At 48.5% G+C, this 139244-nt stretch overlaps 7 protein-coding genes across 11 annotated transcripts; 5 read left to right on the top strand and 2 right to left on the bottom strand.

Annotated features, from left to right (window-relative positions):
* Window positions 1-1466: 1466 nt before the first annotated feature.
* RSPO1 (R-spondin 1) lies at window positions 1467-28045 on the top strand. Of its 2 annotated transcripts, XM_083511685.1 has the most exons (6): window positions 1467-2197; window positions 17361-17781; window positions 21827-22018; window positions 23526-23675; window positions 23971-24162; window positions 27350-28045. In XM_083511685.1, the coding sequence occupies exons 2-6, from the start codon at window positions 17676-17678 to the stop codon at window positions 27490-27492; spliced, it is 783 nt and encodes a 260-aa protein (XP_083367811.1). In that variant the 5' UTR covers window positions 1467-2197; window positions 17361-17675; the 3' UTR covers window positions 27493-28045. The 2 variants fall into 2 exon arrangements, with proteins under 2 accessions (XP_083367811.1, XP_083367812.1); XM_083511686.1 differs by lacking the exon at window positions 1467-2197 and having other exon boundaries at window positions 17668-17810; window positions 21831-22018.
* A 7525-nt stretch (window positions 28046-35570) lies between these two features.
* On the top strand, window positions 35571-54908 carry GNL2 (G protein nucleolar 2). Its single transcript, XM_083511600.1, has 16 exons — window positions 35571-36003; window positions 37456-37540; window positions 40947-41041; window positions 41260-41399; window positions 43574-43758; window positions 44136-44202; window positions 47356-47514; window positions 47926-48039; window positions 49678-49806; window positions 50142-50246; window positions 50720-50878; window positions 51535-51642; window positions 52558-52994; window positions 53535-53614; window positions 54287-54387; window positions 54747-54908. The coding sequence occupies exons 1-16, from the start codon at window positions 35940-35942 to the stop codon at window positions 54891-54893; spliced, it is 2175 nt and encodes a 724-aa protein (XP_083367726.1). The 5' UTR covers window positions 35571-35939; the 3' UTR covers window positions 54894-54908.
* Window positions 54909-55971: 1063 nt separating this feature from the next.
* On the bottom strand, window positions 55972-61668 carry DNALI1 (dynein axonemal light intermediate chain 1). The gene is made up of 6 exons (XM_083511688.1): window positions 61474-61668; window positions 61218-61354; window positions 59427-59596; window positions 58566-58744; window positions 57664-57828; window positions 55972-56324 (listed from the first exon to the last, which is right to left on the bottom strand). The coding sequence occupies exons 1-6, from the start codon at window positions 61552-61554 to the stop codon at window positions 56289-56291; spliced, it is 768 nt and encodes a 255-aa protein (XP_083367814.1). The 5' UTR covers window positions 61555-61668; the 3' UTR covers window positions 55972-56288.
* Window positions 61669-61808: 140 nt separating this feature from the next.
* Window positions 61809-68272, top strand: SNIP1 (Smad nuclear interacting protein 1). Its single transcript, XM_083511673.1, has 4 exons — window positions 61809-62803; window positions 64223-64325; window positions 64647-65224; window positions 66771-68272. Exons 1-4 carry the CDS (start codon window positions 62724-62726, stop codon window positions 67033-67035), a joined length of 1026 nt encoding a protein of 341 aa, XP_083367799.1. The 5' UTR covers window positions 61809-62723; the 3' UTR covers window positions 67036-68272.
* Window positions 68273-69472: 1200 nt separating this feature from the next.
* Window positions 69473-80292, top strand: MEAF6 (MYST/Esa1 associated factor 6). 4 transcript variants are annotated; one of them, XR_014528180.1, is made up of 9 exons: window positions 69902-70162; window positions 70394-70509; window positions 71443-71530; window positions 72211-72256; window positions 73496-73685; window positions 78435-78464; window positions 78640-78698; window positions 79230-79263; window positions 79623-80292. XR_014528180.1 is itself a non-coding variant. In XM_083511696.1 (8 exons), the coding sequence occupies exons 1-8, from the start codon at window positions 70058-70060 to the stop codon at window positions 79629-79631; spliced, it is 618 nt and encodes a 205-aa protein (XP_083367822.1). In that variant the 5' UTR covers window positions 69903-70057; the 3' UTR covers window positions 79632-80292. The 4 variants fall into 4 exon arrangements, 2 of the variants coding, with proteins under 2 accessions (XP_083367822.1, XP_083367823.1); XR_014528179.1 differs by lacking the exon at window positions 78435-78464 and having other exon boundaries at window positions 69473-70162; XM_083511696.1 differs by lacking the exon at window positions 78640-78698 and having other exon boundaries at window positions 69903-70162.
* A 292-nt stretch (window positions 80293-80584) lies between these two features.
* Window positions 80585-87449, top strand: LOC310710680 (uncharacterized protein). Its single transcript, XM_083511702.1, has 6 exons — window positions 80585-80698; window positions 82707-82821; window positions 83791-83847; window positions 84541-84640; window positions 85634-85815; window positions 86905-87449. The coding sequence occupies exons 1-6, from the start codon at window positions 80676-80678 to the stop codon at window positions 87025-87027; spliced, it is 600 nt and encodes a 199-aa protein (XP_083367828.1). The 5' UTR covers window positions 80585-80675; the 3' UTR covers window positions 87028-87449.
* A 9356-nt stretch (window positions 87450-96805) lies between these two features.
* Window positions 96806-111560, bottom strand: ZC3H12A (zinc finger CCCH-type containing 12A). The gene is made up of 6 exons (XM_083511610.1): window positions 111355-111560; window positions 110140-110700; window positions 101012-101151; window positions 99840-100074; window positions 99215-99321; window positions 96806-99064 (listed from the first exon to the last, which is right to left on the bottom strand). The coding sequence occupies exons 2-6, from the start codon at window positions 110685-110687 to the stop codon at window positions 98097-98099; spliced, it is 1998 nt and encodes a 665-aa protein (XP_083367736.1). The 5' UTR covers window positions 110688-110700; window positions 111355-111560; the 3' UTR covers window positions 96806-98096.
* Between the last annotated feature and the right edge of the window lie 27684 nt (window positions 111561-139244).

The following is a 139244-nucleotide window of genomic DNA, read 5'->3' on the forward strand; positions in this document are numbered from 1 at the left end:
TCTCTCACACACCCCCAACCACAAAATGTAAAATGTGAGACCTTTGCAACGAGGCTTAGGACAATGCCTGGAGCATTTTTGTATATCAGGGTTGGCAAACACCATTTGTTTGCTGAAAAATTTCAGTGCTAACATTCACTTTGCTGATGCACTACAAAGGGGGTGGAGATCCTTTGGCCCGTGGGGCTGATTCCACCCAGCACAGGTCGTACTTGGGCCTGGGAGGCCATTTCCCCCAAACCACTTCCATCTGCATGACATCACATGTGACAGCAGGTCTGCAGCAGCAGGTAGAAACACAACCGCAAGGGAGGCTTCAGCTAACTGGGGGTGAGGGCAGGGCTATGGATCATCTGCGCTACTGAGTAGCACCGATGACCCCCCCTCCCCAGTGTGGTGTAGTGGTTAAGAGTGGTAGTCACGTAATCTGGGTAACCGGGTTCGCGTCCTTGCTCCTCCACATGCAGCTGCTGGGTGACCTTGGGCCAGTCACACTTCTGTGAAGTCTCTCAGCCCCACTCACCTCACAGAGTGTTTGTTGTGGGGGAGGAAGGGAAAGGAGAATGTTAGCCGCTTTGAGACTCCTGAAGGGGAGTGAAAGGCGGGATATCAAATCCAAACTCTTCTTCTTCTTCTTCTCCCCCAAGTGGAGCATGTTGTGAAGACACAGAGGTGTCCTGGCTCCTCCTGCAGCATTCAGACTCTCAGCCCAATGGTTGCCAAAGGCTTTATTCCAGAATTCACTGCAATGCCCCCAAATCAGACTCCAGGTGCCTCCAAGAAACCCCCCAAGCAGCTGCACCTAGCAACCACAATGGCACCTGAGCTGTCCCAAACAATTGAAGAGCCTTGTGGCACCTCAAAGGCCATAGTGGTGGCATAAGTTTCCATGGGCTCAAGCCCATTTTGCCAGAAGCATCCAATGCCCACATTCAAACACAGTTTTTCTTCCCTACTGGCCCTAAATATGACCTGAAAGGTTGTGATTGGTGGAGGTTTTCTTAACATTTCATTTCGGTTTCTTCACCATTCATCCATCGGGCTGAAGTTTTAGTGCAATGTACTTAGTGCAATGTAGTGAATCAATATCATTTGTGTACTCAGGGAAAAGGAGTCACAGAGGTGGTTTTTCCCAATATGGGGTTCTCTGGTGTGAGGAGTGAAACTGGTCTGATAGCTTTTTATTCCATGAAGATGAACCTCAGAGCAGTGAATGCACACTAATGCATTATACAGGCACAAATGGACACAAGAGAGATTTAGCTGAATCAGACTTTGGACTGAGCCTCAGTTGGCTACACTAGGCTACACTCCCAGGCTTTGCATCCAGCTCCCAGGCCAGCCTCCTGTTAGAAAAAAGTTGTGTTCCTTCCAAGTGGCTAACAAGCTGCTTCGAATATGTGACATGTTTATTAACAGATGCAGAAGTGACCATAGATGACTCCTTAGGCTGGTTACTACTGGAATGTCATCCTCACCCTCATCCTCCATGACTTTTAAATGAAGCCAGACACAGAAGGGCCTCTTTGTCCCATCTTCCACCCACCGTGGCAATTTGCTGAGCTCCTGCTGGCTCTAGACAGAACTTTGCATGCTCCAGTCCAGGTTTTGCAACAGTCGCAATATTTTGGCAGGATATTGTCTTAGGAGGTGGTACGAGTGGGGTGGGATTCCCTCCTGCCGCAGTTTGCACACTCCATGCCTTTGCAAAGCTGGATGCGTTACGTTTGTAGGCAGGAGGAGAAGAGCAGTGATACAGGGGAAGCCGTCCGGGCGAAGAGGGGCTGGAGTCTGCCGCATCAAAAACAGGAACTTATTAATGTGCAAATTGCTTAGATATGATCACATTCTTCTTTTGCTCAGCATATCCAGAGAGCCGTGTGGGATACAAACGAGCCCAGGCAATCTTCGCAAGCAGGAATTCGGCTCAGTGGAGGAGACGGAATCGCTTCCCTCTGTGAAATTTGGAAAACTATTTGGTGCCTGGCTTTGGAAGAAGAAAGGATTTGGGGTTGTTGTTGTTGTTGTTTTTAAAAATCCAAACTGAAGGTACAAAAACTGGCAGAGGGAAAAACTTGTGCGGGGGAACTTTTTTCCCTGGTGGAATGGATGATTGCGATGAGTGCTGAAATTGGAGTCTAACCAGAGTAGCGGAGAGAGTTTCTTCAGGCAGCAGCAAGCAACTGACAGCTCAGAGGTAAGGATTTCGCAACCCACGCTTGTTTGGAAGGGGCTGTTGCAAGGGCTGATTTGCTGGGCATGTCAGGTTGCTTGAGAACAGCACACCTAATGTAATGTGGTGATCACACTTTTTGGCATTGCTGGGGAACTGCCAGAGAACAGAACCTGGAGGGTTTCACTCTCAAACCAGGGACAGGGTTTTCCTGGCCTGACTCTGGTTCAGTGTTAGGAAATGGTTTGGGAATATGGATCATGTTCCTAGGTGATGGATCAAGGGAAGCATCTCAGGACAACTGTGTATACATCCCCACTCACCATGCCCCCCTCCACCTCTTTCCCCCTTTTCTTCCTAATGTAACACTAATGCCTCAACAAATGAAACTGATCTGTAGAAAATTTAACTTGAAAAAAGAGACATTGCACATAGTTTTGTAAACCAAGAAATCTTTAATAAAAATATGTTTTCATCATCATCATCATCATCATCAAAAATAGGGGCTAGGGCTCCCTGCTGCTGCTACTTCCTGATCAGTCCTTTCCTAAGAAGGCATTCAGCCTGGCAATCTTCTACATAATGCCCTATGATGCCTCGTTCCAGGAGGACAACCAGACGGGCAACTGTGGTGGCTATTACACATGGCATTGCATCTGATTAAATCCTCTTTGTTGGTCCCCAAAGCCTGGGCTGACACTCTAGAAATGTGTTTTAAATTTATCCAAATTGAAGAGCAAAAACTGGAATCCTAAACATGCTTACATGGGAGTGAACCTTATTGAGTGGGAATTAACTCTGAGCTAACATGCTATATGGTTGTGCTGAAAGGGTTGTCATCAAAGTATGGAGATCAACAGTAGTTTTTTTTAGAGTTTAAGATGGTCTGTTAGAGTCATTGTTTCCGGTGGTGTACACCCACACCCACACACCATTCGATCCGCTGCAGTGTCTGATTAAGCTGGCCACACTGCATGATCAGCAATTCTAGCAAGGTAGGCATGTCATCTACCACCTTCAACTATCTTAGTTTGGAGGACCATCGTTTTTGAGAGATTTGCATGGCCTTCTAAGATCAGCGACATGCAAGTGTTTCTTTTGTCCTTGGGATATACTGTACACCCATATTTTTTTAACTGCATTTATATCAGGCATAGGCAAATTCTAGCCATCCAGATGTTTGTGGCTACAATTCCCATCATCCCTGATCACTGGTCCTTTTAGCTAGGGATGATGGGAATTGTAGTCTCAAACATCTGGAGGGCCGGAGTTTGCCAATGCCTGATTTATATCCTACCTTTTCCTCCAAGGAGCTCAAGGTGGCCTGTATAATTCTACCCCTCCTCATTTAATCCCCACAACAACCCTGTGAGGTAGGCTAGGCTGAGAGAGGCAGTGACTGGCCCAAAGTCACCCTGTGAGCTTCATGGCCAAGAGGTGATTTCAACCCTGCTCTCACCCAGGTCCTGGTCAGACACACCATTACGCCACACTGGCTCTCTGGTTGAAAAGATTTTAAGATAAGCACATCACTGGCCACAAAGCCTCTCAGATTCTCAAAATAACAATCCTCTGACATGGATCCTTTGGGCAGCAGTTTCCTGTGTGGCTCAATGATTTGCTGCTCTTCTGCATGATTTCCTGGGCTGTGCAGAAAGCACTCCTTTGGAACCAAAGCTGGAGGAAGAAGGCACCTGGCTTCAAGGACCAGCACAGCCTATCCCCTGAGGGAGATCCAGCAGATCCCTCCTGTTGGGTGAGGATGATGAGTGAGGACAGAATCCAACCCTGCAGCAAGTTCCTCCATGCCTGAAAGAACCGCACCTTGGAATCTGGGGGCGTCTGGCAAAGTCCCAGCAGGAAGCATGATCCCCCAGGGATTCTCCATCTGCCTGGAATGAGGCAGGGCTGGTACTGCACTTGGGGTTCAGGGCGGGGTCCATAAGAAACAGGGAATGCTGAATGCCAAAAAAGAAGAAAAACAAACAGAGAAAAAGGACTGGAGGCTGGTGATGACCGTCTTCTTGCAGGGGAGAAATGTACCCAGGAGTTTTTGTTTTGTTCTGAAAGCAATGCCTCCCTGAGAAATAACGGGAAGCTGTAAAATCTGGGCACAATTACGTTATGTTAAAGGAGGCGAGTTTGTCAACAGCCTGTTTCCTTCCTTTGCTGACCCTTTGGCAGCACCCTTCCTCAGGACTCTTCGCCCAAACGGGATCAAGCACAAGTGAGCCTCAGAAGTGGGATGAACTGAAAACCCTCAGCCAGTGAGAACATCCACACCTCCTCACGCCAACCCCAAAAGAGCTAACCTTCTGAAGTCCACACCAGCTGATCTCACCATGATGGTTCTGCCTCGACAGTCAAGGCAGCAATGCTTCTGAATACCAATTTTTGGAAACTGCAGGAGAGGAAAGGGCTCTTGCGCTCGGGTTCTGCTTCCAGGCTTCTCCTAGGCGTCTTGTTGGCCACTGTGAGAACCAAATGTTTCACTAGACAGGCCATTGGCCTCATCCAGCAGGCTCTTCTTATGTTCTTAATGCCAAGAGGCATTGTGTGAGTCGTTGGCGATGAGCTTTAGAAAAGCTTCAAGGTGTCATTGTTTACTGCCATTGGCATGAATATCATGGCTCCATTTCCTTTGGCTACTGTATAAAGCCTGATGGTTTTGCTAGTGTACTTGTTCCCATGCTTCCATGCAATGCATACTGTAGGCCAATGGACTGGTGAGGAAGCAGGGAAAGCAAGAATAAGAACATCAGAAGGGCTTGCTGGATCCAGTTTTCACAGTGGCCATCCAGGGAACAAGACCACTCTCCCCTCCTGTGGTTTCCAGCAACTAGTATTCAGAAGCACTCTGAATTCAGAAGTATTTAGGCTAGTAGTCATTGTTAGCTTTAGCCTCCTCCACCAGTTTTTTCCGAAATCTCTTTTAAAGCCATTTAGGTTGGTGGCTCCCACTGCCTGCGGTGGGAGCGAGTTACGTAGTTTAAGTATGCCCTGAGTGAAGGAGGACTTCCTCCTGACTCTTCCAACATTGCTTCGTTGGATGTTCATGAGTTCTAGTGTTATGAGAGAGTGAGAAAGGCTTTCTCCATGCCATGCATAATTTTACAAACTAAAACACAACCTCTAGTTTGATGGGACCTTTTGCAAGGGATGCACAGGCAAGAGAAGGCAATTGAGGCTTCTGAGGTTGCCAAAATGAGGCTTTATGAAGGCAGCAGGGGGAGGGAGAGGAGGAGGTTGCAGATTAGCAGAGCCCACCTGAGTGCTGAGCAGGAGCCAGGGTTGGGCAGGAGGACACAGATCTTGAGAAGGCTCCTGCAGACTTCAGTGGTCTTCTTCCATGGCTTCCTTGCCCTTCAGTTTATATTTCAGGATTAGAGAAACTCCTATCAAAACCAAATGTTGACCTTCTGGTTAGGAAACACAACAGAGCCCAGCCTGTTTTTATGGCTTGGAGGATTTAGCAAAACAAAGTGCATTTTCAGCATCATGTGGGGATAAGGCAGTGATGGCCCCCCTCTCCCCCCCTGCCAGCCACACGGTTTTTTCCTCTGCTTTCAGTGACCTTGTGCACTACGGGAGGCGAGAGATGGCAGTTCTGTCCTGTGCGGCTCTCTCCCTGCTCAGCGTGCCAAGCAGGATGTTGACCCCCAGAGCAGGCAGGAAATGATGATGGGCCAGAGGGGTGGGAAGGGGTCAGTCAGAGGGTCACTGCCAGGGAATGCCTCCATGAAGGTGGGAGAGGGCAAACAGATCTGTGTTTCCTTCTTAGATCTTAGAATAGTAGAGTTGGAAGGGAGTACGAGAGACATCTAGTCCAACTCCCTGTAATGTAGGATTTTTTTGCCCAACGTGGGGCTCAACCCCCTAACTCTAAGATTAAGAGTGTTGTACTCTACTGAATGAGCTAACCATCCATATCTTGCAAACTTCTGGGGTGGCAGCAGGGGTGGGCGGGCCAGAGAACCAGCCATTGCTTGAGTCAGCCTTCCAGCCACACCTTTTGCCTTGGATTTTTTTCTTCCCCCAACCCTGGTATAGTGGTAATGGTAAAGCACTCTGCACATGCTCAGGTGAATCTTCTGCTTTGTTATTGCTTCACATGTAGCAGGATGGAAAGGGGCTCCAGGGCCACAGTTGAGCGTCCTGGGTAGTAGTTATCACAAGCTATGTGAGGTTGCTACAGGGCTTACAAGGGCCAGCTATATTGGCATGCCCTGCCCCCCTCCCACCACTATTGTTGTAGATTGAGAGATGCCTAAGTGTCAGGATTGCCACCAGCCACCCAACCTGCTTCCGTCTCCCCTCCACTCCTATGCATGCTGGCACCAGGAGTGGGAACTGCACTTCAGTAGATACTGGTAGTGCTGGCAAAGGAGTCCTGCTGGTATCAAGACCCCTTGCAAGCCAGCCAGCCAGCCAGCCAGCCAGCCAGCCAGCCTTTGACTGGTCTGTGTGAACCATACCAATGAAGAGACTCTCTGAGCCGTCCCTCTTAGGGGGAAGAGCACAGCAAAGTGGAGATCACAGGATGTAAACAGGGGATGAATCACCCTGCGAAGCTGGCGTAATCCTTGTTTGGCTTGCAGGAATTTATTAAAATCTCTATTTATGAAGGAGATTTATTTATTGATGCTGAGGACACGGTTGTTTTGGCTGGAGGAGGTTCACGCGTCTGCACCAAATCAACTTTCTAGGCAATGAGGCCTGCAGGAGTTAAGCACCTCAGTTGTGGAGCCAAATGGAAACTTAACGGGTTGGGAGGACTCATCGGCCCACAATTGTAACTGCTAAGGAATCTGACAGGACAGGCCCCCATCACTTTTGATGTACAATGTGACATTATGCATTGCAGCAGCCCCCGGGTTGCTTTGGAATGGGCTTTTGGGCCAGGGCTCCTAAAACCACTTGTCACTTAAGTAATCTATGAGGTGTCAACCCATCGCAAGAGTGACCCCAGGGAGCATCTTTTATGGATGGGAACAGCGGAAACTCAAGCCCAGCCTGACAGATAGAAGTCAGTATCTGGGCTTGCATGGAGGCAATGGAGCCTCCCTCCCCAACTCTCTCTTAAGCTATGGAACTCATTCCCACAGGAGGCAGTGATGGCCACTGACTTGGATGGCTTTGAAAGAGGATTAAACAAATTCATTGAAGTGAGGACTATTGATGGCTACTACCCATGATGACTGTGCTCTGTCTCCAAAGTTGGAGAAAGTAATGCTTCTGAATACCAGTTGTTAGAAAACACAGGAGGGAGAGAGTACTCTTGTGCTCAGATCCTGCTTGCTGGTTTCTGACAGGCATCTGGTTGGCCACTGTAGGAACAGGATGCTGGACTAGATGTCCACCCCCACCTTTGTCTGATCCAGCAGGCTCTTATGTTCTTATGCGTTCTCTGGCCCTCCCTTGCACTCTTAGTTACAGGCAATGGGAGCCTCTCCTTCCTTGTTCCTCTACTGCTGTTTTCTCTCATCTGCAGGCCCATTGAGTCAGGCCAGATGTTATTTGGGGGAACTTGTTGCTAGTTCCCAGGACTATAGTAGGTTAAGCTCTGTGTGCTGCTGTTGTGCCATGTGTGTCCATCTGGGCTGTCAGGTGGGCTTTGGATTCTCTATCACAAAGTGGAAAGTGGTGCAACTTTCTCCAGGTTCAAAGGCAGTATGAACATAAGAAGAGTACTGATTAATCAGAACAAAGGTGCATCTAGACCATCTATTTTCTTATACCAGAACAGATCATTAAAGTCAGTCTGTGAGCACTTAGAAAAAGATGCTGTGATTACTAAAATTCAGCATAGGTTTATCAAAAACAAGTCATGCCAGATGAACCTCATTTCTTTTTTTGATAGAGTTACAAGTTTTGTGGATTAGGGGAATGCTGTAGACATAGTGTATCTTGATTTCAGTAAGACTTTTGACAAAATCCACCATGATATTCTTGCGGAGAAGCTGGTAAAATATGGGCTGGACAAGGTAACCTTTAGGTGGATTTGTATCTGGTTGACTGACTGAACCCCAAAAGGGCTCATTAATGGTTCTTCATCATCTTGTGAAAAAGTGACAAATGGGGTGCTGCAGCATTGTGTCCTGGGCCGGTTGTTGTTCAATGCCTTCATAAGCAACTTGGATGAAGGAATTGAGGGGATGCTCATCAAACTGGCAGACGACACCAAACTGGGAGGGGTAGCTGCTAATGATGCAGGAGACAGAATTGAGGTTCAAGATGACCTTAACAGATTGGAGAACTGGGCCAAAGCTTACAAAATGAATTTCAATAGAGTTAAATGTAAGGTTCTGCACTTAGACAGGAATAAAAAGCTTCACAAACATAAGATGTGGCTTGTTAGTAGAACATATGAAAAGGATCTAGCGGTCTTAGTAGACCACAAGTTTAACATGAATCAACTGTGTGATACAGCAGTGAAAGAGGCTAATGCTATTCTAGGCTGTATCAACAGAAGTATAGTATTGAGATCAAGGCAGGAGTACCTGGAGGCTTTTCTCCTGCTGGGTGAGCTCTGGGTGAGCTCTGCTCCTACCTCCAGTCCCCATTTGGACAGGCAGTTTTTGCACCCAACATCTCATTGCAAAGCCCACTTTGGAGTTTTGCTTTTTTTCAAGCACCTTAAACATTTTTCTGTTCAAAGATCTGATCTGCATTCCCCCCCCCCATACCAAAACAGTTTTGTACTTTTGGCTTCATGGAGATGGGGGAGTTGGCTGTGTGATGTGACACAAGAGCACAATCTGCTGGAAAAACAACAACAGAACAGTAGCCTCTACCTTGAACTCGAACAAAGCTGAAGATTCAGGACTGGAAGGACTTCTTCATGCAGCACAGTGTTAAAATATGGGGTTTGGGGAAAGACCAAGAATTAAATTTAAAATATTGACAGATAAGAAGGAAAGAGGAGGGTTTGCAGTACCTGATCTAAAACTTTATTATGAAGTGGCATGTTTATGTTGGACAAAGGATTGGATAATTCAGGAGAACCTAGACTTGTTAGATTTGGAGGGGTTCAACAATAGATTTGGATGGCACTCTTATCTTTGGTGTGGTAAGGCAAAAGTGCATAAGGGATTTACAAATAATGTGATAAGAGGTGCCTTATTTGAAGTCTGGGAAAGAAACAAGAATTTGTTGGAAAGGAAAACACCGTGGTGGCTGTCATCAATTGATATATTAACAGTTAAAAAACTGAACATACTAGGGAGAGGGGCCACATATGAGGAAATTTTGATGAAGGATGAAAAAGGTTGGAAATTAAAGCCCTATGAGTGTATTGCTGGAAAACTGACAGGATGGTTGCAATACCATCAAGTCAATGATGTCTTTAAAGAGGATAAAAAAAATAGGTTCCAGTAGTAGATAGGTAGCCGTGTTGGTCTGCCATAGTCAAAATAAAAAAATTCCTTCCAGTAGCACCTTAAAGACCAACTAAGTTAGTTCTTGGTATGAGCTTTCGTGTGCATGCACACTTCTTCAGATCTGAAGAAGTGTGCATGCACACGAAAGCTCATACCAAGAACTAACTTAGTTGGTCTTTAAGGTGCTAGTGAAAAAAAATAGGATTTGAGGACAAAAAAAATCAAAATTCCAAATAGATATTTTAGAGAGTAAATCCAAGCTATTATCAAAAATGTACAATCTCTTACTAGAATGGAATACTAAAGATGAATTTATAAAAGAGGCTATGATAAAATGGGCTATTGATTTAGGACATAACATAGAATATGATGTATGGGCCAAACTCTGGAATGAGAGCATAAAATTACTGCTTGTTCGGCCTTAAAAGAAAATGTTATGAAGATGGTTTATCGTTGGTATCTCACTCCCACCAAATTGGCAAAAATGTATAGAACAAGTAGTAAAACCTGCTGGAAGTGCAAGGAAAAAGACGGTGATTTCTATCACATGTGGTGGTCTTGCAATAAAATAAAAGAGTTTTGGGATGCGGTTTACAACGAGTTAAAAAAGATGTTTAAGTACAGTTTTCCCCAAAAGCCGGAAGAATTTTTGCTAGGTTTGGTGGGAGAAGGGATTAAAAAGATAGAGCAAAGATTATATTTATATGCAACAACTGCAGCCAGAGTTCTAATAGTTCTAAAGTGGAAGCAACAGGAGATGCCGATGATAAGAGAATGGCAGATAAAGTTGGTTGAGTATGCTGAGATGGCTAAATTGACACACAGAATCCACAATCAGGAGGAGACAAAGTACCAAAAAGAATGGAGTAAATTTATGGTTTATATAAGTGAGAATTGTACAAATATGAAAACATTGGCAGGATTGAAATAATTCTCATGTCATGGCATAATTTATAATTAAAGAATCTGTAAACTATAGAATGGAATAGGAAAACTGGTGGAAGGGAAGATCGGAAGCTAATGGATCTATGAAACACAAAGTAGGATACATGTAACAAGATGTGATGTTTTGGTGGTGGGGATTGGTTGGTGATTGTAAATTTCAATAAAAATCATATTTTTTTAAAAAAATATATGGGGTTTGCTCCTACATGATGCAGTGATGGTGACCACCACCATCTAACAGGGAATTAGACAAATTCACAGAGGGTAAGGCTATCAGTAGCTACTAGTCATTGCAACAGGTGTATGGTTTGAAATATAGAACTAAAAATGACAATTGCTGCTGTGGGGCGGTGATGGAATGGCCACCTACCCTGCTTGGTGGTTTCTCAGAGGCACCCTCTTCCCTGTTGACAGGATTGTGAAGCAGGAAGGCCTTGCCATTGCACCCTGATCTCGTTCTTCAGCTGCAGCCAAAGGAAACACCCACCTGCTGGCAGAGATAAGCCCATTTCGTCTGCTCTTGGTTTTTGGCTGCTGCATTGCATCCTGATGGATGACAGCACAACTCCCCCGAGGCAGTGGTAGGCGGTCCTGAACGTGTGCCAGGGAAGCCCTCCAAACTTGCAGAATTAATGGGAAGCAAGATCTCTGGCAGGTGAAGGAAAACCAGGGTGCTCAAGGCGCAAGATGGAAAAGAAAGGTGGCAGCCTGCTGGCATACACTGCCATGTTACTCACCAGCAAAACCTGGCAGAGAATGGGGGGAGCAGGGGGGGTAGTTTTATAGACCATGAAACAAATAAAGACCTGTGTGATGGTGTGATATATCCTCTGCAAAGGGTGCTAAATTGAGGTCGGGGCTGACTCTAGTAGGGTGGCAACGCTGGTGCCCCAAGCCCAGGAAATGTCCCACAACTCACCTCAACAGCTGCACCATCCTCACTCTGCAAGTGGCAGCCAAGAAGGTTGGCGGCAGCATGAGCACATTCTCACTTTGCAGACCACACCCCTCTTCCTGGTGAAGGCAGGGGGAGATCCCTGGGACACACACAGAACACTGAAGAGACATTGGTTTACTAGATAGATAGATAGATAGATAGATAGATAGATAGATCATCTACCTATCTTCCTATACACATAAAAAGGTATAATGTCATCATGCTGGTGTGGCCAGTTAGTATGTTGGACTAGGACCTGGGAGGCCAGGGTTCAAATCACCATTGAGCCATGGAGCTCACTGGGTCACTGTCTCTTAGCCTAACCTACCTCACAGGTTTGTTGTGAGGATAAAATAGGGAGAACTAGGTTTACCACCTTGGGCTCCTTTGTGGAAAGGTGGGATATAAACACAAGAAATAAATGCAATAAATAATAAACTGCAGCATGAGAATGGTGAGCCCATTTAATGTGCCTGCAGTGAGGTTCGGTGGAGAGTGAAGAGACCATTCACTCAATGATATAGTGAGCTTCTGGCTGATGCACCTGCCCTTGCTATGCTCAAGGAACCTGCAGTGAAGTTTAATGGAGGGGGGGGGCTTCACCCACATAGCTAGCTGCTCTGTGAAATGCCCCTCCCCTGGCTCACTTAAAAAGGAGTGACTGGGGTGAGCTGGGAGGGATAGGGTCTAAGGAGTGGGGAGGTGTAAAGGGAGAGGTGTTTGGTGGGGGAAAGGGGGTTGCCAAAGGAGTAGGTGAGGTTGGTGAATGGAGCAAGTAGGGTCAGAGCCCCTAGTATTTGCTATACAGAATCATAGAAATGTAGAGTTGGACGGGTTCCCCAAGGGTCATCAAGTCCATCCCCCTTCAACCCAAGAATCGCAGACAGATGGCTACCAACCTGATTTAAAACTTCAAAGGAAGAAGAGTCTACCACCTTCCAATGTGGTCTGTACCACGATTGCATAGCTTACTATCAAAAAGTTCTTCTGATTATATATTACACACACACACACAAATCTAAGACCGCTTTCATAAAAGTTTATTGTTTTAACTCTAAAAAGCTCAACTACCCCCCCCCCCAATAATCCACTATGCAAATCCCAAAATTGCACTTTGCAGAAGACCTAAAAAAGACTGGCCATAATTTGAGGCCTTAGTAATTGAAATAGTTTTCCCCTGATGCCGAAAGGATATTATTAAAGTTGCTTGGAAACATCCCTGTGGAGCCTAGCCCAGGAAGAGAAAAAGTCACATCCCTTATATTGCGCACAGAAACAAACTGGAAGCCAGAAAAGATGTTTCAGCACTGGCAGAATCTGGCCAGCTGGCCAGCATCTGTTAATAACCTAGACCAGTTGCAGTTTCCAAAACTTTTATTCATAGGCTTCCCTACAAATACTGCATAATCTAATCTGGGTTTAGTAAAGTGTGGATAACTGTAGTGATCCTGCTTTTTTCCATGGGTCAAATGAAATCAGTAAGAAGCACTTTAAGCCACAATTGTCACTTGAGCCTCCACAGATGGAGGCAGCAATGCTTCCGAAGACCAGCTGCTGGAAACCACAGGAGGGGACAGGGCTCTTGGCCTCGAATCCTGTTTGCAGGTTTCCCACAAGCGTATGGTTGGCCACTGTAAGAAGAGAAGGCAGCACTAGATGGGCCATTAGCCTCATCCAGCAGCCTCTTCTCATGTTCTTATGGACAAAGACTGACTAGGTTTTGATAGGTGAGCCAGCAAGGTCAACAGGAAATTCTCCAAGGGCTTTCAGAACACCGTCAACCTCTGAAGGTTACTCTGTGAGTCCAAACCCCTTGAGGTAGTGATGAAGGCCCTGTTGACACCTCCACCCAACATGGACCACCAGCTCCCCACCCAAACCACACTGTCAGACTGTATGGGTCACCTGTTGCCACATGTGTCATTCTGTGAGAGCCCCCAGTTTGCCAAGGCGGTCATGAGATCCTGAATTGCCCCAACAAGAGGACCTCAGGAAGTGCTGAAGAATGAAAGAAATGGAGACCCATGACACCAGGTCTAAAATCATCTCTAGGAAGGCGGGTGGGACATGGACAAAACTCCTAATTTGTGCTGTGATGTCAAATGCCTGGTGCAAACCTGAAGGAGCGTCTCCACCCCCATCGTTCTGAGGTACAGTGCCGAGGGCCTTCTGGCGGTTCCCTCGCTGTGAGAAGCCAAGTTACAGGGAACCAGGCAGAGGGCCTTCCCGGTAGTGGCACACGCTCTGTGGAATGCCCTCCCACCCGATGTCAAAGAGAAAAACAACTACCAGACTTTTAGAAGGCATCTGAAGGCAGCCCTGTTTAGGGAAGTTTTTAATGTTTAATAGACTATTGTATTTTAATATTGTGTTGGAAGCTGCCCAGAGTGGCTGGGGAAACCCAGCCAGATGGGTGGGTTATAAGTAAATTATTATTATTATTATTATTATTATTATTATTATTATTATTATTATTATTATTATTATTTTGTACTCACTTTCAGTTTTGTATTCTGTATGCTTTTATAATAGTCACTTTGATATATTTTATCTAGTAAGTGGTGGAATACTATTCCTGCTACTACCAAATGAGTTTTACCTAGAATCATAGAACTGTAGAGTTGAAAGGGATCCCAAGGGTCATCTAGTCCAACCCCTTGCGATGCAGGAATCACAGCTTTCCCTTTCGCTTCCGTGGCCTAAATTTCTGTTCTTGATCACATGGTCTATACATTCTGAATGCTCTGCTCACACATTAGACAACACCCACACCATACACACAGAGCACACTTATGCCACACTTTGGCATTCCAAGTGTAGACAAAGCAGCATTTTCTATATACACACTTAACAAAATTGCCTTGTAGGGTGAGGGACGGGCAAATTTTTCGATTTCTGTTTCTCTCAGTTTCTATCCTCCCCCCCCCCATCTTAAGTTCTCAAAATTTCGACATCATTTTGTAATTTCTTAAACAAAGACATCTTTGTGAAAATCCACGTGAAAATTTCTCCTAATACGACACAGTTTGGTTTGCAACTTTGCAAGTCATTTGCATAAGTATATGCATTTGTATGCACACTTTACACCAGCATATACGTTTTTGAACACCTTAGTGGGCTGGAGGATGGCATTGCAAAATTTGGAGAAGGGCAAATTTGGCTGTGTTTCAGTCTGGGAATTGTTTTGAAAAATGCAAATCAGGAAGGTTAAATGCATGCTGAATCAGATTTCTCCTCCATAGCTAGCTGGGGTGTCCAGATTCAAGACAGCCAATGAAGGTGAATGCCAGAAGATTTCAGAACAGACAAAAAAAGTACTTCTTCACATGGTGCACAGTTAAAATATGGAATTTGATCCCGCTGGATACAGTGATGGCCACACAGATTCCTGGAGGATAAGGCTGTTGATGCCTATATTCTGTCTCCGCTGTTAGAGGAAGTATGTCTTTGACTTCCAGTTGCTGAGCAGCAGAAATAGGGATTCCCATAGACTTCTGGTTGGCCACTAGCTGGGCCCCCTTTGGCTGAATCCAGGAGGCCTCTTAGGACCTCGTGCTGTGCTCTTGCGACAGAGACTCCCTGCACATTCAACAGTGGTTTGGGATTTAACAGAGGATCCTTTCAGCAGAATGGATTTCTCAAAGGCTGTTTCTCATTCTCAACTACTTGGGAAACAGTTTTGGGTGCTCCTAGTCCCCCTCTCCCCCACCCTCACTAAAGGTGAAACCATGCTTGGTCAGAGAAGCTTAAAAGGTGATGCCAAGTGCATCAAACAGACTTCCAAGCCAAGAGGCAGGCAGGATTTACACAAGCAGCTAATTGTTTATTTGAAATCTACGTGCACGTGTGCAGGCATACACACACGATCGACGCAGACAAGTTTAATGATACAGTGTCCCTCGTAAGTGCAAACAGATGCTTGACACCAAGATAATCTGGCAGCCTTGGCAACGACCTGAAGAGTGACGGCAGAAGCGTGGAGAGAAGGTTCGGCTCCATCTGTTTGGCTCAAGGGCTTGAACTGCAGTTGCTCCATCTCTCAGCCAAGGCCAACAATGACCTGGCTCCTTAGGCCCGCAATTAGCTATGCCACTACCAAACTCGACTTGGAGCATAAGGACATCAGAAGAGCCTGCTGGGTCAGGGCAACAGCTCATCTAGTCCAGCATCCTTTTCTCACAGGGGCCGACCAGATGCCTGGGGGAAACCCCAAAGCAAGAGTCAAGCACAAGAGCCCTTTCCCCTCCTGTGAAATACTTGCAGCTGGTATTCAGAAGCATTCCTGCCTCTGACCAGGGAGGCAGAGCACAGCCATATTGACTAGTAGCCACTGATAGTCCTGTTCTCCAGGAATTTGTCCAATTCTCTTTTAAAGCCATTCAGGTTGGAGGCCATCATCACCTCCTGTGGAAGCGAGTTCCACGGTTTAATTCTGTGCTGCGTGAAGAAGTATTTCCTTGGATGTGTCCTGAATCTTCCAACATTCAGCTTCATTGGATGTCCAGGAGTTCTAGACAGGGAGAAAACCTTTTCTCTATTCACGCTTGTCAGGGAACTGACATCGGAGCTAGAGGCGGAGGGAAGACTCTCAAATGATGCTGGAGAAGGGCCCAGCAGGGAGAGAGGCAGCTCCGCAGATGGGGAAGCAAATCAGCGCAACACCAGGGATATAGAGGGGCTGATGGGGGAATCGGCGAGAGGGCTCCAGGACTCTTCACCGGACACCAGCGGGGAGAGCATGGGTCCTCCGCTACCCACGGCCACCCTGCGCAGAAGACTTCCGCGCAGAGAGAGTAGGAGGAGACTGGGTGTCAAACAACTTTTATGTTGGAAAAGATTTAAGAAACGCCCACTGACGGATTCTGCTAGCGACTGAGGCAGCCACGAAGTGAAGGGCTGCCCAGACTGAAAGGTTTAGCAAGGCAACAAAGCCTGGAGAGGCGGCAACTTATGCACGAGCAACCCATACACATTACAACGCTCTCCATTTATTAACTTCTATCACGTCACTTCTTCCTTGCCTTTTCTCTAAACTGAAAAGTCCTAAATGCTGCAACCATTCCTCACAGGGGAGTCGCTCCATCCCATCGGTTCCCCTTTCCTGGACCTTTCCCAGCTGTGCAATATCCTTTTTGAGACGAGGCATCCATAACTGTACACAGTATTCCAACTACGGCCACACCCTAGAATTGTGTAACGGCATTATGATACTGGCAGTTTTATTTTCAATTCCATTCCTAGTGATCCCTAGCGTGGAATTTGCCCTTTCCGTGGCATGTGTGGTGCTGCTCAAGCCTGTGGTCTGTGTAATGCTGAGAAGAGTCTTTCAGCTCCTTTCTCCTCCTCTTCGCTGGAGTCCTGCCACAGTGGTCTTACAAGCAGGAGAGGCGCCCACAGATGTGTTCTGAATTATGGGCCTTTCCAGCTTTAGCAGAGTGGGAGGTTCCACAGAATGATAAAGGAAGTGGTCCAACCTGTATATAAATACTACATCCCCTTTGTTACTTGACCTCTGCTCCTTGTTTTGTCTGCTGCATGCAGCACCTGACTGTCACAACCTTAAGTGGTAGCAGATTTGGAAACTGACACAGTCTTGACTGTTTTCAGAAAGGCAAAATGTCAGAAGATGCCTGCCGGGAGCCTTCTAGGGATCTAGAGCAGTTGAGAAGGAAGGCTGTGAAATGAAGGCTTGGAGAGCCAGTGGGGAGTAGTGGTTAGAGTGCCAGAGTGGGATACCAGGGTTCCAGTTCCCATTCAGCCATGAAGCTCACTGGGTGTGACCTAGCCTACTTCACAGGGTTGTTGTGGGCATTAAATGAGGAGGGGGAGGACCATGTTTGCCACCTTGAGCTCCTTGGATGAAAGGGAGGGATGTAAGTGCAATAAACTAGCTAACTAACCATCTTCCTTTCTCCCTTCCTTCCAGTGTCTTGGTGCAAGCAGACGACTCACGTCGCTCCAAGCTCATCCTCGCTGTCTGTGCCCAATGGGACTGCCGCCTCTCGCCTCTAAGGCTCCTTATGGGGTTGGAAACAGAATCATGTTATCTGCAACCTAATGCTTTCGGGGTCAAGACCTTGGTTCGTGAAGATGGTCTTTTACTGGGCGTTGTGTACAGACTCGTGGTTCTGATCAAGTCCCGAACACATTAGGAAAAAGCTTCACACACCGCGACCCAATTGTGGGCCGGAGTCCTTCCAGTCACTCTGCCTTCGAGGGTCTGAGCTGCTGGGAAGTTACTATGCAGCTTGGACTGTGCACAGTGGTGGTTTTTCTGAGCTTGGCGGATCTTGCAGACAGCAGCAGCAGCAGCAGCAAAGCACTGAAGGGCAAGAGGCAAAGACGAAGTATGTATGAAAGCCCTTTGAAATGGCAAGTTGCAGACCTGCATCATTGACCTCTTCTTCTTGCATTGCGTTTTCAGGCAACGCAGGGCTTGGGGCTGACAGGAGTCCTCTAGGAGGGTGATCCGGCCTTGATTTGATGAAGATGGCTCGGCTCTGCCTCCACAGTTGGAGGCAGCAATGCTTTTAAATGCCAGTTGCTGGGAAACACAGGAGAGGAGAGGGCTCTTGTGCTTAAATCCTGCTTGCAGTTTTCCCATTGGTTGGCCACTGTGAGAAGAGGATGCTAAACTAAACTAAACTAAACTAAACTAAACTAAACTAAACTAAACTAAACTAAACTAAACTAAACTAAACTAAACTAAACTAAACTAAACTAAAAACTAAACTAAACTAAACTAAACTAAACTAATGGGCCATTGGCCTGATCTAGCAGGCTCTTCTTAGTTTCTTTATAAAAAAATAGCAGCCCCTCCTCCACCTGCCAGACTCAAGCCAAGCTCCCCTCTCCTAGATCCTTTTTGGGTGGGAGGGTGGCCTTAATATTGATGTGAGAAATGCCATGTTTCCTAGATTCAGGAAACTGCATGCTGTGTGGTTGAAAGGTGTCTTAGTTGGAGAGTGTTTCTTATGGAACAAAGGAAACTGAGCTTCTAGACACCTTCCTGTCCATTTGCGTAGAGTGTGGGGTGTCATAGAATCCTAGGATTGTAAAGTTGGAAGGGACCCCAAGGCTCATCTAGTCTAGCATCTGTAGCATCCCCATAAGCTTTCATGGCCTTTCATTCTGGACTCCATATTTCCACATTCTGGCTATCTGACATAATCTGCTACCAAGAGTTGTTGGAAAACCCTTACTCTCCTCCCTGAGTGACAGCTCTCAGAGTTCCCAAGGAAGAGGGATTGACTGTTAAATCATTCTGTGAGAGGGACGGGGGTATCTCAACAACTCTCAGCACCCTTAACTACAGTTCCCAGGAGTCCTTAGGGAAGCTGTGACTGTTTAAAGTAGAACCATAGTGTTTTAAATGTATGGTGTGAATGTGGTTTTAAAGAATGTCTCACTTTTATGCTGCCAGAAGTGTCATTTCAATAACCATATTGTAATATACCTTCTGCCAGAATAGATATGGGAGATGTGTGTGTATATTTATTTGCAGATCCAACTACATGTGACATTAACTGCATGATTTGCCCTGAAGGAGGTGGGGGGTTTTTTGTGTCAAGGGGCTAGCATGGAGAAGGGATGTACACCAGTCAGGACTGGCAGACAGCAGCGGGTGGGGGTGGAGTGGGGGGGGGGCTTAACTTCTTGGGGTCTGCTGCATTCCAGATCCACACGGGTCCCTATGTGTGCCATTTACAAAGAGCAGGGGAGCAAATGGGAGCCCACCTGCCCTGCCCCTGTAAACAGTAGAGAGGTCACTGTGCCAAAACAACAGCAGTCATCTCTGTGGACCCTGGAGGATGTGAGAGGGAAACAGAGGTGCAATTCCTGCATTGCAGGAGCTTGGACTAGATGACCCCCAGGGTCTTTTCCAACTCTACACTTGGAAGAGGACTTTAAGGTCCATGAATAACCATAGTCTAGAGGTCCCAGACCCTAAGGAAGTCAGACTATCCTCCACTAGGGCCAGGGCCTTTTCAGTGACGGCTCCGACCTGGTGGAATGCTCTGTCCCATGAGACTAGGGCACTTCAGAATTTAACCTCCTTCCGTCAGGCCTGTAAGACAGAGCTATTCCACCTGGCCTTTAATTTGAATTCAACCTGATCTTTTATTTCCCTTCTCTTCCCTCCCCCTTCCCTTTTATAAAGATTACCCGCTCTGAGACCCCACAGCTAATTCTCCCCTGGCCTCCTCGCTGGCCCAAGTAGGACTAATTCAGTCAGCTAGCCCTCGTTACTATCTAATGCTTATTAGATGGATTTCCCCCAAATTGATTTCTGAACTTTGAATTTTAGTTATTCATGTTTTTATACTGTATTTTATGCTGCTTCTACAGTTAAGTGTTTTAAATTTGTTGTTAGCCGCCATGAGCCTGGTTTTCTGAACCAGGAAGGGTGGGGTATAAATTAAAAATTATTATTATTACTATTACAATTTGAAGCTGGAGGTCATGAAACTGTGCCTGAGACACAAGTGTAATAAGTGGGACTTAAATTCAATCTTCTAATATATTAAGATAGGAAAAAACCTGATGTCCCAGTGGTCCATGGTGGTTGAAGTGGACTCACTTCGGAGAAGGAATTGGCTCCCAATTTCTCAAGACAGGCTCCGCTTCTAATAGCTTCCCCCTGCAAATCCAGTCGTGGCTGAGTTGACAAATTGGTCCTGCTGCTTCTCTCCCAATCTCCCAGCCTCACGGGAGGCCTTTGCAGCCTCTGCCTATCTCCCCACCACTGTGAAGCCAGGCCTTTGACTCTCAGGAATGTCAGAGCACTTGCTTTGGAGGAAGAATAAATAATGTGTTTAAAATAAAGTCAAAAAAGATGTAGACTTGCTATAAACAAAAGCCAATGCTTGCATAATTAACCAGTATAAATATAAATAACCTGTGACGATTTGTTTAAAAACCTGGCTGAGTTGTCCATGATAATTGATACCAGAATGCAGCACAGACATAAAAGGGGATGTTTTTGTTGGCCTGAGCCAAGGAGGGCCCAGGAGGAGTGGGTCTCTGTCCTCTCTGGATCTGGACTTCTGCTTCCATCCAAGTGAGTTCAGAGAGGGAAGCCTCCCTGCAGGAGAGCAGAGCAGAGACAAGGCTGCGGGAGCCTCGACTTTTCCTTGTAGGTTCTGCTGGGGCAAACCTTTACTCTTTTCAAAACCTTGTGTGAATTTAAGTGAGGGAAGGAAGCAATTCCAAAGCATTCTTGGGAGCTGAGTCTGTTTAGCCTGGAGAAGGGAAGGCTGAGAGCTAATAGGATAGCCATCTTCAAAGGTCTGGTGGGCTGTCACATGGAAGATGGAGCAAGCTTGCTTTCTGCTGCTCCAGAGGGAAAGACCTGAACCAATGGATTCAAATGACAAGGAGATTCTGCCTAAACATTAGGAAGAACTTTCTTATGGTAAGAGCGGTGGAACGGACCACCTCAGAGGTGGTGGACTCTCCTTCCTTGGAGGTTTTTAAGCAGAGGTTGGATGGTCATCTATCAGGGATTTATTTGTTTATTTTGTGATTCCTGCATTGCAGAGGGTTGGGCTAGCTGACACTTGGGGTACCTTCCAGCTCTTCAATTCTATTATTCTATGATTCGGCAAAGCTTCTTCTGGCTCAGGCCATAGTCTGCCTGGCATGTGCAGTTTAAATCTTGAATGGTCCAGACCCACAGCCATACACGTGTCATTTCCCTTGCCCCTCTAAGGCTGGCTTCTGTTCTGCCTGGGAGATTGGCTTCTGTGCCCAACCACAAACTACTTTAATGGGAAGGTACAAGAAGCTGGTCTTCCATCTCTAGCTGTTGTTGACAATGGTGGAAATAGCGACTTCAGAAGCCATTCCCAAGAAACTTAAGCAAACCAGTCCCAGGGTCCTGTGGTGATGGCCCATATCCCTGAGATGCCAGGGGATTCTGACAGCAAGAAATCATAGAACTGTAGACTTGGAAGAGATCCCAAGGGTCATCTAGTGCAACCCCATGAAATGCAGAAATCACAGCTCAAGAATCCCTGACAGATGGCCACCCAATCTCTGTTTAAAGACCTCCAAGGAAGGAGCGCTCACCACCTTCTGAGGATGTCCGTTTCACTGTCAAACAGCTCTTACCCTCAGAAAGTTCTTCCTAAGGTTTAGGCAGAATCTATTATTGTTGTTTTAGTTGCTTTATTGCTTCAGCTGCCCAATGTGCATTCTGTGAACATCTCCAGCTTCTCAAGGGCCTAGCTAGCAGTGATGGGCAACCAGATGCCAAAGGGTGTTTGGGAGATGCTTTGGGTCTCTGCTCCCAACTCCTGGGACCTCCTGCTTACACTGAGCTATGACCCTTCATAGAAGCAGGCAGGTGATCTTGCTCTATGGTGCTCACTTCTCTCTCCCTCCTTCCAGTCAGTACTGAGATGACTCAAGGCTGTGCGAAGGGATGTGACCTGTGCTCTGAGTTCAACGGGTGCCTCAAATGCTCCCCCAAACTCTTCATCCTTCTGGAGAGGAACGACATTCGCCAAATTGGCATCTGCCTGCCCTCTTGCCCACCGGGCTACTTTGATGTGCGGAACCCAGACATGAACAAGTGCATGAGTGAGTCTTTGGGATGGGGGAAATAGGGTGGGGGGAGGGAGCAGCCCAGCATTATTTTCTTGTGAAATTCAGCCATGTTTGAATGTCATTTCTCACCATATAATGGTGTCTTGGTAATATTCTGTGTGATTTCTGATTTTTGTACAACTGATACGTAATCTGAGGTGTGAGCCAGCCATGTAAACTCCTATAAGGAAGGTTCTTAACTTAGGAAATGCAGTTTCACCTAAGGCAAATGTTTTTGGCACTCCATTGGAATGAAAAATATCATGGGTTTCCAAGAGCTCATTTCAGTGCATACATCAGCAGAATGGATGAAGAAAGACTCCTGCCCCCATAGCCAGTCGTTGGCATGTTGGACTAGGACCTGGGAGACCAGGGATTGAATCCCCATTCAGCCACGAAGCCCACTTAAACCAGTCATTGCCTCTCAGCCTAACCTACCTCACCAGGTTGAGAGGGAGAACTATGTAGGCCACCTTGAGCTCCATGGAGCAAAGGATGGGCTATAAATGCAATCAATCAATAAAGTGTAGATGGGATCCCAGAGCACTCCTTGGCTCCTCAAGAACAGCTCTGTAAGCTACAAGCTAGGTTGCATTCCTGTGGAACAGGACAGTGCGGCAGAAGGAAGCATGCCTCCTTTGGTGCCAGGGCTGGATGAGTGTGCACAGAAAGATCCCTTAGAAAGTATGGACAAAGAGGAGGAAGCATGCAGAACATCACGCCTGCAGGGAGGTGAAGTCAGGGCTGACCCAATACCTTTGGCTGCCTGATGTGGGCGAGCAAATGGGACCCCACTCACCAAGTCAAAAGGCACAGCGCCTAAGGCTGGTCTGGTTACCTTGGCACCTGAGGCAGGTAACCCCACAAGCAGGACCACTCCCTGGGAGCAAAAATATAGCAGCACCACTACTTTGCTGCCCTTTCATGCCACTGTATGCCTGTAGGAAACCTGCAACCAGGATTCGAGCAGAGCAACTCTCCCCTCCTGTGGTTTCAAAAGCATTGCTGCCTCCGACAGTGCCATGATAACCCTTTCCTCGATCATTTGCCTAATCCTCTTTTAAGCCATCTAGCTGGAAGGTCCTCACAGTGTCTTGTAGGAGCAAGGTATGTAGTTGAACTATGTGCTCTGTGGAGGACTTCCTTTTAGCCATCCCAAATTTTAGACAGATAGATGGGGACTGACCAGGGCCATGTTCAGTTCTCAAGGCAGAGAATGAACACTTCTTTTTCCCCTTAGCAAGCCCCTGATCGATGAGGGCCCAGCACATTAGCAGAGCACAAACTGTTTCCTGTGTGTTGTTTTCTTTTAGTGGCAGGTGCCAATTCCATCTTACTTCAGTGCCAGCTCTGTTTCACATCCCCCCCACCAACCACGTGGGACCCTCTTGGCCACCTAATTTGGGATCCACTCGCAGGAGGACTGTTGGGTAGGAGGGAGATTTCCATTTGAGGCAGTAATTCTAACTGGTCATTTTTATTTCTCTCCCACGGGACACAGAATGCAAAATCGACAACTGTGAGGACTGTTTCAGCCGAAACTTTTGCACAAAGTGCAAGGAAGGCCTGTACTTGCACAAAGGAAGATGTTACACCACCTGCCCTGAGGGTTATTCTGCTGCCAACGGCACCATGGAATGCAGCAGTCCTGGTGAGCATGATAATCAAGAGGGGTGGTGGTGTTGGAGGAGGTCTCCTTGCCTGCCCTGCCCAGGGCAGCCAGTAGCTCAGGCCCAGGGGGCCCTGGAGGTTCCAGAGCAAGAGGGGACTTTGGTTAGAGGCCACCATGTTCCCCAGGATTATTCAGCCTTTGCTGTATTCACTGAAGCACCTTGATGTATATTTTGGTTTCCACGGAAACAGGGGCAAAAAAAAATCACCCAAGGTCTATGACTCTGTGACAAACAGACCTCTCTCTCTCTCCCCACCCCCTGCTTTTTTTATAGCACAATGTGAAATGAGCGAGTGGGGTCCATGGGGCCCTTGCTCCAAGAAAAAGAAGCTCTGCGGCTTCCGGAGAGGCAATGAGGAGCGCTCTCGGAAGGTTCTTCAGGCGCCCTCCTTGGGGGACGTGTCTGTGTGCCCAGCCACCACCGAGCTCCGGAGATGCACAGTGGTGAAGAACCCGTGCCCAGAAGGTGAATGGATTATGAGTTCCACTTACCCCCTTTGCTTGGTTGGCATAAGCACAGGGCAAAGAATGAGAAAGACGGTTGCTTTATGTAGAATCATAGAATAGAATCATAGAATCATAGAGTTGGAAGAGACCACGAGGGCCATCAAGTCCAACCCCCTGCCAAGCAGGAAACACCATCAGAGCACTCCTGACATATGGTTGTCAAGCCTCTGCTTAAAGACCTCCAAAGAAGGAGACTCCACCACACTCCTTGGCAGCAAATTCCACTGTCAAACAGCTCTTACTGTCAGGAAGTTCTTCCTAATGTTTAGGTGGAATCTTCTTTCTTGTAGTTTGGATCCATTGCTCCATGTCCGCTTCTCTGGAGCAGCAGAAAACAACCTTTCTCCCTCCTCTATGTGACATCCTTTTATATATTTGAACATGGCTATCATATCACCCCTTAACCTCCTCTTCTCCAGGCTAAACATGCCCAGCTCCCTTAGCCGTTCCTCATAAGGCATCATTTCCAGGCCTTTGACCATTTTGGTTGCCCTCCTCTGGACACGTTCCAGTTTGTCAGTGTCCTTCTTGAATTGTGGTGCCCAGAACTGGACACAGTACTCTAGGTGAGGTCTGACCAGAGCAGAATACAGTGGCACTATTACTTCCCTTGATCTAGATGCTATACTCCTATTGATGCAGCCCAGAATTGCATTGGCTTTTTTAGCTGCCGGGTCACACTGTTGGCTCATGTCAAGTTTATGGTCAACCAAGACTCCTAGATCCTTTTCACATGTACTGCTCTCAAGCCAGGTGTCAGAGAAATGTCCCGAAATGTAAGCGTTCTCTTCATCGGGCTAGCTGGTAAATCCAATGGAGGCTTTGCTGGACTTTCATTGCTGCATTTTGGACCGGCTGAATTTTCCAGGCCCTTTTCAGAGTCAGCAGTTCTCCAATTCCGATGCAGTTCAGGTTTGCATAAGCAACACACAGCTAGGGATGTATCTCGCAGGGGCAGGTGGTGCTCAAGCTGAAAACCGGCCAGCTAAGTCAAAGGGAGCAACTGCGCTCTTGTTGCCTCATTTTTCAACATTGTTGTCTTGGGTGTGCAGGGAGGAAGAATGTGGGCTGTGACCCTTTAGCCCCGTTTTTAAAATGTATCAGGCTATCTTTTGATTTGTGGTGCTGTTTGCCTTGGATAAGATTACATTTCCTGTGAAAAGACAGGTTTGCATTGTGTGCAACTCCATCCCATGAGGCACTCTTGCTTCACACCTAAAATAAAAATACCTTGACGTGCACCAAGGCATATTATTATTATTATTGTTATTATTATTAAAATTTATATTATTATTGTTATTATTATTAAAATTTATATACTGCCCTATACCTGCAGCCCTCAGGGTGGTCCACAAGATAAAATTACAATATAGAAACACAAAATGCATAATCGAAACAGAAACAGCCAATCAGGCAGAAGCAGGACCCTCAGACTCTCAGCATGTTCAGCAGAACCTTCTCAGTGCCATAATAATAATAATAATAATAATAATAATAATAATAATAATAATAATAATAATTTATTATTTATACCCCGCCCATCTGGCTGAGTTTCCCCAGGCACTCTGGGCGGCTTCCAATCAAGTGTTAAAAACAATACAGCATTAAATATTAAAAACTTCCCTAAACAGGGCTGCCTTCAGATGTCTTTTAAAGAGAAGATAGCTGCTTATTTCCTTCACATCTGAAGGGAGGGCTTTCCACAGGGCGGGCGCCACTACCGAGAAGGCCCTCTGTCTGGTTCCCTGTAACCTAACTTCTCGCAATGAGGGAACCACCAGAAGGCCCTCAACGCTGGATCTCAGTGTCTGGGCTGAACGATGGGGGTGGAGACGCTCCTTCAGGTATACAGGACTGAGGCCATTTAGGGCTTTAAAGGTCAGCACCAACACTTTGAATTGTGCTCAGAAACGTACTGGGATCCAATGCAGATCTCTCAGGACTGGTGTTATGTGGTCTCGGCAGCCACTCCCAGTCACCAGTCTAGCTGCCACATTCTGGATTAATTGCAGTTTCCGGGTCACCTTCAAAGGTAGCCCACGTAGAGTGCATTGCAGTAGTCCAAGCGGGAGATAACTAGAGCATGCACCACTCTGGCAAGACAGTCTGCAGGCAGGGAGGGTCTCAGCCTGTGTACCAGGTGGAGCTGATAGACAGCCGCCCTGGACACAGAATTGACCTGCGCCTCCATGGACAGCTGTGAGTCCAAAATGACTCCCAGGCTGCACACCTGGTCCTTCAGGGGCACAGTTACCCCATTCAGGACCAGGGAGTCCCCCACACCCACCCGCCCCCCGTCCCCCAAAAACAGTACTTCTGTCTTGTCAGGATTCAACCTCAATCTGTTAGTCGCCATCCATCCTCCATCCGCCTCCTTCCTGCCTGTCCTCCAGGCTGACTTTCCCTCACCGACAACTTCTGAGTGTCAGCAACATCACTTCAACTCAGCCAAGGCCATTGCAGGAGCCTGTACTCCCTATGTCTATCTCAAAGGCTAGGTGAAAAGCCATCCCCTGCCTTTGCATCCAGGGGAAGGGCCAGAGCTCAGTAGCAGAGCATCTGGTTTGGATGCAGAAGGTCCCAGGTTCATTCCCCGACAGCATCTCCAGGTGCAGAGGGCAGAGAACGCAGCCTGAAATTCTGGAGAAGCCAATGCCAGTCAGTGTAGACAATAGTGAGATGGACAAGTGGTCTGACTTGGTATAAGGCAGCTTCCTGCGTTAATTGATCTGAGGGGAATGAGCTTTTTTTGCCCCTTAGAGACAACATTATAGCCTGGAGAAGGAGGGCAATCTCTCTTTGTTGAGAAGACCCAGGGGTAGGAAACCTGCTCTGTGCGCAGATGGCCCCAGGTCTAACCTGCAGCATTTCTACATAGGGCTGTGAAAAGCTTCTGGCTTAGATCCTGGAGAGCCGTTGCTGTGACTCAAGAGTAGATAAGATTGAGCTAGGTGGACCCATGGCCAGTCTCCATAGAAGACAGCTTCCTATGCACAGGTAGCACGTGGTGTTGACTGTTCATGTGCCATTTCAGAGTGTCTAATGTCCTCTTGCTGAACAGCAGATGCAGGTTAGGGGACAACCTCCTCACAACTAGCAGGCAATCTGTTCCTCCGTCTCACTCTTGGCCTTTTGCTTGTTTGCAGGATGGAAAAAGAAAAAGGAAGAGCAAGGAAAGAGAGACAACGCGAATGAGGACAGAAGCCGGAAGGATGCCAAGGACGGCCGTGTCAGGAGAAGGAAAGGCCAGCCCAGGGGAACAGTTGTGCCTGTGACCTCTGCTCCGTAGCTGTCCCTCCACAGCTGTGCGATGACAAACCTCCATTGCTGCTATGTATATGAAAGCTTTATTGAACCAAAACACTGCACCACAATGATGTAAGACATGGCTGGACAGACGGAAGGATCCTTCTATGGGCAGAACGTACAAAAATGCAGACCCACCTATATCCGGCGTAGTGTATCAGAAACATGGAAATTCCTCGTGGTTCCTTAGCGAGGGGACTGTCTCAACAAGGTGCTCTTGACCAGAGTGCCCAGGACTTGGTGTTGGGAAGATGAGAGGGAAGAAGGCACATGCTTTAAGGAGGGCCACTGAGCAAACATCTCCAGCTGGAGTCACTATGGACAGACGGCATGCGAGGAGACAGTTCCCAATGCCAAGGACAAGACTGGAATGAGTTTGCTGAAAATCTGGAAATGCACAAAGGCTGCTTTCAAGTCCTCTCCATTGTGTTTCAACCTGTATCACTGAGAATATGTGTTGCATATCTGTGATGAACGTCCAGGGGTGTTTGCCCTGATACTGCTTCAAAATTTCAGATTAAAAAACCCCCAAAATAGTCCCATTCTTATGTCTGCAGATCATCTTCAAAGTAGTAACTCCGAAAAGAGTATTCTCATCCTTCAGGGTACATAAAAGGTTTGCTTCAACATTCTTTCTATTGTGCCTTCATGATGTTTGGTGCTTGTGATGCTACCATGGCATTTTTATGTGATTGTGCCCTCAATGATGTTTGCACCTGCAAAACATCACTCAGACTGGAGGCCCCCAATCCTGAGGTCTCCTCTGTCACACTACTGTCAGAAAGTTCTTCCTAGGTGGAACCTCCTTTCCTGTAATTTGAGGTTATCCAGGCTTACCTTTTGCCCTGCTCTTTTCAGGCAGAAGTCCAAGCTTAAAAGCTCTGTGTTGTTTTGTTTTGTTTGTTTTGCCCCACAGCTACCCCCATGAAACTCACTCTTTAGCACTCAATCAGAGAAAACTTTAATTTGGGTTTTTAGCGGATTGCTGCTTGTGCCAATTTAGTTGTAAAGAGCAGGTTTTCGCAGAAAAAGCTCTGGAAATGAAGTTTTAATGCGCAGACTGTGCCTGGAAATAGTGGAGAAGAGTTAAGTGTGGCTAAGCCCTGAATCCAATGGTTTGGGTCCTACCCTCTGGAGCAGCAGAAAACAATGAAGAGCTTCCTGAGAGTAAGAGCTATTTGACAAGGGAACAGACTTCCTTGGAAGGTGGCTGAAAAATCAGAGATTTTTCAACAGAGGTTGGATGGCCATCTGTCAGGGAATCTTTGGCTGTGATTCCTGCATTCCAGGGGGTTGGTTGAGATGACCCTTGGGGTCCCTTCAAACTCTACAATTCCATGATTTTATGATTTATGCACTGGACACGGCTGTTGAGCAATGAGCCCTGGAGGGACGAGCGTCAGGCCGGCAGCATGGGAACACAAGGCTTCTCCTGTGGGTGTACACCAGCCAAGTCCGGTTCCCTCTTGCAGTTCCATTGTCCTGCTAGGAATTTCCACCCCGGTTTCTGTTTGCAGCCAAGGGGATTGGGCAGTTACGTTTCTAGGGAAGGCTCACCGGATTGCCTTCCTGGCTCCAGCAGGGGTGTGGGAGCGGAATAGTTGTGTCAATTCCAGAGCTGTACCGAGCTCTCCCGGACTGCTTGTTCACAGCAGGGCTGCCAGGCCCATCATCCACTTTGCACTTAAGTAAACACTGCGCCGTTATATCTTTCAGAGGGGATTCCATTTCAGCACGATGATAAACGAGCAGCATACCAGGCCACAAGTGGGCAAGAGCTCCTCCAGGCTCAGCCTTTGAACCGCACAGAGATTATGTTGAGGCAAAAGCCGAAGGAGGTCTTCTCGGCTCCTTCTAAAATTTCTCCCCCTGGCCAGTGAGAGATAAGCAGCTTGTTTCTGCTGCGGCATCTCAGCAGTGGGCCGCGTGACCCTCCAGAACTCCAAAAGCTTCCTGGCAAAAGAAGGGCCTTTGTCTGAGTGGGGCCTCAAGTTGCTAAGATGCTCTGTTATGAGACTGACTCTGTCGGAACAATTACCTTAGGAGAGCACTCCCTTGCCCTGTGCCTTTGCAGCAGATAAGAGTGGACAGAGAAAAGCTTTTCTCCCTCTTCCATGGACTAGAATTCATGGGTATCCAATGAAGCTAAATGTTGGATGATTCAGGACAGATAAAAGCATGTCCTCCTCCTCCTCCTCCTTCTTTTAAAAAACAACAACCCTCAAAGCTGCTTACAAAAAAAGACAAAATAAAATTATCACTAAGAAAAAATTAACAATAATTTGAGACTTTCAAGAAGTTAAATAATGACGGCCAAAAAACAGATGACAACTCATACTGCCTTTCTAAACATCTGGGTGGGTTTGTTTAAATAAATGTTTTTAGCAGGTGCTGAAAAGAGTACAGTGAAAGCTCCTGCCCGGTATCAACAGGCAGGGAGTTCCAAAGTGTAGCAGTCGCCACGCTAAATGTGGAAGAGATTTTATGTGGCACCTCTAACACTGCCAGTTCCATTGACTGAAGTGGTCAAGTGGGCACATATGGGGTAAGGTGATCTCATAGGTGAAATATTGTTCTATATGCTGTGACGGGGAGTTGTTAGTGGTACTGCTGCTTGCAGCCCTTCCTCGCTGGTACCTTGGCATCATCATCATCATCAAATGGAAAGCCCCCGTAACCTGCAGCTGAGATGAGCCCCAGCAGAACCAGAGAGTTTTGCTTCAACCAAGATCAGGAATCAACCTCACCCCATGTTCTCTCTTTTTGGGGACCCAGAGGCCAGCCCCTTGTTGTGGGAAGTTTGTGCCACCCAGAGCCATGATCTCAAGGCACAAAGGGCCCTGCAGAGTAGTTAAGTAGTAAGAACATGGCAAATAAGGAGGAAAGGACGAGGAGCAGTCATACCCAGGTATATTTAGCAAGGCTAGTGATAAAAAATTGAGTGGTGGAGAATCAGCAGTTGCCAGAAAAATATTGTATCACATACAACGCCAGGCTCTCTGTCTCTCTGCCCACTCTTATCTTCCCAAAGAAACCCACCCAGAGTTCAGCTGAAAGTCCAGCATACCCCCCACCACAGTGACAAATTGTACGGATTATCTTCTCCCTCCCATGTTTAATATAAATCCCAACTTTTGCCAGCTTCCCTGGCAAGCCAAGTTTAACATGCTCATGTGCAGCCCCCCAATAATAATTTACTAGCCTTCTGCCTCCATAGCAACCTAGAGAATGTATATACCTTGGTTGTTAATGTTTACATTAAAATGACTCTTTGCTCTGAAGAAATCCCAGTTTATACATTCAGAAGTGTGAGGCATCCTTCGCCCTTCATTCTTTCGTGGTCTTTCTCTAGAACGCTGCAGAAGTGGCTGTTTTTGTGAAATTTGTGGGTTTGGGTTTTTTTTTTATTAAGGGTCTCCTTTGAGGTATCAGAAACTCCAGATTTATATAAGCAGCTACTCCAGATTAATCACTCTGATGGTATTTATACACAGTATAATATATTGCGGCTTGGGATCTCTACACTCAGTTGGAGAAGCAGGGTAGGTGGGTGGGAAGGTGAGGGGAAAGAGAACAGGGTTCAAAAGAACCCAAAGGGTTGTTGTGATATAGGTTTTACTTCCCATGGTGTGCGTAGGTGCATATTCCCTCTTGTGTTGCATGGAAATGATGCAAATGCATGTCCATCTGGTTGCCAGAGGCGATTCTGGGAGGAGTGCACATACATGACATCAAGAGCAACAGAGAACCCAAATGCAAAAACGTGGTGGCTGCCAGAGAACACTGGAAATCATAAAAACATAAGAAGACGCTACTGGATTAAGCCAATGGCCCATCCAGTCCTAGTCCTGGATCCTGTTCTCACAGTGGCCAACCAAATGCCTGTGGGAAACCTGCATCAGGACCCAAGCACAATAGCAATACTCTCACCTCCTGTGGTTTCTGGCAACTGGTATTCAGAAGCTCCCTGCTTCCAGAGCATAGCCATTGTGGTTGGTGGCCACCAATAGCCCTCTCCTCCATGAATTTGTCTAGTCCTCTTTTAAAGTCGTCCAAGTTAGCGGCTGTCATGGCAGGTATGCCTTCCCAGTATCTGCCAGGCAGGCACAGCCAAGGTGAGTGGGGAGAGGAAGAGGAGGGGAGAAGGGGAAAAGGTCAAAGCTTTCCATTTCACCTTGGCAGCCTCTGCTTTGTCAAAAAGCAGCAGGGGCAAAACTCCGAACGGAAATCCATTCAAGAGCTTCCATTTGGCTGAGAAATGCTCATGTCTTCTATGGAAATGATTTCACAACTCTTGTGGGGGCTGTAAAAGGAAAGCACAGATTAAGACATGTGGCATGATGAGGCCATGGCACTCTGCCCCGGTGGTGTGCAACACACAGGAGAGAAAGAGGAGGACTCTGCCCAGAGAGACTGGGAGAGTGCAGCACCCACATGACAGGGTAAGAAGGAAATTAGTAGAAGCAGATAGAGAGCACAGATGGAAAAGGACACAAAGCATCAAAGGAGAACACCGCTCAGAAAGCAAGAAGGACTTCTTGGTTCTTCGGATCTCTTTCAATACCTGCTCCTCATCATTAGTTTTGCTTCCATCCCACTGTGTGTGCTTCTGCCCTGGAACAAGTTATCCTGTTATTTCTTATGCGTTAAAGAGCACAGGAGCAGACTGCTGCAGTCATCTTACATGTCCTGCTCTGTGTAGTCTCTTTGCCAGTTTGGCCACAGCTTGAGCTGCATTCCTGAAGCTAACTTTTTCTGCTCTTGCAGAGCCTGGACATCAGATTCCTGGGAAGATCCCAAGTTTCTCCCCCCCCCCCCTTCCCTTAAACAACACACAAAGTGTGTTTTTCTACGGAAAAGGAGAGAGAGCGCAGGGTGAAGAGAGCAAGTATTACTCAACTATTTAGTCTGAGAGTTCAGAAATCAAAAGAGCCCTTTGACAGATGGATATCGCCTTTAATAGAAACCACACCGAGGCTGGGAGAGGCCTTCTGTCTAAGCCTCTAGTCTAAGAGCTTAAATAATTAGCTGCAATTTGAATCTTTAAAAAATCCCACTGGGGGAGTGAGCGCTTTGCGCACAGATAAATCTATCACGATAAAAGGAAGGGGTGGGGAGACAGACTCCAAAAAAAGAATGAAAATTGCAGCTCTTACATTTTGCTACTGAGCTCCCACTAATTGAAACCAACTTCAGACCAGAGAGGGTGTTCACTGGTGAGATTCCGCGGAGGCTGTTGCTTGTAGTGGTAGAACACAGAATAGGCATGCAGAAGATCCTGGGTTCAATTCCTAGCATTGCCACGAAGGGTTTGGAGAGGCAACAGTCCTGAGACCCTGGAGAGTGGCTGCTAGTCACTGTGTGGACTGAGAGGCAAAGGGTGGTCACACCAGACCCCCAGGACTCTCCCCACGCCACACCCATTTTTGCTTGGCTGAAATGTGTCCCTGAACCAGCAAGTTTGTTTATTTACTGTATTTGTTAAATTTTATTTCTTTCTTTTAAAAATTACTTTATTGAAACAATACTTTACAAACAAACAAACCATAAGCAAACAAACAAACAACAAAACAAAACAATGCAGTAACCGCATCAAAGAACAAACAAACAAGAAAAAATACCACATATTCTTTTGACTTCCATTCATCCCACTATGTTTTCTAGGCTTCATTTTTAATTTCACACTTTGTATTATCACTTCTTAATTTTAATTATCACTTATTTTATTCGTGTTCCCTATTGTCCTGCAAGGTTCAGTCTAGACTTGTCAAAGCGTTTAAGTTTTTACAATGTGTCTGTAAATATTCTTTAAAGACATTCCATTCTTTATTTAATCTCTGTTTTGAATCATCTCTTAAACTTCCAGTCACTTTGGCTAGTTCTATATATTCTATCATCTCCACCTGCCAGTCTAGTTTGATGGATATCACTTCTCCTTTCCAATTATTTGCTATCAAAATTCTAGCTGCCGTTGTTGCATACATGAAAATTCTTCTAGAGTTTTTCAGGATTTCATTGTACATGATTCCCAACAGGAAGGTTTCTGGTTTTTTGGAATGAAAATTTAAAGATTTTTAAAAGTTCATTATATATAATGTCCCAGAATTCTCTAACTTTCACACAGTTCCACCACATATGTAGCATCGTACCTTCTGACTTCTTACACCACCAGCAAACGCTCGATTATTTTTTTTTTAATAATACATTTTGGCTAATTTGGATAGGGTCAGCTACCATCTGTAAAACATTTTCATCAGATTTTTGTTCAGATTATAACATGCAGTGAATTTTATGTCTACCTTCCAGAGTCTTTCCTACACATCCATTTGGATATTATAGCCGAAGTCCTGGGCCCATCGAACCATAACTGATTTGTTAAATTTTCATCCCACATGTTTCTCTAAGGAGCTCATGGTGGCGTACATGGTCCCTCCCCCTTCTCATTTAATCCCAACAACCCTGTGAGGTAGGTTAGGCTGGGAGGAAATGACTGATCCAAAGTCACCCAGTGAGCTTCATGGCCGTGTAGGGATTTGAACCCTAGTTGACCAGGTCCTAGTCTGATACTCTAACCACTACATCACACTGATCTATTAGCGCAAACCAGACCCCACACCTGCTTGTCTTCTTTCTTGCATCCAGTCCAGCGTATGCCACTGCCCTTTGTCTCAGTGTTGCTATTGTAGAACTGAGTAAGGAACAGGAGGAGGAGGAAGGGGATAAAAGTAGAATTAAAAAGTCTCTGCCTCCCACAGCTTTGGCTTCACCTCCTGTTGGTCTCTCTGCCTTCCACTCTACCAGCCATTCAACGGAGTCCTGAACTGGGATAATGCTTGCTTGGATGGAAAAGTGTGTGTGTGTAGAAACTTGCATGGCTGGAATCTAACCTACTGCACTTGGCCACTGGTCAAGGATGGTGGGAGTTGCAGTTCCATCACCACCTGGAGATCAAAGTCTGAGGAGTGTTATGTTTTTAGCAAATACCATGAGCACCACTTCTCTCCTCTAATGTGAAAATGTTTGGCATTAGCCGTGACCCTGTACCTGGCATCAAAGAGGGTGGGGAAAGTGCAATTCCAGGAAGCAGGCAATTATGAGCAGATTAGATGCTTTCAGCAGTGGCTCAAAGGGACGCTGTGATGCTCATAAGGCCACTGTGGACCTACAGAAACAAATTATAACCCTCCTCCTTCTAAAGGCTCCGCAGTTAGTGAGATCTACCTCCACGGACGCCGGTGGCGCTGTGGGTTAAACCACAGAGCCTAGGACTTGCCGATCAGAAGGTCGGCGGTTTGAATCCCTGCGATGGGCTGAGCTCCGTTGCTTGGTCCTGCCAACCTAGTCGTTCAAAAGCACATCAAAGTGCAAGTAGATAAATAGGTACCACTCCGGCAGGAAGGTAAACAGTGTTTCCGTGCGCTGCTCTGGTTCACCAGAAGCGGCTTAGTCATGCTAGCCACATGACCCGGAAGCTGTCTGCGGACAAATGCCAGCTCCCTTGGCCAATAAAGCGAGATGAGCGCCACAACCCCGGAATCGGTCACGACTGGACCTAATGGTCAGGGGTCCCTTTACCTTTTACCTCCACATTCTAAATTCGCCTTTAATATCAAAAACGGAAGGGGAGAGGTGGTGGTGGTGGTGGGGGAGATGTAGCCTCTTATTTTATCTGGTCTGTGCTGGTGAGCATGGCTATTCCAAAATACGTTGAGCTGACTCTGCACAGAAGTCCACGGGGGTCTTAAGAGGGCACAGAGGAACTATGGCTTGCATCACGTTTGTTTCCCTGCCTTCGGCTTAGAATGATGGAAAGCGGAGCGGAGCTGCCTTGGGAGCTTCAGGGCAGAGACAGGATTTGAACCCAGATCTCCTCCTTCTCCTTCTAGTCCTGTATCCCCTGGCTCTTCTCCCCATAAAAGTTCCCATCACCCCTACCCATCCCGCCGCGACAATTCCCCACGGTGCTTGCAGGGGCTTATGGGAATTGGAGTCCAATCGAATTTTTACCTCCCGCCCCTTCCTCAAGCACTACCCACGTGCTAGGCAAGGAGGAAGTCCATTGGACGGACGGACCGGAGGGACTTACTCCTGAGTGGACAGAGGACAGAGGCGTGGCCGGAGCTGGCCCGCCCTGGAGAGTCACGCCGCCTTCATGCTTTACGGACGTCATCCAACAAGAGCTCCCCGCCGGTCACTTCCAGGAGCGGGAGTTTGTATGTGGTAAGAGGAATCGTACCAAACCTTTCGCCGTGACGTCACGGCCAGCTTCGGAGCGGTGCTGGCGAAGGGCAGCGAACTGACAAGCTGCGCTTGTGCCCGAGTCACCGGCGGCGGAAGTGCGTCACCGCCTTTCCCGGAAGTTGCTGCTGAGTATCTTCCGGCCGTCTGAACGTGGCCTGAGCTGCAGCAGGAACTGTCGCCGCCGCCGCGATGGTGAAGCCGGGATTCAAAGGCCGCGCCAGCATCAACCCCTCGCGGGCCAGCACCAACCCCGGTGAGTGAGTGGGGTGGGCGGGCAAGGGAAAGGAGGGAAGGTCGCCAGGTGGGGGTAGCCCCTCCGGGCTGGATCCTGCGCTCTCCCCACGGGGTGCTGGGCCTCGGCGCTGGTCCGCAGCAGAGCTGCAGGTGAGGCCGCACTTGGAAGAATGCGTCATGATGCATATGGGGGCAAAAAAAGGAAAGAAGAAAAAAAGGTATTAATTTCTCCTGAACTGGTGGAAAGTGACCAGGAACCTCAGGGTCGTAGTGGCCCAGCACGATGGGGATGTCGAAAAAGGTAAATTCCATGCTAGGGATCGTTAGAAAAGGAATTGGAAATGAAGCCGCCAATCTCATAATGCCATTATGCAAAACTATGGTGCTACTTCACATTGAATACTGTGAGCAGTTCTGGTTGCTTCACCTCTGAAAAGATATTGTAGAACTGGAAAAGGTTCAAAGAAAGGGCAGCTAAAATGATCAAGAGGATTAAGCATTTCCCCAAGAGGAAAGGTTGCAGTGCTTGGGACTTTAGGAAAGCTGAGTAAGAGGTGACATGATAGAAGTTAATAAAAGTATACATGGCCTGGAAAAGCGGATAGAGAAACGGTTTTCTTCCTGTCTGATAACACTAGTGCTCATGGGCACCCAAAGAAGCTGAATGTTGGATAACTCGGGTCACATAGAATGAAGTATTTATTAAAGCACGGAGTTAAACTCTGGAACTCGCACTCACAGGAGGCAATGATGGCCACCAACTTGGATGGCTTTCAAAAAGGATTAGACAAATTAACGAAGAAGAGGGCTACCAATGACTACTAGCCAATATGTCTATGCTGTGCCTCCACAGTTGGGAGGCAGCAATGCTTCTGAATGCCAGTTGCTAGTATTCCACAGTAAGGAAGGCGCTCTTGTGCTTGAGTCTTGCTTTTGGGTTTTGCATAGGCACCTGTATGGTTGGCTGCTGTGAGAAGAACAGGATTTTGGTCTAGCTGGAACCCTTTTGGCCTGATCCAGCAAGCTATTCTTATGGATCTTGACATAGCTGTTCAGGCCGTGTCTGAGCATTGCACTACCAGGTTTTATAGTATGGCCTTAACCAACCTGGTACCCTCAAGAGGCTGGGGCTACAACTCCCATCTGCCTCAGCTAGCTGAGGTGGGTGGGAGTTATAGCCTCAAACTTCTGGAAGGCACCAGGTGGGTGAAGTAGTACATTGAAAAGCTCTGTGGAGCCACTTAGGTCCATGGTGACAGAAGATGGTAGCATAGATGTCACAGGGGGAAAATGTTTTTCTTTTAACAGTTCCTTTTCTTCATCTTTGGTTACTTGTGTCCACACAAGCTGACACAGGTTCCTTCATTTGTACAATTCCTCACTTACACTGGAACTGACTGATGGTTCTTTTAATTTTTGGTCACCATTTAGTCACCATGTCTTTCATTTTCTCTCTCCCTCATCACGTTAGATCGGCCAAATGGCGCTGGAGGCCACAACATGCGGGACCGGGCAACCATCCGGCGCCTCAACATGTACAGGCAGAAGGAACGCAGGTGAGGCTGGGTGTGTGTATGCCATGAACTGCAATAAACACAGTACTGGCTGGAGGGTTTCCTAGTCAGGGCACTGAGGTTCCTAAAATGACAAATTCATGGAGAGGACCATAATGGCTATGCTCTGCTTCCACAGCTGGAGGCAGCAATACTTTTGAATACTACTTGCTGGAGACCACAGGAGGAGAGAGTGGTCTTGTGCTCTGGTCCTGCTCATGGGTTTCCCATTTGTGGCATCTGTTTGGCCACTATGAAACTAGTGTGCTGGACAGGAGGCCATTGGCCTGATCCACCAGGCTCTACATATGTTCTTGTGTAAAATGACATTTAAAGAGGACTTTTCCTGAGACCAGCAAACCACAATCATGTTTCATGAGGAAGCTTGATGCAGAAATTCATTTTAGTCACTAAAAGGAAAGGGAGTCATTTATTAGTTGGTTCAGTTTACATCCTACACTTCATCAGTTCCATTGATCTCAGAGCAGGGTTTTTTAATGATAATTTATTTATTTATACCTCAGCCACATATCAACACGCTATAAAGCAGTGCTATTTTAACAAGATAAAGTAGAACAAATATCAATGCAGTGATAAGAATGCAGCAGAGCAGCACTAGTAGCTAGTGAAGTATTTGCTCAGCTCTCCCCTCTTACCAAAAGCCTGATTGAAAAAATGAGTTTTTAGAGTTTTGCGTCACATCTTCAAAGCAAATTCCATGGAGGTTTCTGGGAAAGAAAGGAAAAAAACTTGTTAGCAGCCACAGGAGGGAACAGTTTGGATTGGGTCTATGCAGGACGAAGGAAGTTCTAACCCTTTGCCCCTGTACAGTGGCCTAGATCCAAATCATCTTCTCTTGCCAGCTGCTATAACATGTGTAAGGGAAAAAGTACAATCTTAAGCGCTTAAGGCCTTAAGTCTTTTTCTCCATTGTTAATAGAAGTTCTGGGTTGGGATAGAATTTTGATCAGGGCTGTGACATAGGGCAGAATTAGGTTGCTTCCTGCCTTCGGCAGCATGGCCTGGTTCCAAATTGTCTCTTCCATGGGGTTGCTTTTTGTAATATAAGAATATTGCAATATTCTGTCATACCATGTATGGTTTGCTCATACCATGTGAGGATGTTCATTAGGTCTTGTGGGTTACAAAGTATAAAAGCACAAAGCAAACGATGAAACAAAAAAAGTTAAATATTTACAACCAAGTCCTTCCCTAATTTTGAGAGAGCGATAGTGGTCACTCCAGAACAGTCTTCCCTTACTGCCATCTGTGGAAGCAAAAAGCCTGCCATTCCTCCAGTTCTCTTCTGGGTTGCAGCCCTGTGATTTTTCAGTTTTGCCTCCTATGAAAACCATGCTCTCCTGCAAGAAGCAGTGCTGCTTATGCAAATAAATAAAAGCAAGCAACTGCATGTGCACATCAAATTGTGGTTCTTGCAGTCTGAATTCCTGCAGACTCCTGGCAGCTGACTTTTTGATCAGAAATCCAATAAACTAAAGCACAATTTGTTGGTGGACTGCCTCATTCCTGCTGGGATGACTGTTTTGTGTGTGTGTGTGTGTTTTAAAAGGCTGCTCTAGGTAGATCCTTGTGTCCTCTTAAGCAAGAGCACATCCATACTCAGGATAAAAGATTATAGATTTCTTTAAAACTTCTATCAAGGAAAACATTCAGCATATGGACTCTCCCTGTAAGTTTACAACACCCATCAGTGCATCACAGGGAGCTGTTGTTGCAGGAGGTTGGACTAGATCACTTTTTTTTACTTTCCAACTCTATGGTTATATGATTCCATGAAAAGAAGTTGTCTGCCCAATTGTTGGTCTGTTAGTTTTTCTTATTTAAATCCTGTAAGTAATAAATCTACTTCCTCTGTAAGTTGCTGAATAGCTGGAGACCCCCCAATCTGTTTCTTCTTTTCTTAAAGTAAAAATGAAAAGTGGTCCATTAGCATTAATAGTTATTCCCAGAATTTGCTTTTATTAGCATCCTTTCCATGTCGCAGCAAGAGATTAGTAAGCAGAAGTGGTTGTGGGGCTCTGCTTCAAGCTAGTTACTGTGGTGTGTTTGTTTTTTGGGTCAGCTATTCACTGCTAAAAGGGCACTTCCCCCACCCCACTTAGTTGAGACACAACTTTTGCTACCCCACCTTTCCTCAATGCCATTCTTGCCTGCTCTTCCCTCAAGATCACGTTCCCATGCTTTTCTGCTTCTGAGCTGACCTTGAGAGCAACTAACCTATTATTGCCCATTCAAACACCTCAGCGCTTGGCAGGAAAGGGTTTCGTGCTGACTCCGCACTTCAGAAGAGGCCACATGACATGCAGGTCTTTCCCCCATCACTGAGCCCGGGGAGCCACTGTTTTCGAAAGTCCTTCTATCTCTGTAAGCTGATTCAGATACAGGTTCTTAATAAACAGGGCTCAAGACCCTCTTGCCATCCCCTCTGCTCCCTCACCTGTTGCCCTGACACATGGAATTGGCAGACATGCATCACACCAGTGTTGCCGAGGAGAGTCACAGCCGCTTTGCTGGAAACCTAGATCTGGGTGAAGCTGCCCTTCTTCAGCTGCGAGGCTGAAGTCACTGCTGCCTCCTGTTTTCCTCAGACTTGGCGCCTGCTTCTGTACTGTCTGTAAACAAGTCGATTTCATGCCCCGTTGTGCAGCCGGCATGTGCTCTGTACCCCTGAGCAGGTGCTAAATGGAAGCAGCCTTGCTGTGTCTCCCCAAACATCTCTGCCTGTGAAAGGGGGCCAAGGGCAAAATGTGGAACCTCTTAGTGATGTGTTTTTCAGAGGCTCTGCTCCATTGCTTGGCGCGGCCTGTGGAAAAGTGTCAGCCTTGGGTAACAGGCATTCTTGCCCCCGCCTCAGTAACCCTCCTGCCCTCCCGCCTGACATGCAGCCAAGGAGCCCTTATTGCTTCCAGTTGTTCACCTGGAGCCGTACAATCAGCTCCCTTCTGCTCCGTCTTGTGTTTCGCTTGAGCGTTTGCCCTTTCCTTCAAGCCAAGGAGCAGGAGCAGGATGGAGGGACCAGCTTATTACTCCCCTGGGAGCCCTTATAGGTACGGTTTTGTTTCTGTCAAGTACATTTTCTGCAGTCCTCCAATTCCAAACACGTTTTACAATCTTAGCTGTGTTCGCCCTCTTAATACATCGGAATCTGCGAGTCGGCTGAGTGGTCCATCTAGCTCCTTATTGTCCACACTAATTGGCACCAGCTGATCGGAGTTCTTCCAGGGAAGGAATCTGGGACCTTTTGCATGCAAAGTGTGTCCTCCGCTCCTGAGCCTTTGGCTCCCTGTTTCCAATTCAGGGTTGGGGAAACGGAAGCTGAAAGGGACTAGTTTCCCTCAGACAGGATCAAGCACAAGCCAGCTCTCCAGTGGCTGTTCTTTGTCTGCAGGAACAATCGTGGGAAAGTCATCCGGCCACTGCAGTTCCAGTCCACGGTGGCACCCGGCACGGTGGCAAGAGTGGAGCCCAACATCAAATGGTTTGGTGAGAAAGTTTTTGGCTATGCTGTGGCACAGGTTTTTTTTAAAGGATTTCTTCCTTGGGTGAAAGGCAGACGTGCAGGGACCCTAGTCAAAGAGCTGGGTTTGGATAAAGGCCACCTTGCACCTGCTCCTAAATAACTGCTTATTTCATCAAGCCCAAGGTGTGGGAGGCACCATATTGGGCCTGGGGTGCCCCCATTTATGGTTCTCTCAATGCAGGTAACACGAGGGTGATCAAGCAGTCGTCCCTCCAGAAGTTCCAGGAGGAGATGGAGACAGTGATGAAGGACCCCTACAGAGTTGTCATGAAGCAAACCAAGCTGCCACTCTCTCTCCTCCATGACCGAATTAAGCCTCATGTAAGTCCTCCTCTTACCACCTTGTGGTGGGGACTCTTCTCTCCCCACAGCATCCAGGGCCCCTATTTTGTTCTTTTCTTGGGTGTAGTTGTATGCATGCTGGACTCTGGGGAAGACTTCTGGGTTACATTTCCCACGCATTCACAGAGAAAAGCATATTCCAGTAGGCGTAATTGCAGTAGGTGCAATTAAAGGCCTAGTGAAGGTGTGAACATTGACTTTGCAAAATAACTCCACATAAAGGTTATTCTCTAGTCCACCAGTGCACAGATGCCGACATGCCCAGAGAGGAGGGGGGCAGCCTTTGTTAGGCTTTGTTGCCTGAGTGTCCGTGTCCCTCCTCATCTTAGTCCATTCATGTAAACCATGTGCCATTTTGTGATTTGCACCTGCTGAATTGCTTGTCTCTGTAAACCCCCCTCTAGACTTTTCTCCCTTCCCGCAAAACTCCCCAGTGCCTGTGGGCTGCTTCCGAGTGAGTAGGAGCCTTCCTTTGGTTCCAAGCCTGATTGGCTGGAGGAGGGCCCTGTAGAATATGATTACGTTTGCAACTTATAGATGTAAACTGAGTTGCAGCGTGGCTGCTCGCCCTTTGCCAGGAGGTGCCCAACATGCAAGGGCTCAGTAAACTTGGGGGGGGGGGGTTCTTGACCCATCTATTCCAGCACTGTGTTCTTATACTGGCCTCCCAGTTGCCCATAGAGGAAAGCTACAGGAACCCTCTCCCCTCCTGTGCCCTAATAATAATAATAATAATAATAATAATAATAATAATAAATTTTATTTATACCCTGCTCTTTCCGGCCAGAGCCGGGCTCAGGGCTGCTAACACCAATAAAATTACAGTAAAATCATAATAGGGGAAAAAAATACCAATTTAAAACACAGGTTAAAATGAAATTTAAAATGCAGTCTCATTTTAAAAGTAGCCCATAGATCAAAACCATAAGGGGAGGGAAAACATAAGGGTCAGACTGAGTCCAAACCAAAGGCCAGGCAGAACAGCTCTGTCTTGCAGGCCCTGAGGAAAGATGTCAGGTCCCGCAGGGCCCTAGTCTCTTGTGACAGAGCATTCCACCAAGTCGGGGCCAGTTCTGAAAAGGCCCTGGCCCTAGTTGTGACCAATTTAACCACCTTGCAACCTGGGACCTCCAAAATGTTGTCATTTGTGGACCTTAAGGTCCTCTGCGGGGCATACCGGGAGAGTCGGTTCCGTAGGTATGTGGATCCTAGGCCGCATAGGGCTTTAAATGCAACTGGCATTTGGAAGCATTGCTGCCTTGAACTGTGGAGGCAGAGCAAAGCCATCATGGCTAGTAGCCACCAATTGCCCTCCTCCTCCATGCATTTGTCTAATCTTCTTTTAAAGCCCTCCAAGTTGGAGGCCATTGCTGCCCTCTGTTGCATGCCAGGTGTGTTCATGTGGAACATGTATGCGGTCTGTGGTGTTTCTCTGGTAGCCAGATGTGCCAATTCCCAACTCCGGGCCATTGCCCAGGCCTGGCACTGAAGAGGAGGCCGCTTGGCTCTGTCCTCTGGCTTCTTAGGTCCGCCCCACAGCCGGTGCCTTTCATCTCAAGCCCAACATTCCCTCTGCTCTGGCCCACGAGCCGGGCTCTTTCTTCTACGCATACTGAGCTCTCGCAGGACAATTTTGTTTTCTCACGAGTTTCCATGTGTCTCCAATAAAAGGAAAACATCCTAAATTAAGAAAAGAGTTCTGTGTAACTTGAGTGCACATCACTTAAATGAGCAAGCCTTGCTCTCTGTAGGAGACTCGCTTCCAAGAAAAGGGCTGGCCCTTGCAGCTGGACTTTGAAAGAACAAAGCAAAATGGGAGGCAGATTCTCCCTGACAAATCTGGGCCATGGCTGGATCTGGAGCCCTCTTCGATGGAACTGAGCAGAGAGAGCAGAGGGATTTGCACCCTTGTAGCTTTAATTGCGTTGGACTGAGCGAATGGCAATCTTAATAATAAGAGAAATGGAGCAGGTCTTTCTGGCAAGCCCCAGGGCTGTGGCTCAGGTCTGCTGGGCTGCTGCTCTCAGAAAAAACCCCAAACAACAACAGAACAGGGGCAGTATGTTGTCCAAATCAGTTTAACTTGGGTGTCTTGTTCTGAGCCAGGGCAAATGAGGTGTGACTTCTCCCTCCCCCCCCCCCTTGCCTTTCAGAATTCCAAAGTCCACATTCTCGACACAGAAACGTTTGAAACTACATTTGGCCCCAAAGCACAAAGGAAGCGGCCCAACCTCTCGGCAAGTGATGTGCAGTCCCTGGTGGAAAACGCCACTGCTGGAGCCAGCAGCTATGACCAAGAAAAGGACAGGGATCGGGTGACAGAAGATACTGGAGTGAGGTGAGCCCCTGGAGCATCCTCCTAGGGAAGGGGATCCCTCTCCCGTCTCTTTTTCTTTCTCTCCTCCCCTCCCCTCAAGGGCCCCGTTGGCTGAGTTAGCAAGACAGGAATTGGAGCTTTTTACCCTGAGTCAAAGGCAGGACTAACTGGTTTTTTTCCTGTCTCATGGACTGGGCTGGATCACTCCCTCAGAACAGGCTAGCTAATTCACTAGCTGAGAGCCTGTGTGGTTTAGTGCTTACAGCATCAGACTAAGACCTGAGAGACCAGGGTTCAGATCCCCATTCATCTCACTGGGTGTCCTTGGGCCAGTCACAGCCTCTCAGCCTAACCTACCTCACAGGCTTGTTATGACACCTTCAACTGCTTCTTTGCAGGGAGGAGGCGCGAGAGGAGATCTACAAGAAGGGGCAGTCCAAGCGCATCTGGGGAGAACTGTACAAGGTAGGCTCTGTGGAACTGTGGGAAGGAGGGCAGTTCCCATCTCTCAGCCGGAACGTGACCCAATAGGTCCCTTCAGTTGCTCTCCATCCATTTGCTTCTGGGAAGGGCCTTGCAGAGGTAATCCCTGCTGTGATGTTCTGTGTGCTGCTTCCTTCCTTATGACTTCAGGCTTATACAGGGGAGGCGTGATGACAGTGCGGCATAGCGGTTTCAGTCTAGGGCCTGGGAGACCAGAGCTCAAATCCCTACTTGGCCATGAAGCTTGGCCTGCCTCACAGGGCTGCTGTGGGGATAAAATGAGAAGGAGAACTATGTTTGTCACCTTGAGCTCCTTGGAGGAAGGGGGATATAAAAGCAGTTAATCAATCAATAGCAACAGCAGCTCTGGGTCCCAGCTCAGCTCACTGAGGCCCTCTGACCTCTCCTTTAAACTGTTGCTGCTGCATTTTCCTTATCTCTGCTGTGTCCAGAGTTCTGTGTTCATAGCAGCACTCAGCCACTTCCCTTAGCTTACACATGCACTTGTTTTTGTGTGTATGAGAGAGAATGTGCACCTTATGTTTTCAGACAACCTCTTTGTTCAGAAGTCTTTGGTAATGTAAAACAGCCAGAGCAGAACTGCTGTTCCCCATTCCACTAACCCAGGGGTCTGCAACCTTTAAGACAAAAAGAGCCACTTGGACCCGTTTCCGAAGAAAAACAACAACTGGGAGCCGCAAAACCATTGTGACATTTAAAGCATGCACGCCGCTGCCCTCCGATCTGACAGCAGGCGGGAAGGTGACGTTGGGATGGTGCGTGACTAACGCACGCACCGCCCCCATGCGACGTCACAGCCAGTACAGCGCCCGTCACAGTGGGGAGTGTCGGGGCGCACAATGCGCCTCCTCCCCTCACTAGTATCCGCCCCGGAGCCGCAGCAAAGGTGTAAAAGAGCCACATGCGGCTCCGGAGCCGCAGGTTGCAGACCCCTGCACTAACCTCTGAACGCAGTGTGGTGAATTTCAGCAGTTTGAGTGTGGGAGCTGGACCTCTTTGCAATAGATGCTCTTGTGTTTTCTGCAAGCTAAGCTGGTCCTGATCCTGGAGCCTGGTCTTTCCCTCTTTCCATGCTGGACTTGCAAAAGTAGGCAGTCTGAATTAGTTTCCCTTCCGTGTTCTTTCCTGTTTGGAAGAGTACGAGGGCTGCTGAAGGTAGCTAGACTGTGGGGCCTGATGGTGGCCTGAGCCAGTCTGTGGCAGTGGGTCTGGGTTGCTGATAGGACTGTGCAATAAATAAGTGTTTAAACAAGGCAGGCAATAGGCTTCCCAGGGGGCACCTCAGCTGAACCTGTACAGATAATTTGCAGGCAGTGTCTCACTCTTTCAGATCCGCTGGTATCTTTCCACTTAAAAAAAGGTAAAAGTACCTCTGACCATTAGGTCCAGTCGCGGACGACTCTAGGGTTGTGGTGCTCATCTCGCTTTACTGGCTGAGGGAGCCGGTGTTTGTCCAGAGACAGCTTCCAGGTCATGTGGTCAGCATGACTAAGCTGCTTCTGGCGAACCAGAGCAGCTCATGGAAACACTGTTTACCTTCCCACCGGAGCAGTACCTAATTATCTACTTGCACTTGACGTGCTTTCGAACTGCTAGGTTGGCAGGAGCAGGGACTGAGCAACGGGAGCTCACCCTGTTGCGGGGATTCGAACTGCCAACCTTCTGATCAGCAAGCTCTAGGCTCTGTGGTTTAGACCACAGTGCCACCCATGTCCCTATATTTCCATTTAGAGCTCAGCTAGTTATGCAGAGCCTGCTAACAATCCAGGAGCAACACCCCTCCCTCCCACCACAATCAAAGATCCAGCATAAACAAAGAACTAGGAAGACTTCTTTCTTCACTCACACTCACCCCCACCATGAAAAAAAGAGGACAGAGTTTTTAATTTTTATTTTCTGGTGGTGTTTATGTTGTTGGTTCCCCCTAAATAGCTTTCCTCCATATTAAAAAGGATGGTTTTTTAAAAAAATATTTAAAGGAGACTATCTTTTTGCTTGCTTGCTCTCCCTCCCTCCCTCTGATAACAAAACAGGAGAGATTGGTGGGGTGGGGGCTTTTGGGGGAGCCCTGTGGGAGGGAGAATGGAAGGGAGAATACTTAGCTGGCTGCCTTATGCTGAAATGGGAGGTTGGGTACTATGAGAATGATGGAGGAGGGTGTTTTTCAGTAAGCAGTGCAAGCAAATACAGTGGTACCTCGGGTTCAGGGTACAGACACTTCAGGGTACAGACTCCACTAACCTAGAAATAGTACCTCGGGTTAAGAACTTTGCTTCAGGATGAGAACAGAAATTGCACAGCAGCAGCGAAGCGGCAGTGGGAGGCCCCATTAGCTAAAGTGGTGCTTCAGGTTAAGAACAGTTTCAGGTTAAGAACGGACCTCCGGAACAAATTAAGTTCTTAACCCGAGGTACCACTGTATGTTTCTAATCACAAGCAAGTCCTACTGAATTCCACAGGGCTTACTCCCAGGTAAGTGGAAATAAGCTTAGTTGAACTCTGGGGTTTATGCATGCATAGATTCCACTTAGTCCTTTGAGTGGGGAAGCAGATGTAACTTGACTAGTAAATCACTTAGGCTACTCTTAAATTGGCGTTCCGTGTGCTGCGCTGGCTTGCCAGATGCAGCTTGTCACGCTGGCCACGTGACCCGGAAGTGTCTGCAGACAGCGCTGGCTCCCGGCCTCTAGAGTGAGATGAGCGTACAACCCTAGAGTCTGTCAAGACTGGCCCATACAGGCAGGGGTACCTTTACCTTTTTACTCTTAAATTAGTTGAAAATAGATTGAATATATTATATGGGAGTTCATTTAATATTTTTATTAAATCTACTACTTCCTTACACTTTAAGGCCCTCTGCTGTCACAGGGAACCACAGCCCACCCTCCGCCACTGCATGGAGGTATGGGGGACCCTCTGCTGCTGAAGGGAGGCCCAGCAAGGGCCTCCACCGCTGCAGGTGTATATTGTGATATGTCGAGATATCGTGATGTTTAGCTGGTGATATATCATGATGTGGAAAACCAGATATTGCCTAGCCCTAGTCGCTGAGATTCTGTGGAAAGTTTCCTTCTAGTCTAATGTGTGTCCCTTGCCCTCTCTGTGCCCTTCCAGGTCATTGATTCATCAGATGTCGTTGTGCAAGTGCTGGATGCCAGAGACCCCTTGGGAACCCGCTCCCCCCACGTGGAGACTTACCTGAAGAAGGAGAAGCCCTGGAAGCACCTAATTTTTGTCTTGAACAAGTGTGACCTTGTGCCCACATGGGCCACGGTGAGTCTCGTGAAGGAGGGGTGCTTGCTGGCAGAGCCAGGAAAGAAGGCTGCCCTTTGATGGCTTCCTGCCAAATTCCCCTGGAAATGGCCTTGTCAACCCCAGAAGCTGCTAGGTCTGAAACAGTTCCTTGGAGTGGAGCGAAGGGTTAGGCCACAGCTCCCCTGGGTGGGGGCTCATTGGCAGGGAAACCAATTTTGGAAGTGGGATTTTGGAAGTGGGATTTGAACATTTCCAAAGTGCTAGACCTGCAGAGCAGGCTTTTCGTTATGATCCCTGCGTAGCAGGGCTGTTGGACTAGTTGACCCTTTGGGTCCCTTCCTACTCTGCACTTCCATGGTTCTGTGATTCTATGAGTAGGTGTGCCTTGTGAAGTGGGATGCTGAATGGCACACTCTTCCCTTCTCCTAGAAACGCTGGGTGGCTATTCTCTCCCAGGAGTACCCAACTTTGGCCTTTCACGCCAGCCTCACAAACCCCTTCGGAAAAGGGGCCTTCATTCAACTCTTGAGACAGTTTGGAAAGGTAAGGCACATCTTTGTTTCAAAGGTGCATTGCAGTGGCGTGCAGTTACTAAGACTAGGCTTGTCCCCTAAATGTTCCCCTGGTGCCTCTTTCCCAAAGCCCGGAAAGCTTCTGCCTGGCTTAGGGAGGGAGGTGCGAGGCTCCAATGGGTCCAAGATCCATCCTGCCATCTTCCCAAAGCCCATCTGGTTTTTGAAAGGAGGCTGGAGGGCTCCATCATCCTGTCAGAGCCCTGGTACCTCTTTTGCAAAGCCCGGGAATTTTCTGACTGGCCCTAACTGTTCCCCATGAAAAATTTCACTGCACGCCACTGGTGCATTGTCGGTAAAGAACCTTGGATTTTTGGGGGGGTGGGGGTGGGGTTGCTGAGATGCAGTCCTCGGCAGGAGATACAGTTTCAGAAATCCCCATGGGGTTGGGGGGAGGACTTGGATTCTGCTGTGCTAGGAAGTCTGATTTCCTGGGAGCGTCCTCCCTCCCCCCAAGAGGAAGCCATCAAGTTTCACATGAGAGATGCCAGCAGGTACCATCTTCTATTGTTGGGGACTGCACTGCATAGGTATGGCGGTGGCAGCTGGTGGTGGGACAAGTAGATTACTTGAACTGCTAGGCTAGCAGATGACTGTAGGTGTTTGTGTGTGCCCATTGTCATTGAGAACCTCTTTCCCTCGGCCCGAAAGCCCAGAAGCCTCTGTTCTTGCACACTTGCACTGGAGCAAGCTTATTTTCTGCTGCTCCAGAGGGTAGACCTGAATTAGTGAATTCAAACGAACAAGGAAGGAGGTTCCAGTGAAACATGAGGAAGAACTTTCTGGTGGTAAGAGCTGCTTGACAGTGGAACAGGAAGTCGTGGACTCCTTTTCCTTGGAGGTTTTTGAACAGAGGTTGGATTCATTAGCTGTGTTTCCTGCATTGCAGGGATTGAACTAGATTACCCTTGGGGTCCCTTCCAACTCTATAGTTCTGTGATTCTGTGCTAGTTCCATACTGACAGCCGCCCCTTCTCTCAGTGACTAGACAAGCAGTGATGCCCCAAAGAACCTGATGTGCTGCTTTTCTGCTGGAAGAGAGCGGCGGCGGCAGCAAAGGAGGTGGCAGCTGTTTGGCCTCCCTCCTTGCTCTTCTCCAGAGTAAACTGGGGAAGGGGCATAGCTCAGTGTGCAGAAGGTCACTGGCATCTCCAGGAAAGGCTGGGGGAGGCTTCTTCTCTGAAACCCCGGAGAACCATTGCGGCCGCTTAGTGTAGAGGATTCTGATTCTGTTCAGGGCAGTTTCCGTTCTTCTTTGGTGAAGTTAAGGATTGCTGTGTCCTCTAAGAGAAAGAGGTCTATTGGTGGCTACTAGCCACAATGGATAAGCTCTGCCCCTACATTTAGAGGCAGCAATGCTTCTGAATATTGGTTGCTAGAAACCACAGGAAGGAAGAGCACTCTTGTGCTCGAATCCTGCTTGCAGGTTTCCCTTGGGGGCACCTGGTTTAGAACAGGATGCTGGATTAGATGGGCCACTGGCTTGATCATACAGCAGCTGTTCCCAATAGCTGATTCAGAAAACCAGCACCCCTCTCCAGGTTGGACGTCTCCTGTTTGAGGAGGCCCAGTGGATGCTATGCCCACACACGTCCTTCTCTCCCAACAGCTGCATGTGGACAAGAAGCAGATCAGTGTGGGCTTCATTGGCTACCCCAATGTGGGAAAGAGCTCTGTGATCAACACACTCCGTTCCAAGAAGGTCTGCAATGTGGCTCCCATTGCTGGCGAGACAAAGGCAAGTGGCCTTCTTCATCATCCCCAAAAAGTGGGGGGTGGGGGCTCATGTTTAATCTCCAGTAGGCAAAGGCGAGGATGAGTTGCTAAAGGTGGCTCTCCCCCTCCTCCTTCAATCAATCCCTACTGTCATCAAGGAGGAAATGCTGCTTCTTAATCTCCAGGGAGCAACCCCTGAAGGTGTTTGACTCTCCTTGCCCCGGCAGTGTTGAGGAGGGAGAGGGAGAGCACATTAATTAATCTCCGCTGAGCAGCCCCAGTTTAAAGTAGCTGCTATCACATTCATTTTCAGGTGAGTAAGGAGGGCCAAGTTGATGCCATTCTTTCCTCACACAGGTGTGGCAGTACATCACCTTGATGCGCCGCATCTTCCTCATTGACTGCCCAGGTGTGGTGTACCCCTCCGGTGACACAGAGACGGACATTGTGCTGAAGGGAGTGGTGAGTAGTGGAAGGGACAAGCGTTGAAAGGAGCAGGTGCTTCTCTCCTAGCCCAGCCCTGGTTTATTATTTATTGCTCTGAATTTATATCCCACCTTTTTCTCTAAAGAGCTAAAGGTGGCATATATATGGCTTTCACCTGCCTCATTTTATTCCTACAACAACCCTGTGAGAGGCAGTGACTGGCCATCAAGGTCACCCAAGGTCCTAGTGCAACACTAACCACTACAGTACTCTGACTCCCCATATTTGTTGTCTACCATATTTCACTATCAAAAAGGTGCTGAGGATTAGGATACTTGAATTGTCTTTGCAGAGGCTTCCTGGCTCCTCAACATCTGGCAGAGGGGACACACAGGCCCATCAGAACCCCTGCCTTTGCTCCTTGGAGCCACCCTGCATCGTTCTCACTGCTGCAGCTGTGCCCCAAATGCCCCAATGCCGTGGTAATGAGCTGCTTTTCTTATCTCCAGGTTCAAGTGGAAAAAATCAAGTGCCCGGAAGACCACATCGCTGCCGTGCTAGAAAGGGCCAAGCCAGAATACATCAGCAAGACGTACAAAGTGGACTTCTGGGAGAATGCAGAGGACTTCCTTGAGAAGCTGGCCTTTCAGATGGGGAAGCTGCTCAAGGTGAAGGAGGAGAGCCTGCCTTTCCTTCCTGGGGATTGTGGGTGGAGGGTTATATGGCCAGGCTGTCATGGAAGAAGTCACTTGCTTGGGCTAGCTAGCTGCTGAACTGCAATTTGATTGGGGAAACCCTGTAGCTCAGTGGCAAAGCATCTGTCTTGCAAGAAGGTCCCAGGTTCAATCCCCAATGGAATCTCCCAAGTAGGCCTCTCTCAAACTCCGGAGAGCTGTTGCTAGTCAGTGTAGACAGTACCGAGCGAGATAGAATGAATATAAGGCTAGGTTCCTGTGATTAATATGCCAGGAATGTATGTACTCTGGAAGCAATGTCAATAATAGGAAAGTGTTTCATCAGAGGAAGAATGAGAAGAGCAAGCAGGCACTCTTTGGTGACTTGTCTCGTTCCAGGAATCCATCCATCCAAGTGACAGGTGTTGGCTACATGGGGAAAGGTATGCTTGTGGGGTTCTAGAGAAAATGGGGTTGCAATCTATCCCTCATAAGTATCCCCACCTTCTTGCTGTAGCCAGAACCTGCCTCTTGTGAGCTCAATAATGAGACTCCACCTTTCCTTTTAGAGAGTTTCAGCAGAGAGGCCCCTTTTTTCACAAATGTCTATGCTTTGTGGGTCTGAAAGCACTGTCCCACTGCCATTTCAGGGAGGAGAGCCTGATGTGAGCACAGTGAGCAAAATGGTGCTGAATGACTGGCAGAGAGGCCGCATTCCTTTCTTCGTGAAGCCCCCAAATATGGAGCAGGGCTCCCAGGTAAGAGCTGCATGTTTAAGGTGGGTGAGCAAAGGTGCCATCTGATTTTTCAGTCCCAGTGCGGTCGTGGCTGGAATTCTTTGGAAAACAGAAAAGATGGGATATAAATCCTCCAAAAAAATAATTGATTTTGAACAACATGTAATGTAAACTGGTGAGCAATATCTAAGCAAGTGGAGCAGAATTGATTTTGCCTGGTCCTCATTTGGATGGCAAGCAACTCTTGGACTAATAAATCACCCTTGTCCATCAGCCATGGCAGAAAACAGGATGATCTTACTGGCCAAGTGATTTTACTCAAAAGGGGGGCAGGGGCAAAACATTCCATCTACCCTCATGGTAAAAAGGACAGGACAAATGAAAATGAGACAGCACTTAAGACCAGGCTAGTCCCACTGTTTCAGTGTTTTTTTTTGGGGGGGGGGGTCCTACATCAAATACCTTACACTTCTAAAATCACAGTAGAAGGTGATTCTTTCTTTAATTCTAACAGAAGTCACTGCTGTTTTGTTTACTAGTAGTTCTTTGCTGCAAACCAAAACCATGGAGAAAATCAGGAGTCCTCCCCCGCCACCCCAAAATAAAATAAATTCAGGTGATTTTTGCAAATATAAAGGGATGGTTTCTAAAAGGAGCTTTGGGTCAAGCCAAAAACTCTAATCTGGAATCCCTGGCCCTTAATCATAGAGATGTAGGGGAAGGAGCACTTGGTACGTGTTTAATGTGGAAGGAAAATCAAAGAGCATATCTAATCTGCATTTTGATCAGTTTTTGAAGCTGGACCCTGCTGAGGTGCAATTACAGACCCAGCAGTGGGAAGTAAGATGTTCTGGAGTGGAACTGACACATTGGCATGTGGGTGTGGGTGTTGGTAATTGTGGCTCCCAGAGATGCTTCCTTCCCTTCATCTTCCAGCCCACAGGTGCTGCTTTGGAAGTGCCTGCAGCTGCCAGTCTGAGCGAGAGCCCTGAGGAGAGCCTTGTTGTGACGGAGACAGCCGCAGCAGAGCCCAGGGGCGAGGAGGGCCCCCCACAGGAAACGAAATGGCCCTTGTCCCATGTGCGGCAGAACTTTGGGAAGCTCCACGTGGCCCCTCAGTTCTTGAAGGAGGACCTGATCCCTGTGGATGTGCTTGATGTTGATGGGACGGACAGTGATCTGGAAGAGGAGGAGGAGGAAGAAGATGGGGAGGAGGAAGGGCACTCCCAGCTTGGCAAGACAGATAACAGGCCCTCCGGCAAGGAAAGCACCAGGCAGGACCCAAAGGCAGTGCTGAAATCCCTGGATGAGAAGATTGCCAAGTACAAGAAATTCTTGGACAAGGCCAAGGCCAAGAGGTTCTCGGCAATAAGGTAGTGGCTTTTGCGCTGTCCCTGGGAGTGGGATGGAGCTTGGTTGAGCTTGATAGTTACATGGGTGTAAAAGTCCAAAAAGTGGAGGCTAAGCTTCTGTCCAGCCATTATGTTGCCTTTCCGACCCAGCGGCAGCTGAGGCAATCCAGCTGGCCACAACATGCCATGAGCAGAGATTAGATGACTTGGCCCAGCCACATACTGCAGAGGAAGGCTTTTGCTGTCCCAGGCATTGCTTGCCCCCCCCCCCCCCGGCCTTGATTTTGGGAGGTGGTCTTGCTCCATCAGCGAGTACTCTTCTGGGGACAAAATTGAATTTGCGACAAGGCTAGTGTGCTCTTGTGCCACAACCTTCAGTGTCTCTCTCTCCCAGAGTATGTGATGTGTGCGACTCCTGCAGAGGTGGATGGTATTGCTAAATTGTGACTGTCGCAGATGGTATGCCTGCTTAGATGGCAAGGTCTGTGTGTGTCTGTGTCAGAATGCCAGCTGTGTGCAGGTTTTTGCAAGGGCCTAAATGCCCACCTCCTTGCCTTGCAGAATTCCCAAAGGACTGAGTGAAAAAGTCTTTGCAAAATCACAGTTGGACTCTGGTGCAGTTGCAAGTGATGAAGCTGCAGGTAGGTTGGCATTATGACAGCACTGGGAGGTCTCCATCTGAGAGCTCACCCACAAGAGGCCCGTCCTGCCTGTAATCCCATGGTGAGAGGGGATGGCCTGCTCCCGGCTGTCCTTGGCTGTGCTCCTTCCACTACGCAGTCCTGAGTGACTGGGAAACACAATTGAAAGCTCTACATCAAGGGAGGGGTCAATTATTAACAAGAATATTATTTATTAAATTTATATACTGCCCTTCTTCCAAGGATCACAGAGCGCTTCACAGTATAAAGGCAAACAACAAACAAAACATTACCCACCAACTTCCATTTAATAAGGCCATAAATTGTTTCTTTAGTCAAAGGCTTGGGAAAAGAGGAATGTTTTAACCAGGCGACCAAAGATCTATAATGAAGGCGCTAGGCGAGTCTCCCCAGGAAGAGCATTCCTCAGATAGGAAGCCACAGCAGAAAAGTTCCATTCTTGTGTTGCCACCCTCTGGACCTCTTATATTCTATGGATTGGGCTGTCATCGGCCTAAGTAGTTGCAGGAAGACCTTACGTCTTTGGGAACCCCTAGCCACTCATCACCCTGCAGTGCTGGGCAGTTTGGAAAAGCTCCAGCCATCGGCCTGAGCAGAACCACAAGTTTCTGGAGCATTTTGCCTCACACATTCTTGAAATGCTGCTTTTAGGGAGCCCGAGGAAAGCTGAGAAAAGAGGACGGCAAGAGGATGGTGAACAGGACCAGGGTGCCTGTCCGGTGAAGGTTTGCAAGAAACAGAGTTCCAAAGAGGTAGGTGCCAACAGTATCTTTCTGCAGCTCCCACAGTTTCTGGGCAAGGGGGGCTTTTGCAGCTTATGCACAAAAATTTGTACAGCATGTTACGTGGCTGGGAAAATATTCACTGTGTAAACCCACCTTTTGTTCCTTTTAAATAACAATGAATTTGCCCATTCATTTGCACATGGCAAAATGACATGGGCTGTGGCAGCAGTGATGCTTTCCTTTGACTGACTAAAATGGGGAGGGGCCAGGGCATGTTCCCTCTTCCACAGTCTCCTGTGTCCCCACTGCATCTGATGGGTGAGATTGTCCAATTAAAAACAAATTGCCAAAGAGGGTAGCACAAACTTTCTTTGCTTCTTTCACAGAGGAGAAGAGCAGAGCGGCAGCAGCATTCAAAGAAAGTCGGTGTCCGATACTATGACACACATAATGTCAAAAACAAAAACAGGAACAAGAAGAAACCCAACTCAGCAGGACAGAAATCAAAAACTAAGAGAAATAAACACAAGTAATAGTTTTCTGATCTAGACGCCTTTCTGTCCAGTTTTCTGACTGAAAATAAGGATTCAGCTTTAGCCCGCATGTTGCGTCTATGCGGTATTCCTGTGCTCTCAAATTATAGGTTCTCTAATGTTAAGGGATATGTTTCCTGTGTGTTTTTGGCAGATGGAGAAATTTTTATATAGAACCTTGAACTTGCAGATGCTTCTGTAATTGGAGCTACAAATCATTGATAGAGCACATACCTGCATGTAAATAAATAAACCTGCCATAAAAGGAGATGGGATCAGTTAGCTCTGCTTCATGCCAATTAAGCAAACAGACCTTGTTAAACCTCTGGCTAGGAAATTAAGAAATGAAGCAGCAGCAAGTAAAACTGCTCATTTCCCGAGTTAAACTATGGAACTTGCCCAAACACAAAGCTGTGATAGCCACCAATTTGGATGGGTTTAAAAGAGGATTAGACAAGTGCATGGAGGAGGAGAGGGCTATTGGTGGCTACTAGCCATGGGGGCTATGCTCTGCCTCCACAGTTCAAGGCAGCAATGCTTCTGAATGCCAGTTGCAGGAAGCCACAGGAGGGGAGAGGGCTCTTGTGCTGGAATCTTGCTTGCTGGGTTTTCACTGGGGCATCTGGGTGGCTACTATGAGAACAGGATGCTGGCCTGATTTAGCAGGCTGGTGGCGCTGTGGTTTAAACCACTGTGTCGCTCGGAAGGTCGGCGGTTCGAATCCCCGCAACAGCGTGAGCTCCCGTTGCTCGGTCCCTGCTCCTGCCAACCTAGCAGTTCGAAAGCACGCAGTGCAAGTAGATAAATAGGTACCACTCCGGTGGGAAGGTAAACAGCGTTTCAATGCACTTTGCCAGAAGCGGATTAGTCATGCTGGCCACATGACCTGGAAAAACTCTGTGGAAGTGGACAAACGCCAGCTCCCTTGGCCTGTAGAGCGAGACAAGCACTGCAACCCCCGAGTCGTTTGTGAATGGGACTTAACTGTCAGGGGTACCTTTATCTTTATGTTTTTAAAGAGGTTGACTGGATATTTAAATATCAAGGAAACTCATGCCAATTAAGCAAACAGACCAAGTTTCAGAATTGTTTAGTTTAATGTGACTTTGTAGAGCCTTTGTCCTGCTGCGGGGCAGAGGCTTGCCTGGTAATAACAAACTGAAGTACTACTACATAAAAAAATACTTAAAAAAATTCTAGTTAGGGTAAACTGGTGAGGCAAATCCCAAGCAAGCTGAGAAATCACTAGAAGCAGAGAAGGGGAGCTGATCCAGATGAGAGAGGGGGGTGCAAATTAATTCTGGAACCTTTTTTAAAGAACTCTTGGAAGATATTCTTTTGTTTGCCACTCAGGAGGCACTCCCCTCTCCAGCCCTGGGCTGTTGGAAAGGTCCGCTACTTCTTTGGTGCAATGATGCCTTCAAGCTGCGCCTGAAAAGCAGAAAAATACAGACTAATTAATTAGTCTCTCACTTTTGCCAGAAGGTGCACATCTAACAATCCACTGCTTCACTTGGAGGCTGCTGCAGTGCTGGGGGCTAAAACAAGTTGGAGTGGAGAGGGGGGTGTTGTTTGTTCTTGCATTCCTCATCCCATGTTTTATAAATTAAGTTTCTTTCATTCTTGGCATGGAAGTCTGTTGCTTTATGAGAAGAAAGTGGAGAGTTGGCACTGTTTCCTGGCTACAAAAGTCTCATTTCATAATGTAAAAGTACTAAAGAGGAAATTGAATCAAAGTTGCTGTAACAGTGGTTTGCATTCTCTGCTTTCATGACTGGCCGTGAAGCCCTTGGCTGTCTGAGGGCTGTGCTATGAACATCATTTCTGGGACTCAGGCTCACAACAGTGACTAGAGGCAACTGGATGCCCAATTAGAAAAAAAACACCACTGGCTGCCACTGAACAAGGAAGGGTTACTGGGGGCCACATCCAATTTTCTTGCTGGTTTTTCTTCCCTGCATGCCAGAAGCAGGCTCCACCAAGGAGGCAAATCTTTAGTAAGAGGAAAGTGTTTTCTGTCCCTCCACCCCAATCATAACACCCCTAAATTACCTAAGGGACAGGTGGAAGGAAACAAGACTTCTAAGCACACAATACCCATTGTGAAGCATTCAAACAGGCCTCGATTTCCCATAAGTAGCCCTTTGAAACTTGGTGAAATATCCCACCCTGTCAACTGACGTGCTCAGCTCTGTATGATCTGGTTTTGATCAGACGGACTAAGGTTAAAGAGTACAGTTGCACTTCTGGGACCCTTAATAATGCCCCTCACTACTAGTGAAACATGTTGAACTTTCTACATAGCTGATCCTCTCAGCAAGTCTTAAGTCCTCTGATTAAGAATACCACTGCTGATTAGCATATGGCTAACAGATTAGAATTAAGGACTCTGGCCTTCCAGACCAGGTTAAGGACTAGGGACATGCCTACATAAAACCAGGCTCTGGTATTTTCTAACAAAACATACATTACTGGGAGGCCATGTAAATTGGGAGCTAGAAACTGGCCTGACCAAATCAACCTGGGTGTGTGCCCTGTGTATAACAGATGAGCAGGAAAGATGTAGCAACCCTCCCAAAGTCAGAAACCAATAGATGATGGGGCGGGAAGGCTCCTAAAGTCTAATCGCAGAATCCTGTTAGGAGCATAGAATTTGCTGGACTGTAACTTCCATCATCGCTGACTGGAGCTGGGAGTCCAACAGAACTTGGATGTCTAAGAAAGAGTGGTTTCTTTATGCACCAATCCAGCCCCTGTCCCTATAACCAACCTTGAGCTGCTGATTTGTTCGTTTCAGGAACTGCACTTCTTCTGTGTGCTTCTTCTCTTCCACCTGCCGCCTTTCAAGTTCCCGTTTCTCAATGGCATCACACTTGGCCTTCTGCTCATTCACTTGCCTCTCCAAGTCCCGCTTCTCATCCTCTAAGTCTGCAATCTTGGAGCAAAAAACAGACCCACCAGGTTAATGAGTGGCCACAAGAAGTGCAGTGTTACTTCTCCAGGCCTCATGGAAGTGTCTTTACTGTCACCTAATAGAAGCAGGCAGGGACGCGGGGGTGGCGCTGTGGGTAAAACCTCAGTGCCTAGGACTTGCCAATCGTATGGTCGGCGGTTTGAATCCCCACGGCGGGGTGAGCGCCCGTCTTTTGGTCCCATCTCCTGCCCACCTAGCAGTTTGAAAGCACCCCTAAGTGCAAGTAGATAAATAGGTACCGCTTTATAGCGGGAAGGTAAACGGCGTTTCCGTGTGCTGCGCTGGTGCTGGCTTGCCAGAGCAGCTTCGTCACGCTGGCCACGTGACCTGGAAGTGTCTTCGGACAGCGCTGGCCCCCGGCCTCTTAAGTGAGATGGGCACACCACCCTAGAGTCGGACACGACTGGCCCGTACGGGCAGGGGTACCTTTACCTTTAATAGAAGCAGGCAGGATGTGCGACAGTAATTACTATTCAGGTGGTTCCCATGGCTTGCTCACCCTAGGCAGCTCAGCCTTGGAGCTGATGTTTCTCCTTTGCAAAGTTGCAATAAGATGCATTGCACACCGACATCTGCACAACTATAAGCAAGTGGTAGACTTCATGCTTGCCAAGAAGCTTTGAGGCCCAAACCAACTCTGCCTTTCTCTCCCCAACTAAGATCGTGCAGCGGTGGGAGATGTTGGCCTCCACACTTACTCTCCTTTCCATATCAGACTTGCCCTGCTCAGCCTGCAGTGCCTTCCTCATGCCAAAGGCAACACTGCTCTCATACAGGGTCTGGTAAGCAGCAATTGTCATCCGGATCTCGTCTCGCACTCGCAACAGCAGCAGCCCCCGCTCTGCACAGTTGATGGTCACCTCTCGGATCAGCTCATCTGCAAGGGAAGAGTTGCAAATGAGGCTTTGCATGGGAAAAGTCTGGACGGATGCTCTTTCTCCCACCCACCTCCAGAGGTTGGAAGCTAGGGACTCATGACTGCCTTAAAGGACAAGAATTCTTCAGTGTTTGATGTTCCAGCTTGCGAGCAAGTTAATGGCTCTAACTTAGGTTTCAAAGCTGTACTTGTAGCAGCAACAAAGTTGATCAGGGAGGCTTTTCCTAGGAAGATGAACTACAGTTATTTAGGAGGCAGGTTAAAAAGAAATGGATAAGCAGAAAGGGGTGTATTTTGGGGGTGAGGGTGGGATGGGAAATAACACTATAGTGTGTGACAGTGGTACCTCTGGTTGCGAACGGGATCTGTTCCAGAGGTCCGGCCAGATCCCGAGGTTTTCGCAACTCAAGGATCACTGTTATATGCATGTGCGTGGCAGTAGACTGCTTCTGCGCATGAGTGTGCGGCAAAACACTTCAAGGTTTGCCACTTTTGCAACCTGAAGTTTACGTTACCCGAGGGTAATGTAACCCGAGGTGCTACTGTATTTTAATTGGAAGAGGTGTAGGACTAGAACTGGGCGTGAGGATGTGACAAATCATTGAAACGAGGACCTGGGACTCATGCCCTCATTTTCTGGATGAGATTGTGCATGCGGAGAGGGCTGGCTCTGTTCACTCACCAAAGCACTGGGAGTACAGCTCTCGCCTCACAGGGCAGATGCCTGTCTCACGGGCCTGGCGCTGCTGGAGTTTGAGGTCCAGCTGTTCCTGCAGATGCACCACATCCATGCGTGTGCTGGGGGTGCTCGACACCTGCTGGATCCATAGCTGGTTCTCTTCCACCCATTCTCTACACCAAAGCAAGCAGAGAGAGGCTAGGATTCAAGGAGACCAAGCAGGCTCACTTTATGTTTTGGGAATGAAAGAGACATTTCCAGTGGCTTCTAAATCTTAGAAAGGAGACAGCAACCCAAAGCCTGTTCAGACCTCAGTTTATCATGGATTGTGAATTCCTCGTGCCTCCATCATTCCCAACCTAAAGTGTCCTCTTCAAACTACTGCTGTCCCATACCTAAAGGTAAAGGTACCCCTCCCCGTACGGGCCAGTCGTGTCCGACTCTGGGGTTGCGCGCCCATCTCGCTTAAGTGGCCGGGGGCCAGCGCTGTCCGAAGACGCTTCCAGGTCACGTGGCCAGCGTGACAAGCTGCATCTGGCGAGCCAGCGCAGCACACGGAAATGCCGTTTACCTTCCCGCTAGTAAGCGGTCCCTATTTATCTACTTGCACCCGGGGGTGCTTTCGAACTGCTAGGTTGGCAGGTGCTGGGACCGAGCAACAGGAGCGCACCCCGCCGCGGGGATTCGAACCGCCGACCTGACGATCGGCAAGTCCTAGGCGCTGAGGTTTTACCCACAGCGCCACCCGCGTCCCGGGGGTCCCATACCTAGTCCTCCCTAAATAGAGATTCGCATGCTTTGAAAATTTGAATACAAGAGCTACATCAGTTGTATAGGGAAACTCCAGATTTAGGGAAGAGAAAGTGAGTGACAGCAGTAGTTGGAAGAAAACATGTAGAGGAGGACATGGGCATAGACAAGTGGGGGGCAGCTGACCCCATAAATCAATAAAAATACTTAACTGAGGTCCCCCCAACACAAAGCCTTCCCCCTAATAGAAATCCTGGCTATGCCCGTGGAGGAGGGGGAATTAAAGGGGGCACGGGGGAGGGGTTCATAATCCACATTAAGCTGAGGAATGGATGGCTCCATGTCCAAGGGCGTTAAGAACACTGTAGCCTCCACTCCTTGAGCTGCTTGGATCTGAGTGCACTGTGAGTAGACCTGTAACTGCAGGATGGAGCCGCAGCTCAGTACAGTGGTACCTCTGGTTGCGAACGGGATCCGTTCTGGAGGCCCGTTAGCAACATGAAAAGATTGCAACCCGCAGCGGCGCATTTGCGCATGGGTGGGTTGTGACCTGCTGCTTCTGAGCATGACGTTATTTTGTGCTTCTGTGCATGCGGCGAAACCTGGAAGTAACCCTTTCTGGTACTTCCGGGTCGCTGCGGGACGTAACCTGAAAGAACATAACATAAAGTGGATGTAACATGAGGTATAGCTGTATTTGGGTGGGTGTGGATGTTTATAACCCTCTAAAGCTGTCAGTTCAGCATGCATCTGCAGAGGAAGGTTTTTTTTTGCTGTTGCCACTATAGAGAAGATGTGGACTTCTTCTCATGCAGAGCGAGGTAGCTGGGCAGTGGGTGCTTGCCATGCCTGGAATGAACGGGGACCCGCCCCCCCCAATAAAGAATAGAGCTTCCTTGCTGGCCTCTACTGTGGTGGGGAGCCCTCCAGGACTGGTAGCTCAGCTGCCCCTCCGGCCCCAGCAGGAGGAGGGGGAGTCGAGAGGCCCCTGCCCAGGAGCCACTTGGTTTCGGACCCAACCCACTCACAGAGCCTGCATCTCACCTGGGGGGCAGGATGGCGTTGAGGATCTCCTCGGGCTGCTTGGTGGCGTCTACAGTGGGCGGCGGGGTCTTGCCCTTCGGCGTCGGGACGGGCCCCGGCGGAGGCCCCACCTGCGGGCTCGCCTTCAGCGGACGAGCCTGCGGAGGAGGAGGAGACGAAGACGGAGACAAAGGCAAGTGGAGCGGGGCTGGCTGGGGTGAGCGGAGGGGCTCCGTGCACGGAGCTCAGACCCAGCCGCCATCCCCCCGGGACGTACCTTGGGCGAACGCTTATCAGTGTTGCGGCTGACCAGCACCGGCGTCTCATAGCGGAGCAGGGAGTCCGCGGGCGGAATCATGATGGCGGCGGTGGCTCCTCTCCTCCTCCGGGCGGGCCCGGCTTTCGCCCCGGGACCTGTTGTGCTAAGGTTGGCATAGCGACGGCGACCGGGCTCGGACAAGAAGCCCAGTCACATGACACGCTCCAGCCCGCGCCTGCGCAGAAAAGCACCGTTCCATCTACAACACGGCAGCCTAGAGACACGCAGGAGCCGAAAGGGTCCGTGAGAGTAGCGCCACCTGCGCCGACTTCCGGGTACCGTGGACCGCTGCCCCGTTCCTCCCGAGAGGCAAGCAGAGAAGAGCCGCTCCCGGCTAAGCACGGGGTTGTTCTTGCTTGAATCCTTCTTAACATAGTCCAGTGCGGGTATTCTTGCTATTTTGCTTTGCACACGAAAACTATCCTGCAAAGCAGCTTAGCAATCCCTGAGGCTGGGACTGGAAGAGAGGAGAAGGGGAGAGAGAGGAGCGGAGCGGTCACCTGCTCAGGATGAGCCTGTCCTTGTTTTCAACCCCCGCCCCCGACTGTCCCTGCCCGTCATGGAAATCGCATGGAAGTCTGTGAGCTTAGTTAGGCGCGGCTGGCGAGCACAAGCGACGGGGCATTCTACGTGGCGGCCCCGCAGTCGCGAGCCTCACTTCTGAGTCACGTCTAGAGCTGTTTCGGAAATGATTGAGAAGCATCTCCTTTCCCCCAGTGATAGATTCCGTATTTATCGCGCCTCCCTCCGTCTGCAGCGCTTCAGCGCTTCACACACGGCTTGGGGGGGGGGGAGCTTCCTGCTCGCTCTCGCTCTCTCTCTCGTTTGTTATGAAAAAGCAATAAATGAACCCATTAAGTGAAGACGAAACTTGGCCCTCCAGCTGTTTTGGGACTACAATTCCCATCATCTCTGACCACTGGTCCTGTTAGCTAAGGATGATGTGGGAGCTGTAGTCCCAAAACAGCTGGGGGGGCCAAGTTTAGGCATCACTGCATGATTAAGTAAATGTCTTATCAGTGGCCGTCAGGGGGCGTCTGACCACGACTAGTCCTCCAGACAACTCCGCTCACAGGGCAAACCATAGAGCGCACAGTAGGTAGAGCGGCATCGAGCCTGGCTGGGAAGTATTTCTCGATAGTGACACCGGCAACGACCTGGAAGCGGAAGCGGGAGGAAAAGAAGAAGGAGAAGAGGCCGGCGGTGTTATGGAGGAGCCGCAGCGTCGGCGGAAGCGGAGCCCGCGCGGAAGCCACTCGCCGCCGCCGGGGATCTCGGGGGCCGGCAGGTGATGATGCCCGGGGGTGGCGGGGATGGGCTCAGAAGCTCCTGTGTCTTGTGAGGGGAAGGGGCCCGGCCCAGCGCCGCCTCCTCCACTGGCGCTCCGTGGGGAAGGGGGGGCGCGAGGCCGTGGGCCGACTCGCTTTATTTGCCCTTTGCCTTATAAAAAGGAGCCTTGAAGGACCGAGAGTCGGTGTGCTGTACTGATTAAGAGTGTCGGACATGGGAGAGACCGGGGTTCAAACCCCACGCTCGGCCATGAAGCTCCCTGGGTGACCTTTGGGACCAGCCACTGGCTTCTCTCAACCTAAGTTGCCTCACAGGGTAGCTGGCACCATGTTTGTCACCTTGAGCTCCATGCCTAAAAAAGGTGGGATATGAAGACAACAAACAATACAATGGTCTCCGGGCAACTTTTTCCTGTTCAAGTCTGGCTTGACTGGCTTTGCAAGAAGGTGAGATAGGGCAGAATGACAATTATGGGAAATGTGGGTTAAGTGCTTCTGTAGTGGCATTGGGCTTTGATTAGATAACACACATTAGGGAAACTGAGTTTCACCTGTTGACTGTGAGAGTGGTGCTACACATACTAGCCTTCACCGGCGTGGTGCCCTCCAGATGTTTTGCACTGCAACTCCCAGCAGGTACAGTATGCCCCCTCAACTGTGAAGGTCTCCTTATCCCACTGGCCTTCACCTCAGGTCTTGCTTAAGCATAGGAGGAATTGCAGACAGTGGAAAGATACAGGAAGCCCTCACAGCCCCCTGTCTTTGTGTCACCTGCTGTCTCTTTAAATAGTTGTTGGCTTTATTTCCTGTTTTGTTATGCTTCCTGGTTGCATTTTTATCTTCTGTACTTTGTTGATTTAACTTTATTTAAGCTGCCTTGTGGGACGCGGGTGGCGCTGTGGGTAAAACCTCAGTGCCTAGGACTTGCCAATCGTATGGTCGGCGGTTCGAATCCCCGCGGCGGGGTGAACTCCCGTCTTTCGGTCCCAGCTCCTGCCCACCTAGCAGTTCGAAAGCACCCCTAAGTGCAAGTAGATAAATAGGTACCGCTTTATAGCGGGAAGGAAAACGGCGTTTTCGTGTGCTGTGCTGCGCTGGCTCGCCAGAGCAGCTTTGTCACGCTGGCCACGTGACCCGGAAGTGTCTCCGGACTGCGCTGGCCCCCGGCCTCTTAAGTGACATGGGCGTACAACCCTAGAGTCGGACACGACTGGCCCGTAAGGGCAGGGGTACCTTTACCTTTTAAGCTGCCTTGTATGATTCTGCAAATGTTGGGTATATATTCCTTATTGATGCCCCACTCTCACCTCTGAATTGCTGTATACCAGACCACAGTGGATCAAGTGTGTTGACTTGCATGTGCCTTTTTTTGCTGATGGGAATTCATGTGCTTAACCTTGGTTTCATATCTTTAAAAGGTCACAGTCAAAAAGAAAAAACAAGTCCTCAAACAAAAAAAGCAAATCCCCCCGAGAGAAAAGAAGCCGAAGTCCGCATCATGTGATACCTAAAGTAAAGCAGGTAACTGGGCATATCAGATAAAATTGACAGAAGCTTTGTATTGTATTGCACACTTGGGATTAAAGCAAGTATGGACAACTTGAGGAAACAAAAGTTACTGGTGTAAAAAAAAAAAAGCTAAACAAACACTAGCACTGCCATTAGATTGTGCAATAGCTTAATTTTTCCAAACAGACCTTGTAGTGTGGCTATTAAATTCAGCATGCTGTGATAACAGTTTTACAGTTTTAGAAAATATATGAAAAGCCGAAACCATTTTACTTATTTATACTCATGAACAGAACTTTTAAAAACTTGCCTTTTGCTATTGCCCTAATGTAGGAGCGAGAAGAACGCTCCCAGAGGGGGCATGAGGAGCGTCCACATCGAGACCACTCTGAGCCGGGCCACAGGCGGGAAAGAAGCAATGACCGAGACAGACATCGGGACCATTCTGGCCGAAGGAAGCCCCACCGGGATCAGCCTGGGGGCCACGAAAGGGAGAGGGACGGTCATCGCTTCCAGGTTCAGCAGGCACAGAGGGAATTATATAATGAGCAACGTCGGGAGCGCCGGGAGCAGGCAGAAGCCAGCGGTGACGAAGAGAATCCAGGAGCAGAGGGGTCACACAGCACAGACAAAGAGCCAGGGAATAAAGAGAAACCAAGCTTTGAACTGTCTGGTGCACTTCTGGAGGATTCCAATACGTTCCGTGGTGTCGTGATCAAATACAGCGAGCCCCCAGAAGCACGGATCCCCAAGAAGCGGTGGCGTTTGTATCCTTTCAAGAACGACGAGGTTCTCCCAGTTATGTACATTCACAGGCAGAGTGCCTACCTGCTGGGCAGGCACCGGCGCATTGCTGATATCCCTATTGACCACCCCTCCTGCTCAAAACAACACGCTGTCTTTCAGTACCGGTAAGTCTTGGCCAAGGTGTGGGTGTGGATATGTAGCTGCTTAGGAGCCTCTATGAGCTATGAGTAGCTGTTAAGTTTCAAGTTAGCTATTAATACTCCCCACTTACTGACTGGGATCTATACAGCAAGAGACAGTATTAAGGACTTTGGATACATCATTTTATTGATAAATACGCCCTGTAATTGCTACCTCCATGTTGTCCTACCCCTCTCCAGCAAATTTATGCCAAATACATTCATCTGCTGTCGTTTTGACCGTAGCTCCTCTTTCCTGGTACACTATGTCGCTATTGAGAAAGTATCCTTGCTTTAAAGCTCCTTGCCTGCAATTTGATGTCAGCCTTGTCTCCTAGTAAAGCCCTTCTAATTCCTTCAACTTGGGACAAACAAGCAACAAGTCCCAAGCAAGTGTCGGGGAGCTTCTAGCCCAAGGACCTAATTAAGCCTGGCACAGGTCCCAGTTTGGTCCATGAAACTGTTCCCCACAGACTACAGTCACCTGCTCCCCATTTGGCCTTACATAGAGGATGTGAAGTGTGGGGCAGGTATAGACACGGTTATAAAGGATTTAACTTAAGCCCCCAATTGTTCCTTTGCAAGCAGGTTCTTTGTTGGTGCTGATAGGAACTCCCTAGCATAGCTGAGGGGACTTGCATTGTTTGCAGGAAGGGGTGTGGATTCAAACCTTCTTGGAACAGAGAATTTTTTTTCTCTGCAGAGGGGGAAATGCTTTGTTTATGGAGAAAGCAGCTTGAACCCAAACCACTTTCTTGAGAATGACTTCAAAGGAGCTCCCTCTGACTGCCAATCAGTGGTTACAGCAAGTCCCTTTGAAGGCATGCTCCTTTGAACTTCAACATGTGCATGTGCCAGTCATCTGGCAGTATTATGACGTTGGCAGAGGGTGGGGGAATTAAGGGCCAGCCTTGACAAACCTGGTAAACTAATGGAAGCCAGTGCAACAGAGCTTACCCTCCCTATGCCTCCTCCAGATCTCTTAAGGGTCAGGAGAACCCCCCAGAGCAGCACCCAGGAGACATGGGGCTTGCCAAGCTGTACTTGGCAAGCAGAAATATTTGTGCTGACAGAACAGTCGTAAGAGCATGACTTTGAATTGCTGTCTAAGGATCTGGCCCACTGGGTGGTTCCTATTCCCCATTCCTGATATGCTGAATAGTGTGAGGACTGGGAGTGATCAGAAATTGCAATTATGGGGCATATTGAAGGTTTAAAACCAGAGCAGACCTTATGGGGCTTTAAGTTCATTATCAATAGTTCCACTAAAGATTAGGGCAGCTACAAATTTTTCAAGGTGGAAAGGGCCACAGCTGATCTCCTTGAGCAGCAAAGCAGTCACAACTAAATAGCTCTTCTTCCTGAATAAGCACACAGGTCTCTGCTGTCAGTTATGTTCAAAGAAGTTTTATGTTTTAAGATGTGCTCCACAGGGTTGTTGTGGGATGCTGGAAGCTGGGAGAAATCTTAACGAAGTTGGGCTCCCATATATTATGCTGTTAATCAGTACAAATCTCTTGTTTCTTACAAGGCTTGTGGAGTACACCCGCCCTGATGGCACAGTGGGCCGGAAGGTAAAACCCTACATTATTGACCTTGGCTCAGGCAATGGCACATTTCTGAACAACCAGCGCATTGAGCCTCAGCGCTACTACGAACTGAAAGAGAAGGATGTCCTGAAATTTGGGTTCAGTAGCAGGGAGTATGTTCTGCTCCATGAGTCATCAGATACCTCAGAGGTGGACCAGAAGGCAGAGGAGGAGGATGAGGAGGAAGAGGAGGAAGAATCCACCTGACAGCCCATCAGGGGGTGGACTTAACCTTTCTCTGCAGCTGAGCCTCAGATCCTTTGTGTGGACTGAAGCATTGCTGCCCCGATGCCTCTCACTGCCTTAAAATCTGCTGCCTTTGGCTAGTCATGTTAATTTGTGAACTTCACACACACTCAGTTGATGGTTATGGGCACTGAAGTAGAGCCAACTGTTGCTTTTCAAATGGTTTGGGTTAATCAGAAGGTGCTAGGAAAGCGAGGTCACTTTTGATGCCCAGCTGATATCGCAGCTGTGTTGCTAGAGTTTCTCAAAGTATCTTTTAATTTAAGACTCTGAAACAAGAAACCACCCTGTACAAAAATTGCCTTTTCCAAACAAACAGGTTATTTTGCTTCTCCCCACCCCTTTTATTTTTTTGCTTGCACACAGTTTTTTAAAAAATGATAGATGCAACTTTTTTTTAAAGAAAAAAAGAATTTTGGTTTAAAGCCTGTTGGATGTTCTGTAATGTCTCTAGCAGTTCGATTTATTAATGTGTTGAGGTAAAAGAACTTGCAAAAAATTGTGTAGATTTCTGAGATTCATGTAGGAAATTGTGCATCAAAATACATTTTCAGGGATATACTTTCCAGATCCGTGGCAGTTGAATCTGGAGTGAAAAGGAAGTTTTCTGTCTCCTCTGTCTGGCTTTCTTACCACTGAGGGGAAGGGAGTATTAAGTTCGTTTCTCAGGCACCTGTATTACCCCATGAATAATTTTGCACTTAGCATGGTGGATAGTTTCCAAAAAACATTTAAGTAAGTTTAATTTCCTTTCTTTCAATGTGGATGCTACTATATTTTTGTCTTACTGATAGCAAGAGGCAGGAGGTGTATTAGTGTTGTACGAAGGGAGGTGGAAGAGACCTTTGCCCACAACCCTTTTGCACTCTGAAAACTTTTGCACAGGTTCTGTAGCTACAGTTTTGTGTGTAGCTGCCTTACAATAAAGGAAACACAACTTGCTGTGTGTAGGGGTAGTAACTTTTCGTACTGCCCCACACTTTCTGAGAGCACCTCCTGTTTGCATAAATGTACCATGTGCATAGGGTTGTGTGCATGTCTAGAAGAATATTAGGATAAAGTTTAGCATGTAAATATGGGGCCAAAATGCAGATTTTCAAGCTTTTAGGTGATGGAGATGGTTTTGGACAGCAGTATCGCCTTTCCCAGAAGTCCCTATTTTCTTTTTTAAATAAAGGATTTGTAAATTTAGCTTGAACATGTTTATATTGCTGTGGTTTTTTTCTTCCTTTCTCCAAATTGATAATGTTATTTCCTACTTAACTTTTAAATGGAAACAGGTGGGTTGGTGTGATATTACAGATAAGCAGCAAAAATAGAGTTTACAAAGCTCTGTGTATTTTTTAAAAATGGCATTCAGCAAGCACGGCAAACCATTCTATCACTGCAACCTTGTACTATTGAGGAGTCACGCTGTAAGCTGTTTAGAGCCTGTGCCCCATAATCCAATACCAAAATATTTATTTTCAATACAGTGCCATTGTGACCCTCTTAAGAATCTTGGGGGGGGGGGTGAACAGGGGAAGGACTAGACCATGTGAAAAGTGAACAGAATATTTGAGCTGCAGTTCATTCATTTACGCCTTTGTATTCAAGTTATAACAAATTGCACCTGGACATTCTGTTGTTGCTCCCATAACCTAGGTTTAAGGTGCCATTTAGCTCCTAGCTTTCATATCTCAGTTTCTAACACTGCAGGCAGCAAAATCACAAAATTGGGATGACACATACAGCCCCAATTTTTAAAAAGGAAGAGCAGCAAAGAATGGACTTAACCAATCCATGAAAGAACATATTAGACAACCTGGTCTGAGATGGGCAGGTGAATGTGTTTTGTGGCTCTGCCCATGTACATTCAACTGAATGACCCACTTTATAATGCCAAACCCAACTGTGTGGACTCCCTAAGGAGATCACAATTGCTGTCAGCTTAGCAATTATTTCACTTACTGTGTTGTCCTAATGCGTTCTCAGTTTCCGGCTTACAGTTTGTCTGGGGTGTACAAACCATGAGCTTAGGTTTGGATGATCTGCTACTGGCACAGAGGAGATAAAAGACAGCCAGTGTGATACAGTGATTAGAGTGCCGGTTTACAGCCTGGGAGACCAGGGTTTGAATCCCCACTCAGCCATGAAGCTCACTGGGTGAACTGGGGCCAGTCACTGCCTCTCAGCCTAACCTACTTCACCGGTTTGCTGTGAGAACAAAAATCGAAGGGCAACCATGTGCACCGCCTTGAACTCCTTGGAGGAACAGGGATATAAGGTCACACATCACTCACTCCCTAAGACAGAGGGGCCTCTGCCACCTGGTTCAGGCCTGGTTCGAAATATAATTGCTTTCTGCTTCATAACAAATATTTGCTTCATCTTGCACCCATTGCCCCGTTGAAGGAATCCCAGGAACTTCTCCTGGCCTGTTGACATTCCCTAAATATATTTCAACGGAGGCGATAGTGCAACTCTTCTCCATCCCCTCTTCTGCCGAGTAACGTCAGAAAGGCAGAGGCTTGGGAGCCCAACTGTGAGTTGGCTTCCTGGCGGGGTGAGAGGCCTCCCCAGGTGAAAGGGCGGCGGGAATCCGTGGGCCTGTGTCCGTCGGCTCCTCGACCCTTCCCAGCCCACTGATCGGCTGGGATTGGGACCGGCGGGCGCTTCTAGATCCAAGAGGGAAGCGCGGGCGGAGCCTTCCGGCCCCTCCATCCTTCCTGCTGCTGCTTATCGAGAGCGGCTCGGCTGAGTGGAAGCCCCGCCGAAAGGGAGGGAGCTGGCAGGGCGGGGACTGCCGCCTGCGGGCCGCCCAACCGCCGCTTGGCTGCCTCCGCCTCCGCGCAAGGGCTGGCCCGACGGCGGGGAAGGAGGAGGCTCCAGCCTCTGCTGCTCCCAGCGGCTCCGCCCGGCATCGCGCTCCCGCTCGCCTGCCTGGGTCGGGCCTTCCTCTCGCCTCTCCTCCTGCCGCTCGCTCTCCTCCTTCTCGCGGGCGATGGCGGCGCTCCACGGGGCGGCCACCAAGGCCGGCGCCCCGCCGCAGATCCCGGACACCCGTCGCGAGCTGGCCGAGCTGGTCAAGCGCAAGCAGGAGCTGGCCGTGAGTAGGAGCCCCCCGACGCCGAGGGAGGGGAGGGGAGGGGCGGGCTAGGCCTGGGCGAAGATGATGATGATGATGCCCCTGGCCCGGGCAGTGTGGGCGCGCGGGCGCGGGGAGGGATACCTTCTCTGCCCCTGCTCCTCCAAAAGCCCCCACCCACCGCGAGGCTCCCCTGCCGCCCCTCCCCACCGCGCGCTCGATGTTTCCTCTCTCCCTTCTGCCCTTTTGCAGGAGACGCTGGCCAACCTGGAGCGGCAGATCTACGCCTTCGAGGGCAGCTACCTAGAAGATACCCAGATGTACGGCAACATCATCCGAGGCTGGGACCGCTACCTGACCAACCAGAAGTGAGTGGAGGGCGGGGTGCAAAACGGAAAGCCGCCCTCAAAGAGGACTGGCGTCATGGGTTGCAACAGGAGACCTCTAGCAAAGCGCTTTGCAACTGCGCCAGGTCCACCCTGCTCTAAGTGATAAACCCTGTAGCTCTCCTCTGGGGGGTGTCCCATGGCCTGGACTGCTGCGGGTGACTCCCTGCTGCCCCCCTTCCACTTTGAGCTACTCCTTCCTTCTCTTCCCCCCACCCTCCACCTCCTGCCTCACCAGTGCTCCTTCCCTGATTTGGGGCAGGGGCTACAGCCACCTCTCTGGGGTCCGGGGTGTGTGTGTGTGTCACCCACTGGGCCTGGGCCTTAATCTGTTGTCATACAGCAGTCACAGTTTATTCTAGAGTCCAGAAGGCGGCCTGCAAAAGGGCACTCCCTCCCACTTCTTCTTGAGAAGAGAGGGGTGGTTTCCCCGTTTGAGGTGGTGGTTGTGGGGAGATGCTATTTCACAGGTCTGCCCTTGACTTACACCAGCCAATAGGAAGGCTGCTGGATCAGGCCAGTGACCCTTTTAGTCCAGCATCCTGTTCTCACAGTGGCCAACCAGATGCCCCAACGGGAAACTCACAAGCAGGACCTAAGGTCAAGAGCCCCCTCGTCTCCTGTAGTTTCTAGCAACTGGCATTCAGTAGTATTTACCTCCTCCGACCATGGAGGCAGAGCATAACCATTCTGGCTAGTAGCTGTGGATAGCCTTCTCCTTCATGAATTGGCCTAATCCTCTTCCAAAGCCGTCTTGGTTGGTGCCCAGCAATGCTTCCTGCAGGAGCAAGTTCCATAGTTTAACAATGTGCTGTGTAGCTGTCCTAAATATTCAGTTGAAGGTCCACAAATTCTAGTGTTTTGAGTCAGGGAGAAAAACTTGTTTCTATCTATTTTCTCCTCTCTTGCTTCCAGGAACTCCAACAGCAAGAATGACCGACGGAACCGCAAGTTCAAAGAAGCCGAGCGCCTTTTCAGCAAGTCTTCAGTCACATCAGCTGCTGTGAGTGCAACACAACCTGGGGGCAAGGCCTGTGTTGTTTCTCTGAGGCCTCCCCCTCCTATGTCCTTTCTTCCACCCAAACACGTGGAAAGCATATTGCATGATTTCCAGTAACAGGTACTCAGAAGCATTGCTGCCTCCAACTTTTGGTCCTCCTCTAGGTAGTCTCCCTGTATCCTCCCCTATTGACAGGAAGAAGTCACTGAACTGATCCCTCAACTTCTCTAGACATCTTTCAGGTTGAGCAAACTGTGTTTATTTGTTATTTTGAAAGCATTGGAGTTATTCCTGTCCACTTTTGGCCAGCCCTCTCGCACAACACACACCATTTGGGTCCTCCCAGTCTCCTTCCTTCCCACCTTGTCTTATTCAGGTGTAGTTTGTTCTTTGTCCTCCGAGCACTGAGGGAGGACCAATGCCAGTCCTCCTGGGGCAGAGGAAGCTTTCCCCCATCACTAGATGCCTGAGATCCTGTCAAGGGAGATACTGCCAAAGCATAGAAAGTAGGGCAAGTACTTGGAGTGGGGTGGGATTTGCAACCTGTGCCTGTCCTATGGCACAATCTCGGAAGTCCAGCCAAATGTGGCACCTCTTTGAGTGGCCTGAGAAGGAGGCGATGGGGTGGAGTCTCCCAGAAGTTCCCACAATCCTCCTCAATCTGGTCTCTTTCGGTTTCCTAGGCGGTCAGCGCACTGGCAGGAGTTCAGGACCAGCTCATTGAAAAACGTAAGTTGGCCTTCCTTCCTGCTGAGCCCCCTTCCTCTCTTGTGAACTTGTCTCCACACTGCTCACTTCACAGATGCTGTGAAATCCAACTCAGAAGGTGCAGAGTTGGACTGTCCTGCTTCTGGAAGAGAGCAGGATTGAATGCCAAAAGCTTCCTGCACGTGGAAAACTTTTTTTAAAATTAAATATTTTATTGAAGTACTGTAAATAAAAAACCAATACAATAAAAACAATAGAAATATCAAAAAAAGTGCAGTATATCTAGGTGAGACCCAATAGTAGACTGGCAGAATACTTAAGACCATTAGGAAAGCTGAATTTCATATTGTGCTGCAGAGAGAGAGTCCTGTGTGCTTGTTATATATAATATAACACCAATCAGAGTAAAAATTTTCAGAGCCCTCCAAGCTTTTGCCACCAAGTAATTTAGGGGTTATTTTTTCAGCTAATGCTAAACTTCACATATTTTTATACCAAAGCAGAAGTCACAAGTCCTGCAAGGTTCTCCGTGAGAGCTGAAAACTTTGAATTGCTCTTCCCACAGATTTAGTAACTAAAGCTGCAGTGAAGTTGTGTTGGGATATTTGATGATTTTGGTCATTTCTTGACCAATTGTCCAGCATTTGAATGCCTGTGGGTGGAGGAACCACAGGTGGAGGAAGGTGCTTCTTTCCCCACATCCCCACTAACAATTCTGGCATCACATGGGCAATTTGCACTGGTACGTTGTGCCATCTGCATAGGATTTCCATGGAACACTCCCTCATGTAAGCCGAGGCTGGTTTATATAATTTGGATGACCATAGCACATAGAATCTATTGTCTGCATGTGCAGGTCTTTCTTCTGTGTAAGTATAAGCCCTAATAAAACAGACCAGCGAGAATATCTACTAATTCGGCACATTTGGCTGACACTAGGCCTTTCATTTGGAAAGCTCCTTCTCCATCAAGGAGAAGGGCAACCCTTGCAGAACCAAAATCAGCCCATGTTTCTCACTTATTTACTCTTCCATCCTGCTCTGAGTTTTCTGAGATAAGAATAGGTTAGAAATATAATGGTGTTTTTTTAAAAGAAGATTACAGTAAATTGATAATTGATTCAGGTGTGGGTGCAAAAAGCGCATTTCCCCCCTGCTGTAGGGGCTTCCTTCCTGACCCCTGGGGGCTGGCCTTCTGGCCAGAGCCAATGAGAGCAGCTATTTCTCTGAGCTCTGAGGCGTGCCTGGATTTCTCCTTCAGGGGAGCCTGGCAGCGGGACGGAGAGCGACACCTCCCCAGACTTCCACAACCAGGAGAACGAACCGAGCCAAGAAGAAGCGGAAGAGCTGGACGGCTCCGTCCAAGGGGTGAAGCCCCAGAAGGCAGCATCCTCCACTTCGGGCAGCCACCACAGTAGCCACAAAAAACGGAAGAACAAAAATCGACACAGGTGAGGTGGGCGAGGGCTAAGTGTGTGGGCTGAGCTGGAGTTGGGGGGTTTAGAGGGCACCTTCTCTTGAAGGGCAAATACCCTGCCAGAGGATTTCCCCCTCTGGCTTGGCACATATTTTGGTCTTGGAATCATAGAATTGTAGAGTTGGAAGGGACCCCCAAAGGGCATCTAGTCCAGCCCCCTGTGACACAGAAATCGCAGCTAAAGAACCCTTGCGGGATGGCTGTCCAACCTCTGGTTAAAAACCTCCCGTGAAGGAGAGTCTCGCCCTACCAAATCTTTCTTTTGAGGTGGGTGTTGAAGAGGACTCTTGGTGGCACAGAGCAGGGCTGGGGGACTGGATTTTTGGGCCACAGGTGGGCAGGGGGAGTGCAGTGCAGCAGTTAGAGCAGTGCTTCCCAAACTTTTTCAGGCCACCACTGCCTTGGTTCCATAACCTCATCCCCAGTGCCCCCTACTCTGTAAAAAGCATTATTCAGAATAGTGGTTTGCATGACCCGTTAAGGTAGATAATAACACACTAGAATTCAAAACAGTAACAGTTAATTGCACATTTATTCAAAATCCAGTTAACGCTATTTAGCTTAATTATTTCAAGAAAACTGATGAACTTGATACGTTGATACCAGCTTTTCGAAGTCTGAGAGTTATTTACACCTCTAGCGGCCACCCCCCGCCACCCCCTTTGCCTCTTAGTGCCCCCCTAAGGAATCACACTAGTGTTGGACTAAGATCTGGCAGACCAGAGTTCAAATCCCCACTCAGCCATGAAGTTCCCACTGGGTGACCTTGGGGGCTCTTGTCACTGTTCCCAGGCTAACCTACCTCACAGGGTTCTTGTGAGGATAAGATGTGCAGAGGGAGAACCAACCAATGCCACCTTGAATTCCTTGGATGGAAGGAGGTGGGGTAGGACTGTTGTGCATAAATAAAAATACATGTCAGGTCATAGGATGTTCAAGGTGTGATTGCAAAGGAAGAGGAAGCAGGAGAAGGTGCCTTCCTGACTCTTCCTTTACAGGCAAAATCCTGCCCCTTTCCTGTTACTGGGCAGGGCAATAGAAAAAGATGTTCCGTTAAAAAGCAGCCCGTTTTGCCTGTAAAGGAAGAGTCGGGGGTGAGAGCACTTAAAGGGGGCTCCAGCTTGAGGTCTCAAGCCTTGCCTTGAATTTTCTTACACCTGATTCACCTGCCATCAGGGCTGAGAAAGGTAGGCGTGGTTTATTTTATTTGTTTTGTTTGGAGCATTTGCGTCCCGCACTTCAGCCCCAAAGACTCCCAGAGCAGCTTAGACTAGTGGCCAAAATTGTGGAAACCTTTTGGAAAAGGTGTATTTCCAAGGTTTGATGGCTCATAACACCGCTCTTTTTTTGGAGTAATACCATAAAATTATATATCAATGGAGAGATAATTTAATGACGAATGCAACACTTACCTTTATTCTGTAAAAAGTTATACCCAAATAACCAGAACAGAGAAGCACAACTTCCTTAGGCTGATATGCAGTAGCGTTCCTTCATTTGAATGTAGCCAATGAGCATGAGTGTTTAGAGAGCCAATTAGGTGTCGTCTTGTTTTGGCAATGATCCAATCAGGTCACAGTAGGATTCAGCTGTTGATGTTATGTACTGGAGCTGAGAGGAGGACATTGGTCAGTGTGTTAGATGATTGCTATCAAGTTGGGTTTTTTTGTTTTTTGTTCTTTCATTTAGTGAGCTTGTAAAACGTAATAAAATTAAACAAATGGCGCAAAGAGTTGACTGGTAACCCAGAAAGCGATGTAAAATAGTACTATTAAGTGAACAAGGCTACAGTTATGAAGAAATTAGAAGAAAAATTGGTGGAAACTTAACTAAAGGTGGCATTTCTAAATTTTTGAAGAGCTATAAGGAGACTCAGTCACTACAAAATCAGACTGGTAAAGGCAGGAAAAGGTGCATAACAGCAAGTAACGACAGAAGAATTGAGAGACTTGGGGCTACGTGGCAGAAAAATAATCTGGGTGTATACAAGATGACATGGCGCAATGTAATGTGAAGTTGAGTGCAAGGACTGTTTGGCGCAGACTGCAGGAATATGTTCTAAATGCTAGAAATCCAAGGAAAAATCCACGGTTATTTCTCAAACTGAAAAGATTAAACTGGGCTAAAACCCAACTGGACAGCAGAACAGTGGGACAGTGTTGTTTGGAGTGATGAGACCAAAATCTCCTTGCGTGAGGAGAAAAATCAGAGAAGATTTACATCCTACTTGCATTACACCTACCATGAAACACCCAGTTAGTGTTATGATCTGGGATTGTATGACAGCAAAAGCTGTGGGCAGAATTTGCATCATTAATGGGAATGTAAATGCCCCAAAATACATAAATGAAATACTTGAGCCCGAACTGAAGCGTTCCACATGTGATCTTTTCATAAACAATGAAGCATTTATAGAAATATTTATTTAATATTTAAACAGGATTTAGCTCCATGTCATGTTGCTACTGTTTGCAAAAGGTGGTTTCAAGATAATCATATTCCACTGCTGGAATGGTCTGGGAATAGCCCAGACCTTAACCCAATCAAAAACCTATGGAGCCAACTAAAGAAACTTGTTAGTCAGAAGCAACCCAGCAATAAAACCCAATTAATAGAGGCAATAATTCAATCTTGGTTTCACATTATTACAGCTGCAGAACTAAAAAACTTGGTTCATTCCAAGGGAAGGCATCGTAATGCCGTAATTAAAGCTAAAGTTTACCCAACTAAGTATTAACTGACATGGTGAGAATTCTTGCATATCTCATTTTTTCTATGTGTTTCACGTTTCTTCTTTATGACTGCTGTTGTAATAAATAATCTTTCATAAAAGTTACTACATTACATTCTTCATTAAATGATCTTTACATTGATATAGAATTTTATGGTATTACTCCCAAAAAGAAGTGGTGTTATGAGCCATCAAACCTCGGAAATACACTTTCCCCAAAAGGTTTCCACAATTTTGGCCACTAGAGTATATATGATCAAGACAAGACAATCCCTAACTGCAGGCTTACAGTCTATTAAAAACAAACAAACCATGAAACACAGGGGAAACGGAACAGGGAGGGAAGAGGAAAATGAAAACCAAAACTCGGACACCAATTTCTGCACAGCTGTTCCTATATTGACCAACTGGCACAGTTCAGGAGCAGGAGGTGCCTGATGGAGCTAGGCCTCTAGCAAAGCTGATGAAATGAGCCTTGCTGGTACCCATCTCTCCCACAGAGGCAGCCTGGGGTGAATGGCTGCCTGCAGGTGACAGTTGAGGGCAGAGGAGGCCCGATGGGGCTGGCCTGTCCCAGCAGAGCCAATCATTCTCTGCTTCTCAGCTCTCCCACTGCTGGAACGGCACCCGAAACAGCGTGGTGCATCACTTGGTGGACCAAAAGTTCCCCACCAGTAATGTAGAGGGAGGTAGCTTTATTTTAGTAAATTTTGATTCTTCATTCCAAGGAGCTCAGGGTGACAATTATGGTTCTTTCTTATCCTCTCAGCAGCTCTTGGGAGTAGGTTAGGCATGGTTCACCCGGTGACTTACTGTTCAGAGCCAGGCATTTGATTCACCACTGTTCCATGCTGACCCTCTTGAGCAAACCCATTTATGTGTTGCAGGGGGGGAAAGAAGCCACCCCAGGGATGCAGTTCAGGTCCACAGCAAGGGATGCTCCTAAATTAGTGGGGGTTTGCCAAGGGCCCAACTCCAAATAGGAAAGAGGCCTCCATTGAGCAGATGACAGATGGAAAATGCAGGTGAAATGTCACCTCTAACTGCAGCATGTTATGGCTATTGGCATAGCCCCATCTGGGTCCAGGCTGCTCTGTAAGAGTGAGAGGGCAGGGACCTGCCCCACAGGGGTTGCAATTTAGGAAAGTGCAAAAGGTAGTGGTGGGAAAGGGGGACAAGGGGTGGAAAATGGGAGTCTGCCACAGTTTCACATCCTAGGTGGGCATTCAGAATATCTGGCAGCTGGGTAGAATCAAAGATTTACAGAGTTGATAGAGCTGGACAGGATTCCAGGATTCCAACCCTCTGCAGTGTAGGAGTTGCAGCTCAGGAATCCCCGACAGATGATGGCCCTCCAACCTCTGTTTAAACACCACTTATGTTGTGGGGCGCTTCAGGCTTTCCCTTCCTCCTGGGTTCTCCGGACCGGGAGTCTCATAGCCATGCTGTGTTTGATTGGTCTGTTGAAAATCCCAATCCCCCCAAGAATCCAGACCGGGGTTTGTGAGTGAGGCTGGCATGTGCGTGAATGTCTGGGACCGAATCCGTTCTGGTGCTGCTTATTCCTGCCTTTGCTCTCCCACCTTCCCGTGTCAGCTCCCTCCCACCCACTGCTACTCTGCCCTTAAGAGCTGCCTTTGCCCCCCTCCCCATCATCCTTCTTCCTCCTCCTCACCTGCCTGTTCCCTCCCCCTGCAGCTCTTCTCCCCTTGAGCCCCATAAGAATGCTCCACAGAGCTTGTGGGGTGGGAGGTGGAATCTGTGGGGTGCCAGGCTGAGAGGCTGGGAGTGGGGCGGGGGGGGGGGAGAGGGAGGGATTTTAAAGGCCGGTGCTTGGTCATCAGGTGCCCTATTCTGAAGTTTGGATCATCGCCACTGGCTCTGTTTTTATTTTTGAATAAACTTGCTAGGGTGGCTAATCGACTAATTAATTTTAATTCCTTAGTATATTAATGTCTGTTGCTTTCTTCCTTTCAAATGCTGCCCCCTCAGCCCGTCTGGCATGTTTGATTATGACTTTGAGTAAGTTTGACTTGACTTAGTTCTTGTGCTGTGTTTATAGTCCGTAGACCTTTCTCCACACCAACCCCCCCTCCCCTGCTTTCATCTCTTCCCTCCCCCCCCCATCCCCCACTCCTCCCTCCCGCCATGCCTGGTCAAAGCTATTCTAACCCATAGTTTATCTGTTTAATTGTAGGTATGTATATTAGGTTAGGCTGGCAAGTTTTTTAAAATACAGACAAAAGCGCATTGGAGGTAACTTTTTATTTAATAACCTTGGCAATACTCAATCAGCTTCCTTCTTCCGCTTCCTTTACATCATTTTAAAAAGCAGATAAACTTCTGTTGGGGTTTTGAAAACTTGATTTTTCTTGCTTTGCTTTCTGAAGCCAATGGCCCATGTTGGACTTGGCCTTTTTTCCGCCCCGCTGCAGAGAAACACGAGGCCTTTGATTTGGCTGGGGTAGCCAAATCCTCTTTCAATCTGACATCCGCTCTCTCCTCAAAAGAGCTGCACTCTTTAACCTGCTAACATAGCGCATGACATGTTAACTCAGTCTATGGATGCTGGCTAACTCTCTAATTCATTTTCCTTCTGATTGTGTGGGTAGAAAACTGCATTTCTGTGCAGGGTTGGGGTATGTTGTTGGGGTGGGGGCAGATTCTGCTTTGGCCTGGCTGAATTGGCAACTGGGGACAAATTAACCACATTCTGTGGCTTGGTTTTTGGATCTGACTTTTCCCTGAATCTCATCTGAAAGCTCCTTTCTCTTTCCTTCCTTGCAGGATTGATCTCAAATTGAACAAAAAGCCCCGAGCTGTAAGTATCATCCTCTGACCTTGGAATGCCCTTCTCCACCCCCTACCTTCAATCCCCTGCCCTCCCTCTTCACCCAGTTCTTCTTTCAATGGCAGAATTCTGGGATGGGGAGGGTGGATTAGGAGTTAAGACAAATCCCATCTTTTCACTAAAGGGTGAATCCTTCCTCTACTCACCCTCCACTTAATGAATGGAGGGCAATGTGTCTAAGTGGTTAAGCTCTCTGGCATTGCCCCTGCTGAGCTAAATCTTCCTCCCTCTCCCCACACTGAATGCAAAGAGTGGGGTGGGATTCTGAAGCAGCAGTTTGTGGGAGCAGCTGTCCTGATGCCCTGCCACCTTATTCTTTCCTGCCACAGGATTACTAGATGCCTCCAAGCTGAATCTTCCAAGAGCCTGTCTGCCTTCCGCCCCAAATCCCAGCCCTCACCAGGAGACTGAATAAGCACAAGTCCAGCTCTTTCCCATCCCAGACTGCCCAGGTCTCCTGGCTCAGCTCAGCTCAGATGATGTTGATGGGGACAATCTGTGACAGCAGCAGCAGCTGCTCCTTCTTTGCTTCCTTCCTTCTCAGCTGTTCGGCGACAGACGCCCACCTTGGATTGGCCAGCCTCACTGCTGCTGTTTCATCATGTGTAAAATAACCATCAGGAAATGCTCTTGTTGATGTTTCCTTCTGTTTCTTCTGGTTGATTATAACCCATTTTTTTTGTCTCATGATGTTGCTTTTTTAAAAAACAACAACAACAACAAACCTTGATATTTAAATTACAACTTTTTAAAAAAAAAGAAAGAAAAGAAATGGTCCAGCTGTGCTGCCCCCTTGTCTATGTAGGTCCTCTTCCCTCTTGTTGGAGCCTGACTGTGGTGATGCTGGGGGAACTACTTCAAAGAGGCAGTGGGTTGGAGCAGGAAGGTGACTGTTTAATTCTCCTGATGCTTGAGAGGGATGAAGGCGGTGGGGGCAGAGTCTCTCTCTTTTTAAAAAACACTTCTGTCTTTTGTTTGTAAATAAAGCCATCAAACTTCCATCTCACTGAGCTTGTTTCTGAGCAGGGGGGGGGGGACCTAGCTGGCCAGCCAGCCTGGGTCAGGGCCAGATCCTGCTGGTGGTGGTCTGCAAGGCACCATTGCATCAAGACAGGGAAGCCCTTTTGCACCTGGGCAAGTGCTGGGGAGGGGGGCTTGGGAGGGAGCTCTCTGATGTCTGTGCTGGCGAGTTTTGTCGGCTCACCTGATTGTGGCCATTCATGGATCCAGCCTGAAGCACTTGGGAGAGGCCTTCTGAGACGTGGGGACGCCAGGTGGTCGTGGGATTTGGCACCTTCCAGTTTTGCACTCTGTTGTCACACCTCCCTGAATTTCAAGGATTCAAAATTACGGGAATGGTGGAGAAATCTCTCTGACCGAAGATGCAGGAGCATCACCTGGGCAGGTGTGTGAAATGTGTGCAACCACCTTCATGGACAAGTCTGCTGTTCGCCTCCCCTCTGGCCCATCCCCTTTTCTCACCACTCCTCCCCCTGCCAATCAGCATTTAAACAAAGGCAACTCAGACAGAGGAATCCAGCTAGGAAGTAACCAGCCAAGAGTACCTTCAGCCTAGATGTTAAAAGTCAGACCCTACAACCAAACCCTCGCACCAACACCAAGATAAATCACAAGTCACCTCCCTTTGCCACATTGGAACCCCTTTAGCATTTAAACTTACATTGCAGTAAAGATGGCAAGAAAGCCATTGAAAGGAGGATAACAAGTTAGGCAAAATGCACTGGGACTCCTGGCTTCTAATGGGGTTCCTGGGGTTCCCAAGGGAAGTATTGGGAATTTCTGGGGCTGGGCCCTGACATTAGGCAGAGTAAGGCAGCCAACATAGGCAAAAGATCTTGGGTGTTAAGTAAAGGCAGCATATTTTCAGTTTATTTATTATTACTGCAATTTTGTATTGCAGCCAGGAAGAGGAAGATCAATCCTTATTTATTTGTAAAAATATTTGTATACCGCTATATCATCCAAAGTATATCAAAGCTGTTTACAAAAATAAAAACTACCACCCACTTTGGGAACTACTGTATTAAACTTTTTAAATATTGACCCTGGGAGAGTTGTTGCTTGTCTCTGCAAGGAAGTGGAGGCATCTTCACCTTGGGACAAGGGTGGGGAGACTTCACTCCCTCCACCCCCGCAAACTGGCAAGCCTCCTTGCGTGGCTCCTTGTAGAGTGACTGTGTTTGGGATTTGCAATGGGGAGGTATGAACCTGGCTCTTGGCAAGTAATGAGTCTAGCTCTCCTTGAGGTCAGGCATCTGCACCAAAGAGAACTAATATCTGTGAGCCTCCCTCATGAAGGCTTCCTTTGCAGAGCTGCCCAAGGGAGATTTGCTCCCCTCTGAGAGGACTTCTGTGCCCCTTAAAGGTAAAGGGACGCCTGACCATTAGGTCCAGTCGTGGCTGACTCTGGGGTTGCGGCGCTGATCTCGCTTTATTGGCCGAGGGAGCCGGCGTACAGCTTCCGGGTCATGTGGCCAGCATGACTAAACCGCTTCTGGCGAACCAGAGCAGCGCACAGAAACGCCGTTTACCTTCCCGCTGGAGCGGTACCTATTTATCTACTTGAACTTTGACGTGCTTTCGAACTGCTAGGTTGGCAGGAGCAGGGACCGAGCAACGGGAGCTCACCCCGTCGCAGGGATTCGAACCACCGACCTTCTGATTGGCAAGTCCTAGGCTCTGTGGTTTAACCCACAGTGCCACCCATATTCCTCTGTGCCCCTTAGGAGCTTGCAAATTGTGCAGAGCTCCAGTCTGCATTAGCAGCAAGAACTGCTTCCATCTTGGAGCCCCAGGCAGTGTCTGTGTGGCTCGTGGGAGGTCTCTTAGCCAGCCACTGGCCAGCCTTGCTTAGCTTTCAGCAAGCGAGTGGCTCTGTGGGCCTTCAGGTGTGGCTGGGACCTGAGGTTTGGGAGCCCGGTAACCTGTTCCCAGAGCACCTGCAATGCCTGGAAATGAGAGGCAAGGAGAGGCGAGATTAAGACCTAATGAAAGGGCTAATCCCCCTTGCTCTCTTGCACTGATCCTCTTGGGTCAGGCAGGCGCTTATCCCTCCCAAGGCAGCATCCCAGAGGGGAAGCCACAATCCCAGTCTCTGTCTTGGGCACCTGGTTTTGTTTACAGCAGTGGAGCGAGAGCAGGTGAAGATGGCACTCTGCTGGGTGGGTGGGTGGAGGCAGGCATTCTGGGGGCAGGAGGCAAATTCTGCACAACATGCCTGTGAGAGAGAGAGAGAGAGAGAGAGAGAGAGAGAGAGAGAGAGAGAGAGAGTGATGCAATGTCATCCATGACAGATATAAGGAAAGAAGATGTGCTGTAGTCATTAGCTGATCCCAGGCACTTCCTGCCTTTTTGGTGTTTATGAGACCCAGTTTCTCTTCTTTCTTCTGCAGAGGCGCCATGGTGCCCCACAAGAGGCTGCTCCACCCCAGAGCTGGCTTCAAGTTGCTTTTGGCACTGGTGCCAAAAGCCCTGGATGGGCTTCTTCTCCTCTGGCGAGCCGTGTGGGTTAGTATATGTGGAGTAGTGTAGGATTTCCATTATCAGGCTGGGAGTAGTCCTGTGACTGGGTGAAACAACACCAGCTCATGTTTTTCCCTCTGGGATCAGTCAGCCAAAGGGGAAGAACCTTTCAGATCACTGAGTTTTGCCTTTGCACGAACGGACCTAGCTGAACTTTTGTGGTGGGGTAGGCAGTGGTGGAACGGCACCATTTAGGCACCGGCTACACCCCCATCTCTGCCAGTGTTGTGGGCTTGCAACTGACCCCTTGATGCAATATGGACAGGGTTTGTTGTTGTTTTTCAAGAAGAAACAACATTCCAGTTAGTGATGGCTTTTCCAGAGTAACATTTGGCTCTCAAAATCGTTTGGTGGGGAAGGAGTTAGAGTACATACATTTCACTTTTAAATTTTGAAAAGTTTGCATGTTGGTTAGCAGACCCTCCCTATTTTCCAAGGACAGTCCTGGATTTACAGAAGCCACCCCGCTTTCTGATTTGATCCCGGAATGTCCCACTTTCCCTTAGGATGTCTCTATTTTCATCAAAGAAATGTTGGAGGGTATGGGTTAGAGTGAATTGGGGGAGGTTCTGTGGGGTTTGTGTGTGGGTTTTAAACTCCCTTGTTAATTGTGTCATGTTTTTTAAACTCTACTTCCTACTCCTTATTTATTTGTTTCATAATACCGATCTATTGCTTGATTGTAAAACAACAACAACCCTCAAAGTGGTTTACAAAGAGAATACAGCAATAAATTTATCAGAAAAACAACTTTAAAACAACACAAAGCATTCAAAAGATAAAACCAATAAAACAGATTAAAACCCACATCAGCTTTCTAAGCATCTGCATAGGCTTGTCTAAACAAAAAAGTTTTTAGCAGGTGCTGGAAAAGAGTGCAATGAACGTCCCTGCCTGAAATGGGGTGGGTGGGATTTCCTTGCCTTTCTAACTTCTCTCTTTCCACCTCCACAGGTTATCTTGTTCTGTTACAAGCTCTGCTGGGAAGCCGCCTTTGACCTTGTGCAGGAGGTAACAGCCCTGAATCTTGCAAGTAACCCCCACCCCAATGCCACCTCTATCCAAGCTAAAAACACACCTCAGCCTTCGGGGTGTCAAAGTGTTATAAAGGCTGGGGGTCTAAAATACTGTTATACGCAACCCCAGTCTCCAAATCGTGAGAGCATCCTGGGGTTCCAGGAGCTTACCCAGGGTTCGGTTTTCTTGGAATGAAGGTCAGAGAAGACTGTGGTGTCTTTAGGGTACATAGTTTTATTTACACATATATACAATCTGAGGGTGAAGATGGAGGGGCTCACAACGTCAACACCCCAACAGATCTTGCTTCTCCATTAGTCACAGCTTTGGATCCAGCACAGAGGGAGCATGTCTCTGTGTCTCCAGCTTCCAGCTCACTCTGGCTGCTGTTCTCCTACCCAGCAGCTAGGACTGGTGGTGGATGTAAGGCCCCCCCCCATTAACCCAGTGGGAACCATCACTCAGCTGCACCTTTTGCTACCTGGCTCATTCTTTTGGGATGCTGATGAGGACACTTAAGTGGCCAGCTAAGGTCATTGTTTTAACTTGTCTGACTAGTTTAGCAAACTCTAACTAACCATCACTGGGTACAGGACCCCAAGAATTGGAAGGGACTAGACTGACCCCCCCTCCAAATCCACAACAAAACCTTGAGTTTCATGTTCTCACCCTCTGTTGCTGTCTTAGGCTTGTTCGTCAATGACTTCATGGCTGGAGGACATCGGTGAAGCCCACCAAGGAGATGGGCTCCTCTCCTCACCAACAACCCCTGAGCCCCAAGAGGCAGGTTTGTAGACTTACAATGGGCATGTTGGGGGGGGGGAAGGGAGCAAGATGAAGGGGTTACATCTTCTCATACAAGGGCTGGCCTTCCATCCTGCTCTCTGTGCAAAGGAGCCCATCTAATCCAGCATCTCGTTCTCACAGTGGCCAAATAGATACCTGTGGGAAACCCACAAGCAGGATCCTGCCCACCTGTGATTCCAGGGCATGCTGCCTCTGACAGTGAAGGTGGAACTCAGCCATTGCGGCTAGTAGCCTTTGGTAGCTTTATCCTCCACAAATTTGTCCATCCAAGATGGTAGCCATCACTGCCTTCAAGAGTGTGTGCCATAGTTTGGTGGGGAGAGTGGTGCCGTTGCACTCAAGGCCTGCTTTCGGTTTTCCCTTTGGGGCATGAGGTTGTTGGCCACAGTGAAAACAGGAGGCTGGACTAGATGGGCCTCCTTTGGCCTGATCCAGCTGCTGCAGGCCTCTTCTTAGTTTTTTTTAATGATTCCTAAATGGAACTTCCATGGACAGAATCATGGAATGGTGGTGAGCAAGAGTGAGAGTTGGCCATTGCTCTCACATCTTGCTTGTGGGCTTCCCTTTGGGGACATCTGGTTGGCTACTGTGAGGACAGGATGCTGGGCTAGATGGGCCCCCATGGGCCCAGATCCAATGGCATCTCCTTCCATTCCACCCCATTAGTCCATGGAAACCAGCTTTGTCCACCTTAGGAGCAAATGGCTCTCCGGGGTCTCAGGCCGAGAGAAGGGTATTCCCCCCCTACAGTTTGGGATTGTGTTAGCAGAAGATGCCAGGGACTGAGGTTGGGACCTTCTGCAAAGACTCTGTTGCCACCAACCTCTGGGTTTCTTGCCTGAAGGTTGCCTGAAGTTCACAGGCAGAGGCAGTTGGGGCAAGGTATCTAACATCCTGCGTCACAGGGGGTTGAACTAGAGATGAGCCTTTGATCCCTCCCTACTCTACGACTCTATGATCTTGGTGTTTCCAGGTGCTGAGAAGCTGGGGAAGATGGTGCAGATGCTCCAGGAGTCCAGCAGCACCATGCTGGGGCAGCTGGTGAGTCTGGAGGCCGAGGTGCAGCACATCAGCCAGGAGCTGCGAGCTGAGAAGCTCCTGTGGAGTAGCCGCTACCTGGAGCTGCTCAGGGAGCAGCAAGAACTGCTTGTGCAGGTGGGCCTGGAGCGGAAACCCCCCTTTCCCAGGAGTCACTTCCCCTAGGCTCCTCTTCAGCTGGAAAGATGGTAGGGCAGGGGTGGGGGGCACATCTGTACCCCGCCCCCAAAGCTGTCAGGACTTGCAGCTCTTGCCATTCTTCCTGGCTGTTCTGGGGCTGATGGGAATTGGAGTCTCAGTGGAATGGGCTACCTGGGAAGGTGATGGACTCTCCTTCATTGTGGGTGGATGGACAGGGATTCTTTAGCTGTGATATCTGGAGTACGGTGGGTTGGACTAGATGACCCCTGAGGTTCCTTCCAATTCTAGAGTTCTATGATTCTATATCTGGAGGGCCACTCCTAATGGAAGGGCCTTCACGTACCTGTGCTCCAAGACAAGGATTTATTTTTGCAATTATTATTTTGCAAACCCCAAGGGCTAAGGCCATCCCGAACTGAGGACAGGCTGGAGAATGCCAGCGGGAAGGTCCTTTGGGGAAGCCCCACCAAAGGGAGAGAAGCTATGCTAATGGGCAGCAGAACCTCATACTGGTCCCCCCACCCTACAGATGATCTCTTGTTGAAATTCATATCCCACCCTTCTTCCTCTGCAACAACCCTGAGTCCAGTCTCCCACCTCTCAGTCTACCCTGCCTCTGCTGGGTGTCCATCTATGGCAACAGAAGTGACACTCGCTCAACCGGCAGCAGACAGCCCAGCCTCTCCCCAGCTGGCTGATCTCTCCTCCACCTCCCTTGTGGTTGCTTCATGGCTTTGCTGTGGGAGATGCAGGCCGTTCCTGAGCAGAACAGGCTGCACAACAGAGCATCAATGTCATCCAAGCCAATGTGGTGTAGCATTAAGAGTGTAGGACCAAGACCTGGGTTCGTATCACCACTTAGCTGTGAAGCTCACTGGGTGACCTTGTGGGCCAGTCACTGCTTCTCAGCCTCCACCTACCCCACAGGGTAGTTGTGAGGCTAAAATGGAGGGAGTGGGCGAAGAACCGCCTAGGCCACCTTGAGCTCCTTGAAGGAAAAAAGTGATATATAAATGCAACAAGTAAAATAATAAATGAATGAATCAAGCCCTCTGTTTGGTGCAGTTCCAAAGGCAGGACCAGACTCTGTGGCTGCAGGACATGGAAGGGAAGAGCGATGCCCAAGAGGCCCTGGGATGCTACACAGGGGCTGGTGGCCAGAGGACACAGGCTGCAGCAGGCAAGTGAGCCCAAAGGACAGGGGATCGCAAGTGGTGATGGAAGGGGAAGCTATAAGGTGGCAGAGGAGGAGAACTTGCAGGGTAGCGAGATGCTGGAGGGGTGGTGGAAGTAGGCAAGAAGCTGGTTTCTCCCAAATGGGCTTTGCTGCTGTGAGTTTCAGCTTGCAATATGTTTCACCACCTGTATATTGTTCTGCTTCCTTTCAGAGCTTCCCTCTCCTTAGTCTTACAGACTAGGAACAGAAGCCGGATGAAAACAAGAGAGGCATGCTCAAAGTTGCACAAAGAGCCCCTTGTGGAAGGAGAACTGGAACCCACGTCTCTGTTCCTAGCCCCTTGGATTGCACAGGCTCACTGATAAAATAAACAGGATTAAATAATCTAGGGGTTGCTATATTTCAAAAAGTGAAAATCTGGACACAATAGTTGTTGAGCTTTTGAGCAGGTGCCGGAAAAGAGTGCAGTGAAGGCCTCTGCCTGATGTCAATAGGCAGGGAATTCCAGAGTGTAGACGCCGCAGGCTGTGAGCTTCCTTTCTGACATTCCTCAAATGTGGAAGCAACAGCGTCCCAGAGGGTGGCAAGCAGAGGGGTGGAGAAAGGCAGCTATCCTGTGCATTGTGGTTCAGACAGTCCAGAGACACTGGACACTGTTTCCGATGGCCAGATCCCAGCGATGTCCGGGAAATTCCGGATGTATGGCAACCCTAAATAATCCCAAAGCCAGGACCTTTGTGACAAGGGGGCCTCTGGGCTATACTGGGTTGCCTTCAGGTGGCTGAGGTGGTGGTGGTCAGATAACTCCATACCCTCCCAACATTTCTCCAATGAAATTAGGGACATACTAAGGAAAGTGGGATATTCCAGGATCAAATCAGAAACTGGAATGGCTTCTCCAAATCAGGGACGTCCCTGGAAAAGAGCGACACTTGGAGGGTCTGTAACTAGGCCCATTTGGAGTCATGTCCTCCATGAGAATTTTCTTGCCTGAGATTCAGAAGAAACTCCAGGCTATGGGGGCTTTGATCAGATAAAGCTCCAAGGGTCTCCAAGAGGCAAACAGATGGATGCAAACAGGAATAGGGAAGGGGGATACACAACATTTGTGTGTGTCCTTGGCTGGTGGGTTGGCACCTCTCTCTGCCTGCATTCTGACCATGGTGTGTGGTGCTTTTGGTGCTATAGAGGGTGATGCCACTAGGTGGCACCCATAGCCTTCTCGGTTTGCTGGCTAGCTGGCTAATTCTAAAAGGTCTCCCTGCTTTCAGATTTAAAGAGGGCATGGAGACCAGCTTCTGGAGGAAGGATGGGGTGACAGGGATTGAGTCAGAGCTGGTGGTGTGTGGTGTGGAGCTTATAGGCCGTGGTCTAGTCTAATCTCCATACTTGATGTGGGAGATCAAGATAGATGTTGTGAGAGAGGGAGAAAATACTTGCGTCCCTGATTCCTGGTACCTAAATGCAGGACTTTACGTTTATCTCTTCTGAATCTCATCTTGTAAGTTTCAGTCCAACATTCCAGCCTGTCAATATCATTCTGAAACTTGATTCTTCTTTCTGTGGTTTAAGCTGTTCCTCCCAGCTTCATTCAACTTGCAGATTAGATAGGTCTGTACCTTCTCTACACGCTCAGACAAGTCATTTAGAAAATTGATAAGCAGCAGAATGCTTTGCACTTTCCTACCGTATTCACAACATACGTACGTAGATACATTCTTTTATTTGTATGCACCTTTCCATAGTTCAAAACATGGTCAAGGCAGCTTATAACATGAAAATTACAAACATATCAAATAATTACAAACATAGCCCCTCCAAAAAGTTCCAAATTTGAATTTTTTTCACATAGAAATAATTGACCAATTTCCACACAAAAATAATACCAGTAACAGGAACAGCCTCCTGCAACAACACCCCCCCTAAATAATACCACAGTGCAATAGTCTGTTCAGCAGCCTCAGCTTTTGTAGCTGGAGTCAGTCAGCCTCACAGTCAAGATTGTCTCTGATGTCTTCAGCAAACTGGAATGTGTGCAGAAGAGGAAGACCAAAATGATAAAGGGTCTGGAAACAAAGCCTTATGAGGAATGGTTGAGGGAGCTGGGGATGTTTAGCCTGGAGAAAACTGAAAGGTGATATGATACCCATCTTCAAATACCTGAAGGGCTGTCGCAGGGAAGATGGAGCGAGATTGTTTTCTGCTGCTCCAGAGGGAAGGATGTGAACCAATGGATTTAAATGACAGCAAATGAGATTCTGACTGAACCTTGGGAAAAACTTTCTGATGTTAAGAGCTGTTTGATAGTGGAACGGACTCCTTCGGAAGATGGTGGCCTCTCCTTCATTGGAGGTTTTTAAAGAGAGGTTGGGTGGGCATCTGTCAGGGATTCCAGAGCTGTGATTCCTGCATTGCAGGGGGCTGGACTGACTGAACCTCAGGGTCCCTTCCAACTCTACAGTTCTATGATTCTCTGAATCCTGTGACACTCCTCTTGAAACTTCCCTCCAGGCTGACACAGAGCCATTCACAGCGAGCTCTCATTGGCTATGGTTGCTCAACCACCCGTGGTTCCACCTAACAGTGTTATTATCCAGCCCATGTTTTTATCATGTTGTCAACAAGGAGATAGTGGGAGCCCTTGTGGATGGCTTTGTTGAAACCAAGATGTAGTGTGTGCATGCCTTGCCCACCAGTGATCTAGTAACTCAATCAGCAAAGGAGATAAAGTTTCCCTGGCACAACTTATTCTTGGTAAACTCATCCTGGCTCCTAGTAATCAATGCATTCTTTTCTTGATACTCACAGACCAACCCCTTAGTAGTGCTGCTGCAGAGTTCAGCCCAGGCTAGTCTGTCATTTCCTGGATCCACCTTTCCTCCTCTTTTGAAGGTAGGGACAACACTCCTCTTCCGAGAATTCTCAAAGATCACAGGGAGCAGCTGTGAAATAACTTCCACCATCTGCTTATAATTGTATTATTTCCCCTCAGAGCTGTTGTTTGTACACAGGAGTAGGGACACCTTTCTCTTGCAAATTTGTGATGCCACCTAGCAAGCTAAGGGCAACTTAGCTCTGCCCATTTCAGTGAGAAGGAGAGAAGCATGTGTGCTTAACACTTGCATTAAAGCAAGCCAGTAATGTAGTGGATCATGCACCTAAATTCAAAGGACTTGTAAAACAGCAGGAAAGGAAATCAGGTTAAGGCCATTATAAAAACTCTCTCAAGTAAATTTAAAACCCCACTTTAAAAGTACTGCTTGCTGTCATAGCTGTCACAGATTGGAAGCTCAAGCTGACATGAATGGTCTCTCACTCTTTATCCTCACAACAACCCTGAGGTTGGTAAGGCTAAGAGATTGGTCACCGCTCAAGGTTACCCTAGGGACGCGGGTGGCGCTGTGGGTTAAACCACAGAGCCTAGGACTTGCCAATCAGAAGGTCGGCGGTTCGAATCCCCGCGACGGGGTGAGCTCCCGTTGTTCGGTCCCTGCTCCTGCCAACCTAGCAGTTCGAAAGCACATCAAAGTGCAAATAGATAAATAGGTACCACTCCGGCAGGAAGGTAAATGGCGTTTCCGTGTGCTGCTCTGGTTCGCCAGAAGCGGCTTAGTCATGCTGGCCACATGACCTGGAAACTCTCTGCAGACAAATGCCGGCTCCCTCAGCCTATAGAGCGAGATGAGCGCGCAACCCCAGAGTCGGTCACGACTGGACCTAAATGTCAGGGGTACCTTTACCTTTACAAGGTTACCCAGTGAGCTTCATGACTGAGTAGGGATTTGGTCTGTCAGATCCCTAGGCCAGCACTCTAACCGTGACACTGAGATAGGTGGGATGAGAAAGAAATGCACTCTGAACATGCGCAGGGACATGGTCCCCTGGATGACAATTTATTATTCCAGCTTGCCCAGGGCTCAGCCACTGGCTCCCACACCCCATCAGAGGAGAGGTTTCCTCTTTGCTTCTGATCTTCTCACGGGCATTTCCCCGCCCAGGTTGGTTCCAGAGGAAAGGATAGGTAAGGTGCAGCCCGATGGCAGCTGCCTTCCCCAGGCACAGGATGAGTCATGCAGGAGAGGGCAGGAAGCATCTCGTTCTGTGGAAAGGCTGCTGGGAACGGGGATGAGCTGGATGCCATGTCAGAAGGGAGGTGAGCATGCCAGCCTGGGGCAACGGGCAGCACAAGAGAGGGAGGAACATAGGAATGTAAGAAGTGCCTTCTGGATCAGGCCAGTGGCCAGTCTAGTCCAGCATCCTCTACTGGCGTTCAGAAACATTGTTGCCTCCAAACTGTGGAGGCAAAGCCTAGCCATCCTGGCTCGTAGCCATCAATAACCTTATGATTTTGTCCAACCCTCTTTTAGAGCCAGCCAAGTTGGTGGCCACCACTGTCCCCTGTAGGAGCGAGTTCCAATAGTTTAACTATGCGCTACGTGAAGAAAGACTTTGGGCTTGTCCACACTTCCGCTAGCCCTGTGCCTGGAAAGAAGGGGACTCCGAGCAGTTTTCAGCTTGCCCTGTGCTTTCTTTGTCCTGCTGCTCTCCTCCGGAAAAACCCGCCTGCTTCCTTGGGGTCCTTCTATGCAGCAGAAGGAGAGGGGAACCCCCCCCCCCGCCCCCCGCATATCACTGTAGTCCAGAGAATCAAATGATGGGATGGGAACATCCGTTCAAAGCTCAACTTATTGCATAAGAAGAGCCTGGCTGCTGCATCAGGCCAGAGCCGCATGTAGCCCAGCATTCTCACCACAATCTGTCTCCACCAGTAACTATTTCCCCATCTGCAAAATGGGAACAACGGCACTCTGAGTTGTTTAGAGGTCAACCAAGGTAAGGACTACAAAGCACCCTTTGTGTCTCCCAGATCACCAGCCCTGTATCGTAGGAACCCAACTAAGCTGGACAACCTTTGCCTATTTACGATTATGCTTCCTGTTGGGCTTGGAGCTCAGCAGTGCGCAGCCCCTGTCCCCATGGCCAGAGGAAACTCTTTCCTTGTTGATCTATAATCATGGTGGGGTGGGGGGGGGGAGATAGGGAAGGAGGGGATTCCCCTTCCACCTTGGCTCAGACTGGGTGAGGCTGCTCTGTCTTCCTGGTCTCTACAGGGAGGTCTCTGGAAAGGCAGAGAGAGGTGAGCAAGAAGATAAGGCTGCAGATGGAAGGAGCTATTGCCCCATGGACAGGTGTGACGGCAGAATTTTTAAATGCTGCAGTTCCTCCTCTGTTGCCTTCAATGTGACAACCCTTACACAGTGAAGGGTAGAGCATCTGTCTTGCATGCAGAAGGTCCCAGGTTCAATCCATAGGGAGGGCTGGGAATGTCTCCCTCCTGAAGCCCTGTAAAGCAGCTGCCAGTTAGTGTAGACAATACTGAGCTACGTGGGCCAATGGTCTGACTTAGTATAAGGCAGCTTCTTAGGGAGCCTGGAAGCCATCAGTCACTCATGTCTACTTGGCTGCTGCCCTCCTTGAAGCTCCAGGGAGCAGATCAATGGCTGTCCATACAGCTGGACCTGTGGAGCTGACTGACCGAGTGTGGCATGTAAATAATAATAATAATATTTATATACCACCTTCATCTCCAAAGGATTTCAAGGTGGTGTACATGGTTCTCCCCATTTCATCCTCACAACAACCCTGTGAGTAGATTCGGCTAAGAGATGAGGACTGGTCCATGGTCATCCAGTGAGCTTCATAGCCGAGTGGAGATTCGAACTCTGGTCTCCCAGGTCATAGACTGACACCCTGTCACACCACACTGGCTCCTAAAGTGGTTAGTGTGTTGGACTAGAACCGGGGAAACCAGGGTTCACATCCCTCCCCCACCCTCAGCCATGAAGCTCTCTGGGTGACCTGGGGCCTGCTGCTGCCTCTTAGTCTAGCCTACCTCACAGGGTTGTTGTGCTCATTATATGAGGGGGGGAAAACCATGTACACCACCTTCAGCTCCTTGGAGGAAATGGGTGGTACAAAAGTGCAACCAATAAATTAAACAAATGCATCTCAGAGCAGTTACATAAACTCCAGCTGAAATGGGTGTGGGGTTTTCCCCACAATGGGTAGACCGAGAGAGACCCAAATCGCAGGTATTTGCAAGCCCTTTTCTTCTTCTGCCTTCCCACTGAGCTGCTCCAAGCCAAGAGGCTGAGTGATGGGCTGAGCTCCCTGCCTCACGTCTCCACAGACACAATCTGAAACCAGTCCCAACAAGCCCTGCCCTGCTGCTCACCCACGCAGCAAGAGCAACAGCACAGAGGCTCCAGGAAGTTGCTTCGAAGTCAGGTGATTTCTGGGGCTGGGAAAACCCCTCACAGTGCAACTGGCTGGGTTCAAGGGAAAGTTCAGCACTGCCAAAGGAGAAGGCCTGAGAGGCCCCTGGGAGGGTGGGAGCCACCAGACAGCCCTGAGGGTGGGGTGGGGGGAAGCCAGGAGGAGAGGGAGGCAGCCTTCCCCACCCCTTGTAAACTCAGGCAGGATCTGCTGATGGAAAGAGCCTTGCTCATTGCCTCTGCACCCACCCAGCCAGCCTAGGCCCAGGGGAGGGGAGAAGGGAGATTCTACATCAGGGGTTAGTAAGCTTTTTCAGCAGGGGGCCAGTCCACTGTCCCTCAGACCTTGTGGGGGACCGAACTATGGTGTTTTTTTTTTTGGGGGGGGGGAATGAACAAATTCCTATGCCCCGCAAATAACCCAGAGATGTATTTTAAATAAAAGGACACATTCTACTCATGTAAAAACACGCTGATTCCCAGACCGTCCGCAGGCTGGTTTTAGAAGGCAATTGGGCCAGATCCGGCCCCCGGGCCTTAGTTTGCCTACCCATGTTCTACCTCCATAAAGAGTAGCAGGAATCTCTCCCCTACCACAACCGGTCCCAACATGGCATGTTAGCTAGTCTTGCATTGCAGAACACTTGCTTGGCCTGCAAAAGTTTCCAACCCCTGGGATCGCAGCTTTCAGAGCTAGGAAAGTACTCCCTGCAGAGCTGGCTCCCCTAGCCTGGCAGCCTCCAGGTGTTTTGAACCACAACTCCCATCAGTTGTGGTCCTAAGAGCATAAGAGGAGCCTGCTAGATCAGGCCAGTGGACCATGCGGCCCAGAATCCTGTTCTCACAGTGGCCAACCGGATGCCTGTGGGAAAGCTGCAAGCAGGATTTGAACACAAGAGTCCTCTCCCCTTCTATGGTTTACAGCAACTTGCAATCCTCTTTTAAAGTGGCCATCTTTGCCCCCTGTGGGAGTGAGTTCCACATAGTATAACTGTGAGCTGCAAGATTTTCTTTTGTCTGTCCTTAATCTTCCAGCATTCAGCTTCGGTGGATGTCAATGAATTATAGGAAGGGGGAGAAATGTCTTTATATACTTTCTTCATATCATGCATAATTTTATAAACTTATGTCACCTCCTACTGTGAGAGTAGATGGGCCAGTGGTTGGGCTTGAGCTGGTGGCTAAGGAATTAAATGCAGAGTCTTTACCTCAAATGCTTCAGACAGGAAGGCGGGAGTCCTGAAAGCCTCTGGCTGAACCTCTGACAGGCCTTGGGTGGGTGGAGAAGGTGTGCTTGCAGTTTTAGTTTAGCTGAAGTTCCTCTGAAGTCACAGGAAAGCCCAGTGCCCCCCCCCGAGACTGAACAAAACTGGGCACATCCCATGATGAGGAAAGTCCAACGTTCAAAGCTCAGCTCAGCGTACAGAGCACGAAGCGGAGACACAAACAAGGAAACTCCCACCTCAAGACAGAGAGCAGCTTATTTCCTGCCCCCAAAACCACAGTGTGATTTTTTAATTATGTTTTTACCACTAGCAGCAGCAGCAGCAGCAGCAAAAGTAACACTGGGAGAGCTGCTTTGTACCAGGGCCAGACTTGCTCCATTTAGCTCCAGCATTACCCACTTTTGACTGGCAGGAGTTTCCTGCCATCTCAGGCAAAGTTGGCTCTTCTCTGCCACCCGCTCCTGTAATGGGAAGCGCCAGAGATTGGAACCTGGGACAAGCTGCAGACGGAGCACATGCCTGACCACCAGTGCTGTGGCTGTCCCTTGCAGGTTTTTGCCAACCTCTCCTCACAAGACGTCAACAGGCGAAGAGTTTCATCGTGGGTCACCAACATGGCACCCATGGGGTCACACGGCCCCTCAAGAGGCCTTGCCTGCCAACCAGAGTCCCATCCCCAGCACTGAAATTAGGCTTGGAAGCAGTTTCCTATTTCTATTCTTTTTTTCAGACTTGTGAGGGGGCACTTGGGGGTCCAGCTGGGGAGGGGAATTCTCTCTTCAGCTGAAAACAACCCTCTGCTCTTAGGGCACAACTCACACAGTTTCCCTCTTGGGTTTAAATTATGTTTATTTTTGAAGTAAGGAGGGACAGAAAATATTTGTCCAGATAAAACTTGATTAACCAATTCTGCTCTTTGTAGCTGAGCAGGAGGAGGAGGAGGAGGAGGAGGAGGAGGAGGAGGAGGAGGAGGAGGAGGAGAAGAAGAAGAAGAAGAAGAAGAAGAAGAAGAAGAAGAAGAAGAAGAAGAAGAAGAAGAGGAGTTTGGATTTGATATCCCCCTTTATCACTACCTGAAGGAGTCTCAAAGCTGCTAACGTTCTCCTTTCCCTTCCTCCTCCACAACAAACACTCTGTGAGATGAGTGAGGCTGAAAGACTTCAGAGAAGTGTGACTAGCCCAAGGTCACCCAGCAGCTGCATGTGGAGGAGCAGGGAAGCGAACCCAGTTCACCAGATTACAAGTCTACTGCTCTTAACCACTATACCACGCTGGCACTGGAGGCACACGAGGAGTCCTGGGCACTCAGAAGTTTGGTGACGAGCCCAACAGAGGTGGGACCCTTCTCACCATGCGCAGCAGAAACTCAGAAAAGTGGCTTTTGGAGAACTTTGAAGCCATTCAGTTGTTATGTCAGAACCTGAGAAGAGCTTGCTAGGTCAGGCCCATGGACCATCTGGTCCAGCATCCTGTTCTCCCAGTGGCCAACCAGATGCACCCATGGAAAGCTCACAAGCAGAACCCAAACACAAGAGCCCCCTCTCCTCTTGTGGTTTCCAGCAACTGGGGTTCAGAAGCATTGCTGCTTCCAACTGTGGAGGGCAGAGTGTAGCCATCATGGCTAGTAGCCACTGACACTCTTACATGAATTTGCCCATTCCTCTTTCAAAGCCATCCAAGTTGGCAGCCCTCACTGCCTCCAGTGGGAGTGAGTTCCATGGTTTAAGTTGGAGAGGCAGGGCTCCATTTCATGACTTGAGAGCTGCTGTTAAGAGTTTGGGGTGGAAATGGAGAGAATGTCTTTCTTAGCATCTTGCAGCAAACACACACACACACACACACACACACACAGGCCTCACAGGGGCTTCATGGGCCACGCCTGGAATGATGCAGGAGTCCAGGATTTCTCAGCCACACCCTCCCCTCTTCCATGACAGAGGAAACAAGCCCTAGGGGCAGCATAGGCGAGTCAGGAGGGGAGCCACAGAAATTGCCTCTCACCCTCCTGCTTCTACCTGAAGGCACCTTGCTTCAGCAGCAGTGGGTTCCAACCATTGACAGCCAGTGTGGTGTAGTGGTTAGAGTGTTGGACCAGGACCTGGGAGACCGGGGTTCAAATCCCCTCTTGGCAATGAAGCTCACTGGGTAAACATCCACAGCCACTGCCTTTCTAGTTCACAGGGTTGCTGTGAGGATGCAATAGGAGGAGAATCACATATGTCACCTTCAGCCCCTTGGGAGGAAAAGTGGAATATACAATTGCAACAAATAAATTAAGGGGACGAGAGTGATGTGAACAACCAGGACCTTTTATTTGTGCATCACAATCGGTTGTTATTGCTTCAGAGAGAGAGAGAGAGAGAGAGAGGAGAGAGAGAGAGAGAAGAAGAAGGAGGAGGAAGAGGAAAAGGAAGAAGAAAGATCACAAGACATTCCAAAGTGTTTTTACTGTTCCATGCACTTTAAAACAGCCCACTCCTAATTATGGGACAGCGACCTCAGAAGGAAGGAAAACCAGCATCATCCAGGAATCCCATCCCATTAAAAACCAAACTCTTACGTAATTTACAAAATGTGCAAAGTTATAAGATTACAAACAATAGTTAAAAAGCATTTTGCTTACTAACATGAAACACCACTGTTCCGTGATGTATCATAATATAACCAGGCATACGGGGTTTTCTGGGTCCAGGTGGCTCTTGCAGCACACGGTGCTAGCCTGGCTGACCCATCCCTTTGGCACGTGGGAGAAGGAAGGAGCAGGTCACAGCAATCCCTTCCCCCCAGAAAAACCCACTCACGGGGCAGGGGGTCTTGTGCTCTGCTCTCTCCCTTCTGCCAGCTGCCACCTGGGATGGCTTCAGCGTCAACCACTAGAAGGACCACACGGAAGAATACATAACGTATACAGAGGGATACAATATGCATCAACAGATCAACTGCTCCTGTCCTGCAAGTGAATCACACACTTTATTTTTTAAAAAATATATAAGCAGGAACCAGGAGCAATTGCTATATATTCATTACCGAAAGTATCTATAACCGTTAATATCGGACTTGCCAGTCACCAAGACTGGGCCGCTAGAGGAGTAGCGAGCACTGAACTCTCCACCCCATATCGAGAGATGCCTCCTCCTACAGTTCTGGAGGTCAGGGGAGTGTGGGCGCCCTTTGAAAGCTGGGAGAAGGCAGAAGGGCAGTCAGAGCACAGGCAGTGCTCTCACGGCTTCCAGTTGTCAGAAGTTTTTTGTTTTTTTTAAATCACAGCAAAGTTATGGGAGAGCCTGTGATCCCCTTTTGCCAACTTCACCCTTGCCCGGATGTGCCATTGCTCTTATGGGAAGAACAAGCCTTGCCTCTGAACAAACACTTGAAGGGGAGGGGAAAAGTTGTCCCTCCCCATCCTAATTACTCACTGGCCCGTTCAGGCCTCAAAGCTTCAGCTGGTGTTTGGGAAGGACCTTCCCAGGGGAATCGCCAAATTATAAAAGTTGGAAGGGACACTATGGGTTATCTAGTCCAACCCCCTGCAAAGAGGACTTCCTCCCTCCAGGGCCCAACCATTGCTTTCCCTCCACCTCACACCCCGGGGTTTTGGGACTTGTAAGTGAGGATTTCGGCGGCAAGCTTCTGGGGGTCGAGAAGCTGCGGGAAGCGGCTCATGACCGCGTCCACCAGGTGAGGGTGGAAGATCCCGCACAGGCGGGTGTGCACGTTGGCACGCTCCTTGGCAAAGTGGTCTGTTGCGGCCCACTGGCAGGAGGCCTTGTCGTAGGGCAGCTGGTGGCCCCTCAGCCCCTCCCTGGGGGCTGTTGGCTGGTAGGGCTCAGACCAGTACTTGGGCCCCAGAGAAGCCCTCGAGTCAGCAGGCAGACTGTATCCGGGCAGGGAGGGAGGGAGGGCCCTGGCAGAGGAGGAAGGCACCTCTGGGTTGTAGGGCAAGAAGCCAGTGCCTGAGCCCGCAACAGACTTGTGGTAGCCCTGGGGCTGGTAGTAGTTGTAGCTATTTGACTCAGGGCCCAGAGGGTGCGGGTAAGTGGGCCTCTGCCCCCTGCAGTGGTGGGGGTGAGAGCTATGGCTGCCTGGGGGGCTGGGCCACATCTCGGACAGCTGGCTCTCCAGGGAGCCGATGCCAGAGTCAAACTGCTCCTGAGACACGTAGGAGAGGGAGTCCATGTGGGGAGAGGCAGGAGGTGGCGGCTGGTACCACTCTGGAGGCCGGTAGGTGCCACCGCCGCTGCTCTTATGAGGGGCCCCTTTGAGCAGGAGGTGTGTGGGGCCTTCCCCGTGCTTGGCTTTGTGGGTGGAGCTTTTCTTGTCCACGGAAGCCTTCTGAAAGGGGGTCTTCTCACTCTCGGGGGGTAGGGAGCCCAAGGCTTCCACCTGGGAGGGCCGCCGGCTCCCCCTCTCCTCCTTGGAAGTTGGCACGCCCCTGGTTGGAGAGAGCCTGGCGTTGGCGCGGAGCTCATCAGCCACGGAGCGCTGCAGCTGGTTGAGGCGCTCTGGGTGGTAGAACTTGCACTTGACGCCATAGGTGCATTTCTTCCCTGGAAAGGGAAGGGAAAAGGGGTTGAATGTGGGGCAGAAGTACTGTAGGAAAAATGGAAAACCCTCCAGGCCCAGAGAGAGAGAGAAAGAGAGGGAGAGAGTTTGGTGCCAGGAGTGGGTGAATGGAGAGTGGAAGAAAACAGTCTTACCGTAAGGGCACTGCTGTTTCTTGTGCTCAGGAACCACCGGCTTTTTCCTCAGAAAGTTGTCCAGGCTGGGTCCATGACGCCCAAGGGGATCATCAGGAAGCATGAACCTGGAGGCAGGCAGCACACACCTTGGTCAAGAGCAGTCGTTCCCAGAGGCCATGATTCTCCCCCTCCCACCACAGCCAGCGACAGACAGAAAACCCAAATGGCCCCTGAAAAGAAAAAAAGGGTTGTAGTTCCAACTTCTTCGGGGAGGTGTTTCCCCTGCCCCCCCTCCGGCTTGTGCCCACGAGTAATCACTGAGAAAGCCCAGCTCCTTGCCATGCCCACCCAAACCTTTTGCACGGATGGGGCAGTGTATTTTGGTTCTGCTGTCCCTGGAGATGAATAGGGCACTGGGGTCCTACTCCTGGCCACCACCACACCTTCTGACCCAATTCTCCACTGACCAAGTCTAGCTTCCAAGGCCCTACCAGGCATGCTGCTGTCCTCGCCCCAAATAAAGCTTATCTTGGCAGCCATGTAGGCTGGACACTCCAGAGAGTTCCTCATCTCTTCTCTCCCATTCTGTGTCCAGCCACATTCTCCCCCCAGTCCAATTTCCTTGAGCGCTCAAGGGACCTACTTGTCATTGACGAACGAGTACATTAGCAGACGCTTCTCGATGAACTTCTTCCACTCGGGCCGCTCCGCCTGCAGGTCTCGGTAGACGTCGTTGGAGACCACGATGCCGTCCGACTCGTAGGCCAGCTTCACGATGAAGCGGTCGTCGTAGCAGACCACCCGCTTGCCCCCCACGCGCCGGGAAGGCGTGAAGACAAGGATCCTCTTCTCCTCAAGCTCGCGGAGGATGTGCTGGTCTGCAACAGGACACACCAAGGTCACCCTCTGCCCAAGACAGCTCTTGGAAGGGCCAGGCATTTGCGGAACAATTCGTGATCAAGCCAAGCTGGCAGGAGGCTGGGGGAAGCCAACTCTCAAGAGCCGGAAACTGACAGACACAGCCTGACCTAGGTAACACTGCCTGCTGCTCACACCCCCAAGCAGTTTTGTTCCATTCCCACCCAAATGAGAGCTTTCCCTCTTTCTCTCACTCAGATGCCACATCACACCCTACAGATTTGTCTGATTTGAACCCTCCTCTTGGGACATGCAATGCGGGTGTGTGTGGAGGGAACCCAAATTAAAGCAAGTCTTAGAGATGAAATGTCCAGAGTCACGAACCTTTAACGTAGGAACATATGGTGAGCCTGCTGGATCAGGCCAATGGCCTATCTAGCCTGGCATCCTGTGCTCACAGTGGCCAACCAGAAGCCCCAACGGGAAGCTCACAAGCAGGACTGGAGCACAAGAGCCCTCACAGGAGGTTGGGAGAACAAGTTCCATAGTTTAATGATGCTCTGTCTGGAAGACTTTCTTTTCTTTTACCTTTCCTGAATCCTTGCCATTAGAACTTGCCGTAGCAAGGAAAGCTGATAGCGCTTCGGGAAAATGTTCAGAGTGGGATTGTGGAGTGTTTCTGGAGGGGAGTTCTGACCCTGGTGCATCTCGACAACCTTCTGGTCAGGTAGAGGCAATTCAGGGCAACCCAAGAGGCAACCAGGGTGACTATTTGGGTGGGACAGCCAAGCCTCACCTGACATTTCAAAGTATGTGGGGTGGAGGGTGGGCAAGGCAGAGGAGTCAGCCCTGATCTATCCCATCCAGTGCATTCAGTCATCAGCTCAATGTCAAATGAAAACAGACACTCCCCTTGCTATCAACCTACTTAACTGTGTCCATGTGCTCAACGCATACCTGTGATTGGGACGTCAGGCCTCGGCTGCTCCTTCCTCCAGGATGGCACAAAGACAGTGATGTCTGTGTGTCCTCGGTCAAGGAACCACTTCACCGCCAGAAAGATGCCCTGGCAGGAGAAGACATCTTTGTCCCCATGGCTGCAAAGATACAAAGATTGACAGGTTCAATGTTCAGGTTCCCACGTGACCTGTGTGTCATGAAGGCAGAAGAAACCTCAGAGGAGATCCACTGGGCAAACTCTGTGCCCTGCTATTATTTGAAGCCAAAACTCACAAGGAGATGCTGAACATCCATGACCTTCCCCCTGCCGCCGCCATCCTTCCCCACCCCACTGGGATGCCCCTTGTCCTCATTATTGGAGCGAACATTCCTTAAGTTAAATGTTGAATTCAGCCCTGCCACCCAGTCCAGCAACCCCTAAGAAGAGCTAGCAGGATCAGGCCAGTATCCTGTTCTCACAAAGGCCGGCCAGATGCCTGCGGAAAACCCGCTAAAGGACCCAGGTGCAAGAGCCCTCTCCCTTCCTCTGGTTTCCAACAACTGGGATTCATTGCTGCTTCTGAAGGCAGAACATAGCCATCATGGTTAGTGGCCCTCTATAGCCCTCTCTGCCATCATGGTTTATAAATGATACAGATACACAAAACAATGCGAAACAAAAATAAATAAATCTTATTCTTTTGAAAAACAGCTCCTCTGAAAATATGTTTTTATGTGTGTCGGGGGGGGGGGTTGGGGGAATCACAAGAAAAGTCTACTGGATCAGCTAATGGCGCAAGTAGTCCAGCATCCTCTTCTCGCACTGGCCAACCAGATACCCATCATGGGAAACTTGGAAGCAGGATTCAAGCATGAGAGCACCGTCCCCTCCTGTGGTTTCTAGCAGCTGGTATTCAGAAGCATTGCTGCCCTCTTGACTGTGGAGGCAGAACATAGCTATCCTGACTAATAGCCCGCTCTTTTGAGTGGAAGAGGTCTGTTAAAGCACTTTTGGACACTGCGAGCCCTGGATCTCATCCTCAGCGTGCCCTTCACTGCCTGCTCTGCCCTTTTGCCATTTGCACCAGCCTCCCCCCTCCCAATCCCTTTTGTTCTCTTCCTGCTCAAATTAGCTCTCTGGAAACGGTCTCCGGGTTAATGTACAACATCATCGCTGATAAGTTGAGGTATGCAGTGGATACGGATTGAGCTCCTGCAGGAACTAATCTGGGTAACACAGGGCAGACTTTTCTCGCCAACTAAGTACCTTTTCCAAGAGGAAGTGGAAAGGGGGAGTTGGGAGAGGAATCTGTCCTTCCCAATGCAAATCTTTCCAGTTGGGGGCTCAAGGACATGCACATGCAAAGTTTTCTAACTGCACCTAAACCAAGGAAAGCGGCTTTGAATGCCAGGAGTGCTCAAACCCTCCCAAACTCGTAAACGGGGGTCTCCCCTTCGGCATGCACAGAGCACAGACTCTTCCCTGTGGAGTCACTGCATCTGGCAAACCTCTTCCCCGCCCACAACTCTGACATGGAGGGGGCAGAACTTCCAGATCCCAGCCTCTCCCACAAGAAGCAGCCAGATCAGATGCTCCTCTCTGGGCAACAGTCCAGCGCCACCAGCTTACGTTCCCTGGGCAGTTTCATCAGAGGGTGAAATCCACTTCCTGTTCAAGGCCTTTGTGCAATTAGCACGTGCGCCAAGCAGGAAGGAAAAAAAGGACCCAGGAGCAGTGAAGCTGAGAAATGCTCCCCCATAATGCAAGTACGGTAATATTTGCACAGGCTGAATATGCTAATTCCTTCTGGCAGAAAGAAATGCTCCCATAGCTTTTTGATCACCCACACCCCAAAAGATTTAAATTAGGGGTCAGGTGGGGATGATCATAGGATCACAGGTTTGGAAGGGACCCCGAGGGTCATCTTGTCTGACCCCTTGCAACGTAGAAATAATCACAGCTAAAGAAATCCTTGACAGAATTCCTGACGGGAAGAAAATATGACTTTCTACTAAGAGAGTGCCTTATATTTTAATGGGGCGCTGATGTCTTTCCCACCCAGAGCTTCCTGTTATGATCATGGTTTCTAGAAGCTGGCCTTTCCAAAGCAAGAGAGAAACAGGAGGAACCTCAGGAAGCCACACCTGCCCTGGGTGCCCCTGCTGGTTCCAAGGTCTCCGTAGCCACAGGGCAGGCAGGATGCTTCAGGGCCCCTTTTCCAAAAGGGCTCAAGGAAGGATCGGCAGCGCTTGTTTATCAGCTGGCTTCCTTCCTGCAGGTTCTCTGGGGAGTTCGCGAAATAGAGCTTCAGACACAATGATGTAATGATAGAATGCAATGTAATATCTATTTCTAAGCCTGAAGGGCACCCAAGCCTGGGAGAATGATGTCTGGCAACAAAAAGACCCCCTCCAAACACCAGGCAGGTCTCTTTGGGAAACATGTTCTATAGCCAAGGGGCCACAACTGCAAAGCTCCCTCAGAGCATCAGAAGAGGTGCATAGCACTGAAATCAAGGCCTGCCCAATGAACAGGTGGATCCTTTTTCTACAGCTAGGTAAAGCCCATCAGCCCTCGGAAGGAGGCCAGCTAATCCAAACATCAACCCCCATATCATGCAAGCAGTCAATTGAGAGAATTGCTTTCAAAAAAACAGTTCCTTTCCCTCCCTTTCTTGCCATGCAATGACGATTCTGCTTGCAGAGAGACCAGCGCCTGCCTGTGACCAAGTCACCTGTCCCCTTATCTCAGAAAATTGATTTATTTATTGCGTTTATATCCTCATTTGTAGGATGCTCTCGCCAGGGAGGTTCGGCTGGTTCATTACACACCTTTAGGCACCGGGCAAAAATGTTGCTCTTTAACCAGGCCTTTGGCTGATTGACATCCAATGCCCTTTTAAAATGTGTGTGTGGGGTTTATTGGGTTGTTTTTGTTTTTATTTCTATAATGTATTTGGTGTTTTTATTTGTGATTTTATGTTGTAACTGCCATGAAACATGTGGGTATAGGGTGGTATATAAATTTAATAAATAATAAAATAAACAATAATAATAACATACTTTTTTCTCCAAGGAGCTCAAGGTGACATGTACATTGTCCTCCCCCTCCTCACTTAATCCCCACAACAACTCTCTGAGGTAGGTGAGGCTGAGAGGCAGTGACTGGCCCAAGGCCACCTGGTGAGCTTCATGGCTGAGTGAGGATTCGAACCCTGGTCTCCCAAGTCCTAGTCCAACACACTAACCACTACACCACACTGTAACACACTAACACACTACACATCACAGTGGTGAGATTACTCAGCCATGATTCCGAATCGGGTGCCTAGCCCATCTTCACTATATGATGCTCACATCTCTGTTATTCCCAAGCCCATTAAAGACCACATTAGCTGTGCATATTATAGGCCAATCTCCTTAATGAATGTAGATGCCAAGGTATTAACAGAAATCCTTGCTAACAGATTTTAGGCTGTTTGTATAGCTAGATCAGGCGGACTTTATTTGCCAAAGGCAGGGAACAGATGATTTAAGCTGGTAGCAAATCTTTGTTTCTTTTTTAAAAAAGAACTGATGGGCTGCAACTATTTTTCCTGATGCTGGAAAAGTGTTTGATAAAATATATTGGTAGTTTATTTCTGTAACTTTGAAAAAAATGTGCGTTTCCACAGGAATTTATGAATTGGAGTAGAACCTTACACCTCTATCTCCCTAGTCCCAGGTGGACTTGACAAACGGAATTCATTTGAGTGAGTTTGGTATAGAGAGGGCTACAAGGCAGGGCTAATCTCTTTCACCCGTTATATTCATGGTTAGTGCCATTACGGTGTGCAATTTGCCAGAACAGGGAAGACACTCCTGGTTTGGTGCATGAAAAAACTGGAATTTAAAGCAGCTATGTATGCAGATGACTGATTATTACAGTATTTATTATTAGCAGACTCCAATAGTCTATATAAACTAATAAAATCTATTAATTTTTGCCTAATTTCTGCCTATAAAATGAATTATTTAAAATCCAAATTCATGCCACTATTAAGTTATCTGGTTTATGTGACTAACTGGCAATTTTGTCGGTACCCAGAGGTAACATATTTCAGTATTTTGGATCCTAGAGATATTTCTCAATTAATTAAACTGAATTTAAACAGACCGATGACAGAGATGACTCTTGATTTGGAAAGATGGGCTTGGACTTGGTATTTGGGATAAGGTTAATATGCTTGAATTGAATATTTTGCCACAGATAATTGATGTGCTTTGTAGTATTCCTTTAGATATTCCCCAAGTGTATTCACACGGGTTTAATGTGGCATTTTGGGAAGTTTATTTGAGAGGGACCTCTCAACTTCATTTCTCACTTAAAAAGATGAAGCTGCCAATATTGGAAGGAGGATTTCATTTTCCACATCATACTTTACGTCATAAGACAAACCTTTTAGCTTATGCAAATGTAAATCTCTTTTTCTGCAAGTACCACGCACCCCCCCCCCACATGGGTAGTTTTGGAGATGACCTACTTGGCACCCCTGTATGGATGGCTGGTGCTTGGACATGGAGCTTTAAAGCATGGACTGTGCCTGTAAAACACAGAGGAAAGGTAAGTGTGGATAATCCCTCAGTGCAAGGTGCTCTAATGCAGGCATAGGCAAACTTGGCCCTCCAGATGTTTTGGGACTACAACTCCCATGATCCCTAGCTAACAGGACCAGTGGCCAGGGATGATGTGAACTGTAGGCCCAAAAGATCTGGAGGGCAGAGTTTGCCTATGCCTGCTCTAATGGTAGAGGAGGAAAAGCAACATTAAGAACATAAGAAGAGCCTAGTGGACCTAATGTTCTATCTAGTCCAGCATCCTATCTAGTCTAGCCAAACAGGTGCTCCAAAGGGAAACCTGCAAGCAGGATTCAAGCACAGGAGCACTTTCCCTTCCTGCAGTGTCCAGCAACTGGGATTCAGATGCACTGCGGAGTCCAGCTGTGGACTCAGCCATCATGGCGAGGAGCCATCAAGAGACCTCTCTCTCTCCATGAATTTGTCTAATCCTCTTTCAAAACCATCCAGTTGGATATCATCCTAGAGCGAATGTTTTGAATAATTTCTTTTATGTAACTGACAGACGGAAAATAGAAAGTCCTTTTAATTCTTTCTCCTTCTCTCTCTTTTTCTTTGGTGCCCTCTGCTCTGGGCCATTATTGGGGTCCAAGGATTACACACACATGAAGGCAGTGGATGGCTGGTAGAAGAACCATGAGTGAGAGGCAGGGAAGGGAAGATCTCCCAGGGTGAGAGGCAGGGGGTATAAAGGAAAGCTCCCAGGTGGGAGCTGGGAGGGTCTACCACTTTTTGTGAGCAACAAGAGCTGCCTTTGAGAGAGGACTCTGCATTTTCTTTTCTTTTCTCTTCCTCTGTTTTTGTTTTTAGTTAGATTAGGTTTCTAAAATCTTATTGTATTATGAAATAGTTTTAACAAAATCTTATAAAAATATCCATCCATCTATCTAATCAGGAGAAATGTCAACTTTCCAGGGGCTCCCTCTCACCTCCTCCAAACCCTTTGACACTAAACCTTCTTGAAAGTTGACAGTAGAGAGAAAGAGAGAGTAAATATTAAAATACGGAATAGTATTATGGGAAGCAAATCCCACAAGTCAAAACTGAAACTTTCTTGAGGATCTAAGAGCAACTAACTACCAAACCCTCTTCTCCTTATTGCAGCTGCTGGAGAAAATTTGCATGCTGTTTCCTAGAAGCCTCGTGTGGAACGGCTTGCGAAGGAGCTCAGCAGACTCATCTGATGTGGCAACAACTGTGAAAAATTCCCTTAGAAGGAAGTGGAGGCCAGTTCTCCTCCACTCACCCCTCTGAGATTTGCATATAGTTGCCTTGAGTATTATCCAGGGGAGGGTGAATCAAGAACGAACACAGCAGTTCGTCATTCCACTCTGAACAGGAAGCTGGCTGTGAAACTGCCCTGCTCTTCCTGGGTCCTGGTGGCTGCTTGCTTATATAAAAATAGCAAGGCAAAAAACAAACAAACCTTAGAAACAAAACAAATTAACAGCACACTTGTGTAGGACTTGAATTCCCCTCCACCCTGCTCCTTTAGGAGGGTCTGATGGATAGGAGGCAGGCAATAAAAACCCTGAAACCTTAACTGTGATCAAGGAGCAAATGAGGGTAGCAACTGCTGCTTGCCCATTTCCACCATAAGAAAATAAATAGGCCCTTGCTGGATCAGGCCAGTGGCCAATCTAGTCCGACAGCAGCTGACCAGATGCCCTAATGGGGAACCAGCAAGCAGGACCCGAGTGCAAAAACCCTCTACCCTCCTGTGGTTTCCAGCAACTGGGATTCAGAACCATGGCTGCCTCTAACTGTGGAGAATAGCCATCATGGCTAGCAGCCCTCTCCTCCAGGAATTGGTCTAATTCTCTTTTAAAGCCATCTGGGTTGGTGGCCATCACTTTCTCCTGTGGGAGTGAGTTCCACAGTTTAACTATGCCAAGTTTCTAACAGCACCAGTGCCTTGGGGCAAAGGGGGCAGGAGGTATCTGAACACTACAGTAAGGATGCTGTGCAGCTGCCTATTGGGGTGTGGGGGGACGCACACACTATGATCCCAGAATGAATTAAGATGCCATTCTCACCTCCACTACCCTGACCAATGTTAGAACTTCTAACAGGCTCTCAACCTCACTAGGCCAGGTGAGGAAAAGCTCTCTCCCTTTGAAGGGCTGCAAGGATGTCCCTATTCTAGCAGCTAACTCTCAAATCAGCACTGTTTTCCTGGGGGACTTCTCCAAATTCAGAGAACATCCAGCATGAACTGTGTACAGTCATACCTCGGGCTGAAGCAGCTTCAGGTTGTGCGTTTTCGGGTTGTGCTCCGCGGTGACCCGGAAGTAACAGAGCGTGTTACTTCCGGGTTTCCCCGCTCACGCATGCACAGACGCCCAAAATGACGTCACGTGCATGTGCAGAAGCGGTGAATTGCGACCCGTGCAGATACGGGTTGCGTTCGCTTCAGGATGCGAACGGGGCTCCAGAACGGATCCCGTTCGCATCCAGAGGTACCACTGTATATTCTCTGCTACAAGGGTACTCCAGAATCAATCACACCGAATTTGGCATTCCAGAATCGTGGCTTTCAAAACCAAAGAGCACCAGCTCATAAGTAATCGAGAAAAAGGTTTTCTCTCATTGGCAGGAACATGAGAGTTTGCCAACGCTTAACTTCTTAAATGACTGGCAAGTGCTTAAATCTGTCAACAAGCTACAGCCAGTAACTTGGAAGTTGCTTCCCCAAATTCCACAGTTGAGGGGGGGCACTTTGGGTATCAAGTAAAGGGAATACACTCAGCTTATAGTTTACTCAAAGAGGCACTCCCCACATTATTCTCATTCTCTGTTTTTCCTGGCCACAGGCAGACTCCAGGAAGGAGCGCTGACACAAATAAAGGTTTTAGGATTCTTTTGCTCAGGGTGCCTTCAAGAGAGGGGCTACAGCCAGGCCCTCTCTGCAGTGGCCCTGAGGTGCTTCTGGGAAAGGGGCATTTTGGGTCCTGGAAACTTAGGAATCAGCACAAAGGGTAGTTTTGAGGCAAGTGTTTTATGCTCTCTTAATAACTGGAAGGTTATAGGCGGGGTGGGTGGGTTAAAACAAGCAAACTAGCAGGGACAAATCTGCCCCAAGACATGCCCAGAACTCCTGCAGGGGGAAACTGGCCTTCCTACCCCACAGTTGCTGCCTCTTCCACCTGAGAAACACCCCCCTCCACCTGCTGCACCCCTTTGAAACCAAACCAAACCAAACCAAACCAAATCAAATCAAATCAAATCAAATCAAATCAAATCAAATCAAATCAAATCAAATCACAGCTCTTAGATGAGCAACAAGCACAAGAGAGAAATGATCACTATACAGCAGGGAACCTGCTTGGTCAGATGCTTCCTTACCAGCATAATTCCGTCATAGAAATCCAGAAATCAGTGTTCCAACTTGTCTGTGAAAGAATGAACAAGCTACCTGTATGCTGCCACCACCTCTTTTAACCCTGGAGTAAAATTAACTTGCCAGGCAGATTCCTGGGCTTGAAACTTAATGTTAAAAAAAGTTAGGTAACTCTCCTCTCAGTGGAAGGGTTGCTGTTTCAGGAGGCTAACATCTTTGCCATCAGTTCCTCTCCACTTCCCATCTGCAGCTGCTTCCGCCCCATCCCTCAGGAGCAGAGACCCCTGGATTGTATCACCCACTGTCTGGGGACAAGATATGATACAATAACCGCGCACCACACCACACCACACCAGATCGCCATTGTAATTTTTGCCTGGATTTCATTGTCGAACTGGGGAGACTACCTCAGCTGACAAGAAGGACATAAATATAAGACCACCATATCTACATAGGGCAGGATCTTGCCCTCTGGACAAACCAGGACACACAAACACAGGCCTTTCCCCCACAGCAAGGCAAAGGATCCTGCCCACAGCGAGAGGAACAAAAACATACAAACTTGTAGCACTAGGCCCTCCCCTTGCTTAAGGAGGTGGACGTGTTGGTTCTCAAGCGGCTTATTTCTTGCAAAACAGCAGAGCATGGCTTGCCAGCTGTGCAACACGGGTCCTGAGCAATCTCCCTTGCACCCGAGGCCTTTCATATGGCTGGAGGCTGGAAGAGGAGCAGGTCAGAACCTCTGCCCGCTCCCACCAGTTCCAAGCGCCACAATAACAACTCTTGCCCCATAACTCCATGGTCAGAAGGAGAGAAAGCCTGCCCCCTTTCCTCAGGCACAGGAAGGAACTTGACAGCGTGAAAAAACCAAACAACCACCCTGCTTTTCAGAGCCATGTGACATCAAGCTCTGTCAACGCCCCACGAGCCAGTCATGAAACCACTACAGAGGGAAAGTACACAGAGATGGAGAGGATAGGCAAAGAACTAGGCCGCTCCCTAGAATATTGACATCTGGGCTTAAAAAGAACAGCCAGGTTGGGCATTTAAGGTGTCACTCTCTGCTTATAGGATCATAGAACAGGGACCCAAAGGGCCATCTAGTCCAACCCCCTGCAAGGCAGGCGCCACAGTCCCAGCAAGCACCTCCCACGTGGGAGGGTACGAGCCACTACAGACAAGGCCCTACCTCATGGCCACGTTGCTCCCGTCAATGACGATGGGGCGCAAGTTCTCTCCGTCCTTTCCCTCTAGAGGTGCGGCACGCGTGGGGCTCTGGTTTGCTGCACCCCCTCGTGGGACCAGCGGTGCCTCGGGGGCATCCTGGGGCGCCTCAGCAGGGTCCCTCTCCCCCGTGGCCATTCCATGCTTGACCAGCTCCCCGAGGACCGTGTTGGTGTCAGCGTTCAGGCCGTGCTTCTGGAGGACAGCCAGGATCTGCTCCGAGGAGTAGCCCAGCTTGCGGAAGAAGTCCACTTTCATCTGCGTTTCGGTGCTGTCCTGCTCCAAGGAGCTCCACGACTCCAGGTCTGCGTCAGACTCCTCTGGGCTTGGGCCCTTCAGGCTCAGGTAGCCACTTTCCTGCATGGAGCTCTCTCCAGGCTCCTCCTGCCCACTGCCACCGAGGCACTTCGCTAAGGGCAGAGGCTCTGGCCAGTGGGCAAAGCCACCCGAAGGGGCGGTGGAAAGGCCGCCTAAGTTCATCCTTTTCTCCTCTGGGCAGAATCTGTTCCTCATTCACATGCCAGAGCTGCAAAGGAAAAGAGAGCAGCTGTTACAGCCAGACTTCAGGAGGGAGTCAGAGGTCCAGGCTGGAGCACTCCTGACTGCTTAGCCACAACTCAAGCGTGGGGTACAGGAGGCCCCATGGGACAGAAACAGGCAGCAGAGCCCCACTAAAGAATCTCGCCCACTTCCCAGTCATGTGCTTTCCCCAACCTCGATCCAGGAGGCACCTCCAGCCAGGGCTGCCCCACCTGGACCCAGGAACTCGCCACTTCCGCCCCGCCTCGGTTTGAGCGGAGTGGCTGGGGTGGGGGGTCGCTCCCGATCGCTCCTCGCCCCCAACGGAGACGCGCGGGGGGCAGAGTTCAACTCCTGCTCCGCCTAAGGAAGCCGAGGGCGCGGCCTCGCTCCCCACCCCCTCCGCTGTCACCTGCCGGCGCTCGTGACCTTGACGCAGCCCCGGCCAGACCAGCCGCCGCGGTGATGGGCGCGGGGCAGGAAGCGCCCCGTTTCCACCACCGTGGGGGCGAGGCAGCGCACCGGGGCGCCGCTCTAGGACACCCTTTTAAAGCCGGATCGCCCCTCCAGGACATCCTGGATTTAAGTTGGATTGTCCGCCCCCCCCCCAAAACAAAACAAAACAAAAGCCAGGCCAGGGGTGGCCAAGCGGGCTCCCTACCCGGCGCTTCGCCCTCGCCGCCGCTTCTTCCCCTCCTTCTCGCTCTCCAGCTCGGCGGGGCCCGCGCGCTCCTCCATGGGGCCGATGCGGGGCCGGCCGTGGCTGGTGTTTTATAGGGCGCCGGGCTGGTGGCAGCCGAGAGGCGAGGCGAGGCGGGGAGGAGCCGGCTGCCGCTTCCTGAACCGCCCTCCTCCCCGGTCCGCCCCGGCCCCCCGGCTCCGCCTCCAGCTCCTCCGACGGCGCGCAGCTAGGACGCGCGGGGGACCCATGGGTGCCTGGCAGCGCCGCGCGGAGCTGCCACCGTCGCGGGCGCGACTCGAGCTGGTTCCCGCGGCGGCCGCAGCTCCTGGCTCTTGTCGAGAGCGTAGCCCACCTCGCCGGGTTGTTGTGCGGAGGGACAAGGCCTAGTACGCCTGCCTGAATCGCAGTGGTCATTTCTTAGGTTGTAAAATTTATACACCACTTGATTGTGAAAGCAAAACAAAATCTCCAAGCTGTTTACCAGGAGAACAAAGCAAGATTACAGTATCAGTAAATGCAACTCTTTAAATTGTTGCTATTCGGATCTAAATCCCATAACAACTTGGGACCAGTTTGCCTGCGAGATCACCTTGCCCCACATGTGCCCACTCGACTGCTTCAATTTGACGCTGTTAAAGATGCCACATAATTCCCGTTCGACATTTGTAAGATATCAATCTCTTAGTGTGATGGTAGGCACCTACACTTAGGAACTCCCTGCCTGTTGAAAGCAGCATAATTATCATACACTTTATACACTTACTTGCCTTTTCTCTAAAAAAAGGCCCAAATGCTGTAGCCTTTCCACAGGGGAATTGCTCCAACCCCTTCAGACTATACAGTTGTGCCTGTTTTGCTGGTGTTGCATGTGCAATACATAGCATTTCAGAGAAAGCAACCCTGGGCGTACTAACTACATCATCATAACCACCTGATTGTGTGTATCTTTCCCAGCTGACCCAAGAGAAGGCAGCGTCGCATAGTGATTAGAATACTGGACTAGGACTTGGGAAAAACCAGAGTTTGAATACCTATTCCGCCATGAATACTGCTGGGCCAGTCACTCACTCTCAGCCTTACCTACCTCGCAGGGTTGTTATGGGGATTAACAAGGAGGGGGAGAAGCACTTTGAACTCCTTGGAGGAAAAGTGGGATAGAGAGGCAACAAGTTAGTAATACCCACCTGCCCTCCTGCCAGAAAGGAGAGTGAAAAGGGGGCAGGATGGGGAGGGGGGAAGATGTAGACCCATATGTGCCCCTGCAGCCTCTCCCCAACCTTGCCCAGGGCTCCTACTTCTGCCCTTGGAGGAGGCAAGAGTGAGGAAGTCTAGGGCAGGGAGCTTCTAAGACTGGCCTGAGAATATTTCGTAGCATTTGTTTATTTCAGATTGTAAATTGCCTTGGGTGCCGCGGTAGAGAGGCAGAATATAAATGCAACAAACAAACTTCACAGAAAAGCTTCTGCCACTCCAGTGTGTGAGACAGACAAAGGAAGGGAAGCTAATAGAGCCCACACTACACCCAGTGTGGTGTAGTGGTTAGAGTGTTGGACTAGGACCTAGGAGACTAGAGTTCGAATCCCCATAAACCATGAAGCTTACTAGGTGACCTCGGGGCCAGTCACTGCCTCTCAGCCTAACCTACCTCACAGGGTTGCTGTTGGGATTAAATGAGGAGGGGGATTTCCTTGAGTTCCTTGGAGGAAAGGTGAGATATAAATGAAATAAATAAGTACAGTAGACATAAAAATGCAGGAGATATATCCCACTTAGGGACGCGGGTAGCGCTGTGGGTTAAACCACAGAGCCTAGGACTTGCTGATCAGAAGGTCGACGGTTCAAATCCCCACGATGGGGGGAGCTCCCGTTGTTCGGTCCCAGCTCCTGCCAACCTAGCAGTTCAAAAGCACAAAGTGCAAGTAGATAAATAGGTACCGCTCCAGCGGGAAGGTAAACGGCGTTTCCGTGTGCTGCTCTGGTTCGCCAGAAGCGACTTAGTCATGCTGGCCACATGACCTGGAAGCTGTCTGTGGATAAACGCTGGCTCCCTCAGCCAATAAAGCGAGATGAGCACGCAACTCCAGAGTCGGTCACAACTGGACCTAATGGTCAGGGGCCACTTTACCTTTTTATATCCCACTTATGTTATAATCCTGAATGTGTTCTATTGGACTTTCCTGGTACTCCCTCCTTGGTACATGTGGGTTTGTGATTGCAGCAGCTATGCAAAAGAGTTAGACCCTTTCATATGCAGCCACCCCTTCCACTGATCTTATGCCCCCAAACACAGATGCCCCACCTCTCTCTGAAGCTCTTTCTGCATGTGCTTAATTTCAGGAGGCAGAGATTCTCCATGGTATTAATACTGGTGCAGAGAAGCACAAGCTTGGACTCCTTCGAGTGGAATTGATTTTGCTAGGCAGATGTGATTAAATTTGTACGAATCACAGCGTGAGTTCAGCAAGAGTGCAGGCGGGAGAGGCAGGCATAAGTTCGATGCTTTGCCCCAGGAGTTTAGCTGGAAGCATTTGCTTAGGAATGAAGGGCTGCAGACAGAGATTTGGGGAGGTGGGGTGGGGTGGGGAAAATGAGGAAGAAAGAGAACCATTCCGTACTTTAACTTATGAATTTTGGGCTGATATTTAACTACAACACAACACATGAAGGCAACTAACCAGGTGGTGCAATGGAAACAATGGAAGCTGCTCTAGGGAACCAGACCCTCAGTCTAGCTCATGGGTAAGCAAACTAAGGCCCGGGGGCTGGATCCGGCCCAATCACATTCTAAATCCGGCCTGTGGATGGTCCAGGAATCAGCATGTTTTTACATGAGTAGAATGTGCCCTTTTATTTAAAATGCATCTCTGGGTTATTTGTGGGGCATAGGAATTCTTTCATATATTTTTTTTCCAAAATATAGTCTGGCCCCCTACAAGGTCTGAGGGACAGTGAACTGGCCCCCTGCTGGAAAAGTTTGCTGACCCCTGGTGCACCTTGCTCACTTTTGGCTACCCCAAGTGGTAGCAGTTCTCCTGGGTTTCAGGCAGGGATCTCTCCCAGCCCTACCCAGAAATTAGAACATAAGAGCAGCCTGCTGGATCAGGCCCATGGCCCATCTAGTCCAACATCCTGTTTTCACTGTGGCTAACTGGATGCCCCAATGGGAAGCCCACAAGCAGGATTCGAGCACAAGAGCCCTCTTCCCTCTAGCCCAGTTATGGAGGCAGAGCATAGCAATAATGGCTAGTAGCCAATGATAGCCCTTGCCTCTTCCATGAATCTGACCAGTCCTCTTTTAAAGCCATCCAAATTAGTGGCCACTCCTGCTTCCTGTTGGAGTGAGTTCCATAGTTTTAACTATGTGCTGTATGAAAAGCTTCCCTTTATCTGTCCTGATTGGACCTTCTGTATCCAAAGCAGGCAAAACTTCTTCAGCCACTCAATGGATCCTATGAAATCAATCAATCCCCAGGTAACTTGGCTGGAAATAGCCCTAGTACCTGATACACCAGTAGTTGCTGGTTGCTAGGAATTTAGGGCAAAACCCACCAGATGTTATGTAGTGGGTCAAAGTCTCACGGAGATGAATGGATGCAGGTGACCACTCATTTCAATGGGGCCTATGCCACAGCTTTCTCAATCATGGAATCAAAGAATTGTAGAGTTGCAAGGGACCCTAAGAATCATCTACTCCAACTCCCTGTAATGCAGGAATATATAGCTGCCCCCATACAGGGATCGAACTTGCAACCTTGGCATTATCAGCACTATGCTCTAACCAGCTGAGTTATACAGGTTGGCATAAGCTCAGCTATAGGGAAAGCTGCAACGGCCTTGAGAGCATTTGATGCCGGCCCCTGGGAATGAGAAGTGTCCATCCAGGCTTCGTCTTCTCTCTTTTTCCAGAAATAGCACCACTCAGCTCTGTTGGCAAGACCACCCCATATCCAGAAGAGGAGTGGGGGTCTTTTGTGGAAACCATCTGCAATGACAGGGGATGCAGCTTCCTTTTTGTTTCAGCCTAATTCCAACAAGATGGTTGACATGAAAGCTTGTCTCACTAAAGAGCTTTTGCCCTGCTACAAATGGCAACTGGGTTTTCTGTGGGTTGTTGTTTGTTCCAATTTAGTACTAAAGAGTGGGTTTTCCAGGGGGAAGTGGAGGGACAAAGGTAAAACTACTCAGACCTGTGCTTTCCAGGCACAGGGCAAGCAAAAATGTGGATGAGTCCTTAGCTACAGCTAAGATTTCAATAGCCCTTGAAAAATCAGCATTTGTCTCTGTGTTGTTAGAAATTATGGGCTTTGGCTGTTGTGGGGAAAAAAATACACATAAACTGTGTGTCTCCAGGGGGATGGAGGATCCAGAAAGCTTTTATGTCATCTGCTGGGCTTTTATTTCCTAGGCTTCAGACTTAGATGCTCATCATTTACTAGCCATGCCAGCTTGGGAAATAGAGGTGTCTTGAGATAAATTGGTGTGTCACCATTTCTTTCTGTTACGATTTATTTTTTGTTTGCTTTGTATATGGTATTATGCCATTCCTTGCTATTTGCTTTGGGGCTGTTAATAATGCTAAAGAAGGTTAAAATAAAGGCACGGGGGGTGGAGGAAAAATAATAGTTCCAAGAATTGCTGCTTTCAAGTTGGGGCACAAAGTGAGCTTCCATCCTTTCCCTCAGCTGCCTGCCTGACTCTTTTCGGTGTTCAAATAGTTCTGCTGCCTTTTGTCTCCTTCCAGCACCTGGCAGGATTGTGACACAGCCTCCTGGTGGGTGCTGGGGCAGGATTTCTGTGAGAACACCTGGCCTCGCTATGCAAATCAGCTTTTGCAACGAGCAATATTTGCCTAAAATGTAAATAGCAGCAATTTGCTTGTTCATGAAAAGCCTACTCTGCTTCCTGGTTTCTTTGAAGGCCAAGCCAAGCACCCTTTGCTCCTGGTTCCATTTCCTCCTTGCCATGGCGTGTTCGGCCTCCAGTGAGCCCTGGGAACTTACATGCTGATCCATGTGTGGGAATGCCTGAATCGGGGCCTTTCCTCTCCACTTACAGCACTAACCTGTCTCTCTCTCAGCTGAGTCCTTCTGCCAGGAGACAGGAGCTGTAGTCAGGGTTGCCCTGGGGAAACTGGCCTTTATGGGCACCAGCTTGTCTGCTCAGTTGCTTGCTGAGCTGGGAGGACCCATCTAGATTCTGCACTTTCCTGGAGAGAGCAAAACTGCCGGAGCTGCAGACATCAGAAGGTGATAATGTTTCCATGCCGTGAAAAGCCTTCCCCTGATGCTGATCTTTGCACATCAAGCTGCCATTGAAGGTACAAAAGCCAATCCGGGTGGGAATTCTCCCCTCCTAGGCTGCTGGCAGCTCTAAAATGTGCCTCCTCCACCTCTTCCTCCTGGTGTTCAAGGGCAAGAAAGGTCCGTAAGAATGTAAGTGCCTGCTGGATCAGGTCCATGGTCCAACTAGTCCAGGATCCTGTTCTTCCAGTGGCCAACCAGATGCACCAAAGGGAAGCCCAGAAGCAGGATTCGAATGCAGCAGCACTCTTCCCTCCTGTGGTTTCCAGAAACTGGCATTCAGAAGCATTGCTGCCTCCAGCTGCAGAGGCATAGCATAGCCATCATGCCTAGTGGTCAAGACTGCTTTCTCCTCCATGAATATGGCTAAACCTCATAGAATCATAGAGTTGGAAGAGACCACAAGGGCCATCGAGTCCAACCCCCTGCCAAGCAGGAAACACTATCAGAGCACTCCTGACATGGTTGTCAAGCCTCTGCTTAAAGACCTCCAAAGTAGGAGACTCCACCACACTCCTTGGCAGCAAATTGTCAGGAAGTTCTTCCTAATGTTTAGGTGGAATCTTCTTTCTTGTAGTTTGGATCCATTGCTCCATGTCCGCTTCTCTGGAGCAGCAGAAAACAACCTTTCTCCCTCCTCTATGTGACATCCTTTTATATATTTGAACATGGCTATCATATCACCCCTTAACCTCCTCTTCTCCAGGCTAAACATGCCCAGCTCCCTTAGCCGTTCCTCATTTAAAAGCCATTCAAGTTGGTGACCATCACTACCTCCTGTGGCAAGGAGTTCCATAATTCCTTTTTTTAAGAAAAGTTTTTATTTATACTTTTCAAGTTTATATATTTCATTAGTTTTACAATCAATTTAACGTTTCAGAGTTTGACTTCCTTCCCTCTTTTCCTGCGGTTCCTTAAATTTATTTTTTTAATATCTTCTGCATATCCAACTTCATTTAATTTGCTCGTTTAATTATCTACTTTAAATATATACTCTTATGAAACTGCAGGTTATTACAATAATCCTGCCAATGTTTTTATCTTTAAATATTCAATAAGCTGTTTCCATTCTTTTATGAAAAGTTTGTTATCTTGATATCTTATTCTTCCGGTAAGTTTCACCATTTCTCCATATTCCATAAGTTTTTGTATCCATTCTTCCTTTGCTGGGACTTCTGCTTCTTTGCACTTTTGGGCAAGTAGCATTCTTGCTGCTGTAGTAGCATACATACAGTGGTACCTCGGGTTACATACACTTCAGGTTACAGACTCTACTAACCCAGAAATATTACCTTGGGTTAAGAACTTTGCTTCAGGATGAGAACAGAAATCGTGCTCTGGCGGTGCGGCGGCAGTGGGAGGCCCCATTAGCTAAAGTGGTGCTTCAGGTTAAGAACAGTTTCAGGTTAAGAACAGACCTCCAGAATGAATTAAGTACTTAACCTGAGGTACCACGGTAAACAAACTTCTCTACAATTTAGGTAGTTCTGTTCCTATCATTCGCAAAACAATTCAGCTATGTGTTGCACCCTCCGATGTTCTCACTTTCTCTGAGTTGCAACACCAGGCTCATATAATGATTTGTTGAGGTGTAGCTTCTGTGGTGTCTAATCCTGTCTACATTTGGCTGTGAATAGGGCGTCCATTACAGAACCTTCCAGGCTGGGTTTGAGGAGGGAGTCATATCTGCACCTCTGTACAGAAGCATCTTTATGTGATACATGCCAAAAGCAGGACCCTCCTCACACCCTTCTTTGGATAATGTGCTTAGAACAGGTGGGAGGAAGCAGCAGTCTATTCCCAGCAGCAAAGCCTCCCCGATATCACATGGAGGATAATGTGCCTGTCCCAGGATCCCACCCTCATGGCAAGGAGTGCAAGAAAATGCACTCAGGAGGCCTCTTCTCTCACTTCATTGCATTTGTGTCCCCTTTCTTGTATTCCTATCCCACCTTTATCTCCCAGGTACTCAAGGAGGCATACACGATTCTCTCCCTCCTCACGTAATCCTCACAACGACCCTGTGAGGTAGGCTAGGCTGAGAGGCAGTGACTGGCCTGTGGCCACCCAAGTGAGCTTCATGGTGACAAATGGGTTATTTTGAATCCTGGCCTCCCAGGTCCTAGTCCTACACCCAGACGACAGCACTGCATTTTACCCTCTCCAGTAAACCTGTGGCAGAGAGAAAAACAAATCACCATGAATCTATTTATGCAAAATAGTCCCCTCTACGCCCTGTAAAGACAGTGAACTTGGCAACCTAGTTACACTCTGCGATACAAGCACATCCACACCACCACACACAGGAAAAAAATGTTCCCCTTTTGTGGGGCAGGGCAGCAGTAGCTGAGGTTTGCTTTGCTTTCCAGGCTGTGGCTGTTCCGCTTCCCCTCTGTATGTGTGTGTTTACAGTCCACTTGCTGCATTGGAAATCCCCTTTGCAGAGCTCAAACATACAGCCATTGTCGAGGGACACAGAGAACGAGAACAAAGCATCCAACCTCACTGGGGAACTGACAACAATCTGCTGACCACAGACTTCAACACATGATGGGAAAGATCAAGAGGTACCATGGATAGTGCCATGCTTGGTGGAGTGGTTGGAAGACAGGCTTCAAGGCCTTTCTCCTCTGCCTTCTCACGACTCACCTCTTCAGCAAAGGCCTTGCCTCTCCTTGGTCATAAGAACATAAGACCAGCCCTGCTGGATCAGGCAAATACATACCCTCCAACATTTCTCTGATGAAAATAGGGACGTCCTATATCATCATCATCATCATTTTATTTATACCTTGCCCACCTGACTGGGTTTTCCCCAGCCACTCTGGGTGGCTTTCAACACATATAAAAACATAATCAAGCGTCTTTTTCCGTCTGTTGCCATTGTGGTGAGCGGTTAGTGAAGCTTGAGTATGTCTTCCCACAAGACGTTCAAGATCAAGCGGTTTCTCGCTAAGAAGCAGAAGCGGCACATCGCTCAATAGATCCACATGGAAACTGGCAATAAAATCAGGTACAACTCCCAAAGGAGACCCTGGAGGAGGACCAAGCTGGGCCTGTAAAGAGAAGCAGCTCCAATCTTACCAGCATGCCTCTGTATCTTGCATCAAGCTCTTGAGCGTCAGAATAGCCTCTTCCTACCAACCTGCCACTTTTTCAGGGCTGGAATTCTGTCTTGTGCTGTGCAGTTTTTCCCCTTTGTAGAAATCTAGTCATCTAGTCAGGCATCCTCCTCTCACTGTGAGCAACCCAGATGTCCGTGGGAAGCCCATAAGCAGAATGTGAGCACAACAGCCCTCTCCTCTCCCATGGCTTCCAGCAACTGGGATTTACACCTCCAGCTATGGAGGCACAGCATAGTTACTGTGGCTAGTTGGTTGCACTTCAAAAGTTGAAAGCCAGTGTGACTTAGTACATAGTTAGAGCATTGGACTAGGAGCCAAAAGTGTTTTTAGATGTTCTGATTGTTTTATCGCCTGTGTTTGCCACCCTGAGCTCCTTTGAGAGGAAGGGTGGAATAGAAATGTAAAAAACAAAACAAAACCCAAATCTTATTTTAATCATACTGTTCTATTCTGCCTTGGTCAGGTTCCATATTCCCTCTGGAATCCTTGGTCCAGTTTTGGGCACCCAAGTTTAAGAAGGGTACAGACAAGTAGGAAGGTGTGTAAAAGGTAAAGGTAAAGGACCCCTGGACAGTTAAGTCCAGTCAAAGGCGACTATGGGGTTGCAGTGCTCATCTCACTTTCAGGCCAAGGGAGTCAGCGTATTTCCACAGACAGCTTTCCGCGCCATGTGGCCGGCATGACTAAACTGCTTCTGGTGCAACAGAACACTGTGATGGAAACCAGAGTGCACGGAAACGCCGTTTACCTTCCCGCCGCAGTGGTACCTATTTATCTACTTGCACTTTGTGCTTTCGAACTGCTAGGTTGGCAGGAGCTGGAACAGAGCAACAGGAGCTCACTCCTTTGCAGGGATGCGAACCGCCGACCTTCCGATTGGCAAGCCCAAGAGGCTCAGTGGTGCGTGGAGGAGGGTGAACAAGGTGACCAAGAGTCTGGAAACCAAGCCTTACGAAGAACAGTTGAGGGATTGGGGTATGTTTAGCTTGGATAAGAGGAGACTGAGAGGAGGCACGAGAGCCACCTTCCTCTATAGAAAGGGCTGTCTCATAGAAGATGGAGCAAGCTTATTTTCTGCTGCTCCTGGGGATAGGATCTGAACCAATGGATTCAAATGACAAGAAGGGAGATTTTGACTAAACTGAAGGAAGAGCTTTCTGACAGCAAGAGCTGTTTGACAGTGGAACGGACTCCCTTAGAAGATGGAAGGTCTTTAAACAGAGGTTTCTTTAGTTCAGGGATTCTTTAGTTGTGGTTCCTGCAATGCAGGGCGTTGGGCTAGATGACCTTTGAGGTTGCTTTCAACTCTACAGTTCTCTGCTTCCAATCCCCATGCTTATACTACTCAGGCTTCATTCAAATACCTGGCGACTCTCAGCCCCCGGCTTTCTCCATAACTGGCAAGTGGCTCTTCTTACCTCATAACGCCCCAGCTGGAGCTGAGCTGCTGGTTTCTGTTTGAAAGTTGTTTGCTAATCAATGTGTATATTAATTGCCGTGTCTTTGATTCTTAAGCTCTTTCCCGTTGTCTGGGTTCCAATTTGCTTATAGGCTAGGCGTGACGAACCATGACTCTTGCCACACGCGGCGCACGTCAATGGAGAACATGAGTGTATGTCCATATTTGCACGTATCATATGACTGAAGGGGAGCAGTAGCAAGTTCATCTGTGCTGGTGTGCTCGCCTGGTCTTGTTAAAAGGCACTGCAAAGTGGAAGCTGGCTCATACAGACCCCTTAGCGCAGAAAGGCTGCCCCACAAAAAAATTCTTGTTTCAGTGGGATATTTGCTCTTGATGCCCTAATGTGACTAATGAGTTTGTCTCCTCACTTCTTTTAAACAATTGATTCTCTGGGTTGCCTTGAGGTCTTTTTCATCAGGCCCCAAACAAGGGCGCTTCTATACTTTTCTCTTTATGGCATTACAAATGATTAGTGGGCAAAATACCCACATGGCTTGGGTAAGATTTATCCCCCTGACGTCAGTGACAGGTGGTGAGTTTGTCACGGGGAAGAATCCTCACCTCACCTCTCCTCTCCTCTCCCCACCCTATCTCTGCCATCGCAATTGCATTGCTGTGCTGACTGATCAGATGGTGAATAGACATGAATCATAGACTCATAGAATTGTAGAACTGGAAAGGATCCGGAGGGTCATCTAGTCCAACCCCATACACAATGTAGGGATCCTGCCCACAGTCAGCCCTGGGTGGGCTCAAACACTGACCCATTGCACCACAGGAGGGAAGCATCATCACCTGCTCATGCCTGCAGGTCAAGCTGCTGTCTAATGGCAGAGGAACAGAGGCCACCAGGCAGTGTGGTACAGTGGCTAGAGTGTTGGACCAGGACCCGAGTGACCAGAGTTTGAATCCTTCCTCAGCCATGAAACTCACTAGGTGACCTTGCAGGCCAGTCACAGCCTCTCAGCCTGACCTTCCTCACAGGGTTGTTGTGGGGAGGAGGAGAACCATGTATGCCACCTTGAGCTCCTTGGACAAAATGGTGGGATATATATGAAATAATAAACTAATCAACCAACCAACCAACAACCAAGCTGACAATCTACACTTCAGTAAAGTCATTTCCCCACTTTGGGTAAGTGAGCCGTAAAAGGGCAGCTCAGTATCGAGAATGACGTCAGGAACACTGAACAATTTTTTGGGCTGTATTTTAAATCTGGGGTTTTCTGGATGGCACTGATAACACCTCAGGAACTTTTATGAGCTCAGAAACTGCTTAGTCATGTTGCAAGCAAAGTGCTGAGTCACGCGTTGTGGCCTCTTTCCTCTGGCTTGTTGCTTTCATTTTGCACTGAGTTCCAGTAAAAAAGGGAAGATGCACAAGGACCCTCAGCTAAAATAAAGCCCACTTGTCCTCATATGGGATGTTGCAAGAAAGGCCACTGACAAGTTCTAAGGGCAGGTCCACACCACACATTTCAAACACAGGACTTCCCCCAAACAATCCTAGTTTGTTAAAGACATTGGGAATTGTAATTCTAAACTTCCATATATATATATATATATATATATATATATATATATATATATGGATGGGGAGGAAGCCATGTGTTTTAAACGTGCTTTGAATGTGTAGTGGGGATCTGCTTCTAGTTTAGCAAATAAAATGAAGGGAAATCAATGGCACACACAGATGCTCATAGCCTGCCACCTAGTGGAACAGATGGTCTGCTACAACTCCCATCAGCACCAGCCAGCACATCTCTGACTTGCATGTCTAAGCAAGTGGGAAGAACAGAGCATTGCCCTCTCACGCCTCCACCCGTGACAAGTTGTCCTCTTTCTTCTTCCACAGAAACCCCACTCATCCTCCTGTCTCTCTGCCATCTTAGCTGAATGTTGGTGGCCTTTGGTAACCCACTCTTTTTGCAGCCACTTAGCCCCCACCTCACCTGGGCCACCCGACATACCTTGCAATGTTGTTGTAAGAATCAGATGAAGCACATGGGAGACTCGGGACTGGCAAAACCGATCTACACATTTATTGATTTGTGGAACAACTTATAACAGGGAAACATTAGGAAGAACTTCCCGGTGGCAAGAGCTGTTTGACAGTGGAACAGGCTCCCTCATGAGGTGGTGGACTCTCCTTCATTGGAGGTTTTAAAAGAGAGGGTGGGTGGCTATCTGCCAGGGATGCTTTAGCTGTGATTCCTGCATTGCAGGAGGTAGAACTAGGCGAACTTCTCACTTTATGATCACAGCAACCCTGTGAGGTATTTGAGGCTGAGAGACAACGAATGGCCCAAGGTCACCCAGTGGGCTTCATGGCCGAGTGGGGATTTGACCCCTGTTCTCTCCCAGGCCCCAGTCCAACACTCTTAACTACTACACTGGTGCAAAACAAAACATGAAGTGAAGGTCATTTGTTGGCTGAATGCTCAGAAAGATTCTAAAAAATATAGGGAGAGAAAACAGACCCAACCAGGGCGTATCTAAAGGTTATCCCAGAGAGAGTTTTGGAGGGATGTCAAGCTTTGAACACAAGAAGAGCCTGATTGGGGGATCCGAAGGAATCTCAGCCTCTAGGAGTTGGCTCCTATGCTTTACAGCTTGCGTTTGTGTTGCGCTTTTCCCTCCAGTGAAGTCAATGGATGTCAAAGCCCAGGGAAACTGCAATGGTGAAAGCAACCACGGGGTGGCTCTGTTGTGCCATAGAATCCTCCTCTTCCCACTGACGCTCTGCAAAAGATGTTTCTTTTCAATCACTGGAGGCTTTGCTGCTGCTGCTATAAAGGAAACCAACTTCTCGCTGCTGTGGCTGCATTCGTTGGCTTCTGTGCTCCAAGCTGGCTTCTCCATGTAGGGGTCTTGCCCAGCAGCCCACAGGATATCAAACCAATGGCCAATGGCCCCACCTCAACGTGGCTGAACAGATGCATCTTATGGGAAATTGGTGCCCGGGTTTTGGGTTTTCCTCTTCTCTCCTTGTCCCCTTTTCCTTGTGTGTCATGTTTCTTTTTTAGACTGTAAGCCAGCAGGTAGGGACTGTCTTGTTTTGATTGTATGTAGGAGGCTTTGCGGCTGAAGAATGATAGAATCAAAGAATTGTAGAGTTGGAAGGGACCCGAGGGTCATCTAGTCCAACCCCCTGTAATGCAGGAATCTCAACACATGGTCTCCCATCCAGTTTGAAACCATACCAGACCCTGCTTAGCTTTGCAAATGTGCTAACTGTTTTATTGCTGCACTACTAGGAAACAGCAAGATACAAATGCTCTAAATAAATAAGTAAAAAAAACCCCACCAAGCCCTGTACTCCGCAGGCAAGGGCTTCCTGCAGATAGCGTCCCTATAAGGAAGTCTGTCCCTCACAATGTTGGAAAGGGGGCTTTAGTGTAGGACCCCCCCCATTGGAACTCCTTCCCCTCCTTCCCCTGACATACCAGGCAGGGGGACTTGCTGCGTTTGAATTCAGAGTATGTGGCTGCAGCAGCAAAGGAGCTGCACTCGCCAGCCGGCCGTTCCAGTCTGTGGGCAGCTCGATTACCAATTTGTAGCAATTTAAAAGACAGATACTTAAAAAAACCCAAACCAGGAATGGAGGCAACACTGAAACTCTTGGACCGACTTGTAAAGTAATCCATCAGACTGCAGGTTATATAGTTGTGATCCACCTGGATCCACCAGGTGAGTCTGCTTTGGAATTTGAGTTTTGTGGGTTCATTACAGTGGTACCTCTGGTTACATATGCTTCAGGTTACATACGCTTCAGGTTACAGACTCCACTAACCCAGAAATATTACCTCAGGTTAAGAACTTTGCTTCAGGATGGGAACAGAAATTGTTCTCCAGCGGCGCGGCGGCAGCAGGAGGCCCCATTAGCTAAAGTGGTCCTTCTGGTTAAGAACAGTTTCAGGCTAAGAATGGACCTCCGGAACGAATTAAGTACTTAACCCGAGGTACCACTGTATTTGTGAATAGACTCATCCTTCTGGGAAAGACAACGACGACATCATCATCATCATCAACATCAACAACAACAATGAAACTTCACACGAAACCCTCTGGGAATAAAATATCCATGTATTAATGTATTCAACAGACTTTAAAACAAAACACAAAAGAATTCAGACTGGACCCACAATGCTGTTTAATCATGAAAAACTCTGATCTTAAGACCCCATTGCCTTGCAAGATATCTTTGGGAGAAGAAAGGGCTAAGATGAAATCCCTACACAAATCTGGAGTAGAGTCCCTAAGATGGTTGTACTGTAAACGCATTCACATGTTTGAGAAAGTCTGCCTTTGAATCTAATTTTAATTTGTGGATGCTTTGCATCAACTTTCTGTGAGACCTTTTGCTGGTACTTCCATACACAATTTTCAGATCTTTAAGGATCTTGGCGGCATCATCTAATGCAGGCACCCCCAAACTCGGCCCTCCAGATGTTTTGGGACCACAACTCCCATCATCCCTAGCTAACAGGACCAGTGGTCAGGGATGATGAGAACTGTAGTCCCCAAACACCTGGAGGGCCAAATTTGGGGATGCCTGATCTAATGTATTAACCTGTGCCATTTGCACACCTTTAATTGGTAAAAGGTAGCTCTAGCTTGGTTGTTCTGATCTTCCCATAGATTAATTGCTGCAATGGAACCTTCATCTTTGCCAGTAGGCTTTTGATTAGTAATTGCATTTAAAACTTCCTTTGCTTGAAAAATTCCTATCAGACACTTTCCCCATGGAAATAGGAAGCGCTGCAGCCAAGCTGGTGCCAAACATATTGCTCTGCTTTCCTTTGGACCACATCAGCAAGGCCAAGTGGGTGGAGTCTTGTCATCTGGGCAGCCCAGGCTTGTGCCCAGGAAGGTCAGTTTAGTGCTGCTAACACAGCAATTTGACTTCACCCCTGGAGGCACACTCCATTGTCTCTCAAGTCAGATGGATGACAACAACCTGTTTTCCATGACATTTCCCAGTTTTTCAGCAAATTCTTTGTAATAGTAATTAAATGACCTTATAAAATGGCAGTGGGTGGGAGACATCCTCCAAAACTAAGTACTGTAATTATGCTTCAGCATCTTGAAAATCACCTGGAGGAAGGAAGTGTGTTTATGTCAAGAAGTAGAAGGCAGGCATTGGAGACTGACCAGTTCTTACTCTGCTTTGTTTGCTAAGAATGGTAGCATAGCAGCCACCAGCACAAACCTCCTCCACCTCCACATGTCCTGTGGGAAGAGAAGAACCCCTGACTGCATTCCCCTTAGTGCAGTTGCATCAGCAGAGCTGAAGTGCTTTGAACTCCCTGTGCCCCTCGCCCCTATGTTAAGCCTGAAGGGCTTGCTAAAGGAACTTCTGCAGCCATCATTCTACTTCCTGTTCTGTTCTGAACTGCTTTCCTCTCATTCTTTCTGTGCCTTGTGAAGTGTAGGTGAGTTCCCATGAGGCAAGACACAGTGATAACAGCAAGAACCTTTATTGAACTATGTACAGAACTGGACAACAGGGGCAAAGCAACTGCTTATGTACATTTCTGAAGGTCTGGGCCACTCCCACTCCCTATGTGATTGGCTGTCTAAACTTCCAAGCTGCGAATCATGACTCAGAGTTTAAGGGCCAATGGCAGAGGCCCAAATCCTGAAAGGTTCTGTGATTGGATATCATGTATCGAATCAGAACACGGGGACTCAGAATACTTAGTCTAGACTCAAACTCAGGCAAACATAGACCACTGAATACGTAACACTTTGAGAGACCTGCCATCACCCTCAAGGTCTGTGCCACCTTCCCTTAAATTTCAGTGTTGTGATTTAAAAGCCCAGAACAATGTTTGCAAGCGGGGTTTGGGTGGGTGGGTTTGCTGGATCTGAAGGTGGAGTCTTCTGGATTTTGGCACATCCAGGGAGGGCCATAGCCCAAGTGGATGAGGCTGTGGGATGGGGGTTGGTGCTGAGGAAATCCTCAGCTCAAAATACCTCCATGTGTTATCCCACAAAATAAAATAAAAGGTAAAGGGACCCCTGACCATTAGGTCCAGTCGTGAACGACTCTGGGGTTGCGGTGCTCATCTCGCTTTATTGGCCGAGGGAGCCAGCGTACAGCTTCCGGGTCATATGGCCAGCATGACTTGTTAGGATATTTCCGTTCCACCTTAAGAGGGAGCAGGATGTTTGTGTCACAGCCTGCGTATTTCCTGTTCACAGGATGTTTATGTTCCTTTTGCTTTCGTTTTTCTCTCTCTGTCGGAGACACTGACGCAGGCAGTCATGTCTTTCTTTGTTCTGATCAATGCTGAATAAAGCTTGTAAATAATGCTCTCCTGAGTGCGACCTCTGCTGTCAATTATCTGCTGATAAGAGTGTGCATGAGCTCTGGAATGTGGCAAGATATTTTCTAGAAACTCATGCCGCTAATCGCTGATACTGCGTGCCTACGGGAGATCGATGGATCGTCCGGCAGACGGCTTGGGGCCATGATGGACTTTGTCTCCCTGGCAGTATCCCAACATGACTAAGCCGCTTTCTGGCGAACCAGAGCAGCGCACGGAAATGCCATTTACCTTCCCACTGGAGTGGTACCTATTTATCTACTTGCACTTTGACATGCTTTTGAACTGCTAGGTTGGGAGGAGCAGGGACCGAGCAACGGGAGCTCACCCCGTTGCGGGGATTCAAACTGCTGATCTTCTGATCGGCAAGTCCTAGGCTCTGTGGTTTAACCCACAGCGCCACCCGCATCCCTCTCATTCCACAAAATACACGAATCTTTACCCAAGATAAAAAACAGTATTTTTTTTAATCTTGGGTAAAGATTCCACAAAATACACGAATCTTTACCCAAGATAAAAAATACTGCTATATATGCCACCCCAATCTCTGAGTAGGGAGAGACGTCAGGGGTTCCAGAAGCGTACCCAGGTTTTGTTTCTTGGAATGAAGGTCAGCGGAGACTGTGGTTTTATTTACACACATACACAACCTGAGCATAAGATGGACAGGGCTCACAGTGTTAACACCTCTAAAGATGTTGTGTCTCTATTAGTCACAGCCTTGGATTCAGCACAGAACAAACATGTCTCTGCGTCTCCAGCTTCCAGCCTGCTTCCATCTTAGCTCACATTGTTTTCCTACCTAGCAGTTTGGTGAGGCATGGGGAAGAGAGGCCCACCCATTAGCCTGGAGGGCACCATCACTTAGTTGCAGCTCTTGCAACTGAGCTCATTCTTTGAGGAAGAATGATGGAACAGGGCTGCCCCACCCACGGGGCAAGATGAGGCAACTGCCTCAGATGGCAGGATCCACTGGGTTAGCAGATCCGGCCTCCAAGGAATGCATTGCCTGCTGCTGAAGTGGTAGCAGTGACAGCAGCAACATGCCCCTTGGAGGCCAGATCTGCTGCCTCCTTGGTAGCACCAGCCAATACCACCTCTTGGCAAATAGGAAGTGCTGCTGGTCTCCCAGCCTTGTTCTGATGCATATCTTTTACCCCACCCGTTGTTGATGTAGATCTCAACAACTGCCTCTTCTTTCAGTGAGAGGGGGCATTTCATGGTTCACCTCAGGTGCCGAAATGTCCCCTGTGATGGGGACACTTATGTGGACAGCTAAGGTCTTACAAAGAAACCTTTCTGACTAGTTCAGCAAACTCCCTTCCTCAGATTTTAACCTCACTGGGTAAAGGGACCCCTGACCGTTAGGTCCAGTCATGGACGACAGTGGGGTTGCGCTCATCTCGCTTTATTGGCTGAGGGAGCCAGCGTACAACTTCCGGGTCATGTGGCCAGCATGACTAAGCTGCTTCTGGCGAACCAGAGCAGCACACGGAAACACCGTTTATATTCCTGCCGGAGCGGGAGCTCACCCCGTCGTGGGGATTCGAACCACCGACCTTCCAATCAGCAAGCCCTAGCTCAGTGGTTTAACCCACAGCACCACCCGCATCCCAACCTCACTGGGTACAGAACCCCAAATATTCAGAGAGACTTAGGGCACCATCCAAACTGACTCTCCGAAACCTACAAGAAGGCTAAATTGGCAAAAAGTGCCTTTCTCTCTCTTTCAACTCCCCACCCCCACTTCCCCTTCTGCTCACAGGACTCTCTCTCTCTCTCTCTCTCTCTCTCTTTATGGACTGGGATTTTTCTGCCCCTTTTTATTCTTTCTCGCTCACTGCTGCTGCTTTTTATCATCACAAAGATTTTTTTTAAAGATGTGTAAATGGGAGTGCAGCTGTTTCTGTGGGCCAAAGCGGGCTGGGTAATTTCAATATAAAACAAACAAGTTGCCTTTTAAAATTAAAATTGTATGTGTGGCATTTTTTTTTTAATGGCATGCACAAAGACTGGGAGAGAAGCAATTAACGGGAGGTTGACATTCAGTGTTCAGCGAAATTGAACACAAAAGCGGCTGGTGAGGAAGAGTTATTTGTACAAAGCGGGAGAGAGGAGAGAGCTGGGGGAACAGAGGCGCATCTCTTAAAAAGTGCCGGCCTTACAAAATGCCTCCGCCCCAGCCCCACGCACCTGCTGGGCCTTTATCAAGGAGCTTTGTGCCCTAGTAAAATGAAAGGCAGAAGACAACTTAGCCTTTGTTTCTCCAAGGGTGCAGAGGGTCACCTGAGGAGCAAGGAAAGGCGCACTGAATCATGGCCTTGGAAAACAAGAGTCCTCAGGAGGCGTCCATCCCCTGGGTCTTCAGGGCCCACTGGGGGCATCCTTTCATGTTTCCTGGCAGCAGGTTGGAATCAGGTTGTTGTTGGCAGATGCATTTATTGTTTGCTGCTGTTCCCCTTATCCTAACATGGCAGAAGCAGTGCAGATGGTTCTAGGGAAGAATGCCATTCATTCGGTCCTCCTGAGCAGAGAGAGATGGCTAGAGTGTCCTTTTTCTGTTATCACCAGGTTGGGCACTGCTTTTCTTTTGGGTGAAGACAGAGGCAAAGGAGATGTTGAGCAGTTCCACCTTCTCTCTGTCACCCAGTAACATTTCTCTGTCTTCTTCATGCCAAGTACCTACCACTTGCTTACTGCCTTGACCCAGAGCAAGGCATGGGGTGTTGTGGGGGGCTCTGTGGTCCCAAGCACATCCCTCAGGAGTTATGCTGGATCTCTGTTGGGGGGCAGCCCTCCAAGGGGCTAGCTTGGAGCACCACCTTCTCCCCTGAAGGAAGAAGAGCTGCAGACAAGAGGAATGATCTTGAGAAACCCCCTACCCAAGCCAGTATGTTACCACCTATTAATTATGCCATTTAATTGGATTAAAAATATTCACATTTTGTTAGTGGCACCAGCAGATTTTAATCACGTCACTTTCTAGGATACCTCTCCAGTGCCTAATAAACAGCCACTTAGGGTTTTAAGGAGGGAGGGGAAGATATTTTGAAGTTAATTACCTTGAAATTAGCTTAATCACAGCTAATTTGAACTTATCCAAAGAACAGCACAAGGAATCTATGGAGTGCAGGAGTGCAACTTGCAGTGGATTCTGCTTCAGGTCGTCTTTTGCCAAGGACAGGAGCATGTGGGGCCCCTTCATTTGTAAGGGATGCTTCTCACAAATGTCATAGAAACCACAGAACTGTAGAGTTGGAAGGATCAGCCAGTCCAAACTCTTGCAATGCAGAAGGGCATAGGGAGGGCATTGACATTAGTATGCTGGTGGCTTGCTGTGAGGCACGTGAGGCAGTGGATGTGCTGAACTGTTGCCCAGTCGTGATAATGGGCTGGATGAGGCCTAGTAAGATGAAGCTTAACTCAGAGAAGACTGAGATGCTGCTAGTGGATGGTTCTCCTTACTGGTGTACCACCTGTTCTAGAGGGGCTCACTCTCTTTGTTCATGATGGAAATTTGGGTGCAGCTCAGCTTGCACAATATTGCATTTCTATCCCACCTTTTTTCTCCAAGGACCTCCGGGTAGTGTACATGGCTCTCTCCTTTCTCGCTTAATCCCCACAACAACCTTGTGAGGTAGGGTTGGCTGAGAGGCAGTGACTGGCCCAGGGTCACCCTGTGAGCTTCATGGCTGAATGGGGATTTGAAGCCTGGTCTTCTAGGTTTTAGCCTGACACCCAACCACCATACCATACTGGCTCTCATGGGTTAAGACAGCCAGAGTTAAGGACCTCGAGACTCCCAGACTATCCTTATGTATTTAACCACTAGTAATGCCCTCCCTAGCTCTTTGATGTTTCAACTGAAGTTTCATCCTGCTTACTGTGTCATCGTCCTCCCACTTCTCTCTCAGACCTCCAGATGAGAGGTCACCTTGGATATGTCCTCTGAGACAACAAAGCAGCCAGCATGGCTGACATGCTCTGCTGTAGACTAGCTAGTTATACTAGGAACTTCGAACTTTTCTATTCAAGCATATATTTCAAAAAATCAGCTACTTTGCTATTTTCCTTACCTACAAACATCTCTCTTCATGTGATTGCAACAGGTAAAAATCTGCTGTCTAACCAAGATTCACTCCCTAACTCAAAAGGCTTTCAATGGGTGATGGACTCTATTATCAAATAGGTATATAGGATAATCTGAGTATTATTGTGCTTTTTTTTTTTTGCTTGGCCAAGCATTCCCTTTGTCTGAAAAAAGTTCCCTTCCATAAAATCAGCATGTCAACCCCTGTGTCTTTAGACACATAGACAGAGAGTGATGTAGCTCCACAACACATGTCTTGAGATATGAGACCTGCACCTTATCTATTTCTAGGGCCATGACTGACTGCAGTAGTTAGACTCCTATCCTTCATGCTGAATGGGGTGTGTAGGGTTTGTGTGTGTGTGCATGAACACGGAGCATTCATGCACAGTGTTTTCTGGGACTGTTCACCAACTTTGCTGGGAGTGTCAACACAGGCCACCTCTCCTGCAGGTGTATTTTTGCACCTACCTTGAAGCTGAAGCCACAGCTTAGGACTGAGATGAGGCCCCACTCCTTTGCCTCTGCCACTCTGCCAACACCACCCAGCCCCCTCCCCACCTTGTGCTAGTGGAATCCTACTGGTATAAGCATTATCACCAGGTGATGTGGTTGCTCTTTCTGCCTGCATAGCACTTTGCTCTCAAAAGGGAATTAGTAGCAGTGTATTCCCACTCAGCAGGCATAACTCTTGAGGACAGCGACACTGTGTGAATTGCACTGAGAGCCTATTGTGTTAGTAAAACAAGGATTCTCACATTTACTTTGCAATTATCTGTAAATCACAATGTTCTATTCTTTTCTCTGGGCAAAGCCAACCTGAACCATGCAGATCCATTTTCAGCTTGTATGCACTGCTTGCAGAACAGCTTCTCTAAGGTGGAATCCATTCTGTGGCAAAACATCCACTTCACTGAAGCTTGTACGGAATAACGGGTGATGGACCGTGTTCATGAGGGCTTCCTTGTGGGTGTCCCATCCCAGCACTACCAGTCACACTGTGGCTTAGATTCCCACCCCTCCTGGTGAGGCTGGGGAGCTGTCCAGCACACCGATAAGCAGACTTTCCAGCTGCACAGTCATAGAACAGACCCCAAGGATCATCTAGGCCAACTCCCTGCAATGCAGGAATCACAACTCAAGCGTCCCTGACAGATGGCCACCCAACCTCTGCTTAAAAACCTCCAATGAAGGAGTCCTTCTGAGGGAGTCAGTTGCACTGTCAAACAACTCTTACAGTCATAAACTTCTTCCTAAGGGCTAGTTGGAATCTCCTTTCTTGCAACCTGAATTTGTTAGTCTATCCCGAGTCCCCTTCATCCCAACAGATGCCAGGATCAGCAAAGGAGTCTTATGATGATGTTGAGGTTTCATCTGGTTGTAGTCAGGTCTGGACAGGAAGGAGGAAGAGCATGACAGCTGAGGAATCCTGTCTGAATTTTTCACCTCAGGCAATGAAATGCTTTATGCCAGCCCAGCCCTGACCTACAAAAAGGAATTTGAGAAGCACCCTTGACAGACTGGGGAGTTTCTAACAGGTCTCTGGAGTCCAGTGAGGAATTCATAACTCCAATCTCCTAATTGACCTTTGGCTCATTACCCAACCCTGGAACCCCTTTGCTCACGTGAAATAGTCCTGGCTGCAAGGCAATTATTTTGGACAACATCACTTGCCTGTTGCTCCTCCACGATGGTCCTTCCCTGCAGCTGTGGAGCTGCTTTTAACGATCAGCAACATTTTGATCCTCTTTCTGCTTTTCTGCCTCTGCTTCCATCTCCTTGTTTGCTATCACAGCTCTTGAGTGTGTTGTAGGGAAGCCCCGGGATGGGTGACATTTTCTTTCAGAGAGGTGGGACAGCGGCTTCTGAATAAAACAAAACAGCTCTTCTTTCAGAAGGCGCTCAGATCTGGCAGCTGCATCGCAGTGAGATTTGTGTCAGGGAAACGAGATCATAAATGCATTCACCTGGGATGAATTTCAGGGAGATAATTCTCCCCAGTTTCCCCTAAAATACAGAGAGAAAGAAAGAACGAGCGAGAGCTTGATTAAATCACTCTGCTTGGATCTGACTGCAAAGAAAATTGTTGTTGTGATAGATTCAAATGTTGCTTTTGTGTGTGCTCCTTCAGGGGTTTTCCATTTTCCTCTTCTTTCTCCCCACTCAACAGCTGCATTTCTGGCAAATGCACAGAAGAGGCAGGGTGAAGGGAGGGGTGTGATTCACAGTTGGAACCAAGGCATTTTGCATCTTCTTCTACCCCCCACTCCCAGCTACTACACTCAGGTCAGCCCTCTCTCATAGCACTAGAATTCGTGGGCATCCAATGGAGCGGGCTGTTAGATGATGCAGGACAGATAAAAAGAAGCAGGGGCAGGACAGGACAGAAACACAGGAAGCTGCCTTGTACTGAGCGACACTATTGGCCCATCTAGCTTAGAATTGTCTACACTGACCAGCAGCAACTACCCAATATTCAGGCAGGAACCACTCCCAAGTCCTGGCTGGGATTGAACTTGGGACCATCTGCTTGCAAGGCAGATGCTTTGCTACTGAGCTAAGGGCCTTCCCCATGCAGCACTTAGTTAAACTATGGATTAGACAAATTCATGACGGAGGGGGCTATTGATGGCTCTGCCTTCACAGTTGGAGGCAGCAATGCTTCTGAATATTAGTTGGTGGAAGCCACAGAGTGTGAGAGTGTGCTCAAATCCTGGTTGCCTACTGTGAGATCAGGATGCTGCCCCTGATGGGTTGTTGGCTTGATCCAGCAGGCTCTACTTAATGTCCATTAGAAAGTCTTGCTGCACCATTCAGACACCAGTTTCCCTGACCTTGGTGCTCATCACCCTACTTTGCCAACAGGGCAAATCCAACTCTTTTTAGGACACCAAAACAGGAAGATTCTTACTGTGGTTCTCAAAATGGCGAAGGCTTTGCTTGTTGACCATTTCCATTGGGAGCTGCTGGGGGGCAGTTGTGGGTGGATGGGAGGGAGCTCAAACCGCCCCATTTAATTCCAGTGTTCAAGATTAAGCCAGCAGGGCTAAACATATTTTAATGCTTCAGTAACTATTTTTTAAAAAAAACTTTAAAGGGACATGAATTGTGTATTTATGCTATAGTATACACTTCGAGTGATCTAAGTGTTTAAGAGACCAAGTTGTCGATTAAAAATACTGATTAAACTTATGACCAGGAGTCCTGTGGCAAATTAAAGATTAATAAATTCATAATGCCATAAGCATTTGTGGACCAGAGTCTGCTTCATCAGATTCATGCCAAAATATGTTTGTTAGTCTTTAAGGCAGGGGTGACTAACACTTCCCCACTCCTTGGCCGGTCTTGGGGGGGGGGCTGTGTGCCATGGCCTGAATGGAAGTGATGGGCTAAAGTGGGCGTGGTGACCTGATACCCACCATCACACACACACACACACACACACACACACACACACACACACACACACCCCTCTGTCAATTGAGGGGATCATTAGGAGAGGGACTGAAATGGAGCTGCTGATAATAGCACCATACAAATCTATGGTTCAACTGTATTTGGAATGCTGTGTATGGTTCTGGTCGATTCACCTTCAGAAGCATATTGCAGAGTTGGGAAACATTCAGAAAAGGGCAACCCAAACGACCAAGGAGATGGAGCAATTCCCCAAGAGGAAAGGTAGCAGTGTTTGGGAATTTTTAGTTTAGAGCAGCGGTTCCTGAACTTCCTGAGTCGCGGAGCACTGTTCAGGAGAGAAATTTGTCATGGAGCAATATTGTTGCCCTTATGCCAAAGGCATGTATTTATTTATTTTCCTTTCCAACAGAGCAGTTGGGAAAGCTTCGTGGAGAGCCAAGTGCTCTGCGGAGCACAGTTTGGGAACCACTGGTTTAGAGAGTAGGCAAGTAATAGGCAACATGATAGAAGTTTATAAAATTATGATCAAGGGGATGGAGTAATTCCCCAGGAGGAAAGGGAGCAGCATTGGGGACTGTTTAGTTGAGAGAAAATATGAGTAAGTGGTGTCATGATACAGGTGTATTGGGGGAAAGGTGGTACGATGGAGAGCCACCCATTTCCACAACTTCCTCTCGCAAAACAGCCACTTTCCCCATACAGCACTTCTGTTAATAGGATAAAAGAACAATTGGCCGCCAGGAGTGGGCAAAAGGTGGGTCTCTTCCTTTCACCAGGCAATTATGACTACTAATTGCGCCTCCGGAAAAGCCCAGCGACAGCCAAGAGGCCCTTAGCTGTGGCAACAGCAGCCAAGCTGCCACCATCAATAAGATACACACATGCAGAAAGGTGAAGGCAGAAATCCTCTGAGATCTCATTAGCAGGGAACTCTCGCCAACTGATCCCTCCCTGGTCTGGAAACTCAGCTCTCTTCACAAGACCACCAAGGGATTGTTTTTGTTGTGGGGGGGGGAGTGAGCAGGGGAGGGGTGTGGAAGCAAAATTTGTACACAAAGGTGGTGAGCCAAAGTGAGTGGGTTGGGCTGAGGAGATGCAATTTACATCTGGGGAAGTGACTGGGGTAGAGGAAAGAGAAAACAGGCAGCTCTCCCTCTTCCTGTCATTATGTCTGTCTTTGTCAGAAACAAGCTTCTGGGTAACACGAGAACATAAGTAGAGCCTTCTGGATCAGGCGAATGGCCCATCTAGTCCGGCATCCTGTTCTGACAGTGGCCAGCCTGTGGGAAAGTCACAAGCAGAACATGAGCACAAGAGCCCCCTCTCCCCTCCTGTGGCTTCCAGCAACTGGCATTCAGAAGCAAGTGTGCAGGCAATGCATAGCTGTGATGGCTAGTAGTAGTCATCAAGAGCCTTATTCTTTGCCATGAATTTGTCTGTGGGAGGGAGCTTAACTCTGTGCTGCATGAAGAAGAAATTTATTCTATTCACGCTGAATCTTCCAACATTCAGCTTTATTATTTGTCCACAAGTGTAAGAACATATACATGCAGGGGCGCCGACTTATAAAAAATATTGGGGGGGCCCATACTGGGGTCCATACTGGCGGCAGGATGGCAGTGGTGCTTTTGCATGCAAGAACCGGCCTGCCCTCCCCAGGCTTCGCGCCGGGAGGCGGCCACCCCCTCCTACCAACGTCACCTTAGCCGAACCCAGAAAAAAAGCCCCGCTCCGGCGGCGGGAACTCCCGTCCCCTCCATTCTCCCCTCACCACGGTCCCTCGCCGGCGACGAATACGCTGTTCCTCGGCCCCGCGGCTCCATTCCTTTCTAAAGTCCCGCCGCTGGGGGTCTTCCTCTGACTGACCGACCTGCCTGCCCCTTCTCAGGAGCTCCCGGTCACTTTGGGAGGCGCGCGCCGGAGTCCCCTGCGCGGTTTTTGGCAAGGTGCCTAATAATTTTCTTAAATTGTTGGGGGGGGCAGAGCCCCCCCAAACGAATTTTTGAGGGGGCTTGGGCCCCCTCGGGCCCCATGGAGTCGGCACCTATGTATACATGGGTCTTGAGGGCAATCCCAAAAGCTGTTCCGCAAATCGCTTTTGAGCAAATGGTGAAGCTTTTCCTGAGGAGAAAGAAACCCCCTTCCTTTCCTTTGATCTTCTTCTTCATAATCATCATCATCACTCCCCCCCCCAAAAAATAAAACAAGTGATGATGAGAACTTAGGAGACCCAAAGGACTACCTTCTGGATGAAATGCTGGGCCAGGCAGTCCTCACCCCACCCCAGTCTCGCAGGACATGATTTTATTTAATTTATTTAATTATTTATCGCATAAAATGTATACACTGCTTGATTGTAAGCAAGCAAGCAAACAAACAAAAAAACACCACACACCTCAAAGCGGGTTACAGAAAACAACAATAGAATTACCAATAATTAATTTTTTAATAGTTTAAAACTTTCAAAAGTTAAAATAACAGTAGACTAAAAGCAGATTAAAATTCGCATCGACTTTATTTAATTTTGTTGTTGTTATTGCATTAACCTTCTAACCAACTGGGAATGCTTGTCCAAACAATAATGTCTTTAGTAGAGAAAAGAATACAGAGAAGGCGCCTGCCTGATACCAATAGACAGGGACACCCAGAGTTTAGGTGCTGACACAAAAGCAGAGCGGGTATTATGTGGCATGATATGCCGCAAGCGGAGGTGTGCGCGCACGTTCTCAAAAGGCTCCCAGAGAGGAAACCCACCTCAAATCCAATTCTAGTCCAATGGGATTTGGACTAGACAAACACAAGACAGGGAGGAAACCTACTGAAAGTCTCCACTCCCATGAAGATACACGTCACACAGGACCCCCTGGCACAGAGAGGACCGTCGTGTAAGTCTCCCCCGCCCAGCCACGGCCAATCCTTTGCGAAAGCGAGAGATCCCTGGGTTCTGCAAGGCTCTGCGTGCATAACGCAATGGAGAAGGCGAACGGTTGCCTTCTGTTGCTAATAAACACATGGTCTCATCCTTACACATATTTCCCTTCCTTTTCTTTGATGAGGGAGCTGGGAGACTGTTTTGTTTCCTCACCCAACTATGAGCCACGTTCTGCTGGGGGGTCAACAGACACCCCCCTCCTCCCGCCCCAAACGATGGCTGTTTCGTCCGACTGGCACGCCGCTTGCTGCATGCACCAATTACTTCCACCCAGCCGGCATTTAGAAGCAACAGCTCCCTGCAGGCTCACCTGCTCATTTTCCATCCTATGAAAGATTCACGTGCTATTATAGGGGCTATTTGTCCTTCCTGCGAGCGCGGCGGAGCTTCCATTAGGCGTAATAGCGCCTCCGCACAATGAGGGGAGAAGTGGCTCCGGGGCTGGAAGAGGGCGAGGGCGACGAGGATGCCCACTTTGCTTTCCGCGAGACAGACAAAAAACCGAGCTCTTTTGCCAACGCAATGAGCTCTTGACGCCTGAGCGATTCACTACGCCGTTAGCAGTGATGGCAGCATTTAATTACGGACCATTCCCCCACCCCCCCTCGCTCCTGCTGCTCTTTGTTTGTGTACGTGCTCCCCCCCCCCAAAAAAAAGGAGGAAAAGAAAAACCACAACACAGCCCAATCCCTGCCATATGGTTCCTCTGGCACGGGGACCCCAGCGTCGCGAGCAGCATATGCCAGAACAATAGAAACGAAAAGTTTTGTGGCTTCTCTCGTTGGAAGAGCTCAAAGCAAACAAATATCCCAGAACGGAAAACATCAAAACATTAAAAATCGGGAAGACATTCAGAAAGGCTGGATGCCAACCACAGGAAAACCACCATGGCCAGTTCTCTTGGTGACTGTGATGGAGAAGATTGACGCAGACCTTCCTACAAGAGTGAAGTTGGCCCTGTAAGGGAGGAGAGCCAGTGTGGTGCAGTGGTTAGAGCGCAGGGCTAGGACCTGGGAGAGACCAGGGTTCAAAGCCCCACTTGGCCATGAAGCTCAGTGGGTGACCTTGGATCAGTCACTACCAGTCTCAGCCTAACCTAATCTACCAGACAGGGTTGCTGTGGGGATTAAATGGGGAGGAAGAGAACTGTCTTGTACACTGTCTAGAACACCTTGGAGGAAAGGTAGGATAGAAACAAACAAACAAACAAA

The sequence above is a fragment of the Podarcis liolepis genome (assembly GCF_965112155.1).
Source record: "Podarcis liolepis genome assembly, chromosome: 7".
In the NCBI taxonomy this organism is placed as follows: domain Eukaryota; kingdom Metazoa; phylum Chordata; class Lepidosauria; order Squamata; family Lacertidae; genus Podarcis; species Podarcis liolepis.

Excerpts from the sequence above, each read along its gene's own strand:
- MEAF6 (XM_083511696.1), top strand. The coding sequence starts at position 70,058 with ATGGCGGCGCTCCACGGGGCGGCCACCAAGGCCGGCGCCCCGCCGCAG. Across the intron at positions 71,531-72,210 it reads CTTCAGTCACATCAGCTGCT|GCGGTCAGCGCACTGGCAGG; the intron begins GTGAGTGCAACA and ends TCGGTTTCCTAG. Across the intron at positions 72,257-73,495 it reads GGACCAGCTCATTGAAAAAC|GGGAGCCTGGCAGCGGGACG; the intron begins GTAAGTTGGCCT and ends TTTCTCCTTCAG.
- RSPO1 (XM_083511685.1), top strand. The coding sequence starts at position 17,676 with ATGCAGCTTGGACTGTGCACAGTGGTGGTTTTTCTGAGCTTGGCGGAT. Across the intron at positions 17,782-21,826 it reads GGGCAAGAGGCAAAGACGAA|TCAGTACTGAGATGACTCAA; the intron begins GTATGTATGAAA and ends CCCTCCTTCCAG. Across the intron at positions 24,163-27,349 it reads GAAGAACCCGTGCCCAGAAG|GATGGAAAAAGAAAAAGGAA; the intron begins GTGAATGGATTA and ends GCTTGTTTGCAG.
- GNL2 (XM_083511600.1), top strand. The coding sequence starts at position 35,940 with ATGGTGAAGCCGGGATTCAAAGGCCGCGCCAGCATCAACCCCTCGCGG. Across the intron at positions 47,515-47,925 it reads TTGTGCCCACATGGGCCACG|AAACGCTGGGTGGCTATTCT; the intron begins GTGAGTCTCGTG and ends CCCTTCTCCTAG. Across the intron at positions 49,807-50,141 it reads CCATTGCTGGCGAGACAAAG|GTGTGGCAGTACATCACCTT; the intron begins GCAAGTGGCCTT and ends TTCCTCACACAG.
- DNALI1 (XM_083511688.1), bottom strand. The coding sequence starts at position 61,554 with ATGATTCCGCCCGCGGACTCCCTGCTCCGCTATGAGACGCCGGTGCTG. Across the intron at positions 61,355-61,473 it reads CTGATAAGCGTTCGCCCAAG|GCTCGTCCGCTGAAGGCGAG; the intron begins GTACGTCCCGGG and ends CCTCCTCCGCAG. Across the intron at positions 59,597-61,217 it reads AACGCCATCCTGCCCCCCAG|AGAATGGGTGGAAGAGAACC; the intron begins GTGAGATGCAGG and ends GCTTTGGTGTAG.
- ZC3H12A (XM_083511610.1), bottom strand. The coding sequence starts at position 110,687 with ATGAGGAACAGATTCTGCCCAGAGGAGAAAAGGATGAACTTAGGCGGC. Across the intron at positions 100,075-101,011 it reads GCCTGACGTCCCAATCACAG|ACCAGCACATCCTCCGCGAG; the intron begins GTATGCGTTGAG and ends GTCCTGTTGCAG. Across the intron at positions 99,065-99,214 it reads GAAACAGCAGTGCCCTTACG|GGAAGAAATGCACCTATGGC; the intron begins GTAAGACTGTTT and ends TTCCCTTTCCAG.
- LOC310710680 (XM_083511702.1), top strand. The coding sequence starts at position 80,676 with ATGCAGGAGCATCACCTGGGCAG. Across the intron at positions 80,699-82,706 it reads CAGGAGCATCACCTGGGCAG|AGGCGCCATGGTGCCCCACA; the intron begins GTGTGTGAAATG and ends TTTCTTCTGCAG. Across the intron at positions 82,822-83,790 it reads TCCTCTGGCGAGCCGTGTGG|GTTATCTTGTTCTGTTACAA; the intron begins GTTAGTATATGT and ends CCACCTCCACAG.
- SNIP1 (XM_083511673.1), top strand. The coding sequence starts at position 62,724 with ATGGAGGAGCCGCAGCGTCGGCGGAAGCGGAGCCCGCGCGGAAGCCAC. Across the intron at positions 62,804-64,222 it reads GGGATCTCGGGGGCCGGCAG|GTCACAGTCAAAAAGAAAAA; the intron begins GTGATGATGCCC and ends TATCTTTAAAAG. Across the intron at positions 64,326-64,646 it reads TGATACCTAAAGTAAAGCAG|GAGCGAGAAGAACGCTCCCA; the intron begins GTAACTGGGCAT and ends GCCCTAATGTAG.